The 144,179-nt window shown below is 46.9% G+C and overlaps 2 protein-coding genes across 2 annotated transcripts in view; both read left to right on the forward strand.

Moving 5' to 3' along the window:
* LOC130130455 (neural cell adhesion molecule L1.1-like) overlaps positions 1–7,198 on the forward strand; it is a 254,889-nt gene extending 247,691 nt beyond the window's left edge. Inside the window, exons 24-28 of the mRNA XM_056300168.1 lie at positions 228–359; positions 501–573; positions 3,609–3,620; positions 3,793–3,985; positions 6,350–7,198. Of these exons, the coding sequence (XP_056156143.1) occupies positions 228–359; positions 501–573; positions 3,609–3,620; positions 3,793–3,985; positions 6,350–6,406 (467 nt within the window). The 3' untranslated portion in view covers positions 6,407–7,198. The remainder of the gene's footprint in view (positions 1–227; positions 360–500; positions 574–3,608; positions 3,621–3,792; positions 3,986–6,349) is intronic.
* Positions 7,199–20,575: 13,377 nt separating this feature from the next.
* Positions 20,576–108,981, forward strand: si:dkey-96f10.1 (6-phosphofructo-2-kinase/fructose-2,6-bisphosphatase). The gene is made up of 14 exons (XM_056302078.1): positions 20,576–20,666; positions 21,183–21,308; positions 31,721–31,817; positions 70,306–70,372; positions 76,795–76,869; positions 77,011–77,067; positions 82,092–82,213; positions 97,671–97,878; positions 98,142–98,288; positions 99,379–99,483; positions 107,209–107,338; positions 107,760–107,822; positions 107,976–108,040; positions 108,922–108,981. The coding sequence occupies exons 1-14, from the start codon at positions 20,576–20,578 to the stop codon at positions 108,979–108,981; spliced, it is 1,413 nt and encodes a 470-aa protein (XP_056158053.1).
* Positions 108,982–144,179: the final 35,198 nt, after the last annotated feature.

Consider the following 144,179-nt stretch of genomic DNA (forward strand, 5'->3'; position numbering starts at 1 on the left):
AAAAGCAGCTGATGATTAATGAATGAATGAATGAATGATATCATAGATAACAAAGAAAAGATGCAAACATGTTGTGAAAACAAGAATACGTTTTGTTTTTCTTACTGTTTTTTTGTGTTTTCTTGGTGTTTCCATGTTGTGCTCCTCTAGTCCACTGGCCCATACATTCATTTCCGAGGCAGTGTGCTTTAAAGCTATTGCCAGTAGTCTTTCTTTTCCACTTCCAGTGCTGTCAGAGGTGGCAGGTGGGTTTGCCACGCAGGGTTGGTTTATAGGACTCATCAGCGCCATCGTGTTGTTGATGCTGGTACTGCTCATCCTCTGCTTCATCAAACGAAGCAAGGGAGGCAAATATGCAGGTAATTGCATTACACCTGCAGACACACACTTAAAACCATACTTGTGTACATGTTGTACCTGCGTCAGTGCTAGTTTTTACAGACATGTATGACATTTTCAGAATAATGTCAAAACATTTGTAACTAATTTCTCTCCGGCAGTGAAAGACAAGGAAGATGGACATGTGGATTCTGAAGCTCGACCGATGAAGGATGAAACATTTGGAGATTACAGGTGTGCTGCTGTTCTATATCATCTCTATAACTGCACAGCTGCTGCCTTTGTTTACCTGTTCAGCATCCAAACACTTTCTGGCTTGTAAAACGACCATCCCTGATACTGTTCGATGCAGTTTTTTGGGGAAAAAAACAATAACTGGATTATTTTATCATTTACAATGCTACCAAGTGAATGTATTTCACTATTATTATTATGATATTTTATTATGATAGTATATTATCATAATAAAATAACAAGATTATTTATTATGATATTATTATTTCATTATTATATTATTTTATACAATATTATAATATCATAATAAAATAACAACATAATTCATTATATTGTTTTTATATTTCATTGTTATTATATTATTTTATTATTAATATTATCATATAATATGAAATAACAAAATAATTAATTATATTATTTATTATGATATTGTTATTATTGTTATTTCATTAATATTATTGATAGTTTGTACGTCAGTAAGATTTCATGGATATCTTCTAAACATTTATTTAGTTTTTTTTATAATTGCTTAAGCACTCATTTCAGAATGTTGATGTCATTTTTCAAAACTCTAGACACAAAACTCATAACGAGTGATCAAAATGCACATTTTTCAGAACTCTAACACTTTTTCTAGTTGCCTGGATACAATACAAGACCATTTGTTCGTTGAACTAAAATCACCTGTTCAAAATGACACAACATCAAAGTATTACCATTTCAACATGCAGTTCACACATGACATCTGAGATGTCGACTCATTTCATCACAATGATACAACTATCAACTGATACAACTACTCCAGATGACAAGTAACTGATACAACTACTCCAGATGACAAGTAACTGATACAACTACTCCAGATAAGTAACTGATACTACTCCAGATGATAAGTAACTGATACAACTACTCCAGATGATAAGTAACTGCTGCATTACTCTTAATGCAGTTTTATGGAACTTGATGAACAGTATTTCATGTTTAGATCATGAAAGTTTCAGGATAACAAGATCCATTGACACCAGTTACTGTGGAACATGAGCTAACTGGACTACATTATCTCTGGATGTAATGTTTTATCATTCTTCATCCAACACTGTTTCTATGGTCCCATGTACCACTTTCCCAGGCCATGCTTTCAGATTTGACATGACTGTATTTATGCAGGCCCTTTTAATTGCTTTTCCAATGCTGCCAGTTCGTTACTGATGGTTGATTTCACATTGTGGTACAAGTACACAGTGAAATTAGTGGTATCCACCTATAACGTAGTGGTAACATGGAGCTGGCAGGTGATCCAGGTCACAATAGCAACCAAGCAGTGGGAGGAGGAAGACGTGGTGGTCAAAGGAATGGCAGGGGACAAGCACCCCTTCTGATAGGTGGTTGTGGGCCTTCCTTAGAGGAGGGCTTAGGCCTCACCAGAGAGGTGGCCATGGGCCTCGTTGGAGAGGTGTGGGGAAATGTGGTAGAGAACAAGGCCATGGACCAAGACAGTGGCAGCAACAACAGAGTGTCCAATGAAATCCGAGCAATAGTTGTAGACCATGCTGTAAATCATGGCATGACAATGATCGAGGCAGCTATATTGATTCAACCAAACCTCGGAAGATCAACTGTGGTCTCAATCATCAGGACTTTCCAGAATGAGAACCAGTAAGTCTTAAGCAGGCACTAAACATTAGGCTACTCTCAATTTTCAAATTACTGTATACTGCATGCCAATGTGTACCGCGGAGTAGGGGATGTGACTAAATGTGTCCTTACTGTAATCTTCCCTGCAGAACGGAGACTAGCCAAACAAGGCAAAATTCTGACTGACCAACAAGAGTGGGCTGTTTGATTCAGGTCAGAAATGATATTCATCTCATCTCATCACATCATCAGCCGCTTCTCCAGGGTCGGGTCGTGGTGGCAGCAAGCTAAGTAGGGCACTCCAGACGTCCCTCTCCCCAGCAATGCCCTGCAGCTCCTCCTGGGAGATCTCAAGGCGTTCCCAGGCCAGATTGGATGTGTAGTCCCTCCAGGGAGTTATGAGTCTACCCCGGGGTCTCCTCCCAGCTGGACGTGCCCAGTAAACCTCCAAAGGAAGGCGCCCGGGAGGCACCCTAATCAGATGCCCGAACCACCTCAACTGGCTCCTTTCGATGTGAAGGAGCAGCAGCTCTACTCCGAGCTCCCTCCGGATGTCCGAGCTCCTCACCCTATCTCTAAGACTGAGTCCAGACACCCTACGGAAGAAACTCATTTCAGCCGCTTGTATCCATGATCTCACTCCTTCGGTCACTACCCAAAGCTCATGACCATAGGTGAGGGTTGGAACGAGGATTGACTGGTAAATTGAGAGCTTTGCCTTCTGGCTCAGCTCCCTATTCACCACAACGGTCTGGTACAATGTCCGCATTACTGCTGATGCTGCACCAATCCGCCTGTTAATCTCCTGCTCCATCCTACCCTCACTCATGAACAAGACCCCGAGATACTTGAACTCCTTCACATGAGGCAACAAATCCACAAGACAGGTTGGATGAAAACCTGATTCCACTGTGTCTGTAGTATTCTCTCTACTAGTCCTTTACAGTATTGTGTTTGCATGCAGTGCCATAATGAATCATGTATTTTGTACTACAGTATTAAACAGTGATTGGTATCTCGTGTGTGGGTGATCTAAATCCATGTCCCTGTAGTGTTTCATGTTAAATGAGTTATTTGAACCAATGACTTTACAAATGCAGTGTTTCTGTAACAACATGGCTGTACACTGCAGCGTTGCGAGTGCTGGACAGCCTGGCTGTGTTCCAAGTGATGACGACCATTCTGAGTTTTGTGTCCAGAGTTTTGAAAAAAGGTTCTGAAATCAGTGCCCAAGTGATTGTAAGATTGTATCTGAATAGCTCCTTGTGGTCACTCAGCGGTAGCACAAAAGAACATTTGTTTCATGGGAAGATATATAACTCTGCCGTCTGTAGTCCCGGTGGTCTTGTTACCTGCCTGTTTGACACTTTATTCCCTCTTTCCTTCATGCCCCTCCGCAGATCCCTGGAGAGGTGAGTGCCCGAGGCGGTTCTGTCTCTACGTGCAGCACGTGTGGTGCATGTGACCAGGGGTGCATGTGACCAGGGGTGCATGTGACCAGCAGCTGAGCTGCCTTGCAGCTGCTGGTGAACACGCCGGGTAGGCGCTGCTGTGTAACCCCGCCTCCCCTCTGTTGTCTTGCAGCGACGGGGATGAGAAGCGCTCGGTGAGCCAGCCGTCGCTATGCGTGGAGAGCAAGCTGGGCAGTGATGACTCCCTGGCCGAGTACGGAGACAGCGTGGACATCCAGTTTAACGAGGACGGCTCGTTCATTGGCCAGTACAGCGGTCGGGGCCCCGTTCCCCACGGCAACGAGAGTTCTGGCCCCGCCTCCCCCGTAAACTCAGCCCCGCCTCCACCTATCGCACCATCCATGTCAACCTTCCTGAATCTGCCAAGCTAGAAATACACACACACACACACACACACACACACACACACACACACACACACACACCTGACAGCCTGCATAAAGACACAAAGGGACAGACCACTTTAAAGACATCACTCCACTGCCTGCGACAATACATACACACACACACACACACACACACACACAGGAGCATACACAAAGAGCTTACACAAAGATCAGGGGTTCAGTGCATTCCACATAATTATGTAGTGAAGCTGTTTACACACACACACACACACACACACACACACACACACGCATGCAAACAAACACACCAATACAAATATACAAAACCCAACACCCTGTTTCCCCTCTATTTGGAAGAGAGAGAGAGGGAAGTAGAATGTGAGGGGAGGAGGAGAGGGTGGAGGAGAGGAGAAGAGAGGAGAGGAGAGTGGAGGGGAGAAGAGAGGAGAGGGGATGTGAGTGGAGGGGAGGAGAAGAGAGGAGAGGAGAAGAGAGTGGAGGGGAGGGGAGAAGAGAGGAGAGGGGAAGCGAGTGGAGGGGAGAAGAGAGGAGAGGAGAAGAGAGTGGAGGGGAGAAGAGAGGAGAAGGGAAGAGAGTGGAGGGGAGAAGAGGAGAAGGGAAGAGAGTGGAGGGGAGAAGAGAGGAGAAGGGAAGAGAGTGGAGGGGAGGAGAAGAGAGGAGAAGGGAAGAGACTGGAGGGGAGAAGAGAGGAGAAGGGAGGAGTGGAGGGGAGAAGAGGGGAGGAGAACAGAGGAGAGAGGAAGAGAGTGGAGGGGAGGAGAACAGAGGAGAGGGGAGGAGAGGAGTGCAACACTGGGAATGGAATTTGTTTCATGTGAGCAAAATGTCCATTGTTATTCTCTGTGTGTGTGTGTGCATGTGTGCATGTGTGTGTGTGTGTGTGTGTGTGTGCGTGCGTGCGTGCGTGCGTGTGTGTGATAGTTGATGCTCTCCATTTCTGCCCCATGACTTGAAGTGATGTGAGAAGTGTTGCCTTAAAAGAATCAGCAGAGCCTCCTCTCCTCCCTCTGAGTCTTTTCATCCATCACTCATCCATCTCTTATCCATCTGTCATCCATCTCTCATCCATCACTCATCCATCTGTCATCCATCTCTCATCCATCACTCATCCATCTCTCATCCATCTGTCATCTATCTCTCATCCATCACTCATCCATCTCTCATCCATTACTCATCCATCACTCATCCATCTCTCCTTGCAAAACCTCCTCGCTACTGTCCTATTGGCTAAGCAGATAAATTGCAGAATGGGGGTGGGTTTAAGATAGAAAAGAACTCATGTAAACAAACATTTACACATGCACGCACGCACACACACACGCACACGCGCACACACGCACGCAGACACACATGTACGCACGCACACACACACACGCACGCACACACACGCATGCACTGACACTGCACACATACACACATCAGAGGCCTGTGGAAGCATAAGCGGGGCTGTCCTCTGTTGCAAAAGCTTATTGGTCCCTCTGAGAGGGCGGGAAAGGACGAGGGTGGAGAGACGAGGGAGGAGGGAGAGTGAAAGGAGGGGAGGACAGAAAAGAAGGAGCAGAGGAGACCAGTTGTCCAAACAAAGAGCTGGAGGAGAGTCTGACATATCGTTCTCTGAATGTAAATAGAACCTCGAGATTGTCAAGTTTTCTTTTCTTATGTGCTTCTTTTTTAATCGATGACATTGTACATTTTTAACTGTTGCTTGGAATGGATTTGTATTCTATATTGACCTGCTGTAGCCTGCATAGCTTCCTGCCCTCCCCGGTACCATGTCTGCTCAGTTAGGCTCACGTTGTTGCGCTCGTGTTGCTTAGTATGCCAGAATGTTAGAAAAGACTAGAGTCGTAGAGAAAATAGACATCCCTGCCGTTCTTCAGTGTCCTCATTGTGGAGGAGGTGCAGCAGATATTACTGCTCTATACCGAGTCCTGTCCTAAGTGTATGGCCTGCCAGGCTGCTCTGTTGGATGTGGGGGAGGTGCAGCAGATATTACTGCTCTATACTGAGTCCTGTCCTAAGTGTATGGCCTGCCAGGCTGCTCTGTTGGATGTGGGGGAGGTGCAGCTGGATGCTGTCATGTCTTCTGCATCCCAGGATGGATCTGTGTTGGACTTCCATTAAGAGGGTTCACTTTGTTGCCTTGGTGTGACTCATACAGGGACGGGGCTTGCACTGCGGGCGCTGGTCATCATAGTGCCACTGTGCTGGACAAATACTCTGACACACAAGTATTTGAAGCAGGATTTCAAATGTAGGATTTCCCATAAATTGGACCCACATGTAACCTTGTTTGTGTAGATGGGCGGGGCAGCGAGACAATGGAGATGGGCACATCTGTTCCAGACAACCCAGTGAGCTCAAGAGTCACCGCCGTTGATGTCGCTGACCACAGAAGTTCTGCATTTCATTCAGCCCAATACACGTCTGGGCACATCTGTATTGGGCTAGTGAAAGAATGCAGATCCACATGCGATGGGCAGAACCACAGCAGCGTCCGCCGTGGCGATGGGTAGAACCGCAGCAGCGTCTGCCGTGGCGATGGGCAGAACCGCAGCAGCGTCTGCCGTAGCGATGGGTAGAACCGCAGCAGCGTCTGCCGTGGCGATGGGCAGAACCACAGCAGCGTCTGCCTCGGCGTCACCTGGCCAGACAAACATCATCCTTCTACCTGTCTAACATTCTCCATGTTCGCCACAACTTGTTGCCTTGTTGTCCTGCCTGCTCTCCACACTGCCCAGCCTCCCCGCTCTTACTGCTGATGCTGTCAGCCAGCCCACGTGTCTGTCTGTCTGCCTGTACGTCTGCCTGTCTGTCACTGTCGCAGCCTTCTTTTATAACTATTAATACGCTGAGGGGAAAACAACAACATAAAGCTAGGGAAAAAGGGAATTTTTTAGGTATAAATAATGCTCATAATGCAAATTGTAACAACAGCGCTATTATCACTTGTGACTATGTGATCAGCATTGTCATTAGTAGTGATGACATGATCAGTATCATGAGGAACTGTCAATATCTGAAACAACCACCTCTCCGATAGTCCCACAGTCTAGCAGGGACATGTGAGACTACAGTCAGGGTGGGAGGGGGAGTGGGATGTGTGTGTAGGCAAAGGGTTCAGGAGTTGTTTAGGGTGAGGGGTGGGGTTGGGGCTGATACGGTGTATTGCGAGTCTGGAGTGTGCGGAATTTGTATGTGCTTGTTGCATTACGCACTGTAATGTACTGAAAAACTAACAGTCAACCCAGTCAACTAATAAACATGGACTATGCATACTCTGAACACGCCTTCGTCAGGGTTTTCTTCTTGTGTGCGTGTGTGTGTGTGTGTGTGTGTGTGTGTGTGTGGGCCCTGTGATGACCTGGCGGCCTGTCCAGGGTGTCTTGCCGCCTGCCACCCAATGACTGCTGGGATAGGCTCCAGCATCCCCACGACCTTGAGAGCAGGATGATACATTTTGGATAATGGGGGGATGGATGGAAAAACAAAACGGAAATCATGTTAAATTAAAATGAGCAATACCTGGAACCATTTTACATCATGTGTTGACTGCACAGCCACAGAAGAATGCAAACATTCATGAACTTCCCAAAGATCATGCACAATGTGCTGAGCACAAATGTCAACTCTGCAAGGTAGTTTTTGAAAGACATGTTCAAATTTGGGAAAGATGAGTGAAAGAAAGAAACAAACACAAAGGGTCAGAATTGTCCATTTTGGCCAGACCAGAGAAAAATTAAGAATAACCAGTAGCGAATTATCTTAAGTGGCAAAAAAAAAAGAAAAGAAAAAAGAAAAAAAAGCCAACCCAAGAAACCAGGTGGAAAGAAAACTGAATGGCAAGTTTGTTGAAAGCACACCCACTAGGTATGGTCAAGGAATATTTTACTTCCTGAGAATGTATCCACCAAAATGTATTCCTTAAAACAAAAATATGTCTCTGCCTCAGTTATTGTGGGTGGGGACTTTAATGAGGCACCCAATTTATATTTAGAGAGATTCCCCCCAAGAGATAGTGTGAACAACCTTAATCCAGTAATAAGTAGTTTTGTTGGAAACCTTCCCTTATTAGATGCTAATAGATACGTATACTCATCCAACCAAGATGAATTCATTTACATGGTTTAAAAAAGATTATAAATAAATCACGGATAGATTTGTGGCTTATCTCTGATTGTCTTACACCCTTGCTACTTTCCAGTGAAATCTCTTATGCTCCCTTAACAGACCACGCCTACATGGACCTTGTTATTTCTAATTCAGTTAATAGACAGCATAGACATCTGGGGTATTGGAAATTGAACTGCTCACTCTTACAGCAGCCTTCTTACTGTGAAGGTATTAGGAAAATAATATGATTTAAGAATGGGATTGATATAGCTCCTGTGTTGAAATGGGAACTATTTAAATTTGAATGCTGTAAATTTCTATAAAATATAGCAAAGAACTCTCAAAAACGAATGCTTCTAGAAATTCTAACGTTTTAAAGGAAATACGTTCCATATTATCTTTAGATCAACCCACTGAAGATGATAAAGAGAAACTATATTCACTACAGGATAATCTGAATTCTCTTGATATTGAGAAAGCAAAAGCTGCCTTCATACGGTTCAGGGCATACTTGTTGTGGGTACACCGCCCCGAGCTGCCTCCCCAGCACGTTCAAGCCACTCCCCCAGCTCGGACGTGCCGGAAACATCCGAGCGCTCGGCTCGCGCTCTGAGGAGACGAGCGCTGCGCTGCACCAGGTGTTCCCCCCACTCTATTCAATTTATTATTTAGTGGCAGTATTTGTTATCTCCCTTCCTTGTTATGTTATTCCCCCTCACCCAGTAAAACCGCCTTTTGGATTTTGAACTGTCATCCTGTGTCTGTCTGCCTTGGGTTTCGCCACACGGGTCGGGTTCTGGTGCGTGAGCATAACAAAACTGGCTAGAATTTGGAGAAAAGAATTCTGCATAGTTATTTGAATTAGAGAAAAACCACTACTTTCGGCTGCTCCCGTTAGGGGTCGCCACAGCGGATCATCCGTTTCCATTTCTTCCTGTCTTCTGCGTCTTCCTCTGTCACACCAGCCACCTGCATGTCTTCCCTCACCACATCCATAAACCTCCTCTTCCCTGGCAGCTCCATATTCAGCATCCTTCTCCCAATATACTCAGCATCTCTCCTCCACACATGTCCAAGCCATCTCAATCTTGCTTTGTCTCCAAACCGTCCAACCTGAGTGGTCCCTCTAATATAATCGTTCCTAATCCTGTCCTCCTTCGTTACTCCCAGTGAAAATCTTAGCATCTTCAACTCTGCCGCCTCCTGTCTTTTTGTCAGTGCCAATGTCTCCAAACCATATAACATAGCTGGTCTCACAACAATCTTGTAAACTTTCCCTTTAACTCTTGCTGGTACCCTTATGTCGCAAATCACTCCTGACACACTTCTCCACCCTGCCTGCACTCTTTTTCACCTCTCTACTGCACTCCCCGTTACTTTGGATGGTTGACCCCAAGTATTTAAACTCAAATGCCTTTGTCACCTCCACTCCTTGCATCCTGACCATTCCACTGTACTCTCTCTCATTCACACATAGGTATTCCGTCTTGCTCCTACTGACTTTCATTCCTCTTCTATCCAGTGCATACCTCCACCTCTCCAGGCTCTCCTCAACCTGCACCCTACACTCGCTACAGATCACAATGTCATCCGCGAACATCATCGTCCATGGAGACTCCTGCCTGATCTTGTCCGTCAACCTGTCATCACCATTGCAAACAAGAAAGGGCTCATAGCCGATCCTTGATGTAATCCGACCTCCAGCTTGAACCCATCTGTCATTCCAACCGCACACCTCACCATTGTCACACTTCCCTCGTACGTATCCTGCACCACTCCTACATACTTCTCTGCAACTCCTGACTTCCTCATACAATACCACACCTCCTCTCTCAGCACTCCGTTATAAGCTTTCTCTAAATCTACAAAGGCACAATGCAACTCTTTCTGGCCTTCTCTATACTTCTCAATCAACATTCTCAAAGCAAACATCGCATCTGTGGTGTTCTTTCGTGGCATGAAACCATACTACTGCTCGCTGATCATCACCTCTCCTCTTAACCTAGCTTCTATTACTCTTTCCCAAATCTCCATGCTGTGGCTGATCAACTTTATACCTATGTAGTTGTTACAGTTCTGCACATCGCCCTTGTTCTTGAAAATCGGTACCAGTATGCTTCTTCTCCACTCCTCAGGCATCCTCTCACTTTCCAGGATTGTGTTAAACAATCTAGTTAAAAACTCCACTGCCATCTCTCCTATACATCTCCATGCCTCCACAGGTATGTCTTCAGGACCAACTGCCTTTCCACTCTTCATCCTCTTCATAGCTGCCCGCACTTCCTCCTTGTTAATCCACTGAACTTCCTGATTCACTATCCCTACATCATCCAACCTTCTCTCTCATTTTCTTCATTCATCAGCCCCTCAAAGTATTCCTTCCACCTTCTTAGCACACTCTCCTCACTTGTCAGCACATTTCCATCTCTATCCTTGATCACCCTAACTTGCTGCACATCCTTTGCAGCTTGGTCTCTGTCTAGCCAATCGGTATAAGTCCTTTTCTCCTTCCTTAGTGTCTAACCTGTCATACAACTCACCATACGCCTTTTCCTTTGCCACCACTCTCTTTGCTTTACGCTGCATCTCCTTGTACTCCTGTCTACTTTCTTCATCTCTCTTACTATCCCACTTCTTCTTTGCCAACCTTTTCCTCTGTATAATTTGCTGTACTTCCTCATTCCACCACCAAGTCTCCTTGTCTTCCTTCCTCTGTCCTGATGACACACCAATTACCTTCCTAGCTGTCTCCTCACTATTTCTGCAGTGGTTGTCCAGCCATCTGGCAACTCTTCACTACCACCCAGTGCCTGTCTTAACTCCTGCCTAAACTCCACACAACAGTCTTCCTTCAACTTCTACCACCTTGCAGTCTCCAATCCCTTTTAGATGGCGCCTTCTACATAAGATATAGTCCACCTGTGTGCACTTTCCTTCACTCTTGTATGTCACCCTGTGTTCCTCCCTCTTCTTGAAATATGTATTCACCACAGCCATTTCCACCCTTTTCGCAAAATCGACCACCATCTGTCCTTCCACATTTCTCTTCTTGACTCCGTACCTTCCCATCACCTCTGTTCCCTTCACCAACATGTCCATTGAAGTCCGCTCCAATCACCACTCTCTCCTCCTTGGGTACCCTCTCCACCATGTCATCCAACTCACTCCAGAATTCTTCTTTTTCATCCATCTCACACCCAACTTGCAGGGCATATGCGCTGATAACATTCAGCAATAAACCTTCAATTTCCACCTTCATACTCATCACTCTGTCTGACACTCTTCACTTCCAGCAAGCTCTTGACATACTCTTCTTTCAGAATTATCCCTACCCCATTTCTCCTCCCATTCACACCATGGTAAGAGTTTGAACCCACCTCTGATACTCTTGGCCTTACTCCCCTTCCACCTGGTCTCTTGCGCGCACACACAGTATGCCTACCTTTCTTCTTTCCATCATGTCAGCCAGCTCTCTCCCTTTACCAGTTATAGTGCCAACATTCAAAGTTCCAACTCTCACCTCCACATGTCTACCCTTCCTCCTCTCTAGCTGCCTCTGGACATGCTTTCCCCCTCTCCTTCGCCCAACAGTAGCATAGTTTCCACCGACACCCTGCTGGTTAACAGTACCGGTGGCGGTCGTTGGTAACCCGGGCCTCGACCGATCCGGTATGTAAGTCTTATTTATGATCCGCATATTTGATATGGCAAAGATTTTACGCCGGATGCCCTTCCTGGTGCAACCCTCCCCATTTGTCCGGGCTTGGGACCGGCGCTAAGGATGCACTGGCTTGTGCATCCTCAGTGGCTGGGTTGAATTAGAGAAAAAGAGAAGTGAAAAAAACATCACCCCTCTATATCTATGAAGTCTAGCTAGTGAAGAATCTTCACTTTCTGCATTTGTTTCTATCAAAATATGTACACTGCATCCTTTAGCCCACCTTATTGCAAGTATTTCTTTGATAAAGTTAAATCATTTATCCCTAAAATTGGTCAAGATAGTGTTGACTTTTGTGAGTGCTCACTTAACTTAGAATAAGATGTAGTCAAAAGAACCCCCCCCCTTGATAAAAGCCCTGGCCCTGATGGTCTACCCTGAGTTTTATAAAACTTTCTGGGATGATATTAGCCTTGTTTGGAAGAAATAATTTCTGTTACACAGCCAGGCTTCATGAACAGTAGACACATCTCAAACAATATTGGCCTGGTCCTGGATATTATCGACTATCCAGATCTAATCCACGATGATGCAATTATACTATTCCTAGATTTTTACAAGGCCTTTGATACGGTTGAGCACCCCTTTATTTTTTAAGCTTTGGTTCTGGTAGAAATTTTAGAAATATAATCCAAACTCTGTATAAAAACATTAATAGTAATGTCTCACTGCTTAAAGGCACCGCTCTGCGTGTTGAAGTTCAAAGAGGAATTAGACAGGGATGCCCAAATCCGCTTATTTATTTTTGATAGTTGCAGAACTTAATTTATATGTTGTTTACTGTTCAGATATCGAGGGTGTACAAATTGGGGATAATTGTCTAAAGATAAGCTAACTGGCTGATGATGCATGTCTTTTTCTAAAAAATGAAAATCAGGTTCCAATCATCCTAGAGTCTTTAAAAGATTTTTCAAATGCTTCTGGTCTAATTATCAATCAAAACAAGAGCGAAGTAATGTGTGTACATGACACTAACAAAACATCTATATGTGGGTTCCAAGTAAAACAAAAAACTGATGGCCTGTCCAGAGTGTGTCCACGCCTGCCACCCAATGACTGCTGGGATAGGCTCTAGCATCCCCGCGACCCTGAGAGCAGGATAAGCGGTTTGGATGAATGGAAGAAAAACAATCAGTTCAATACCTTGGTATTAAGATAGACAAAGTGTCCTCTGATAGAATTTTAGCGAACATCATGCCCAAATTAGAAAAAAGCAAAACATTTCTTTAGTTGCTGGTTACAGAGAGCTCTTACTATTCAAAGTGGAGTGTTATCTAAAGCAGAAGGCATTTCCAGGCCATTGTCTCTCTATGTTGACGACAAAATGTGTGCAGCCATCAATTCACTCTTATTTAAATGTATATGGAAAAATAAAACTGAATATGTAAAAAGGAAAACAATCATGAGAAGATACTCTGAAGGTGGCTTTAATGCTTTGGACTTCAATACTATTAATATATTTAACATCAACTGGATAAAGCACTGCCTTGCTGATAATTCCCCATGGTATCATACCCCCAACCTGATGTCTGAGAAATCTGGAGGATTAAATTTTTTACTTTCCTGTCTTTACAAATGTAAACTGCCCATTAAACTAGCAAACTTCCACAAACAACCTCTTGAAGCCTGGAAATTAGCATTCAACCATAATTTCTCCCTCCATACCTCTAGTATTTGGAACAACCAGTATGTGCTGTTTAGAAACAAGACTATATGTTTTAAGAACTGGATGGACAATGATATATTTGTACTGGACTTAATAAACTCCCAGGGTGCGCTTTACACTTATGAGGATGGTATCCACAATACTGCTGCAGACCTTTGTAAGAAGGAATATGAAACAAGTGTGCAGAGTATATCTACAGGACTGATGTCTCTTGTCAAGGCTCCTTTACTTTATGGCCCTTTTTCTGGAGAAGTCCCCAGATTAAAACGGAGGCAGAAACCTGCCTGATCACAAATGTAATAATACACACATCAGGACAACACTCAGGTCACACGAGAGCTGTGGTCCTAAAGCATCTGTATCTGGAAGCTGTCTGTCCAGGAAAACATGAATATAAAATATATGGTCTGAGTCTAACAAGTTCCTCATACCCAATAAAGTCAAAGAAATTCACTTGAACATGCTACATAAATATTACCCATGTAACACATTTTTATGCACATTTAAAGCAGAAATCTCAGAGAAATGTTCATTGTGTAACACATTGTGTAACACAGAAGAAGAAACTATTTTACATTTATTCTTTAATTGTCCATATTCCTCTAAGCTATGGATGGATACTGCACTACTCATTCTTGATACTTTTAACACACTACTCGGTACAAAAGAGGGTATGGTATTGTTCCTTGATTGCAATACTGGCTCATCTCCTGTAGATAACACTCTCGACATTCTGTTTGTTTGGTACATTCACAAATCCAAGGAGATGGGCCCCAAACCCAATATTCACTTATTTTACAATGATGTGATCTTTTTCCAGTCCCTCACCAACACAACCTCTAACAACAAGGCAGTGAAAACATCTCATTCTGGAAAAATACTTAACACATGAGATACATGAACTGCTTGATTTTACATTTTTCTCTGAAAGACTCCTGACAGAGTGGCTCTTATCACCATTATCTCATCATTCTCATAGGTTAATTTTTGTGTCAAACTTTCCTTGTTCATTCATTTATTTTATTTTTTCCCTTTTTTGCATTGTATTATATTTGACTATAATTATTACTTTTATAAAGGGTGCACATAGAGTGGTAATTGTAATTTAAGAGTTGTGTGTATTTCTATAATATAGAAATTGGCTTTGTGCTCAACTGCAAATCAGTTTTACACATTTACAGATGTTTACAACCATGATGTGGATTCATTGTTCAACTCTATTTTTACACATTTGCAAATGTTAATATGCACATACGTAGTGTTGTAGTCAAGACCGCACCAACCGAGACCAAGACATTATCGAGACTAGAGAGTATCGAGACCGAGACAAGACCAAGACATTTGGAGGTCGAGACCGAGACAAGACCAAGACTGTATATATCAAAGAAAAATCAAAACAGAACAAATGACCAGTATCTTTTTTTTAATCAAGTTTGCTTTTACATAAATGCAACAGCAACGTTTCTTTTCAGCGAGGTATTTTTTGATAATGTTCTTGAACATTTTGCCTTTTGGTGCTTTGCCAGCTATTTTGACTAATTTTCAAGCAATTAAGTCTTTTTTTTTGTTTATATCTTGCAAGAAGATGTTAATCTGGATTTGTTGAATTATTGTGCCTGAGTGTAAACAGATAAATACATCATCTCAAATAAGATACACTTTATTTTAGTTTTTGCACGAGTCTTATAAAAGACATGTAGATTTCCAAAGATGCAAAAAAGTGAGCACACTCACATAGAAAAAGAAAAAACAACTTAGGTGCACGGCTATGAAGAACTTTCACAACAACAGAGAAGGCCAGACAATGTCCTTTTTATAAGTATTAATTCTCCTAGGCAGCCATAACAACTTTGCTTCATAAAATTAAAGCATAAATTAACTAGGAATAATTTAACTGAAATTGTGGCATGCCAAGCATGAACAACATGTGTAAAACCCTTAAAAGTCTGAGCTCAACACTGAGGATACACTCACAAAGGGGTGATTGTGAAAGACCTCAAAGGTCCCATTTCTGGGCCAGGGTTAGGGTGAGATGGGATGATCCTGCATGGCTCTAGGGATGAGGAGGTTAAACAAAAGCTTGGTTGCACTTCAGAAAAATTAGAGCCTGGAGCATTTTGTGACCTAAACGAGCTCGGTGGGGCCTCATGATGATGCCTCCTCTACTAAATACCCTCTCAACTGGTGCAGAGGACGCTGGAACTGACAACACCTTCAGTGCCAAGTTGTGGAATTGTGGGAATCTGTCATGGTTTTTGTCCCAGAAGACAAGTGCATCATCAGTTTCAGTATTCTGTATGGCATCAAAGTATTTACTTATCTGTGCCCTGATACTTGTATCTTGGCCTGTGCTGCGCTTTTTGTGAGCCTTGTAACAAGAAAGAAGGCGTGGGCATTTGACTGGAGGTGAATCACCAGGTGACTCTCCATTTCTGGCTCCGTAGTCCATTGCACTACCTTCACAGTCCATCGAGTTTTCAACCTCAGCGATCAAAGTGTCTGAAAAACACAAGCAAATGCAAAAAAAAAAAAAACGGTTAGATAAAAGGATATACAGTGTCTGCAGGTATCAAATAATAAACTGCTCTCACAATATTTTTCTCGACATAAAATGTATGTGTGTATACCTGTCAGTGTTTTCTTCAGCTCATCTCTAAACTTCACGAGTGGCATTGCATTTAGCCCATTAGTAACATCCAGATCCACCCAGCTTAATCCAAACTGTGGATCAAGCATTGCAGCTAAAAAATACACATTATGGCTGGAAGGTTCCTGTCCCCCACTGTCTTTAGTCATATTTGTTTTGCCAAAGATTCCCCTGAATCTTTTAATCAGAGACTGATGGAGGGCCTTTACTAATGGCCAACACTGTACTCGTGTCTCTCCTATCTTCACAAGGTGTGTATGCAGGTCCAGAAGAGTCAGAACAACCATGCTAATGGTAACGGATTTCTCTCCCTCTGTCAGGTCTGTTGCCTCTGAGAATTGTGCGAGAACTGAAGTCAGCTCTTTAAGCTGGTTCCACTCACGAGTGCTGAATACCACTTCATAGTCCTTGCTGCACATTTCAGTCAGAGCTTTATGGTCCAGAGCTGTGAGGGTCTGCACTTGTTTGAAAGTGCTGTTCCAGCGAGTGTTGTTTGCAGCAGGAATAGTCTTCGTAGAGTCAAATGCAGCCTCAAATTTGTCTTTGAACTGTGAGCTGCTGTGTAACAGAGTTGAGAAGCGTGATGTTTTGGCAATGCTGCGAGAGATGGCTTTAACTTCCTTCATGCCGTCATTCACAACTAACTGCAGGGAGTGAGGAAAACAAGAAAGACACTCACCTGATGACCAGAGTAGCTCTGTGTCCTCCACAGAATTCATGTCCTCCCACAGGTGCTCATCATCTAGATTCTCCTCCTCACTCTCACTGTCATCTGACTGCTGTTGTGGCATCTGAACTTTAAAAGCACACTTCATATTGGCAGCATTGTCTGTGACAATATAACTTATCTTCTGACGGATACCATATTCGTCGGTGATCTCCTCAAAGGCAGAAGAAATTCGCTCTCCACTATGTTTGCCTGTGAAACGTCTACAGTCCAGCAAGTAGGATTCAAGGGCATAGGATTCATTTGACTTGTTGCACACACGAGCAGTTACTCCGAGGAAGGAAAGCAGTCTACGATCAGACCAGATATCAGTAGTAAGGACACTGTTGAGCTTTTCTCCAGCTTCTCAAGAACAGTCTCCTTAACTTTCTTTACCAAAACTGGTATGTGTTTCTCACAAATTGTTCTCCTAGAGATTGGTGTGTACTTGTTATCTACAATCTCAAGAAAGTGTTTAAAATGTTCATTTTCCACAAGGGACAGTGGCAGGCAACACCCAATTATCAAATTTTTGACAATGGCATCGCTGATGGCTTGCTGCCTTGGGGAATGGAGACTGTAGATCTGCACTTTCTGGGCAAAGGATGCCATAGTTGGCTGTGTAGCATCTGCCTGTTGTCCAGCCTTGTACTCCAGGAACCTGAAATTGAGGAGGAATTACAATGATTAAGTCCCACCAATACCAAGAGAGAATTATCAGAAGATTCAAACGTTACATCTCTAACAGGCATGTGCTTAGTGCAAAAAAGCAACAAATTATAGAAGCCAGAGAGACATCATGCATCACTATATAGTCAATATATATTCACTTTTTTAAAATGAATGAAATCAAATGTCACTTTAAATTATTGCTTTTAAACAAGCTTTTACATTTTAGCATTACCCTTACTGAGTTTTTATTGTCTTAAAATGTGCTTTTTAATGTTTTTACACTATTTTTTATCAAACAAATTAGATTAACCATACTCATTCAGTGTTATTGACTTTGAACTAGCTAGCACAGCGTTAGCTTTCTGTCTCATTGTTGAGCCAAACGATCTAATTTCTGCAGCCGAAGCACCAACATGGAGGACGCTGTAGACTAGAAATATCTCCCGATGGTCGCATCTAAAGTTCAACCCATTTACTGCATTTACTGGTGTAGTGAACAACGTTTGCATTGCATAAGAACCTCCCAAGTAACGCCTGGGGGCTCGACTAATTTCTGGCACGTGGGGGCTCGACTAATACCTGGTGCCTGGGGGCTCGACTAATACCTGGCGCCTGGGGGCTCGACTAATACCTGGCGGGTTCATTGTTTGTTATTCTGTTATCTTGCTTTTGACAATGCTGTGCAAGCTAACTTGGCTGTAATATACACTCGGTGCTCTGAAAGTTAGCAAAAAAAACGATCGTGGGAAGAAAAGAGCTTATTTTGGCTCAATGTCTTAGGATGGGGTGTTGAAATTTTCAGATTTTAACTTTACCAGTGTAACCGGTTATTTTCTTGCCCGGTGCGGGATTCGGTACAGGGTGTACTGGACCACAAGGCGACATCACTAGCCGCTCGGCTAAAGGGTCAGACTCGTTAGCCAGGGACCTCCAAGGTTATAGTATCTATGCTACCTCCAGGTTAAAGTATATATGCTACCTTCAGGTTAAAGTATATATATGCTACCTCCAGGTTAAGGTATTCCAGGTTAAAGTATCTATGCCACGTCCAGGGTAATGTATCTATGCTACTTCCAGGTTAAAGGTACTCCAGGTTAAAGTATATATGCTACCTCCAGGTTAAAGTATCTATGCTACCTCCAGGTTAAAGGTATTCCAGGTTAAAGTTTATATGCTACCTCCAGGTTAAAGGTACTCCAGGTTAAAGTATATATGCTACCTCCAGGTTAAAGTATCTATGCTACTTCCAGGTTAAAGTATCTATGCTACTTCCAGGTTAAGGCATGTATGCTACTTCCAGATGAAAGTATCTATGCTACATCCAGGTTAAAGTATCTATGCTACCTCAATGTTGAAATATATATGCTACCTCCAGGTTAAATGTATTCCAGGTTAAAGTATCTGTGCTACTTCCATGTTAAAAAATCTATGCTACCTCCATGTTAAAGTATCTATGCTACGTCCAGGTTAATGTAGCAATGCTACCCCAGGTTACAGTATCTAAGCTACCTCCAGGTTAAAATATCTATGCTACCTCCAGGTTAAACTATCTATCCAGGTTAAAGTATCTATGATATATCCAGGATAAAGTATCTAAGCTACCTCCAGGTTAAGGTATCTATGCTACCTACAGGTTGTTATTCCAGGTTAATGTAGCTATGCTACCTCCAGGTTAATGTAGCTATGCTATGTCCAGGTTAATTTACCTGTGCTACCTCCACGTTAATGTATCTGTGCTACATCCAAGTTAAAGTATCTAAGCTACCTCCAGGTTAATGTATCTATGCTACAACCAGGTTACAGTATCTAAGCTATCTCCAGGTTAAAGTATCCAAGCTACCTCCCGGTAAAATATCTAAGCTACCTCTAGGTTAAAGTATCCAAGCTACCTCCAGGTTAAAGAATCTATGCTACCTCCAGGTTAAAGTTTCTATGCTACCTCCAGGTTAAAGTATCTATGCTACTTCCAGGTTAAGGTATTCCAGGTTAAATTATATATGATACCTCCAGGTTAAAGTATCTATGCTACCTCCAGGTTAAAGTATATATGCTACCTTCAGGTTAAGGTATTCCAGGTTAAAGTATCTATGCTACTTCCAAGTTAAGGTATCTGTGCTACATCTAGGTGAAAGTATCTGTGCTACTTCCAGGTTAAAGTATCTATGCTAATTCCAGGTTAAGGTATCTATGCTACTTCCAGGTGAAAGGTATTCCAGGTTAAAGTATCTATGCTACCTCCAGGTTAAAGGTATTCCAGATTAAAGTATCTATGCTACCTCCAGGTTAAAGTATCTATGCTACCCCCAGTTTAAAGTATATATGTTATCTCCAGGTTAAGGTATTCGAGGTTAAAGTATCTATGCCACCTCCAGGTTAAAGTATCTATGCTACTTCCAGGTTAAAGTATGTATGCTACTTCCAGGTTAAGGTATCTATGCTACTTTCAGATGAAAGTATCTGTGCTACCTCCAGGTTAAAGTATCTATGCTACCTCCATGTTGAAATATCTATGCTACCTCCAGGTTAAATGTATTCCAGGTTAAAGTATCTATGCTACTTCCAGGTTAAAGTATCTATGCTACCTCCAGGTTGAAGTATCTATGCTACCTCCAGGTTAAAGGTATTCCAGGTTAAAGTATATATGCTACCTCCAGTTTAAAGGTATTCCAGGTTAAAGTATCTATGCTACCTCCAGGTTAAAATGTCTATGCTACCTCCAGGTTAAACATTGAAGCCCATTTGTGGTTTTGACTTTTGAATTTCTACATTCTGGGCAGTACTTGATGAATAATGTGATAGACAGGTTGCCAGTGGGACTGGAAACACCTTAATCTGTTTCTGTGAGTTGAGCAGGTATGACATCATATGAGTGGTGCTCCTCCCCCCTTTTCATCGCCTGAGAAGGTTCAAAACCATTCTCACACTCACCTGCATGGATCTTTTCTGCTTTGTTGTCAACTGTGTCAACTTTGCCACATGCACACAGATACAGACACAGACTCACCATGTCCCAGATACAGACTAGTTTGACTCAGAATCCTTTAGAGAAAATCTGGGTTCCATGGATGAGCAGCAAGCTGAACCGCAGGAGAGGCTGTGAGTATGCATGCCCTGCACACACACACACACACACACACACACACACACACACACACACACACACACACACACACACACACACACACACACACACACACACACACACACACACACACACACACTTATGCAACTTCATTATCATGCCTTTCTCTAATTTATCCTACAATGTGATACTTGTCATAAATCTCATAAACTTACAGGAAGTTAGAGTTGTGTGTAAATGCAACACAAGAGTCAGTCAGTAATATTTTGGGTCTGTTAGTCAATGATGTACAATTTTGGGTCCAGAGACGGGCTTGGATAGAACGTCGTGCCCCCAACAGTTAGGGACCTGAGGGGCATTCACCCAAAAGGCCAAGGCAATGTGTGTGTGTGTGTGTGTGTGTGTGGGCGCATGTGCGTGTGAGTGTGCGTGCATCATGTTGATACCTGATCCCATTTACTGATGCAAGCATGACAGTAATTTTGAAAGTATTCCCTCCGTCTCTCTGTGTCTCTACGTGGGTATCGCAGCATCTGTGCCGCAGTTTACCAACTCCCCCACCATGATAGTGATGGTGGGGCTTCCAGCCAGGGGGAAAACCTTCATCTCTAAGAAGCTCACCAGATACCTCAACTGGATTGGTGTTCCCACTAAACGTATACCGTTTCAAAACCGGTCTGAAACCGGCATTGTTACCTGTATGTCCATACACACTCAACCAACCATCAACTCCAACTTTATGGGACTCTAAGTTGGATATGTTGGGGGGTTATCTGTTCTTTATGGCTAAGTAGGATATTTTGGGGGTTATCTGTTCTTTATGGGACTTTAAGTGGGATATTTTGGGGGGTTATCTGTTCTTTATGGGACTCTAAGTAGGATATTTTGGGGGTTACCTGTTCTTTATGGCACTCTAAGTTGGATAATTTGGGGGGTTATCTGTTCTTTATGGGACTTTAAGTTGGATATTTTAGGGGGTTATCTGTTCTTTATGGGACACTAAGTAGGATATTTAGGGGGGTTATCTGTTCTTTATAGGACTCTATGTAGGATATGTTGAGGGGTTATCGGTTCTTTATGGAATATAAGTATGATATTTTTGGGGTTATCAGTTCTTTATGGGACTCTAAGTTGGATATGTTGGGGGTTATCTGTTCTTTATGGCTAAGTAGGATATTTTGGGGGTTATCTGTTCTTTATGGCACTCTAAATGGGATATTTTGGGGGGTTATCTGTTCTTTATGGCACTCTAAGTTGGATAATTTGGGGGGTTATCTGTTCTTTAGGGGACTTTAAGTTGGATATTTTGGGGGGTTATCTGTTCTTTATGGGACTCTATGTTGGATAATTTTTGGGGGGTTATCTATTCTTTATGGGACTCTAATTGGGATATTTTGGGGGGTTATCTGTTCTTTATGGGACTCTATGTTGGATAATTTTGGGGGTTATCTATTCTTTATTGGACTCTAATTGGGATATTTTGGGGGGTTATCTGTTCTTTATGGGACCCTAAGTAGGATATTTTTGGGGGGTTACCTGTTCTTTATGGCACTCTATGTTGGATAATTTTGGGGGGTTATCTATTCTTTATGGGACTCTAAGTAGGATATTTTGGGGGGTTATCTGTTCTTTATGGGACTCTAAGTAGGATATTTTGGGGGGTTAACAGTTCTTTATGGGACTCTAAGTTGGATATGTTCGGGGTTATCTGTTCTTTATGGCACTCTAAGTTGGATATTTTGGGGGGTTACCTGTTCTTTATGGCTAAGTATGATATTTTGGGGGTTATCTGTTCTTTATGGCACTTTAAATATCATATTTTGGGGATTATCTGTTCTTTATGACACTCTAAGTTTGATATTTTGGGGGGTTATCTGTTCTTTATGGGACTCTAAGTTGGATATTTTGGGGGGGTTATCTGTTCTTTATGGGACTCTACGTAGGCTATTTTGAGGGTTATATGTTCTTTATGGGATTCTAAGAAGGATATTTTTATGATTATGATTCAGAAATCCAAGGACATGACTGTTATCTGTTCTTTATGAGACTCTAAGTAGGATATTTTGGGGGGTTATTTGTTCTTTATGGGACTCTATATAGGATATTTGGGGGGTTATCTGTTCTTTATGGGACTCTAAGTAGGATATTTTTATGATTAGGATTCAGAGATCCAGGGATACGAATGCAGAAAGCCTGGTAATGAGATAAGTGCTGATGTGTCACAGAGTGAGGATAGCACAGAGAATAAGGCACCAGATGGGAACAAGGAGGATATAAACACAGAGAACACAGATTTGTCACAACATGATGAACCACAGAAAATGTAGTCCTAGATGAGATCAAAGACAGTGCAGATCCAAAACCTGGTCAAAGTCAAAACTGTCTCTATCCAAGAAGAAAAAAGAGAGCCCCAAAATACTTAGAGGATTACCTACCAGACTTTAAAGATGATGACATAACCAATGCAAGTGTTGATTACTGTTATAGGGGGGTATGTGGAGTCCCCCATACCTATAGAGAAGCCCTGATGTCACCCGAGGCGCCTGGATGGGAACGCGCTATGAAGGAAGAGATTGATTCACTTAAAGAAAATTACACATTTGAACTAACATCTTTACCTGAGGATAGAAAGATAGTGGGGGGGGGGGTCTTATGCCATTAAAGAAAATGCAGAAAAAGGAAATGTCTATAAAGCCAGATACATTGCTAAGGGTTACAACCAGACAGAAGGCATAGACTACCATGAGACGTTTGCCCCAACAGCAAATCTTACTTCGATAAGGGCAATGATGCAGGTAGCAGTCCAAAATTAATTAATTGTTCATCAAATGGATGTTAAAACGGCATATTTAAATGCTCCGATAGATGAAGACATCTTCTTAGAACAACCAGAGGGTTTTGAAAAGACATCAGAAGACATGGTAATAGACATATTGACAAAACCTGTAGCAAAGATTAGAATGGCCAAGTTCAAACGTTTTCTGTTTGGAAATTAAAGTGTATGGTCATGGTACATGGCTTGAGATGATGAGAACAAGGTGGGGGTGTTAAGTTATGTGTCCTCATCTATTTTATTTATACTATGTATTTTATTATTTTAAGTTGTAATCTCATTTGTTAGAATTATGTTCTCCCATATTATATGGTGTACGACCATAGTTTATTGTGTGCAGGTATTGTAAACCATACGGTGACATGGACTCCAGATGATTCTGTATCCGGTTAGTGGGTTTATTCATTCTGGGTGAACTTCACTTCATGAAAACATGACATTGGTTACTGAAGCTGTTCCAGTGATATGAGAGAGAAAGAAAAAATTGAAAATAGCTTACGTGTAGATATCTACAGAGTGAGCTTTTATTCATATGGATGACGTAAATGTGTGAAATGTGATGATGGGAAGTGCAACGACAGAAAACGCAACACAGGGGAATAGAAAACGGCTTGTGTTCTATTATAACAGGTGTCTGAAATTCAGATTTGACCAAAATGTAAAGCGCTTTGAGCAGCTGTTGCAGCTAGAAAAGCTCTATATAAAATACAACTTCATTGATGAATCACTGATATTTTGGGGGGGATTATCTGTTCTTTATGGGACTCAAAGTAGGATATTTTGGGGGGTTATCTATGCTTTATGGGACTCTAAGTAGGATATTTTGGGAGGTTATCTATTCTTTATGGGACTCTAAGTACAAACCCTAATTCCAATGAAGTTGGGACGTTGTGTAAAACGTGAATAAAAACAGAATACAATGATTTGCAAATTCTTTTCGACCTATATTCAATGGAATACACTACAAAGACAAGATATTTAATGTTCAAACTGATAAACTTTATTGTTTTTTGCAAGTATTCTCTCATTTTGAATTTGATGCCTGCAACATGTTCCAAAGAAGCTTGGACAGGGGCAACAAAAGACTGGGAAAGTTGAGGAATGCTCAAAAAACACCTGTCTGGAACATTCCACAGGTGAACAGGTTAATTGGAAACAGGCGAGTGTCATGATTGGGTATAAAAGGAGCATCCCCGAAAGGCTCAGTCGGTCACAAGCAAGGATGGGGCGAGGTTCATCATCTTGTGAACTGCGTGAGCAAATAGTCCAACAGTTTAAGAACAATGTTTCTCAATGTACAATTGCAAGGAATTTAGGGATTTCATCATCTACAGTCCATAATATCATCACAAGATTCAGAGAATCCAGAAAAATCTCTGCACGTAAGCGGCAAGGCTGAAAACCAACATTGAATGCCTGTGACCTTCGATCCCTCAGGCTGCACTGCATTAAAAACCGACATCATTCTGTAAAGGATATTACCAGGTGGGCTCAGGAATACTTGGGAAAACCATCGTCAGTTAACACAGTTTGTCGCTACATCTACAAGTGCAAGTTAAAACTCTACCATGCAAAGTGAACGCCATATCTGGCCCGGAGCTCATCTGAGATGGACTGACGTAAAGTGGACAAGTGTGCTGTGGTCTGATGAGTCCACATTTCAAATTGTTTTTGGAAATCATGGACGTTGTGTCCTCCGGGCTAAAGAGGAAAAGGACCATCCAGATTGTTATCAGCGCAAAGTTCAAAAGTCAGCATCTGTGATGGTATGGGGGTGTGTTAGTGCCCATGGCATCATGGGTAACTTGCACATCTGTGAAGGCAACATTAATGCTAAAAGGTACATACAGGTTTTGGAGCAACATATGCTGCCATCCAAGCGACGTCTTTTTCAGGGACGTCCCTGCTTATTTCAGCAAGACAATGCCAAGCCACATTCTGCACGTGTTACACCAGTGGGGCTTCGTAGTAAAAGAGTGCGGGTACTAGACTGGCCTGCCTGCAGTCCAGACCTGTCTCCCATTGAACATGTGTGGCGCATTATGAAGCGCAAAATACGACAACGGAGACCCCGGACTGTTGAGCAACTGAAGTCATACATCAAGCAAGAATGGGAAAAAATTCCACCTACAAAGCTTCAACAATTAGTGTCCTCAGTTCCCAAATGCTTATTGAGTGTTGTTAAAAGGAAAGTTGATGTAACACAGTGGTGAACATGCCCCTGTCCCAGCTTCTTTGGAATGTGTTACAGGCATCAAATTCAAAATGAGTGAATATTTGCAAAAAAATAATAACATTTATCAGTTTGAACATTAAATATCTTGTCTTTGTAGTGTATTCAATTGAATATAGGTCAAAAAGGATTTGCAAATCATTGTATTCTGTTTTTATTAACGTTTTACACAACATCCCAACTTCATTTGAATTGGGGTTTGTAGGATATTTTGGGGGGTTATCTGTTCTTTATGGGACTGTAAGTAGGATATTTTGGGGGGTTATCTGTTCTTGGCTACTTCCATCTATGTAGAGCCCATTTACGACAGAACATTCTACAAATAACAAAAGGAATTTTGACATTTATTCAGTAAATATGACAAGTAAAACCTCTATGTCGTAGTAAAGTCACATGAACGGAATTACTGTGCAAATATAGAAAAATACACAATGATGTAAGATAAAACAAATACCTCGGACTGAACTTTGGCTTTATGTAATGTCTCAGATTTCACATCTCAGTTGCTCCATGGACAAATGAAAACTATTTTTATGACTCCACAGTATCTCTCTAGCATTAAAATGAGGGAAGGAAAAGAAACCAAAGGAAAGGATCTTGGGGAACTACTCTATTAAATGAAGTGACTGTAGACACTTGCTAAAAATCCTCTATCATCATGATCACATGCTGGAACCCAGGGATCAGCGAAATGTTGAACTTGTACAGCATTAAGTATAGTCTTAATACAATATTTACAGATCACACCAATCATACAAGTAATGATGAAAACAATGACTAAAAACAGAATACCCACAATCAGAGTACCCATATATGATGCTCTCACAGATACCAAGGGGCTGAACACCCTTTACTCCTTGTTCACTATCATGTTTCAGTTCTGATATTTTGGCATCGTTGCTAGTAATATATGCACAGCATTCAGCAGAGGTCACCTTACATACACCACCCTGTGAGGCTAACAGAAGATCCAGCACCATCCTATTTTCAGTTGCTACGCGTCCAACACCATTTAAGCGTCTCACCGTGGCCATGACGGCAGCTGTAGAGATGTTCATGTGATGTTCTAACACAGTAGACACATGACGGCAGCTGTAGAGATGTTCATGTGATGTTCTAACACAGTAGAGAGTGACCTGATCCCCTCCTGAGCTGCACATATACCATACGAGGAAACAGCTACAAGCCTGATCACCACAAATCAGATAGACCTCTTCAGGCAGTACAGGTTGCTTACTGAATGTTATCTTTACTGTCCCATTACAACGAGTAGTGTCTGCGGTAATTTCATAATAAACATAATCCCAGTGTGTGTCAGCCCTCTGATGGACTGGTGGCCTGTCCAGGGTGTCTCCCCGCCTGCCGCCCAGTGACTGCTGGGATAGGCTCCAGCATCCCCGAAACCCTGAGAGCAGGATAAGCGGTTTGGATAATGGATGGATAATGGACGGACTCCACAATATGTCTGAGTGCTTACTGTGAAATTATATTTGGGCCCTTGCCTCTCAACATTACATTTTTAAAAGCCTCGTTGCACTGTAATAACTCAAACAAATATTTTTAGGTCTTCAAAAAATAATTTTCATTTACTGTCCATAGAACAACGCCTTCAATTGTGAACGAGATCAAGGATTAAAAGGATTGGTTTCTAGGTTTAGACAGACTTAAACTAACTAGCATGACCACACCCTGCTAGAGACAGCAAGAAGAAAACAGTGTGAGATTAATGTGCCTGACTTTAGAGCTGATATAGATGCATGCTGTGGTGAATTGTCCTCTTCTGTTGTAACATCTACAAAGGCAATACAGGCAGACATGGGCACAAATACATCAAAAAGTATCTTGTTACAAATTAGAAATACTCCATAGTGTTTTCTAAATTTGCTCTCGGCAATGCCTACCACCTTGTGCGCATGAGAGAGGGGGGTGAATGGAAGATGGCATTTAACACATCTCTCGGACACTTCGAGTACCTGGTGATGCCGTTCAGCCTCACGAATGCCTCCGCTGTGTTCCAAGCCCTGGTAAATTATGTGTTAAGAGATATGACTGGATGTTTGTACATCATGACGATATTTTAATCTATTCCAAGGACCTCAACTCTGACCAGCTCCATGTTCGCCAGGTGCTCCAGTGCTTGCTGGAGAACTGTTTGTGAAGGCAGAGAAATGTGAGTTCCATGCTGCTACCGTACCCTTTTCAGGCTACATCATTTCTCAGGGACAGGTGCAGATGGACCCCACCAAAATCACGGCAGTAGCGCAGTGGCCGGCTCCTGCAGCGGTTCTTGGGGTTTGCTAATTTTTATCGCCACTTCATCATGGACTATAGCTGCCTGGTAGTCGCTCATTTTTATTGCCGCTTCATCGTGAATATAGCTGCCTGGTAGCCCCCCTCACAGCCCTCCCGTCCTCCCAGCTTTGTCCACTAATCACCTTTCCTGTCGTCGCCTGTATTCCTGCCTGTACAGTATTCAAACCACCCTTGTCACCCCCAGCTGGCCACAAGCATGTGTGCACCTCCTCAGAATTCATTCTAATGAAGTCTTTGCCGGTGTCTTCCTGTTCTGGCTCTTCTCCACCAGCGTTTCTAGACAAGACACCGGCGTTAGTGTTTTGTCGCCTGGACTTATAACTCACTTCGAAGTGATACTCAGCCAATTACGCCACCCATCGCTGCTCGATGGCCCCCAGATTTGCAGTGCCTAAATAGCGCAAGGGGTTGTGATCAGTGACCACAGTGAATTTGGAGAACATCAGGTTGTCCCTGGATTTTTCGGTGACAGCCCACTTGAGGGCAAGGAGCTCTAGTTTGAAGGCACTATAGTACTTATCATTCTTTTCGGAGCCCCTCAGCCCATGGCTCGCATAGGCTATCACCCGTTCTACCCCTCCTTGCTTTTGGCTGAGTACGGCCCCGAGACCTTGAAGGCTCCCACCTGTGGTCAATACAAAGGGGACACTGAAATCAGGATATACCAGGACCAGTGGAGACATCAAACACTTTTTTTTAGCTCATCCAGGGCAGCCTGGCACTCGTCACTGGCACTTGGTCCGTTCTTCGACCAGGGCATGCAGGGGTTTGGCCAAGTGAGCGAATCTTGGTACAAACCACCTGTAATAACTCATGAATCCGAGTATTTGTCTCAGTTCCTTTACACTCTTGGGGACTGGCCAGGTGTTCAGTGCACTGACCCTGTCTTTGTCTACCTGGATACCCCTGGATGAGATCACATGACTGAGAAACTTGACCTCTGGCCTTAAGAGAAAGCATTTGGTTGGTTTTAACTTCAATCAATGCTGCTTTAGCTATTTGAAAACCACCTCTAGTCTCTCATAGTGGCTATCAAAGTCCTGGGAGGAGACTATATAATGTTGTCCAGATAGACATGTAAGAAGTCAAAGCTCAGATCACGAAGGACCAACCCCATCAGCTGTTGGAATATAGCCAGAGCATTGTACAATCCAAACAGCATCTGAGTCCACTCAAATAGGCCAATTGGGGTTGTGACTGTGGTTTCCACCTGGTCGCTTTCATTCATCGCTACTTGGAAATAACCAGCAGTCAAGTCTAGTGTTGAAAATAGTTGCGCACTACCCAGTGCGTCCAACGACACCTCAACACGTGGAAGTGGATATGCATCCTTGCATGTCACCTGGTTAAGCTGCCTATAATCACAGCAAAACCGCACAGTCCCGTCTTTTTTAATATCTATCACTGTGGGCAAGGCCCACGGACTTGAGCTCTCCTTGAGAATCCCCTGACTAACAATCTCCTTCACATGCCTCTTGAAAGACTTGTGTTGGAACCCTGCTTTGTCTCTGTTTGATAGGAGCTACCTTGTCTGTGGTGATACTGTGGTTAATTGAGGTTGTGTGACCAAAATTATTCTCATCCTTTGAAAAAAAAAACTTTGTGCTTGGCTAACAGATGTCTAAGCTGCTGATATTGAGACTCTGTGAGATCGTGGATGTTTGCCTGGACGGGGACGGGTAACTGCTCAGCCCTGTCCTCTATCACACTAGTCTCAGTCTGACCTAGCTGCTTAATCACTAATACCCCTTCCTTCTCCTCAACCTGCACTACTTCCTTTGGGAGCACATCTTTCGGCTTGCTTTCCACTGCTACTCTGGCCCTTGGAATTAATTGTATAGCCCTCCCACTCGTATTCATTACCCTGATCTTAACTGCACATAGTGTTGGCTAGGATGTTAGCTACTAAGAACCCCTTTGGTAAACGTATCTCCTGTGTGGCCTCTACCAGTACCTGACACTCTACTTTGGGTGGAACTCTACAACGACCTTCCACCCCCCTCTCACTCATCGAGGGAATGATAACTGGCTCTCTGCCTGAAACTTTGACAAACCATATTTGGCCATCTGGGCCTGTGCATGGGGTTTCTTCCTCACTTTAGCTATCAACCTACATACGTTGATCTCTCCCTCATCAAGTTTGTCTTCGCGGTGTAGTAAGGAAAGACAGAGTCAGAGATGACCATGTCTCGAATCTTGATCTGTTATTGGGCTCTGGCTCGCCTCAGAACATCAACACAGTCCATATGATAATGTAGTCGAGCGATTATGGGCAAGGGCACTCACCGGATTTTGACTTTGGCTGGAGATTGCGATGAACACAGTCCAAGAGGGGCTCCTTCTCAAGCTTAAAAACCTCCTTTAGCAGAGTGGAGATAGCCGCTGCATTGGAGTTGGTTGAGTCCTCGGGAATACTCACTATCCTTATATTGTTGTGCTGTGACCTCGCCTCAAGATCCTCGCAATAGGTCCGCGGTGGTGTAGCGGTCTAAGCATCGGCTTTGCGTCGATGCAGTTGCCCACTGGGGACCAGGGGTTCGTGCCCCGGTCTCGTCAGATCCGACTATGGCCGGACTCGATGACGCAGCAATAATTGGTAACGCTGTCTTCGGGAGGGGGGCGGAGTCGGCTTGTGTTCGTCACATGAATGCGTCTCTGTGTGTGTCGGAAAAAGCAGTGGTTCGGCCTGGATTCGCCTTGTCACAAAAATGGCGAGGCGTCTCCTTCCAGACTGCCGGCTGGAGAGAGGCAGTTGGCGAACGCATGTACAAGGGATGGTGTTTGAATTAAAATACGGATCGATTGGCCACTAAAATTGGGAGAAAAAGGGAAAAATCATTAATAAATTTATATATATATATATAAAAAGATCCTCACATTTATTTTCCACTCTTACCAGTTCGGCTGACAGTTGTTCCACTTTAACCTGGAGTGTGGCGATGTCGTCGGTGCACGTGGAAAGCAAGGTTTCCATTTCATCTATGGTATCCTTCAGAGTGCTCATATCAGAATGGATGTTCGTAATGCTGGCAAATAATTCTGATTGTACTGCCTATAGCTCCATCTTAATGGGTGACAAGTTCTCGCTCAATTCCACCTGGAGCTCGGTCTTGAAAAGAACCGCCATCTCGTTGCAAAGGGAGGAGGCTAGCTCGGCTTGAAATCGGAGGGGGCAGTAGCATCTGGTGACAAGACAGCCCCAACGGGCAGGAACAGGCATCGCTACAAGGAAGGGATGCGGCGTGCGGAGCCGGCTGCAGTGGTTGTGCAGTCGATGTGCCCCCAATTTTGAATGTTTGAGGCATTTTGGTCAGCAAGAGGTCTAAGTTAAAGAATTGGGTAAAACTTACACGAAAAAGTCCAATACGTCTGCCATGGGTAGGATTCTGTCGAAGAGTATTGCAGGAGCTCCGAAAGTCGCATCCTACTCCATTCATCGCTACGCTGGATCTCCAAAGTGAGTTTAATTTGAATGTTTATCATGCAGGGAGCTGGTTATTGTTAATGTTTGACTTAATTTGTAAGTCATTTATGATTTATAGATAAAAGGTGCCTGTGTAGCTCCTATATGGTTGTCACCACATTTTTAAAACATGCAAACCTATGCACAACTTCTTCATTATGTTGACTTTTGATGCTATCATCTCACTTACTTAACTTTTCATGTTGCCTCCTCTTGTTGTTAACAGTATTCAATGTTGGCCAGTACAGGAGAGATGCCACACATTCCTACAACAGCTATGAGTTCTTCAGATCTGACAATGAAGCGGCCATGAAGATACGCAAGTATGGACCACACATGTTGGAATATTTTATGACAGAGAAAATAGTACTGTATAGTAAATAGTACTGTATTGTGAGGGCAATTCATATATGACTGTTGGCTTACTTTTAATCTTTGACCATATATCAGCTATACCAAGTTTAAATTACTTGGATGGATGCTTAGGGCTCATGTGTAGCAGGTCAAAGGTGGTGCTATAAAGTGTGTTTTCTGTGTGAACTAATAAAGGCCTATTGTTAACTCTTAGTTGATAGCAAAGGAATGTGTGGGAAACTCACTCGAGTTTAACAAGGTCTGAAGGAGTGGAGCCACCACCCGGAGGGATGAGCATTGGGGTAGGGTGCAAAGCAAGCCAGGCGGCAGACAAAGATGGGGACCAGGGCGTGCCAACTTCCAGCATCGCAGACTGGTCCTCAGGATGTGGAATGTCACCTCTCTGGCAGGGAAGGAGCCTAAGCTGGTGTGGGAGGTGGAGCGGTACCAACTAGATACAGTGCATCCTGAAAGTATTCACACCCCTTCACTTTCCCCACATGTTATGTTACAGCCTTATTCCAAAATGGATTAAATTCCTTTTTTTCTCATCAATCTACATACAATACCCCATAATGACAAAGCGAAAAAGGTTTTGTAGAAATGTTTGCAAATATATTAAAAATAAAAAACTGAAATATTGCATGTAATTAAGTATTCACACCCTTTACTCAGTACTTGGTTGAGGCACCCTTGGCAGTAATTAAAGCCTCAAGTCTTCTTGGGTATGAAGCTACAAGCTTGGCACACCTATATTTGGGGTATTTCTCCCATTCTTCTCTGCAGATCCTCTCGAGCTCTGTAAGGTTAGATGGGGAATGCCGCTGCACAGCTATTTTCAGGTCTTTCCAGAGATGTTCAATGGGATTCAAGTCTGGACTCTGGCTGGGCCACTCAAGGACATTCACAGACTTGTCCCAAAGCTACTCCTTTGTTGTCTTGGCTGTGTGCTTAGGGTCGTTGTGGTGTTGAAAGGTAAACCTTCACCCCAGTCTGAGGTCCTGAGCGCTCTGGAGCAGGTTTTCATCAAGGATCTCTCTGTACTTTGCTCCATTCATCTTTCCCTCGATCCTGACTAGTCTCCCAGTTCCTGCCGCTGAAGAACATCCCCACAGCATGATGCTGCCACCACCATGCTTCACTGTAGGGATGGTATTAGCAAGGTGATGAGAGGTGCCTGGTTTCCTCCAGATGTGACTTTTGGCATTCAGGCCAAAGAGTTCAATCTTGGTTTCATCAGACCAGAGAATCTTGTTTCTCGTGGTCTGAGTCCTTTAGGTGCTTTCTGGCAAACTCCAAGCGGGCTGTCATGTGCCTTTTACTGAGCAGAGGCTTCCGTCTGGCCGCTCTACCATAAAGGCCTGATTGGTGGAGTGCTGCAGAAATGGTTGTCCTTCTGGAAGGTTCTCCCATCTCCACAGAGGAAGCTGGAGCTCTGTCAGAGTGACCATCGGATTTTTGGTCACCTCCCTGACCAAGGCCCTTCTCCCCTGATTGCTCAGTTTGGCTGAGTGGCCAGCTCTAGGAAGAGTCCTGGTGGATCCAAACTTCTTCCATTTACAAATGATGGAGACCACTGTGCTCTTCGGGACCTTCAAAGCTGTAGAAAATGTTTTGTACCCTTCCCCCAATCTGTGCCTCGATACAATCATGTCTCGGAGGTCCACAGACAATTCCTTTGACTTCATGGCTTGGTTTCTGCTCTGACATGCACTTTCAACAGTGGGACTGTATGTATATAGACAGGTGTGTGCCTTTCCAAATCATGTCCAATCAATTGAATTTACTACAGGTGGACTCCAGTCAAGATCTAGAAATATCTCAAGGGTGATCATTGGAAACAGGATGAACCTGAGCTCAATTTTGAGTGTCATAGCAAAGGGTGTGAATACTTATGTACATGCAATATTTCAGTTTTTTATTTTCAATAAATTTCTACAAAACCTTTTTCACTTTGTCATTATGGGGTATTGTGTGTAGATTAATGAGAAAAAAAATAAATTTAATCCATTTTGGAATAAGACTGTAACATAACAAAATGTGGGGAAAGTGAAGGGGTGTGAATACTTTCCGGATGCACTGTATAGTTGGGATCACCTCCACACATAGCATGGGCTCTGGTATCTAATTCCAGGAGAGGGGCTAGACTCTACTTTTCCGGAGTTGACCAAGGTGACGAGTGCCGGGTGGGTGTCACTCAACCGCTGCCGTGTTGGAGTTCTCCCTGGGGAATGAGAGGACCATGTTTATACGAATGCGAGTCACTGAGTGGAAGTTCTCTGACTGTTGTGTGTGCTTATGCACCGAATAGCAGTTTGGAGTATCCAGCCTTCTTGGAGTCTCTGGGTGGTGTCCTAGTTAGGGTACCACCTGGTGACTCTATAGTTCTGCTGGGGGACTTCAATACTCATGTGGGCAATGATGGAGAAACCTGGAGGGGCGTGACTGGGAGGAATGGCCTCCCCGATAGGAACCGAAGCATTGCCTTGTTATTGGACTTCTGTGCGAGTCATGGATTGGCCATAAAAAACACCATGTTCGAACACAAGGTAGTTCATAAGTATACTTGGCACCAGAACACCTTAGGCCGAAGATCCAACGATAGACTTTGTGGTCATATCATCAGATCTGCGGCAGTATGTTTTGGACACTCGGGTGAAGAGAGGAGCAGAGCTGTCAACTGATCAACACCTGGTGATGAGTTGGATCAGATGGCAGGGAAGGCTGCCGGACAGACCTGGCAAACCCAATTGTGTAGTGAGGGTGAACTGGGAACATCCGGCAGAGGCCCCTGTCCATGCGGTCTTGAAGTCCCATCTCTGGAAGAAGTTCTCGTATATCTCGAGGGAGGCTGGGGACATGGAATCTGAGTGGGCCGTGTTCAAAGCCTCTATTGCAGATGTGGCAGGTAGGAGCTGTGGTCATAAGGTCATCAGTGCCTGTCTTGGGTTGCCACTAAGAGTGGACACTAGTGGTGAGGGAAGCCGTCAGGCTGAAGAAGGAGGCCTTTCGGGCTTGGTTGGCCCAGGGGTCTACTGAAGCAGCAGAAACGTACAACGAGGCCAGAAGGGCTGCGGCTTCAGCAGTCGCGGAAGTAAAAACTCAGGTGTGGCAGGAGTTTGGAGAGGCTATGGGGGAGGACTTTTTGTTGGCTTCAAAGAAGTTCTGGCAAACCATCTTTGTCTACCAAAGCCTTGCTAATAAATAGGGGTGGGATGATACTGGATCGAATTCCAAATCGTTTGATACGGCCTTCCTGAATCGTGAGATGTATCGAACCATGAGTGTTACGGCTTGCCCCACCCCGCGCTGTTGCCCGCCCACCCCGCGCCGGCAGCCAATCGGCTCGTCAGGGCCGGGCTTAGTCGTCAGGGCTGGGCTTAAATTTACTGGTCTCCCAGCGCCCGTTGTCAGTTCATGCTGTAACTTCCTCGCAGGAGTGGTTACTCTTCCCTCCTGGTGCATTTCTGTCTGAGTTTATCTCAGCCCTTGGTTTCCTGTTTTCTTTGTGAAGTTTCCCTGTGGAAGTATCCTGCCGTGTCCCCAGTTTGGATTTACCCGTGAGTTTTTTTTTCGTGGACTTCCTGTTTTCTTAGTCGCTCATTGCCTCCTGTTTGCCCGTTGTATGAGAAAGTAATAAAGTACGCCCGTTTTGGCTAATCCCATCTCTGCCTGGTGTCGTGCGCTTGGGGTCTTCCACAAACCCTAACAATGAGATTTGTGAATCGTCCCACCCCTACTGATAAATGATCTGATTCTTGAATATAGTTTCAGTATGATTGGGTTATGTAAAACATGGCTGAAACCAAATGTTTTCCTTCCCTTAAATGAAGCTTCCCCACCTGACTATACTGTTTATTGATGTAACACCCACCTCGATATTAACTATAGTCACCACTATTTTACTTGCTTCTACAGTTGAGGCGCTGGGTTGCCAACATGAATGGTCTTTCAACAGAATTTACAAATTTCTATTTTTATACCTGCATTTAAATATTTGGCGGTGCCTCCACTTAGCAACGTTTAATGAGCTGAAATCAAGTCTGCTAAGACTAAAATGTTTTTTAAATCTGTACCATTCATTTATGCTCCCACTTATTTATGGCCTTATCTAATCAATCAATCTAATAGCAAACACACTACTCAATTACTCAGTCAATTACTTTGAATGCAGATGTATCTTTTTAGTTGGTAGGCACTAGTGAAAGTGTATCATTTCTTACCACAAACATGAAATAAAATAAAATAAAAAACATACATAAATTCAGTATGACAGTACCTTTTCGGTTAGTTATCAAGGGTAACTAAGTTATAGAAAGGAAAAATGACAAAATTGTGGGCCCACACACACTCATACCCCCGTCACTCAGAACCCTCTGTAAAATAAATATTGCAGACCTGATTCGTTGCTAGGGTGCGTTGGGGCCTAAAAACAGAAGTGGCCGCTTCGCTTGCGTTTAATCACAGTCCGAAACTAGCATAAAATAAAAGATTGTGCACGTGCAATAGAGTTACTCACGTCCGGGTGGCAAGGTAGAGCTGATGGCAAACCAGACGAGACGGATACTGACAGCTGGTACTAAGCAGCTCAGCAGCACACAGCAGCAGCGCAGGTCGCCCAGCTGCAGTCTCACAACGAAGTGTGAAACTGTTCTGGTCTCAACAGTAGTGCCAGGATAGTCTCCTAATCCTCAGGTTTCACTCTGTCTGGAAAATTTCCCCCTGTGTACACAGAATCAGCTTACTATCATGCCTAATGATAACACAAGGACTGCCGGCGCTAGCTTAGCAGGCTAACGAATTAAACAGGTAAACAAAGGGAAGGGCTATGCTAATAGCGATTAGCCTATCATTAGCTTAAGCATCTTCTAAACTTCGGTGACAGATCTGGAACAACAAACACACCATTTAGTTTCACAAACTTCAAATAAGTCCCCACATTTTGGCCTAACAGTCCGTCACCTCCAGTAAAGACAAACTTTGAAGCTGCGTCGGCAGACAGTTTTTCTTTCAACACGTTTTCGTCAACGTTGGCTGCACTCTATCGTCTTCTGATTACCCGCCTCTGTCGCGTTCTGATTGGGTGGTCACCAGTCATGACCCAGAGCCATAGGTCATGAACCAATACATATCTAGATTTCACTGATCAAGTTACTGTGCGTTAGATTATATTAAACACATACAATAATAATAATAATAATAATACTAATAATAATAATGATAATAATTTTTATTTTTCCTAGGCCCAAGGAATGGGCCCGGTTATTATGTTGTATTATGGCATGAAGTTAAAGGAAATTTGTATAATAATAATAATACATTCTCAATGTAACCGCTACAGTATGGTCATACAACCTCATTTTTTCTTTTATTTTTTCCTTTAAAGGAAAAGAACATTTACTGTTGCGGCTCGCCCACCCTGCGCCGTGGCCGCCTACCCCGTGCCGGCAGCCAATCAGCTCGTCAGGGCCGGGCTTAGCCGTCAGGGCTGGGCTTAAGTTTGCTGGTCTCCCAGCACCCGTTGTCAGTTCGTGCCGTAACCTCCTCGCAGTAGTGGTTACTCTTCCCTACCGGTGCATTTCTCTCCGAGTTTACCTCAGCCCTTGGTTTATGGTTTTCTTTGCAAAGTTTCCCCGTGGAAGTATCTTGCCATGTTCCCAGTTTGGATTACCGGTGAGTTTTTTTCCTTGGACTTCCATTCTTGTCGCTAATTGCCCTCCTGTGTTTGACCGTTGTACGAGCAAGTAATAAAGTACACCAGTTTCGGCTAACCACATCTTTGTCTGGTGTCATGCGCTTGGGGTCTTCCACAAACCCTAACAGTACGAACTGACCATGACGACCCCAGCCGGCACAGAGCGTACCGACCAGTTCGGTTCAAGAAGCTCTCATCAGACAGATCCAACTGACCAACTCTCACACCCAGCAGCTAGAGGCGGCCTCTGCTGCGGTGAGGGATCTTCAGACTCAGGTCCAGCCCCTCCAGGCCTGTGTGGGTAACCTAACGAGCCAGCAGGCGGCGTTGGTGAGCCAACAAGCAGAGATCCTGCGGCAGTTGCAGACCATCACGGCGGCTCTCACCATCCAGCCGTCGGGCCAGCCTGCCCCTGGAGTCGTGGGTAACCTGCCCCCTGGGCCCGCTGCCCCAGTTAACCCTGTGGGGCTCAACCCAGTTCCCCGGGAGCCCTGCCTCTCCAGCCCACGACCATTTGATGGCGACTTTGAGACCTGTGCCACGTTCATCATGCAGTGTGAGCTTGGTCTTCCTGCACCAACCCAGCATGTTCACGTCTGATGCTGCCCGTGTCGTTTATGTGACCAACCTGCTGACAGGCCGATCAGCTCAGTGGGCCACTGCTTCCTGGTCCATGAAGGCCAGTTTCTGCCTCACCTACGAGGACTTTGTGGCGGAACTACGGAAGGTTTTCCACCATCCAGTCGGTGGCCAGGACCCTGGTGCTCGGCTGAGCAGTATACAGCAGGGCAGTGGCAGTGTCACAGACTACTCGGTGGAGTTCAGGCTGGCCGCAGCTGAGAGCGGCTGGAATGACCAGTCACTTCAGGTCACCTTCCGGGGAGGACTCAGCGAGGCTGTCAAGGACCAGCTAGCCACCCGGGAGGAGCCCACCTCCCTCGATGACCTGATCAAACTCGCCATCCACATCGATGGATGCCTCCGGGAGAGGAGGCGCGAGCAAGCCCTGTGTGGATCCCTGTCCACTCCCCAGTCGTCCAGCACTCCTGACAGGACCACTACTCCTGCTCGCCCCACTTTCCCTGTGGCCGTTTCCCCCTCCGCGCCCCAGACCACGACGGGGGAGGAACCTATGCAGCTGGGGCGCACGCGCCTTAGTCCGGCCGAACGGGAGGCCCGGTTCAAGGCGGGTCAATGCCTCCACTGTGGCCAGAAGGGACATCTGATCAGCGGTTGCCCCGCTCGGCCAAAAGACTAGGCTCACTGGGGCCCCGGGAGATCCTAGTGAGCCGCCTTTCCTGTTCCCGCCGTCCTGCCCCACATAACCATCTGGTTAGCGTTACCCTGGCCTGGGCTGACCAGCGGCTCATGGTAGGTGCACTCCTCGACTCGGGGACTGTTGAGTGTTTCCTGGACTCAGAGTTTGCTGCCCAGGCTAACATCCCGCTAGAGACGCTGGAGAAGCCCATGGAGGCCTTCGCGCTGGACGAGCGCTGCCTGGCCAGCGTCAACCAATGCACCCACCCTGACTCTCTCACCATAGCAGGGAACCATGTGGAGAGACTTCGGTTCTACATCATCCAGTCCCCGTTAGTCCCTGCAATCCTAGGGCGCCCCTGGTTCATGCAGCATGAGCCACACATTGCCTGGGCCTCCGGTACCATCATGGAGTGGAGCTCCTCCTGTCATGCCCAATGTCTCCAGGCTGCTCCCGCCCATCCCCCCGACGTGCCCCTAGTGCCCCGCCTCCCGACCTCTCCTCTGTTCCCCCTGAGTACCATGAGCTAGGTGCGGTTTTCAGCAAGACCCCGGCCCAATCTCTTCCTCCTCATCGGCCTTATGACTGTGTTATCGACCTCCACTCTGGGGCACCCCTTCCCAGCAGTCATCTGTACAGTCTGACCATCCCCGAGAAGGCTGCGATGGACGAGTACATCTCCGAGTCCTTGGCAGCAGGGCTCATTCGGCCCTCGTCCTCCCAGGTGGCAGCTGGATTCTTTTTCGTGAAGAAGGAGGACGGGGCCTCCGACCCTGCATTGACTATCGCCAACTCAATGAGATAACCGTCAAGAACAAGTACCCCCTTCCCCTCATGAGTTCCACCCTTGAGCCCCTCACCCAGGCTACTGTCTTCACTAAGCTGGACCTCCGGTGTGCCTATCATCTGGTCCGGATCCGGAAGGGGGACAAGTGGAAGACAGCCTTTAAGACGCCCCGGGGTCATTATGAGTACCTGGTCATGCCGTTCGGCCTCACCAATGCCCCGGCGGTATTCCAGGCTCTCATGAATGACATTCTCCGCGACATGCTCGACGAGTTTGTGGTGGTCTACCTCGATGACATCCTCATCTTCTCCAGGACCCTCGAGGAACATGTCCAGCATGTCCGCCGGGTACCCGAACGTCTCCTCCGGAATTGGCTCTTCATCAAGGCAGAGAACTGCCGTTCCATTCACCTTCCGTTGACTACCTGGGCTTTGTCGTTGAGAGGGGACAGACCCGGGCCGACCCCGCAAGATCCAGGCTGTGGTGGACTGGCCCGATCCCACATCACGGAAGGAATTACAGAGCTTCCTCGGGTTTGCGAACTTCTATCGGAGGTTCATCAGGAACTACAGCCGCGTGGCAGAACCTCTCACCAGGCTGACCTCCCCCTCCCAGCCGTTCCATTGGCCGGAGGGGGCGAAACAGCCGTTCACCATCTGGACTGATCATAAGAACTTGACGTTCATCCGAGCAACCAAGCGTCTCAATGGTCGGCAGGCACGGTGGGCCAGCTTCCTTAGTCGGTTTGACTTCACGCTGACTTATCGCCCCAGGTCCCGCAACACGAAGGCAGACTCCCTGTCCCGACAACACCCGAGGAGGGAGTCAGCTACAGAGGAGCTGACTCCCATCCTTCCTGAGGCCAGGGTGGTTGGCGTGGTTACCTGGGGCATCGAGATCGTGGTCAGGCAGGCGTTGCGCTCCCATCCCGCCCCGAGCCACGTGCCTCCACGCCGCCTGTTCGTCCCGGACTCAGTCCGGTCCCGGGTTCTTCCGTGGGGCCATACCAGTCAGTTTGCTTGCCACCCGGGTGTCCACCGCACCTTCACCTTCTTGGCTCGGCGTTTCTGGTGGCCCACCATGAAGAACGACGTCAGGGACTTCGTAAAGGCCTGCTCCATCTGTGCTCGCAGCAAGGCCAGGCTGCAGCAGAACCGCGGGTCTGCTGCAGCCCCTCCCAACTCCAAGCCGGCCCTGGTCTCATGTGGCGTTGGATTTTGTCTCCGGACTGCCTCCCTCCCAGGGTAACACTGATCCTGACAGTGGTGGACCGCTTCAGTAAGGGAGTGCACCTGGTGGCCCTCCCCAAACTCCCATCGGCTTCTGAGATGGCGGACCTCCTGACGAGCCACGTGTTCCGTCTCCGCGGCCTTTCCCTGGATGTCGTCTCGGACCGAAGGCCCCAGTTCGTCTCCCAATGTATGGCGGGCTTTTTGTAAGGGGTTGGGTGCCTCTGTTAGTCTCTCCTCTGGATATCACCCACAGACTAACAGGCAGAGGGAGAGGATGAACCAGAGCGTGGAGTCTGCCCTCCGGTGCGTGGCCGCCAAGAAGCCCAGCTCCTGGAGTCGGTTCCTCCCCCGGGTCGAGTGTGCCATAAACTTCCTAGTCAGCTCTGCCACCGGCCTCTCACCTTTTGAGGTGTCCCTGGGCTACCAGCCGCCTCTCTTTGCTGCGCAGGAGTCAGAAGTGGCAGTTCCCTCCATGCAGGCCCATCCGAACCGGTGTCGTCACGTCTGGGAGGTGACCAGAGCTGCTGTGCTCCGGACAGCTGAGCGCGCCAGTCGGGGAGCCAACCGACGCCGGTCCCCGGCGCCTACGTACCAACCAGGCCAAAGGGTGTGGCTGTCCTCGAAGGACCTCCTGCTTCAGTCCACCGCGAAAAAGCTGAACCCCCGGTTTGTAGGGCCCTTTGAGATCAGGAAGGTGCTCAGTCCCGCGGCGGTGAGTCTGAAGCTTCCGGCTTCCTTTAAGATCCATCCTGTTTTTCATGTGTCTCGGCTTAAGCCTGTCTCCCACAGTCCTCTGATGCCTCCGGCCCCAGCTCCGCCTCCCCCTGAGATCGTGGATGGGCACCCCTAGTGGAAGGTCCGCCGGCTGCTGGATGTCCGGCGCCGAGGACGGGGGTTCCAGTATTTAGTGGACTGGGAAGGCTACGGTCCGGAGGAACGTAGCTGGGTCTCCCGCCAGCTCATCCTGGACCCTGGGCTGCCCACTGAGTTTCATCATTCCCATCCCAGCAGGCCGGACAAGTTGCCTGGTGGCTCCCGTGGAGGGGGGGCGGGTACTGTTACGGCTCCCCCACCCCGCGCCGTGGCAGCCAATCAGCTCGTCAGGGCCAGGCTTAGCCGTCAGGGCTGGGCTTAAGTTTGCTGGTCTCCCAGCGCCCGTTGTCAGTTCGTGCCGTAACCTCCTCGCAGTAGGGTTACTCTTCCTTTCCGGTGCATTTCTCTCCGAGTTTACCTCAGCCCTTGGTTTATGGTTTTCTTTGCAAAGTTTCCCTGTGGAAGTATCCTGCCGTGTTCCCAGTTTGGATTACCCGTGAGTTTTTTTTCCCTTGGACTTCCCGTTTTCTTGTCGCTCATAGCCCTCCTGTGTTTGACCGTTGTACGAGCAAGTAATAAAGTACGCCAGTTTCGGCTAACCCCATCTCTGCCTGGTGTCGTGCACTTGGGGTCTTCCACAAACCCTAACATTTACAAAACATATTTACATTTACTGAATGATATTCAATCAGGGCTACACCCTCCCCCTTCTAAACGTCTAGATGTCCTCATCAGACCATGTTAAAATAAATGGGTTAAGAGAGCATTTTTCTTTTTCTTTTTAGTCATCTTTGAATTCAGTGTCAAAACTAACATGAATGGTCATGCCGTGTAGTTTAAGATTTTAGGGTCTATTTGAAGGGTTTCCTAGCCCATCGTAAGTTAGACGAATAACAAACAGGTCTAGGAGTTCTTCTAGAATGGCGACCTTGAGATATTCCAACATCCTACACTGAAACACTATGAGTAGAGACGTTTCCTTCTTCTAGATATGCGTCCGCCACAGTATCAAGAAGTGGATGCGGTTCCTCCTCTTCATCAAAATTTTCCACAACTCCATTAGATTCCAGTTCTTCGACTGAAGCTACGTTCGATGCAGCAGCATCCAGAGCAGGACTTTCCTCTGCTGAAACTAATATGTCATGTCGAGGTTCTGAAGACACAATTTGCCTCCTCATTTCATCTTCATCCCAGCCTTGTTCACGGTGAGTATCGTCATCTTTGGATGAGGTTTCCATCATGTCTGAATGTGTGTCCCCTGATGCGCTTACTCGTTCATGCCGTTGTGCACGTTAAGCTCTGGTCACAGGTTAGTCACAATTTTCTCTGCGAATGGTGCTGGTAATCTCACTAATTGTCCAATGGGCAAAAGGTGGTCACGGTGCACAGTTTCCATAATTCCTGGCCCCTGCTCAGGTTTAACTCGATATACCGGCATGTTTGGTAGTTTTCCAACCACTTTATACGGTATGGATTTTCACTTATCCTGTAGTTTACTCTTTCCAGTTAATCCAAGGTTTCGTACCAGCACTCGATCATTTGTTTGTAGTGGTTAATCCCGCACTCTTTGATCATAGTGAGCTTTGTTCCTGAGGTGATTCTTGGTAGCTGCTTCCTGTGCAAGCTGGTAAGCATGTTGTAGGTCTTGTTGCATTTTCTCTACATATTCATATTGTTGATGCAAGACTTCACTTTCACCATCCGGTGATGTTCCAAAACAAATATCTAAAGGTTGACGAGCCTCCCGCCCAAACGTTAAGAAATAAGGCGAAAAACCAGTGGCATCGTTTTTTGTACTATTGTATGCATGCACAAGCTGACTACTGTACTGGGTCCACCTTTGCTTCTTAGTATGGTCCAACGTACTGTAACGTGCATGGATAAGTAGACACGTTGGCCGGTAGCTAACGGGTCGGACCCTTTAGTCGAGCGGTTAGCGATCCCTCCCGCGGTGCGGGAGGTATGGGTTCGCGTCCCGGCTGCGGCAGCTTCTGTGGTTGCTCCCCCCCCCCCAAATTCGCTACGTTGCTGTCTGTTGTGTCCATATAGTGATGCATTTTGTTATGTTAAAGCTATTTACGTTGGATACCGCTAGGGGGTACTACTATGGTTAATATGTTCCAGGTACTGTGAGATACGCATGTGTAGGAGTAGAAGAAGTAAAACGTGTCGATGAAAAACAGTGCTAAGTAAAGTACATGCTCCCCTGTTCCTCTGCTTCGTGTGTTGATGTCTGATACTGAACCAGCTACACGACAAAGTGACGACGAGAGTAGTAGTGACGAAGAAATGGCTTTGCTCTCCTTGCAACCTCCTACCGTGTTCCTGGAGTGCCCAGGTGAACCGAAAACAGCATTTGCTGCGTGGAAAAATGTTTCGACAATTACCTGCTTGCTATCGGGGGAAGTGACTTTCCTGCCGAGAGAAAGAGAGCCTTGCTAGTTCACTGCTTAGGAACAGAGGGACAAAGAATCTGCAGCACCTTGCCGCTCACGGCTGATACCTACGATGGATCTGTGCAGGCTTTGGAGGCGTATTTCACCCCGAAACTGAACGTTGTCGCCGAGAGGTACCACTTTAGGCAACGAGCTCAAGCTGTGGGTGAGTCAACGGATCACTATGTGGCAGCGCTGTGCGAGCTCGTGAAGAGATGTAAGTTTGGCAATATGGAAAGTGAAATGCTGCGTGATCAGATCGTAGAGAAGACAAATAATCCTCGTATACGTGAGAGACTGTTAATGGAGGAGGACCTGACTCTTGATAGAGCTTTGGAAGTAGCAAGGCGTACTGAAGCTGCTATAGCTGATGCAGAAGTAATTGCTGACGGTGACACAAAGCACGTCGCCGCCGTTCAAGTGCAAAAGAAGGCGCACAAGCCAAAATACAAGACCGTTCAGAAAACGGATGCAACCCACACATGCTATCGTTGTGGTTCAACTGACCACCTAGCCAACAATAAATCCTGCCCTGCGAAGGACTACAAATGTAAAACATGTGGTAAGATGGGACATTTTTCTAGAGTGTGCAAATCCTCCCAAAAGTCTGTTAATGAAGTGACTGTGCCTGACAATACTGTCTTAACTGTTAGTTCTACTACTGAGACAGCTGCTAAGCTAATGTGTACTGCTACTATTACTGCGCCTACTACTGCACAGGCATGTACTGTTGAATTACTTGTTGATACAGGGTCTGGTGTTTCTATACTGCCTGAGAATGTTTACAGTGAATATTTTGGTTCAAGTAAGCTAAGTGAACCTAGAATGCAGCTTGTTACATATTCCAGAGAGAAGTTGAATGTGCTAGGATGTCTTAAAGCTGACATTACCTACTATGACAAGAGTGCCTCCATAGACTTTTACATAGTGAAAACAGGGACACCTATACTAGGTATGGACCTGGTGACTGCTTTCCAGCTACAGATCAAAGGAGGACAGTTAATACCTGAGACTGCCAATGTCTGTGCAACACTCCACCAAACCGAAGCTCCGCCCACTACCAGCAAACAGAAAAGTGAGACTCCAGCTGCGTTTGGATGTGCATAGGACTTTGTACACAAAGTGAAGGTACGGCCGGAAGTGAAGCCGGTACAACAAAAGCTTCGACACTTATCACTTTCAGTCCGTGATGCCGTTTCTGATGAATTGAAGAACCTGGAGGAAAATAGGATTATTGAGAAAGTTGGTGCATCTGAATGGGTCTTCCCAATTGTAGTCACTAAGAAGAAGACAGGTGGCATACGCATGTGCGTCGATTTGAGGGAACCTAACAAAGAAGTAGTTGCTGACAGACAGCCATCCCTTACCACTGATTGAGGACATACTGTCTGAGCTGCGTGGATCTGTCGTGCTCTCTACCCTGGATCTCAAATCTGCATACCATCAACTGAAGCTGCATGAAGAGAGCAGAGGGCTCACCGCTTTCATTACGCATGAAGGCCTGTACCAATACTGCACAGTTCCTTATGGACTGAGTTCTGCCCCTGCTACATTTCAGAAGATGATGACAACAATCCTCAGTGGCCTCAAAGGGATGCAGTGTTACCTCGATGATGTAATCATCTACGGATCGTCAGAAGCTGAACATGAAGCCAATCTCCGTGCTGTGCTGCACAAAATCAATGAAGCGGGACTGAAACTTAATGTTGACAAATGTCAGCTCCGTCAAACTACTCTGAGCTTTCTTGGCCAAAAGATCAGTACAGAAGGTCTGTAGCCAGATGACTCTGATGTCACTGCTATCCTGAATGCCCCACCCCCTACTGATCCTACAACCCTGCGCTCATTTCTTGGTCTGAGTGCATGGTACAGCAAGTTTGTGCCCAACTACGCGACTGTTGTTGAACCTATGAGAGCTCTGCTGCGAAAGGACAGTTCATTCCAGTGGAATGGTGCAGCTCAAGCAGCATTTGACCGAGTCAAGAAGATGATCGTGAATAGCCCTGTTCTTTTTTTTAAGCAATATATTTATTGAATTTTGTTTGCAAATTACATCAAAACAAGTAATAGCACAGTACAGCAAACATTTTCACCCTACCCCCCCATAACCCCGTCCCTATAACAAGTAATACAATGCAAAGCAGGGTTAAAGAAGATAATAAAAATAAAAATTAAATTAATAAAATAAAATAATAATAATAATAATTTCTTTCACAGACTGATTAGAGGGTGTGGTTTTTTCCAGTTGCTTTTACGCATATAAACAATCAGATAGAGTTGTTCTACTCCCACAGAGCTTGTTCTTGCTGAAGCAAGTTACCAACATTTGTATTATGTCTTAAGAAGTACAGAAACAATCCCCAGATTTGATCAAAAACACTTTGTTTACGTCTAACAATATACATTATATTTTCCATTGACATGTTTGAAGCCATTTCTTTAACCCACATACCAATTCTTGGTCCATCAACACTTTTCCAATTAAGAGCAATTACACGTTTTGCTTGTAATATTCACATATCCATAAATCTGAACTCATTGCTATGTAAATGTGGGGTGGTAGGATATAAACCAAGAATAAAAAGCTTTGGACTCAATGGTAATTTCTTTGACAAAATTTGACCAATCATATCAACAACATCTTGCCAGAAGGTTTTCACTTCCACACATTCCCATATACAGTGAAACAGCGTCCCCCTTGCCTCACTACACTTAATACAGGTATCAGGAATATTGTCATTAAACTTGTGCAATTTAACAGGAGTTATATGTGTACGCATCAGCCATTTATACTGTAGAAGCTTTAGGTTGCTGCTAACTGTCTGTCTCTGGGCCTCTTTACATGCCTCACTCCATTCTTCTAAAGATATTTCCTCCTCTATATCTCCCTCCCATAATCTCAGTTTTGTCTCTGATGATTCATCAGATCCAGATACAAATAAGTCATACATAGTTGAAATTAAACCTTTATCATAACCGTGTTTTGTGACTGCAACTTCTAATATAGAAATGGTAGGAATGTCTAATGAATGGCTTTGACAGGATGATATAAAACTCCTTAGCTGAAGATATTTGAAAAAATGATTCCTTGGAATGTCATACTTGGTAGATATTTCCTCAAAGGACATGAATACTTCATCCTCCTCCCTGTACATGTCTTGCACTTTCCTTAACCCCTTTTCAGCCCATAATTTAAATCCCCTATCATTTTGCCCTGGTTTGAAATTGGCATTACCCCAAATAGGACTGAAGCGTGACCGGGACATATTTATATTCAAATACTTACAAGCATCGAACCAAACATCAATCATATTTAATATCATAGGGTTGTCTGTATTTCTCTTCAGATATTTTCGGTCTGCTGAATACAAATACAGGTGCAATGGTAAGCCCGGTTTAACAGAGCAGACTTCCAGATCAATCCAAGCTGGAGGACTTCCAGATGAGAAGTAAAACATAATCGACCTTAATTGTGCTGCCCAGTAATACCATTGGATATTTGGACATTTCAGGCCTCCTCGATCATATGGTAGATAAAGTAAAGATAGACGTAATATAGGACGTTTATTTTGCCAAATAAAGTTGGTAAACAGTTTCTTGATTTTCGTGAACAAAGATGAAGGATGGGGTAGGGGGATATTCTGGAACAAATAAAGAAATTTGGGAAGTATATTCATCTTTAGGATATTAATCCTGCCGATCATTGAAATAGGTAAGGATGTCCAACGCTCTATCGAAGCAATACTAGCATCCAGGATGGGCTCATAATTTGACTGAGCAATCTTATTCACCTCAGGGACAATTTGTATCCCCAAATATGTAAATGTGTCTGTTGGGTTGAAGGTAGAAGCATAAACAAGACCAATCTTCCTCTCTGTTTCATTCAGTAACATCATAGATGATTTGGAGTAATTAACTTTATAACCGGATATTTTCCCAAATGTTTCATGAAGGCTTAGGAGCACTGGGATAGATTTATGCAGATTTTTAAGCATTAATATCACATCATCGGTGAAGAGTGCTACCCTGTGCTCCAGATGTCCCTCTCGAATTCCATAAATTCCATAAATATGGCTGTGTGTCCTCACCGCTATAGCAAATGGTTCTATCGCTAGGATAAAAAGTAAAGGCCATAAAGGGCTCCCTTGAGGGCAACTTCTACAAATGTTAAAAGGTTTAGAAACCGTACTATTTGTCAAAACTTCTGCGGTAAGCCCTGTACAAAGCAATCTTACCCATTTGATAAATGTATCCCCAAGGCCAAATCGTGTTAACGCCTCAAACAGATAAGGCCATTCAACACGGTCGAAGGCCTTCTCTGCATCAAGTGAAAGTAAGGCCGTGTCAGGCGCCTCCCTCTGACTGTATAAAATATTGAGCACTCGTCTAACGTTATGAAAACCCTGTCTCCCTTGAATGAATCCGTTCTGGTCTTCTGCCACTACTCTAGGTAGAAGATCCTCCAATCTTCTTGCAAGAATTTTACAGAGTATTTTGGTTTCAGAATTTAGGAGACTAATTGGACGCATATTTTCACATTTTGTATTTGGTTTCCCCGGTTTTGGGAGTAAAGTGATTAGGGCGCCCCTCATAGATGTAGGGAGAAGACCATGCTCAAAGGATTCCTGAAACATCTCCAAGAGGGGTGGTATTAATTTGGTTAAAAATTTTTTATAAATTTCTATAGGGATGCCATCTGGACCCGCTGATTTTCCAGCCTGCATACACCCAATTGCTTCTGCAATTTCCAACGCAGTTACAGCTTGATCTAATACTCAACATTCCTCTTCCGAAATTTTAGGAATATTAAGATTGTCTAGGAATTGTGTTTGCGTGTCCAGATTAGGAGAGCACTCAGAGCTGTATAATTTCCCATAGAAGTCTCCAAAGGCTTCATTAATCTCTGCCGGGTCCACTATAGTTCTACCACTTGGGACTTCAATACAATTAATAGACCTTTCTGTTTGTTGTTGTTGAATGCGCCATGCTAGAAGTTTTCCGGGCTTTTCCCCCTGATCATAGTAGGACTGTTTGAGTCTCATTAAATCAGCAGCCGCTTTATTAGCTGCCAATTCATTGTACTGTGATCTAAGCAGTAGCAGTCTTGCATGAACATCTGCAGGTATATGTCTATTATTATATATTTCTGTTTCCAGTTTTTTAATTTCCTCATCTAATGTCTTCATTTCAAGTCGTGTAGCCTTTTTCTTGGAGCTAGTGAAGGAAATGATTTGGCCCCTAATAAAGGCTTTGAAAGCCTCCCACCTTGTGCTAGCAGAAGTCTGGGACTTGTTACATTCAAAATACAGGTCAATCTGCTTATCTAAGAAATCTATGAATGTAGGATCCGCAAGCCACCCGGGTTGAAAACGCCATCTCGGGGGGTCGCACACTAAGTTATTATCTTCATAGGTCAAGGATACTGCAGCGTGGTCAGACAGAACTATACTACTATAATGACATTCATCTATTTTGGAGACAAGTAGTGCTGAAACCAAAAAGTAGTCTATGCGTTAGTGAGTTCTATGAGTACGGGAATAGCAGGAATACTCTACTGCGTTCGGTTTACCATGCCTCCAAACATCAAACAGATTAAATTCCTTCATAAAGTGGTGTATCGTCTTTCTGGACTTACTGTGGGTATCATCTAAACCAGTTGACCTGTCTTTTGAAGGATCTAACGTACAGTTAAAGTCGCCAGCTATTATGTATTTCCCAGGATGATTTGAAGCAGTCAAAAAGAGACTATTATAGAATTTAGAGTCATCTTCATTGGGGCCGTAAACATTAATCAAAGTTAAGGTTTCAGATAATAACCTACCCTGGGCTATAATATACCTCCCTGCAGGGTCCTTAACTACATGCTGTACCCGTAATGGAACCGATTTATGAATTAGTATCATAACCCCTCTAGCATGAGTGGTGTAAGGAGCAGACAACACTTGATCCTGCCATCGTCTTGCTATTTTGGGAACATCCTCATCCACTATGTGTGTTTCTTGTAAAAAAACGATTTTTGAATTCAAGGATTTTATCCTGCTCATTACCTGCTTCACCTTTGTGAGTTTGATCAAACCCCTACAATTCCACCAAGTAAGTTTTACCTTGCAACTCTCTGACATTGATTCCGGTATGTTATATTAGGAACCATAGTGAAAAAGTACTTTGACAAACCACACCCACTGATGAAAGAATAAATAATAAAATGAAACCACAAAAACCCACCCTCAACCCCATACGAACCTAAAGTCCAGGAACTCTGGACATCCCCTCCCATCCCACGTTTAACTAGCGCTAAAACGAGTTTATCTACCTTTTATTTTCTTCTCGCTCCAGCTCGCTATCTTACTTTTTCTAAATACTAATCACACATAACATCAGTAATGAACTGTGCAACGCTTACAACATGTAGGCATATATAATATTAACCACCCGAACACATACACCAACCTGGAACCCGTGCATGCAGACTGGAAGACAAGGAGAGGGAAAAGTCTGTAGCCTGGTCACAAGAGTCCGCGATGCATTGGGCCTTCCTCCGACAGGCGCATAAACCAATGATGACTCTCTCTGTCCCTTAGGCCTAGGCCTACTTGGATGTGCCCATGTCATTTCGGCATGTGCTTGGACATTGTCTCTCATTCAGGGTTAAGGGCCTTCCACAAAAGCTGAATAGTCTAGCTATAAACGAGACTCAGTCCTGTCCAGGTAGAAAAAGAAAGCCTAAACAAAAACAAAATGGCGACAGTCCGAACACGTAGCCACATCTTTCGTGTAAATGGAAATAAAGTGGGCTTAATAGCCTACTGCGTCAGTCCTTATCCGAGGGCTTGAATAAACCTCTCCACTTCTGCTGGGGTTTGAAAGGTGTGGGGTCTCTCGTCGTGTGTTACCAGGAGCCGGGCTGGAAAGAGGATTCTGTGCTTGTGGATCCTGCTGTCTCTCAACTTCTTTCGGACCTGATCGTAGTCGCGTTGCATCTTCTGCACCCCGGCAGAGAGGTCGATGTGAAAACGGACCGGCGTGTTCTTTGTAAAGGACCTGTCCCTTGGTTTTGGCTGCCTTTAGTACTCGCTCCCTGTCCTTAAAGTTCATGAACCGCATTATCAATGTCCTTGGACGACCCGTGCGAGAGTCTACCGGAGCGCCGATTCTATGAGCTCGCTCCACTACCAAGCCCTCCCGCAGATCCATGTTCAGAGCCTCCGGCAACCACTTCTCCAAAAATGCAGGTGCATCCTGGCCCTCTTCTTTCTCCGGTAGGCCCACCAACCTTACGTTATTTCGCCGACTCCTGCATTCCAAGTCCTCCACTTTGTCAGTAAGGCTTTTGACGGCGCTTTCCAGCGTGCTAACTCGGGGTGTTAGCTTCTTAACGTCGTCCTCCACGTCAGAAATCCGTTGTTCGGCCTGTTCCATGCGACCCATGCATTCTTGTATTTGTTTCTTTACATCCGCAATTGTCGCTTGCACTCCATCAATTTTCTTGTAAAGTCCACTTTTCAAAGACTGTATGGCTTTCATGATATCTTGGTCGCTATTCTTATCTGTGTCTAACATTTCCTCCTCTTCTTCCTCGTGGTCGTCTTCTTCGTTAGCCATATTTTCAACCTGCATGGTGTCGCTAGCCTTCTCAGCCCCTTCCTCGTGTCGCGATTTCCTTTTCTCTTTGCCTTTTCTCTCTCTTTGCCTTTTCTTTCGGGTTTTTCCCTGACATTTTAGTTCTGGGTACTCTTATACACGTATTGCGTGACTTTGGACAAGATTCTGATTAGTATTGTAGGATTAATTTACACGGTAGCTGCAGAGCTTGAGATTTGCGACCTCCTAGTCCCTCGCCATAACCGGAAGTCGAATAGCCCTGCTCTAGTGCTGTTCAACCCCAACAAGGCTACCAGTCTCTACAGACTCTTCAGACTATGGGCTAGGTGCCGTCTTGACTCAGCTGGACAGTACTGGTGAGGAATAGACTGTTGCTTTTGCATCTTGCAGTCTGTCGGACGCTGAGAGAAAATATTCCATCGTCGAGAAGGAAGCGCTGGCCTGCGTCTGGTCTGCTGCGAAATGGCGTACATGGCTCTGGGGAAGAAAATTCCTGTTACGCACCGATCATCAAGCACTTACAACACTCCTGACTACCAAAGGTAATAACTGCGCTGGTCTCCGGATAGCCAGATGGTCTGCTCGCCTGATGGAGTTTGACTATGATGTTGAATACAGAACTGGATCTTTGAACTATGTCGCTGACTGTCTATCTGGACTCCCACTTCCCGAGACAGACACTGCGTGTGCAGAGAATGTGGAATCCGTTGCAACCATTCTCACTGAACTGAGTGCTGTGTCTGTGGATGACTTCCAGTGCGAGGGCTGTGCCTGCCCAGTGCTCACAAAGCTCCGTGCACAGATACGGAAGGGCTGGCTCTTACGAAAGAAAGCAACTGAGCCTGACTTACAGCCATTCTTCCTGATCCGCCATGAGCTTGCAGTCATGGATGACTGTATTGTCAGAGGTACTGATCAGTTGCTGGTGCCTGGGTCATTGCAGAAAAGACTCATTCATATCGCTCATGAAACCCACCAAGGCATTGTGCGCACTAAACAATGCCTCAGAAAACTGTATTGGTGGCCCAAAATGGACTCCCAGATAGAGACATTGATTAAGAACTGTACAACCTGCAGATAGAATGATAAGTCGACTGTAACTCATGATGCTCCACTCCAAACCATTCCCCTACCAGCTGCTGCCTGGGAAAAGGCTTCCGTGGACATCGTAGGTCCATTTGAGATAGCACCTGCTGATTGCAGATATGCCATAACACTGGTAGACTACTATAGTAAATGGCCTGAAGTAGCTTTTGCTCCCCGTGCTGACACAGCTACCGTCATCCAGTTCCTGACCACTGTTTTCTCTCGAGAAGGGAATCCAAAAGAACTGGTCAGTGATAACGGACCTCAATTCCTCTCCTTTGAGTTCTCTGACTTTCTCAAAAAGAGGGAAATCAGACACCTGAGATCTTCAGTTTATTATCCAAGAGCCAATGAAGGAGTTGAGAGATTCAACAGAAGCCTTAAAGACTGTCTACAGACCGTATCAATCCAAAGAGGACCCTGGAAATCATTCCTGAGAATGTACCTGATGGATTACAGAGCAACGGCTCATTCTACGACTGGAGTATCCCCTTCAGAACTGCTCCATGGTCGACGAATGAGAACAAAGCTACAGGTGATGGAGATGCCTGTACCTCCAAAAGATGGACACGCTGTGTGTGAAAGAGTGAAACAAAAACAAGTGAAGATGAAATAATACACAGATGCTCACAGACACGCTAAATCAACTGACTTCCAGTCCGGTGACAAAGTAAGGATGAGGAAGCCATGGAAAGTAAAGAAAGGAGAACTGAAGTTCACAAAAGGACTGTTGTGACAAAAAAAAGGACCAAACACTTACTTGCTGGATGATGGAAGGATCTGGAAGGCCTCACGCTTATCTGCACTGCTAGAGTTGATCCCGGATACTGACTCTGACAGAACAATGGACTGTACTAAACCAGATATTGATAAACCACATGACTCTACCTCTGATAAGCACCTCAGGTTTATCAGGATTAGAAATCCACCTAGCTGGACCAAATACTTTGTCATGGGAAAGTGAAAAAAAATACTGCTTACTAATGTGGTGAGGGAAAAGCAAATGTAAAAAGTGAATGATGTTATTGGGTTACATACATTATTCAGAATGTAATACGGTCAGTTCTAATCTAAGGTACTAGAAGTATTCTTTGTTCAAAAGGGGAAGATGTTGTGTCCATATACATACACAGTGATGCATTGTGTTATGTTAAAGCTATTTACGTTGGAGACCGCTAGGTAGCACTACTATAGTTAATATGTTCCAGGTACTGTGAGTTACGCATGTGTAGAAGGAGTAGAAGAAGTAAAACGTGTCGATGAAAAACAGTGCTAAGTAAAGTACACGCTCCCCTGTTCCTCTGCTTCGTGTGTTAATGTCTGATACTGAACCAACTACGCAACAGTGTCAGAAGTGGGATGCGCGCGGACGCGCTTTTCCGAAGGAGGGGGGTAGTGTAACGTGCATGGATAAGTAGACACGTTGGCCGGTGGCTAACGGGTCGGACCCTTTAGTCGAGCGGTTCGCGATGTCTCGGGAGGTACGGGAGGTTCGCGTTCCGGCTGCGGCAGTTACTGTGGTTGCCCCCCCCCCCGCCCACACCGATTTCGCTACAGTACCAAGCATCGCCAGGAGAGTGCGATTAAACCGTTCAGGTTTGTGGATCTCCCTGGGGATGGTATGGGGACGTCCATGATTTTCGAATTCCAAGAGTTGATGTCATCTCCTTAATCAACTTGCTTTCAAAGTCACGACCTTGGTCGGAGTGTATTGTTGCAGGTAGACCATAATGAGTAAAATATTTTTATGACAAAACTTTAGCCACTGTCTGAGCTCTTTGGTCTTTAGTGGGAATCGCTTGTGCATAGCGTGTAAAATGATCTGTTATAACTAGCACATTTGATAGTCCTTTTGGGTCTGGCTCAATGGCCAAGAAGTCTATACAAACTAAGTCCATTGGACCACTGCTTGTGATTTGATTTAAAGGAGCTGCTTTTTGGGGCAATGTTTTTCGTGAGATACACCGCCCACACGTTTTGACGTACTGTTCAATCTCAGATGCCATACGAGGCCAATAAAAGCGGTCCTTTGCGAGTTCAGTGGTGCGTTCCACACCTAAATGTCCAGACTCATCGTGCAGGCTTTTTAACACTTGAGTTCGATATTTCTAGGACTAAGTCTGCTGCGGGGGCGACCGGGTTCCCGGCGGTATAACTGGGTGGGTCGATTGGACTCATTAGCCTTGGTTGGCAGCCAATCTAGGAGAAAGACAACTCTGATTTCAAACCCGGGTAGATGAAGCTCGTTAGCCTGTCGGGCAGTTCATCTAGGAGAAGGCAAACTCTGATTTAAAACCTCCGCTGCCTTGCGGCTATACTCGTCTACAGGAAAGGCTTCGGGAAGAAACCCTAAGGAAAAATTTGCATCCGTCTCCATTTCCAGTTGTCTCGCTAGTCTTGCCACTGGTAGTAAGTGGTCTCGGACGAGAGAGTGGGGTTGATGATGCGCAATTCTTCCTCACTTTAATCATTGCGCAAGTCATCAGTCATCCATCACAGGATGGTCCTCGTCGCTGTGACAGACGAATAACAACAGGTAGGACTAGCTGTTTGATTTCCTTTCCGTATGCTTTCTTGGTTATACGGTGAAGTATTCCATCTTTCACTTGGAGTTTTGCCTTTTCACGCAGTAGTAGTGTTACATCTGGATGATAAGCTTTAGTGACTGTAGTCAAATCTCCAGTCTCGATTCCTTGTTTCACTGGGCTAATGGCAGGCTCTGCGTTCTGAGCTGCTTGTAAGTCCTTCCTACTTAATTGTTCCAACTGACCTGCTACCAAGTGTATAGGACAAGCGTAAACATCTGGAATAGCTGAGGCCGGAGCTCCTAGCTGATCTAATAATCTGGGTGGCATATCTGATGGTTTGATAACACTTGCCTGACGGCATATGGCTTTAATACCAGACTTGGGTATGTCAGTCCAACCCTGACTATCCTGTACATGGAGACGTGACAACAGATCGGCGTCAATGTTCTGACGCCCAGGCCAATAATGTATGTTGGAATCATAGGCTGCCAGGGCAGCAAGCCAGCGATGCCCCACAGCCCGAAGTTTTGCAGTAGTTAGTACATATGTTAAAGGATTATTATCCGTCCTAAATGTAAAACGAGCACCATACAAGTAGTCGTGAAACGTATCTACGACTGCCCATTTGAGTGCTAAAAACTCGAGTTGGTGGACAGGGTAGTCTTGTTCGGATGAACTAAGCTTCTTGCTAGAAAACGCACCAGTCACTAGTGGTTAACGTTGTCGCCCGTGGTGCGGGAGACACGGGTTCGCGTCCCGGCTGTGGCGTTTCCCGGACTGCCCGCCGAATTCGCTACATTGGTGTCAGAATTGGGATGGTGTGACCGTGAGGCCATCGGAAGCACGTGCGCCCAGGGGCGTGAGGGAGCTGATATGCTGAAGCGCGGGGACGCGCTTCCCGAAGGAGGGAGGTAGTGTAACATGCATGGATAAATAGACTCACTAGCCCTTGGCTAACGGGTCGGACCCTTTAATCAACTGGTTTATTTTGTCGCCCGTGGTGCGGGAGATCCGGGTTCACGTCCTGGCTGCGGCGGTTCCCTGGCTGCCACCCGAATTCGCTACATTGAAATACAAGTATGCTTTATGTGCTGCAAAAACAGCGTATCTCTCTCACTTAATCAATATTAATAAACATAACCCCAGATTTGTCATTGACACTGTATCTAAACTTACTAAAAAGCAGCCATCTATTAGTTGCTCACCTTTCATGGCCCATGAGTTTCTACACTTTCTCTGCAATAAGGTTGATGAGATCATAAAAAAATTAGTTATTCAACTCGGCTACTCCTGTAGATCCTGTCTTACCAAATTCATATCTATACAATGAGTCACTGATAGCCCGTTATTTGTGATTCTCTCTTGATACTGTAATATATTCTCTATATTATCTGGATGTATCTTATACTGCTAATATATCCATAACAGTGATTTGAGCCGGAGACCAATTCCCAACGTCTGGTCCTCTTTATTGTAACTCTCCGACTGTCGCAGCAGTCAACATCCGGGGTATATGAGAGCCTAGCTTAACCACCACTAGGTAGCGCTGTTGGTCTACTACACTCCTCCCCCTTAAACTATGAAGTTCCCCTAATAAAATATTCTCACTCTAAAACATGCTGATATGGCAAATTACTTTCAACATCTTTTCCTTGGTCATTACTGGTTACACAACCCACTTCGACCCACATTTGCCCATTTACATATCAGTCTCAGGAACTCTTTTTCACATTTTTTTCCGAACAGGAGTTGAACAATTTAGTCTCTCAGGAACTCCTTTATTCAGGAACTCGCTGATCTTACAGAGACAGTCGTTTTGGAGGTGCCCTCTCTCTCTGAGGGTACCGGCGCTCAACCACCTCAGGGGAAGTGGATGCTCGATGAGGAGGCGACACGGCCTTGCCCACCGAACCTCGTAAGGGTGTTGCAAGCTTCTCCGGAGCCTGCATCCTTGGAACGGGTGTATCTTCAGGTGAGTACGGGCTAGCACCTACGGCTCCAGGTGTGCCTTTCCCCCCCGAATCCGTAACTGCAGGGTAGGTGTTGCTGATGCCCATCTGGTCATCCTGAAACTGAAATGCCTCAGGAGGACTGGAGGGTCGGTCGAACAGCAGATGGTCAATGTGGACTGAACGTCGGTTCACTCCATTCCACACCAGGTAGGTGACTGGTCCGAGTCTCTTTTCCACTGTCCCTTTCGTCCACCTCTCCTTTCCTCCACGGAAGTTTCGGATCAGTACTGAGTCCCCCTCTGACAGGTGTCTCAGCTTCGAGGCGGGTTGGTCATGATAGTCCTTCTGCTTTTGTTGTTTGGCCCCCACCACTCGAGCAAGGTCTGGCTTCAGCAGGCTGAACCTGGTCCTAGGCTGACGTTTGAGGAACAGTTCTGCTGGTGGGCAACCTGTAACGCTGTGTGGTGTGGTCCTGTATGACAACAGGAAGTTGGCGAGCCTGTGTTTCACTGTAATAGTGACGTTTTGTTTCTTCTCATCGAGCAGCTGTTTCAGAAGTGAAGCTTTCACCGTCTGGACTGCTCTCTCTGCGGCACCATTAGAAGCAGGATGGTAAGCTAGCACCAAGGTCTGCTTAATGCCGTTGCTTTTCAGGAATGTTTTGTACTCCAGCGAGGTGAATTGTGGACCGTTGTCCGAGACGATCTCCTCAGGAAGACCGTAGGACGAAAAGATGCTCCGCAGCACTTCGATCGTTTTGGCGGCGGTAGTTGTTGCCATGGGGATCACCTCAAGCCATTTTGAATGACTGTCTACTAACACTAGGAAGTGTTGCTGATCCTTCTCTGCAAAGTCAATATGTAGCCTCTGCCACACTCTCGTAGGCCACTGCCAGCAGTGTAGTGTTGCTACTGCTGGTAGTTTCCTCACACTCTGACAAGCATCACATTGCTGCACTGCACGTTCGATATCACTGTCCAACTGAGGCCACCATAAATAGCCCCACGCCAAACTTTTCATCCTGCACCCTCCGGGGTGCCCTTGGTGTAGGTCGTACAGTAGTCGTTCTCTGTGTGCTGGTAGGATGATAATTCGAATTCCCCACAGAATGCATCCTTGTTCCACAGACAGTTCATTCCTTCGGTTGAAGTACGGTTTCAGTGTGTCATCGTTGATGTAACTCGGCCATCCAGACCGGGTCAGTTCCAGTACCTTGCATAGAACTGGGTCCTTGAGAGTGCTCTGTGCAATCTCTGTAGCCTGCACGGGTAGCTCATCTACTAATGAGAAATAAAAAATGCTGTTCTCCTCCGCTGTGTTGTCCTTTTCTTTCCCCGGCAGTCTAGATAACGCATCCGCATTTGCATTGTCCGCTGACGTTCTGTACTCTATACTGTAGTCATAAGCCATAAGCCTCAGTGCCTATCTGCATACGCAAAGCGGCTAGTGTAGGGATTTCTGACTTGGGTCCTAAGATGGCAAGGAGGGGTTTATGGTCAGTTATTAAACTGAATTTGCGGCCATAGAGATATTTATGAAATTTGGTCACGCCAAATATTATGGCCAACGCCTCCTTCTCTATCTGACTATATTTACTCTCTGCCTCTGTCAACGTACGTGACGCAAAGGCGATTGGTTTCTCGTCCCCATTTTCCATTATGTGCGACATTACCGCACCTATCCCATAAGGGGATGCGTCACAAGCTAATCTCAGTGGTTTCTGCGTGTCGTAGTGTACTACCACTGAGCTTTTCACTAACTGTTCTTTGGCAGCCTTGAATGCTGCTGCACTCTCTGGTGTCCATTTCCATTCGACTTCCTTCTTCAGGAGTTGGTGTAGTGGCTGCAATACGGTCGACAGATCTTTCATGAAACGGCCATAATAGTTTAACAGTCCTAGGAATGACTGTAGCTCTGTGACGTTTGTGGGCTGGGGTGCATTTACGATGGCGGCAACCTTTGTCTCAGTGGGGTGAGGTCCCTCTTTATCTATCAGATGCCCCAGGTACTCTACTTTCTCCTGCATGAAGTCACATTTTGCTCTTTTCACTCTTACCCCGTAGCTCTCCAGTCGGCTCAAAACCTCATCTAGGTTCCTCAGGTGCTCCTCTCTTGTTCTGCCTGTGACTAGTATGTCAACGAGGAAGCAGGTCACATGCTCTAAGCCTTGTAGTATCTGGTCCATCACATTCTGGAACATAGAAGGTGCACTCGACACTCCATATGAAAGTCTGTGATAAACATACAGTCCTTTGTGGGTATTTATTGTTAAATACTTCTCTGAGTCCTTCTCTAACTCAAGCTGTTGGTAGGCATGTGAGAGATCTAATTTACTAAAGAGAGTGCCCCCGGCCAGTGTGGCGAAGAGATGCTCGGCGTTCGGTAGTGGATAGGTCTCCTCTTCCACACTCTGATTAACCGTGACTTTATAGTCTCCACAGATACGAATTGACTTGTCTGATTTGGATACAACTAGTATCGGGGCAGCCCACTGACTATGGTCTATCATTGAGATAATACCAGCTTTTTCCAGCCTATCTAGCTCTTTTCAACTGCGTCTTTTAGTGCGTATGGCACTGGTCTTGCCTTTCTGAAGACAGGTTTTGTATCTGGCTTCACTTTGATATTTGCCTTAAATTAACGAACAGTGCCAGGCTCCTCAGCAAATACTGCTTTGTGGCTCTGTAACACTGCCTCTACATCTGTGTTATCACTGCCCCCTGCTGGTGTAACTGAGAACATGCTTGCCCAGTCTAGTTTAAAATTGGCCAGCCAGTTACGGCCAAGGAGGGCTGGTCTGTCACCTTTCACAATCACAAGAGGTAAATCTCCACTCTGGTTGTCATATTTCGCATTGACAGTCACTTGGCCCATCAAGGGAATGATCTCACCGGAAAAGGTTGACAGACGCACTTTACTTTCGTTCAGTGGCAGGTGTGAGAGATGTTCCTTGTACACTATCTCAGATACCAGGGTTACGGCAGCTCCTGTGTCAAGCTGCATGTCTACAGGGTTTCCTTCTAACTTAATATTGACCTTAATGTCCTTTTTTCCATTACCAATTGTATTCGTGGAGTACACTATATTCATCGGATACGCACCAAACAGTTCATCCTCATTTCCATCTCCTCTCTCACTTGGACTGTGGTCTTCAGCCACATACTGTGTATGTCCCTGTCTATTTTTAGTTTTACACATTCTTGCTATGTGCCCTACCTTGGAACACTTATGGCATGTCTCGGTTTTATACCTACATACTTGAGCTGCATGGTTGTTACCTCCACATCGGTAACAGGGTTGGTGCGTTTCTGTTCTCGGTGGTCTAGAGTTATCACTGGTAGGTTGCTTGCTTTTCCACTCGCTGGTGGACGACTTGCTTCTCCACGCACCCTTGCTTGTTCTCTTCTTGTCTATCTTATTCACAGTTGCAGCTCCGCTTGGTTTGCTGGCAAACTCCAGCGTATTCTTTGACGCCATTTCCATAGATAAGGCCAGCTCACATGCTTTTGCAAAAGTCAGATTGTGTTCTGCGAGCAACTTTCTCTGAATAGCCTCCACCCTTAAACCACTAACAAATCGGTCTCTCAGTGCTTCATTTAAATGCTGACCGAATTCACATTGTGTGGACAGGTGCTTTAAAGCAACAACATAATCGGACACTGACTCATTTTCTAGTTGGTTTCTTTTCTGAAATCTAAAACGTTCAGCTACTCGGTTTTTCTGTTATGCAGAGGTTCTTTAGTAGGCCATAGGCTTCTGTGCCTATCACAGACAGAAAAACATTGGCCTTTTTACGGTCCTCCACTTCATTAACGATCATCCATTGCTCCAATCTTTCAAGGTATGACTCGAAGTTGTTAGGGCTCGGTCTGTTGACCAACCTGGCAACCAGCAATGAGAGCGGGGGAAGGGCGCGTCTGAAACACCTGCAGCCTACCTACTCGATAACCACTCTAGTATAAGTTTGTTTGCTTTCCAGAACTCGTCGCGAGTTTGTCCTGAACAGTCCCGTGAGTAAATTCTTCGTCTCGAGTTTTTGTGACATTTCTGTGTCTCCCGGTGGAGTACAGACTGTAGTATTCTCCGTGTTTTTTGCTTGTTTGATTATTCCCTTGTGTCAGTTCTCCTTGAGAGCTTGTTCGGAGAAGAACTCTCTTTGTGTTTTCCCCATTGGATTTTCCCATCGTGCTTTTCTAGTTGAGATCAAGTTTTTGATATTCTAATTTCTCCTCTCTCACTGTGGATCTTATTACTCGGTTGGACTTCTACCTTAAAGGAGCAGTTTGTGTTTTTTTTCCCCTTTCGGACTTTAAAGGAGCAGTTTGTGTTTTTTTTCCCTTTCGGACTTTAAAGGAGCAGTTTACGTTTTTTCCCTTTCGGACTTTAAAGGAGCAGTTTACGTTTTTCCATTTTTAAGAAGCTATTCTCAAGTTCCGCCTAAAGCGCCTCCCCCTTCTGTCCAGGCCCGGCCGGCTCTCCTCTACGAGTCCTGCCAGGTTGGTGCTTTACTTTGTCTTGTGTTGTCGCTATTGGGTTCGTTCTACAAACCTTAACAGAAGTCCTCTTTACCTTCCTTGTATTCAGCAATATTGCCGATGAAATGCGCCATGCTTGTGCTTGGCTTGGCTAGCTAGTCTTTTCTTGCTAGCTGGCTGTAAGCTAGCTTGTAGCGTCACGTTGCTTCGTCCGCTTTTATTAACTACTGGGATTACCTTCTCACATTAAAGGTATCCCATCCGTCGTCGCCACTGTAATATATTCTCTGTATTATCTGGATGTATCTTATACTGCTAATATATCCATAACAGTGATTTGAGCCGGAGACCAATTTCCAACATCTGGTCCTCTTTATTGTAACTCTCCGACTGTCGCAGCAGTCAACATCCGGGGTATATGAGAGCCTAGCTTAACCACCACTAGGTAGCGCTGTTGGTCTACTACAGATACTTTCACTAAGCTCGAGTCAGCGTCTAAACCAACTGCTTGCCTACTTGACCCCTTATCAGCAAAACGTTTTAAAGAACTCTGGCCTTTCCTGGGACCTACAATGCTAGACATTGTTAATTTATCACTTACTACTGACATTGTTCCCAGCAGTTTTAAGACAGCTGTGTTTAAACCTCTACTTAAAAAACCGCACCTCGATCCAGGGTCTCTTAATAACTATCGGCCAGTCTCTAATCTTCCATTCTTCTCTAAAGTACTAGAGAGAGTTGTATATCAACAACTTTCGACCCATATAAAAGAAAACCATCTATATTAACCTTTTCAATCGACTTCCAGGGCCTGTCACTCCACTGAAACTGACCGACCGAGTGGTGAACGATCTTTTACTAGCTATGGGCTGTGATTCCACTTCTGTGCTTCTACTAACGAACCTCAGTGAAGCCTTTGACACTGTTGATCGCTGTATACTATTAGATAGATTAAATTGTAATTTTGGTGTCTCTGGCTTAGCTCTCTCTTGGCTTAAGTCCTACTTATCTGGAAAAACACATTGTGTCTGCTATCGTAACATTACATCAAAATTCTCCGATGTTAAATATGGCGTACATCAGAGCTCAGTTCTTGGCCCCTCTATATTTCTCACTTTATATTTCACCTCTTGACCAAATTATACGCAGTTATGGAATACATTTCCATTGCTATGCTGATGATGCTCGGCTGTATGTGCCTATAAGGGCTGATGATCATACTCATATGATTAATTTAGAGGCCTGCTTGGCTACTGTGAAAAATTGGATGTCACTTTACTATCTGCTTTTAAATTCAGATAAAACCGAGATGCTGGTCATTGGCCCTGCTACAAACAGACACCAATTTGATCAAGTAACGATAACAATCGACAACTCTGGTTTCACAAAGTGTGGCAGCCGAACCTCTTGGCGTTACGTTTGATCCCAGCCTTTGGTAAGCACATTAAAGAACTCACCAAGACTGCCTTTTTTCATTTACACAACATAGCTAAAATTCGGTCTTTCTTGTCCATGACTGACGCAGAGACTCTTATACATGCATTTGTTTCATCCAGACTTGATTACTGTAATGTTCTGGTTTCAGGTCTGCCACATGCTAGTACTAGAAGTCTTCAGATGGTTCAGAATGCTGCTGCTAGAATCCTAACTCAATATAGTTAATTTGACCATATTGTAATGTTTCTTATTATAAATGAAGAAACTAGGGTTCAACAGTTACAACTATTTATTAAAGTACTGTGACAACTCCGCTCACATCTGCATCAAGTATTGTGTGATGTCTTCCTCTGCCGGAATCATACAGACTATTAAATTTGTGGCTACTGCCCTCGGATGTTAAGTATTGGTATAAATATTAGTATTAACTCTTATCACCACATCCCCTTTCCTTTAGATGTAGCTATAGACAAACAAACTATTCATCTAACCTTAGTAGCAACTTCAAACTGTAATAAAAACATTCTTGTCACCCACAAGCATGAAGAACTTTTTGTTTTCAACAGCATAAACAAACATTTGTATCTATTTTTTTAAACAGCATAACCAGGTTCCTTTTACTAAGTGTTCATGTTTGATTTCCGTCTTTCTTTCAAGACAACTCACAAGGATACAGCTCAGTTTTTTTAATTTTACATTACAGATTCAACTGGTCAGGTGCTTTGACCTTGCGTGTGGATCTTCTCAGTACAGGTAAGTGTGCAGGTGATGTGCGTCTCTGCTCAGCTGGTGGTTCAGCGGATGCAGTGTAGGTTGGATCTTCTTCATTTATTTGTTCTTGCAGTGTCTCTTGTGTCTTCAGCAAGCTCCTTGGATTCCTCCTCAGGATTTGACCATCCTCTGAACTTACTGTGTAGGATCTTGGACTTACTTCCTCCAGAACAGTGGCTTTCTTATTCCAGCTGTTGGAATCTTCGAGTCTCACTGTATCATGTCTTGCCAGTGGCGTTTGCTTTTTGTCTCTTTTGCAGATGCATTTGTTTCTGTTTCACCTCTTTGTGCTTCTTTTGCTCTTCAGTGCAGGGAAGCATGGTGCGTAGCCTACATCCCATCAGAATCTCAGCAGGAGACTTGCCATGTTCAAGTGGCGAAGCTTGGTAACTCAACAGAGCTAGATATGGATCTGAGCGGCTTTCTTGTGCTTTCTTGAGCAGCTGTTTGACTATGTGAACTCTTTTTTCTGCTTTATCATTTGACTGGGCATACAGGGGCTTGAGGTCACATGTCGAAAGTCATACACTTTGGCGAAGTCCTGGAACTCTTTGCTGCTGTATCATGGTGCATTGTCACTGTAGAACATCTGTGGGATTCCATGTCTTGCAAAATTTGACTTCATGTGTCTAACCACACAAGTAGCAGATATGCTGGGAAGCAGCACCATCTCTGGATAATTTGACAGGTAGTCGATCACCAGCAGATAATTATTTCCATCCAGGTGAAACAGGTCAGTCCCAACTTTCTGCCATGGCTCGTCTGGTAGGTGTGTGATTGCCATTGGCTCTTTTGGCTGTTTCGCGTGATACTTCAGACAGGTCTCACAGCTTGAGACCAGCCTATCGATGTCTGCATTGATTCCTGGCCAATAAACGGCTGTTCTGGCCCTTCTCTTGTATTTTTCCATACCGAGGTGCCCCTCGTGCAGCCTTTTCAGCATCTCTGGTCTCTGTGACTGAGGAATGACAATTCTGTTTTTTCTGAGTAGAAGCCCGTTGACGACACTCAGCTCAGCTCTGATGTTGTAATACTGTTGACATTCACCTCTAGGCCAACCCTCATTCAGATTCTTGATGACTTTCTGTAGTCCTGTGTCCTTTTCTGTTTCAGCTGCAATCTGCTTAGATTTCACGTCAGCCACGGGTAGTGATTCAGTAATCAGGTTCATGTGGAGAGTCACATCCATCTCTGTGGAGCTCCCGCTGCGTGCTTCACTCGGTGTCGCCGCCCTGGACAGAGCATCAGCAAGCACAATGTGCTTACCCCGTGTGTAGATCAGTTCAAAATCATAGCATTGTAGCTTCATCATCAGTCTTTGAATTCGCGATGACATCTTGCTGAGGTTTTTCTTGATGATGGCTATTAACGGCTTGTGGTCTGTCTCTGCCACGAACGTGGCAAACCCAAACATGTAGTGAGGGTGAACTGGGAACATCCGGCAGAGGCCCCTGTCTGTGAGGTCTTCAACTCCCACCTCTGGAAGAAGTTCTCGTGTATCCCAAGGGAGGCTGGGGACATGGAGTCTGAGTGGGCCATGTTCAAAGCCTCTATTGCAGATGTGGCAGGTAGGAGGTGTGGTCATAGGGTCACCGGTGCCTGTCGAGGTGGCAATCTAAGAACCCGCTGGAGGACACCGGCAGTGAGGGAAGCCATCAGGCTGAAGAAGGAGGTCTTTTGGGCTTGGTTGGCCCAGGGGTCTCCTGAATCAGCAGACAGGTACCAGGAAGCCAGAAGGGCTGCGTCTTTGCTGGTCGCAGAAGCAAAAACTCAGGTGTGGGAGGAGTTCGGTGAGGCTATGGAGGAGGACTTTCGGTTGGCCTCAAGGAAGTTCTGGTAAACCATCCGGCGACTCAAGAAGGGGACGCAGGGCTTGACTCACGCTGTGTTCAGCCGGGGAGGGGAACTGCTTACCCGGACTGGGGATGTTGTGGGGCAGTGGAAAGAACACTTTGAGAAGTTCTTGAATCCGGCTAACACGTCCTCAGTGGAGGAGGTAGAGTCTGAAGATTCGGGGGAAGCCCCACCCATATCCCCGGCAGAGGTCCCTGAGGTAGTTGGGAATCTCCGTGGTGGCAAGGCGCCGGGTGTGGATGAGATTCGCCCTGAGATGCTGAAGGCATCTGGACATTGTTTGGCTGTCTTGGCTGACACGCCTCTGAAGTGTCGCGTGGAGGTCGGGGACAGTACCTGTGGAGAGGCAGACTGGGGTGGTGGTTTCCACATTTTAAAAAAGGGACCTGAGGGTGTGCTCCAATTATCAGGGCATCACATTGCTCAGTCTTCCTGGGAAAGTCTACTCTAGGGCTCTGGAAAGGAGGCTCCGACCGATTGTCGAACCTCCATTCCAGGAGGAACAACACGGATTCCATCCTGGCTGTGGAACAACGGACCAACTCTTTACCCTTGCGGAAATGCTGAGGGAGGCATGGGAGTTTGACCAGCCAGTCTACATATATTTTGTGGACTTATGACCGTGTGTGACCGTGTACCCCGGGGCACTCTGTGGGGGTATGGGGTATGGGGGCAGTTGCTACAAGCCATCCGGTCCTTGTATAACCAAAGTGAGAGCTGTGTCCGCATTCTCGGCACAAAGTCAAACACGTTTTTGGTGGGTGTCGGACTCCGCCAAGGTTGTCCCTTGTCTGCGATTCTGTTTGTAATATTCATGGACAGGATCTCAAGGCGCAGCCAAGGTGAGGAGTGTGTCCATTTTGGGAACCTCAAAATTACATCTCTGCTCTTCGCAGATGATATAGTTTTGTTGGCTTCATCAGAATGCGACCTCCAGCGCACACTGGGGCAGTTTGTAGCCGATTGTGATATGGCCGGGATGAGAGTCAGCACCTCCAAGTCTGAGGCCATGGTTCTCTACCAGAAAATGGTGGATTTCTCCCTCCGGTTTAGGGTTGAGTTGTTGACTCAAGTGAAGGAGTTCAAGTATCTCTGGGACTTACTCACGAGTATGGGTAGGATGGAGCGGGAGAATGACAGGCGAATTGTTGCAGCATCAGCAGTAATACAGACGTTGTACCGGAGCGTTGTGATGAAGAGGGAGCTGAGCCAGAAGGCAAAGCTCTCAATTTACCAGTCAATCTTTGTTCCAATCCTCACTTATGGTCATGAGCTTTGGGTAGTGACCGAAAGTGTGAGATCGCGGATACAAACGGCTGAAATGAATTTCCTCCGTAGGGTGTCTGGGCTCAGCCTTGGAGATAGGGTGAGGAGCTCGGACATCCGGAGGGAGTTCGGAGTAGAGCCGCTGCTCCTTCGCGTCGAAAGGATCCAGTTGAGGTGGTTCCGCCATCTGATTAGGATGCCTCCTGGGCGCCTTCCTTTGGAGGTTTTCCCAACTGGGAGAAGACCCCGGGGTAGACCCAGAACTGCTGGAGGGACTACATGTCCAATCTGGCCTGGGAACACCTTGGGATGACCCGGGAGGAGCTGGAGGGCGTTGCTGGGGAGAGGGACGTCTGGAGTGCCCTACTTAGCTTGCTGCCACCGCGACCCGACCCCGGAGAAGCGGCTGATGATGAGATGATGAGATGAGAGATAGTTGAGTGCTTCACAACCTGTACTGCGTGTCGGGTCGTTTTCTGTCTCAATGAATTTACCAAGCACTGTTCTGCCGACGAGATTATAGTGTATAGATTACTGACTAGTGCAAACTGTTCTCTTCTCTCACGTCTTTCCTCTCCCTCTGAATGATGTGTTTTCCTTTCTCTTTTTGTGCGCGTGAATGGTGTGATTTGAGTCTCCCTTATGTGCACATGAAGTCTGTCCTCCTCCCAGGTCTCCATGGTGACGGTGGTCTCCAACTGGACACTGCTTGGCATCCCCTCATTACATTTTATTTTTTATATATCTTATGAAACCATATAATTTTGTGATCTGTTATTCTTCATAAATTTTATAATTCCATCATAATTGTCTTTCAATGTTGCATTTTGTAAATTGTGTAAACACAACATCCATTGCACATTGTCCATCTAGGGAGAGAGATCCCTCCTCTGTTGCTCTCCCTGGGGTTTCTTCCTATTTTTTCTCCCTGGGTTTTTTTAGGGAGTTGTTCCTTATCCGATGCGAGGGTCTAAGGACAGGATGTTGTGTTGCTGTAAAGCCCCTTGAGGCAAATTTATAATTTGTGATATTGGGCTACACAAATAAAATTGACTTGACTTGAGTCAGGAAGGGGAAGCAGGGCTGTGTTCAGCCGGGGAGGGAAACCGCTGACCCGGACTGGGGATGTTGTCGGGCGGTAGAAAGAACACTTTGAGGAGTTCCTGAACCCGGCTAACACGTCCTCGGTAGAGGAGGTAGAGTTTGAAAACTCGGGAGAAGCCCCACCCATATCCTTGGCAGAGGTCTCTGAGGTAGTTAAGAAGCTCCTTGGTGGCAAGGCGCCAGCTGTGGATGAGACTCGCCCTGAGATGCTGAAGACTCTGGACATTGTTGGATTGTCTTGGCTGACACGCCTCTTCAGTGTTGCGTGGTGGTCGGGGACAGTACCTGTTGAGTGACAGGATGGGGTGGTGGTTCCCATATTTAAAAAAGGGGACCGGAGGGTGTGCTCCAATTATCGGGGCATCACACTGCTCAGCCTTCCTGGAAAAGTCTACTCTCAGGTGCTGGAAAGGAGGCGCCGACCAATTGTCGACCCTCGGATCCAGGAGGAATGATGCGGATTCCGTCCTGGCCGTGGAACAACGGACCAACTCTTTACCCTTGGGGGAGTGCTGAGGGGGGCATGGAGGTTTGACCAGCCAGTCTACATGTGTTTTGTGGACTTGGGGAAGACTTATGACCGTGTACCCCGGGGCACTCTGTGTGGGGTACTGCGGGAGTATGAGGTACAGGGGCAGTTGCTACAAGCCATCCGGTCCTTGTATAACCAAAGTGAGAGATGTGTCCGCATTCTCGGCACAAAGTAAGTCATGTTTTCGAATGTGAAATGGCCGGGATGAGAGTCAGCACCTCCAAGCTGAGGCCATGGTTCTCTACCGGAAAATGGTGGATTTCTCCCTCTGAGTTGGGGATGAGTTGTTGCCTCAAGTGAACGAGTTCAAGTATCTCGGGGTCTTGTTCAAGAGTGAGGGTAGGATGGAGCGGGAGATGGACAGGTGGCTTTGTGCAGCATAAGCAGTAATGCGGACGTTGTACCAGACCGTTGTGTTGAAGAGGGGGCTGAGCTGGAAGGCAAAGCTCTCAATTTGCCAGTCAATTTCGTTCCAACCCTCACCTATGGTCATGAGCTTTGAATAGTGACTGAAAGGGCGAGATTGCGGACACAAGCAGCTGAAATTAGTTTCCTCCATAGGGTGTCTGGGCTCAGCCTTAAAGATAGGGCGAAGAGCTGATATCCGGAGGGAGCTCGGCGTAGAGCCGCTGCTCCTTCGCATCGAAAGGAGCCAGTTGAGGTGGTTCGGCCATCTGACTAGGATGCCTCCTGGGCGCCTTCCTTTGGAGGTTTTCTGGGCACGTCCAACTGGGAGGAGACCCCGGGGTAGACCTAGAAGTCGTTGGAGGGACTACATGTCCAATCTGGCCTGGGAACGCCTTGGAATCACCCAGGAGGAGCTGGAGGGCGTTGCTGGGGAGAGGGACGTCTGGAGTGCCCTGCTTAGCTTGCTGCCATCGCGACCTGACCCCAGAGAAGCAGCTGATGATGAGATGAGATGAGATGAGATGAGATGAGATGAGATGAGATGAGATGAGATGACATGACATGACATGACATGACATGACATGACATGACATGACATGAGATGAGATGAGATGAGATGAGATGAGATGAGATGAGATGAGATGAGATGAGATGAGATGAGATGAGATGAGAGGAAGGAACAGTCCTGGAGAATTATGACAGGATGAGGGGAGACCTGACCTATGAACTCTATCAACAATATGCAAGTTCTGTTATCCATTGGGATGACCGTCCAGCAATAAAGATAAACTACTTCCTCCAAACAGGATTAGGGAGAAACTCTGGGTACATACCATTGTGATCGAGACAATTAGCATGTTCGTGCTGCTTCATATAAAGTGGGTATGCTCTGAGATCAGGGCACGTACTTGGGCATCTAGGCTCGTGCGTCTATTCATGAACATATCAAAGTGTAACAATACTATAAGAGATTTTTGTCTCGCTCCCCATTTAATGACAGATTGGAATTAAATAATTGCCACGACATATATAGAAAATAGTACTTAAGAACTGTAACAAATAACATGTAAGTATTAGGGTTAGAACCAATCAAAAGTGGGTTGTTTGAACTTGAACTGATCAGACAGTGTCTTTTTGCAGTATAGACCAAATAACACTGTTTTTTTAAAAGAATGAACCAGTGCATTATTTATTTGTGTTACTTTGCTCTACATGTGCACAGGGCCTGTGCTGTTGCAGCGCTGAAAGATGTGTATGCTTACTTTACCCAAGAGCAAGGCCAGGTTGCAGTGAGTAAAAAAACACATTATACTTTCTTATTATTTCTCAATCTTTAATTTTATGTTTACCATTCTTCCACTACATAATCATAACTGCTGTACAATGTGTTGTATGACAGAGATGGTTCAAGTTTTTCCGTCTGAAAAGTTTCTTGTGAGTCATCTTACCATGTGTCCATCGTTAAAACAGATGCTCAGTTCATCATATTGGAACTCCCAAGAAAGTCATTAATCAATGATCTTTCAGTAGCGCGCTGGACGCAGCGGCTACTGCGGATCCCTGTTCAGTTTTCTTTGTTATTTATATTGTAGCGAATTCGGGGGGCTGTCCGGGAAACGCCACAGCCGGGACGCGAACCCGTGTCTCCCACTCCGCAAGCGACAACGTTAACCAGTCGACTAAAGGGTCTGTTAGTCAAGGACCAAGTGTCTACTTATACATGCACGTTACATTACCCCCTCCTTCGGGAAGCGCGTCCCCGCGCTTAAGCATATCAGCTCCTTCACGCCTCTGGGCGCACGCGCTTCCGATAACCTCACGGTCTCAACATCCTACTTCTGACACCAATGTAGCAAATTAAGGGAGCAGTCCGGGAACCGCCACAGCCGGGACGCGAACCCGTGTCTCCCACTCCGCAAGCAACAACGTTAACCAGTCGACTAAAGGGTCTGACCCGTTAGTCAAGGACCAACGTGTCTACTTATCCAATATGTTACTTTTAAGTTTATTTACAAGTGTAGGTTATGCGATCTTCTACAGTCTTCTACTTCCTTCCACCATCACGGACAACTTCCCCATCGATATTATCCGCTCACCTCGCAGTGGAAACGCTGAGAAGAGGGGGAAGCAAGGCGGGCTACATGCTAAGCTAAGTAGCGTTCCCTTCAAAGTTTCCCTCCCCAGCATCTTTATGGCTAATGTCCGATCGTTAGCTAACAAAATAGACGAGATAAGACTCAGGCTGTCCTCTCAGAAAAGGCTGCAGAACTGCTGTCTGCTGATGTTGACGGAGACTTGGCTCAACAGCAACATAGCCGACTCGGCAGTCAAGCTAGCGGGCTGCACAGCCTTCCGTGCTGACAGGACAGTGAACTCCGGCAAGATCCGCGGGGGAGGTTCGAGTATTTATGGCCAAAACGTTTGGTTCAACATTATAAAGTGACCATTACCATCGCCGCTGTGTACCCCCCCCCCCACATGCTAATGCTAAGACACTAGCACTTAAGCAACTACATGTGCCATCAGCAGACAACAGACCAAACACCTGGACAATGCCTTTATCATAGGTGGTGATTTTAATCTGGCTAACCTCAGGGCTGTATTGCCCAAATTACATCAACATGTCTCCTACCCCACTAGGGGACAAAACACCCTGGACCATCTCTATACTAACATTAGGGACTCATACAAGGCTACTCTCTGCCCCCACCTGGGACATTCTGACCACCTCTGCCTGTTCCTGGTCCCAGCCTACAAACCCCTCATAAAACTGATCAAGCCAGTAGTAAAGACAATCACTCTCTGGCCAGAAGGAGCAGTCTCTGAACTTCAGGACTGTTTTGACGATACGGACTGGAGTATTTTTGCACATTCAGCCACCCATGGCTCCCATATAGACATTGCCGTGCTATCCTACATTAATTTTTGCACCGGGAGTGTCACAACAACAAAAAATCAATCTGCACCTTTCCAAAACAGAAACCCCGGATGACCAGTGAGGTCCGGCAGCTGCTGAAAGTCCAGGATGCAGCATTCAAGTCAGGTAACTGCCAGGCCTACAGCACAGCCGGATCCAACCTCAAAAGGGGCATCAGAATAGCCAAACATAACTATTCCCTACGAACAGAGGACCACTTTCACAATAACTCCGATCCCTGGCGAATGTGGCAAGGCATTCAGTCTATCACAGACCACAAAAGCTCCAATAGCAGTCCCACTGTCCATGATGCCTCCCTCCCAGATGAGCTAAATCATTTCTATGCCCACTTCGACAAGGACAATACTGACCCAGCCACAAAAATCCCCACCCATCCAGAAAACCAGGTGCTCACTCTATCGATCGCAGAGGTCAGAGAATCACTGCACTGTGAACACATGGAAGGCTGCCAGCATCCCGGGTCGCGTCCTCCAGGAATGCTCCGACCAGCTGGCTAAGGTCTTCACAACTATATTTAACCTCTCACTGTCCCAATCCATATTCCCGACATGCTTTAAGACCACCTCCATCATTCCTGTCCCCAAGAAATCAACTACCACATGTCTGAATGACTACCGACCCATAGCACTGACCTCCATTGCCATGAAGTGTTTTGAGAAACTGGTTCTGGCTCACATCAAAAACACTATCCCCCCAAATTCGACCCACATCAGCTCGCCTACCGTCCCAAAAGGTGTATGGAGGGTGCCATTGCCACTGCCCTGCACTTTTCTCTGACCCACCTTGAAATTAACAACACATACATCCGAATGTTGTTTATAGATTATAGCTCTGCCTTCAACACTATCATCCCCGCCAAACTAACCACCACACTCCTCTCCCTTGGCCTCAACCCCTCCCTCTGTAACTGGACCCAGGACTTCCTGACTAACAGACCTCAGTCTGTTAGGTGAGATGACCACGCCTCCTCCACCCTGACCCTCAGCACAGGTGCCCCTCAAGGCTGTGTTCTGAGCCCCCTCCTTTTCTCCCTCTTTACCCACGACTGCCTGCCAACTCACCCTTCAAATGTAATAGTTAAGTTTGCGAATGACACCACAGTCATTGGCCGTATCACCAACAATGACGAGACAGCCTACAGGGACGAGATTCAGCACCTCACATCATGGTGCACTAACAACAATCTTGTCCTCAATGTGCAGAAGACGAAGGAGCTGATTGTGGACTTCAGGAGAAAGGGTCCATTTGTACACTCTCAGAGTTAAATTAACACCCATAAAGTTAAATTAACACTCAGGATTTTACTGTGTAGAAGCTGCAGCCACTCCCTCATGCACATCAATGGGGTGGAAGCGGACCGTGTCTTCAGCTTTAAATTCCTTGGAGTCCACATCAGCGAGGAACTTTCCTGGACATCAAACACCTAGGCCCTTGTGAAAAACGCCCAACAATGCCTGCATTTCCTGAGGAGGCTGAGGAGCGCCTGTCTTACACCCCTAAATTCTCACCAACTTCTACCACTGCACCATAGAGAGCACCCTGACCAGCTGCATCTCAGTGTGGTACAGCAGCTGCAAATCAGTAGACCAGAAAGCTCTGCAGCGGGTCATCAAGGCGGCCCAGCATATCACCGATACCCAGCTCCCAGCCATAAAAGACATTTATCACAAACGCTGCCTTCGAAGGGGTCTGAGCATCAGCAGAGATCCCTCCCACCCCAACCATGGGACTGTTCTCCCCCCTGCGCTCTGGGAGGCGCTACAGGAGCCTCAGAGCCCGCACTACCAGGCTCAAAAACAACTTCTTTCCTGGCTACCCGCTGAATGTCCATAAATATGTTTATACTCGTGCTTTTGTTTTTACTTATCTTTAGCTTTTAAGTTTTCATGTGCGTATATCTTATAATGTGTTTGCTGTGTTTGTCTGTGTCTGTCTTGCACTGTTTGGTGAAGCCGCAGCCCTCATTTCATGTTTAACATGTGCCTGCACATTGTTTTTAATGACAATAAATTTAATTTAATTGAACTGAAATGAATTGAACTGAATTGAATTGTATATTGCTAGTTTAAAAATTCATTTTTCTAGAATGTACAATACAAACTCTTATTGAAAACAGATGACTCTGTGACTTTACAAACCACAGAGTGGGAAAGAGACTTTGGTGTCACCATGGATGCCACCTTCTGGAAGTATATTTGTAATAACAAAATACAACCTTTTTGGGGGCCTTTCCCCCCCAATTGTATCCGGCAAATTACGCTATTTTCCAAGCCGTCCCGGTCGTTGCTCCACCCCCTCTTCCTATCCGGGAGGGGGGCTTCAGACTACCACATGCCTCATCCGATACATGTGGAGTCACCAGCCGCTTCTTTTCACCTGACAGTGAGGAGTTTCTCCAGGGGGACATAGCGCATGGCAGGATCACGCTAGTGCAGCGACCAGGACACATACCCACATCCGTCTTCTCTCCCGCAGACACGGCCAATGGTGTCTGTAGAGACGTCCGACCAAGCCAGAGGTAACACGGGGATTTGAACCAGAGATCCCCGGGTTGGTAGGCAACGGAATGGACCTCTACGCTACCCGGACGCCCTCAAAAATGTAACGCATCTGCATTTGGGTCATTGTGTGGAGTGCGGGGGAGGTGTGTCGAAGGGGTCTGGCTGGGAGAGCTGGCGTTGGATCGGCTGAGGGAGCCTGGTCTGCTGCGTCCGGTGGGCCCAAGAACGACGGCCTTGCCTGGAGCAGCGCCTGAAGAGGAAGCACCAAGGGCGTTCTGATAGGACGTGGAAGCGGGGCAGGCTAAGCTAACTGCTAGCTCATACAGACCGGCAGTTCTGACAGTCATTTTGGCTGGCGTTCATTATTGTTCTTAAGTGTTTGTGTTTTTTGCTTTGTTTTCTGTTTTTGGTGGTGTTTTTGGAAATGTGGATGTGTTTTTATCTTTTGTGTTGCATTGCTGTGAGCTGGGTGAAACAAAATTTCATTTCTTTTGTGTACTCGAGTACATGATAGAAATGGCAATAAACTGTTCTTTATTCTTGATTCTTGAAAAATGCAACTTATCCAATACAAAGTCTTACATAGAGCTCATATCAACCAACACCGATGCTCAAAATGGTATTTGTAGACAAAGACACTTGGCCACATTGTACTCACAATACATACCTCGACACCATTTTGCCCATTCAAAGGCTTCACATAAAAGGCCTCTTTGAACAGGGAGTCAAAGAGGATATCTATGTGAAGAGGGAACGACCATCACTGTACATCTGTCGCCATCTTACAATGCTGTCATTGCAACCATTCCCCAATCCTCTGTGAATAGTACACATTGTACATTTACATGTACATGTCCAATCGGGCATGGGAACGCCTTGGGATTCCCCAGGAGGAGCTGGAGGGTGTTGCTGGGGAGAGGGATGTCTGGAGTGCCCTAATTAGCTTGCTGCCACCGTGACCCGACCCCGGAGAAGCGGCTGAAGATGAATGAATGGATGAGGACCTGCAGGAGTAGCTGGAATTGAAGAACTAATTTTGTTTATGCTCTCATCAACCTTATTGCAGAAAAAGTCTAGAAACTCATGGGCTGTGAATGGTGAGCAGCTAGTAGAGGGCTGCTTTTTAGTAAATTTAGCTACAGTGCCAAAGAGAAATCTGGGATTATGTTTCTTAATATTGATTAAGTGAGAGAGATACGCTGCTTTTGTGGCAGCTAAGCACACTTGTATTTCAATAAACACTCATGCCAAGATAGGTCAAAAACTTCCAATTTTGATTTACGCCATTTACGTTCCAGTCTCCTGCAGGTCTGCTTAAGAGCACGTGTCTCATCATTAAACCAGGGTGCAGGCCCCTTTAGTCGCCTAGCTCCGATAGTGAGAGGTGCAACTGAATCGTGGAGACTAGAGAGGGCCACATTTAACTCACTAGTGAAATTTTCAACAGAGCCAGTTACCACAGTGAAAGGAGCCAAGACTTCAGGCAGCTGCTGGCCAAATGCAGCAACAGTGGCGGGACCAATGTGGCGAGTGGCAATTACATCTGTAGTGATATTAACTGAACAGGCCAATAAAGCTTCAAATTTGATGAGAAAATTATCTGACACAGCAGATGTGGTTGGTAAGACATTCAGATCAGAAACAGCTATTCCCTTTAGATAAAACCAAATCAAGGATGTTACCACTGCAATGAGTCGACTCTTGAACAAACCGAGTCAACCCAAAAGTATCAGCTAGTGCCAGAAAGGCTTTACTTAGAGGATCAGCCGCCTTGTTCTGATGAATATTGAAATCACCAAGAATTAGAATCTCAACAGTATGACTAACTAGACCTGAGATAAATTCTCCAAATTCTTCAAGAGATAGTGAGTAACAGCCAGGAGGTCAATAGAGTATCACAATCTGGACTGAGCTGAGTCTATTCATGGCTGAGGGAGATGGACCAAGAACAAGAGCCCCAAAAGACTGGAATTTAGATTCAAGCTCTAGAAGTTAAATTGAAAATAGACTTAAACATTAAGGTGACACCCCCACCTTGTTTATTTACCCGAGCTACATGATCACAAGTACAGTCAGGTGGGGAAGCTTCATTTAAGGGAAGGAAAACGTTTAATTTCAGCCATGTTTCACATAACCCAATCATATTGAAAGAAAGTGACTGACTCATTCTTGGTTCTGAAACATAGTTGGTGAAGCACTGTTTCATAGTATCATGATAAGGATCCAGAAGACACATCTTTCTTCTGACATTCTATTCTCTTTGCCTTGTAAGGTGTTTGATGCCACAAATACCACCCCAGAGCGCAGAGAGGTCATTCTCAGCTTTGCTAAGGAAAACGGATACAAGGTCAGGATCGTATTTTCTTTGTTGCTCTACAAGTGGAAAGCTGAGGGGGGAAAATCCTGATATTCATTATTTTATTTAAAGTAATCAAAACATTAATCATGATAAATAAATCGTTCTATCACTCCCTTCCTATTCATGCAGGTGTTCTTTGTGGAGTCCGTTTGTGACGATCCTGAAATCATTGAAGAAAATATTAAAGTAAGTGAACAAAGGAGAGTGGTGTGCTTGCGCATGTGACCAGGAAGTTGTGGTTCCAAGACTCGGTCCAAGCGCTGTTTTCAGCCAAGGCACAGAATGCTTCTTTTTATTAGTGGAACAGATTGAACCAATCAGAAGCATACAGCACAACTTTGTACTTGAGGAAAAGGCTGATTTTGCAGTCACAAATACACCAGGAAAAGCATTTTTGAGACAGTCCACAGCCAAAAACACTTTATGGGCATACAGTATTCTCTTTCTGTATTCTGACGTTTTTTTTCTCTTCCCCTCGCCCTTTTAACCCTTCCATTGTCTTCCCGCTTAGTTTCTCACATGCCTGTATGTGCGGGGGGGGGGGGGTTGTGTGGGTGTATTTGTTTTCGTTTGTATACACAAATGATTGATGGATGAAAGGAAAAACCTGAATGCTTGACCCCTACACTTTAGGGGTCCGGGGTGCTGTTCTCCTGTGAGGGCCTCTTTCCTGGCATGGTTTGGGCCCACGGCAAGTCAATACAAAGTTATTCTGAGAGATCACCTTTGTCCTGCGAGGAAAAATGTCTATCCTGATGGGAAGGGTCTCTTCATGGAGGACAATGTCCTCATCTTGCATCCTCAAGCCTGCACAGTAGAGAACAGGGTTGTTGCACAACCTATACAAAGATCTAGGTCATCAAGATGGCGCCCCAGACGGTAGCCTCGGTTCTGCGCTGTCTTGTACTTGTTCTGTTTTTGTTTGTTTAGTTTCCATCGCCCACTCACTGATCACATGCAGCAGGGAAGAACGTTTAAGCCTCCAGCTGTCCACTGGACAAACTGGACAGACTTTTTTTTTTACAGACTTTAACCGAACGTTTTTTGATCGGTACAGCCCTGTGTGGACTACAATGAAGACACCGAAGGGGGAAGTGCTCGTTAAACTGCGACAGCGGGGATTTAGAACCGCGCTCCCGTCAGTCCAACTGGTGAATTTCCGCTCTCTGGCCAACAACATGGACAAACTGCTACTCATAAACGGAAATAAAACCAAAGCTGGACTTTTCCAGATCTACCGCCCGGTGTCTCGCTGAAACCTGGCTTAGTGAGCATATAACGGACAGTACACTTCATCTGCCGCAGTTCCAACTCCTCTGGGTGGACTGCTAAACGGAGCTATTGGCGGGACAAATGGGGTGGCGGCACATGCTTCTGCATAAATGAAGGTTGGTATACGGATGTCACACTGTTGAAATCATGCAGCCCTCACTTAGAGACATTTTTCACTGACTGTAAACCATTCTATTCACCGCGGGAATCTTCATCATTTTTTCTGGTCGGTGTCTATACTCACCCCAGGACTGTGTTAAAGAGGTGTTAAAATGCATCCGGGTGGTGTGGTGGTCTACTCCGTTGCCTACCAACATGGGGCTCGGTGGTTCGAATCCCCGTGTTACCTCTGGTTTGGTTGGGCGTCCCTACAGACAAAATTGGCCGTGTCTGCGGGTGGGAAGCCGGATGTGGGTATTTGTCCTGGTCACTGTACTAGCGCCTCCTCTGGTCGGTCGGGGCGCCTGTTCAAGAGGAAGGAGGAACTGTGGGGAATAGCGTGATCCTCCCACGTGCTATGCCCCCCTGGTGAAACTTCTCACTGTCAGGTGAAAAGAAGCGGCTGTCGACTCCACGTGTATGGGAGGAGACATGTGGTAGTCTGCAGCCCACCCCAGATCAGCAGAGGGCATAGAACAGTGACCCGAGACGGCTCAGAGGAGTGGGGTAATTGCCTGGATATAACTGGGGAGAAAAAGGGGGAAAAGAAGAAAAACGGAGGCGTTAAAACACCTGGCTGATCAAATTACAAACATGGAGCACAAATATCCAGACTCCCTACTCATTATCCTTAGATATTTTAACAGAGCAAACCTCAGCCACGACCTGCCAAAATACAGACAGCATGTTAAATGTCCCACCAGGGACAAAAACACCCTGGATCATTGCTGCACAATATTAAAGTACGCCTATCTCTCTGTCCCCCGTGCAGCCCTGGGGTTATCTGATCGCTGTCTGATTCATCTCATCCCAACCTACAGGCAGAAACTAAAATTTGCAAAGCCTGTGGCTAAAACTCTGAGGAAAATAACCAATGAGCCAAAACTGGAGGTCCAGGCCTACCTCGACTGCACTGACTGGAACGTTTTTGAGGGTGTATCTACAGACCTGGACAGACTTACTGACACTGTGACATCTTACATCAGCTTTTGTGATGACATGTATGTGTCCACCAAACTTTCTGTACCTTCAACGACAATTAGCCCTGGTTCACAACAACACTCAGGCAGATTTGTCAGGCCAAAGATGAAGCCTACAGGAGCGAAGATATGATCCAGTACAAAAAGCCAGAAATACACTCATAAAGGAGATCAGAGTGGCAAAAATGTGCTACTCTGAAAAGTTGAAAGACATTACGAACTACAGGAAACCATCCCCCCACACTGCAGGGGACCATCAACTGGCTGACAATCTAAAAGGGTTTTACTGCAGGTTTGAAAAGTGAACTTTCACACCCCTCACCCTCTCCAGCCTCAGCACACAACCAACTGCAATCCCTGCCAACCACTCTGCCCTCCCCACTCTGAACCCCCACCCACACTCAGGATCTGTGTTGAGGACATGTGCTGGCTCGCCCAGAGACAGAATACCTGGAAGGCACTGGGCCTGGATGGCATGTCACCCTCCTGTCCGTCTGAAAGTCTGTGCTGACCAGTTGGCCCCCATTTTCACACTGATCTTCAACAGATCACTGGAGCTGTGTGTAAGTCCCCTCCTGCTTCAAGAGCTCCAGTATCATCCTGGTCCCCAAGAAACCCCATATCACAGGATTAAATTTCTACAGGCCCACTGCCCTAACATCTGTGGTCATGAAATCCTTCGAGAGATTGATGTTTGCCCACCTGAAGGGAATCACAGGCCCCCTGCTTGACCCCCTGCAGTTTGCCTACCGAGCAAACACGTCAGTGGAGGATGCAGTTAACAGGATTGCATTACAACACTTCAACTCCCCAGGGACATTCGTAAGGGTCCTGTTTGTGGACTTCAGCTCAGTGTTCACACCATTGTCCACGATATCCTCCATTCCAGAAGGATTGCCTCATGCTGTTGCTCTCACTTCTCTCACTTAATGAACGTCCATTTATTTTTGTCCATTTGTCCATAATTACATAGTTGGTTTTGGACTTATTTTGTTTCAAGAGAGCATTTATGTTCTTGTGTGGCCCTCAACAGAGACTTCAAGAATCCCAGGCCTAAATTACTGCCACCACCACCACCACCACTACTACTACTACTACTAATAATAATAATAATAACGCTAATAATCACAACAACAACAACAATAATAATAATAATAATAATAATAATAACGCTAATAATAAAAAAACGTCTGTGGTCATGAATTCCTTCGAGAGATGGTCTTGGCCCACCTGAAGGAAATCACAGGCCCGACTCCCTGCAGTTTGCCTACCGAGCAAACAGGTCAGTGGATGATGCAGTCAACATGGGATTGCATTACATCTTCCAACACATCGACTCCCCCGGGACATACGCAAGGGTCCTGTTTGTGGACTTCATCTCAGCATTCAACACCATCATCCCAGATATCCTCCATTCCAAACTCACCTGGCTCACTGTACCAGCCCCCATCATTAAAAACTTCCTGACAGACAGGAGGCAGCAGGTGAGACTGGGGAAAATCACATCCAGCACTTGGACAATCAGCACTGGCACCCCCCCCCCCCCAGGGAAGTGTGTTCTTCCCTCTAGTCATCTCCCTCTACACAAATGACTGCGCCTCAGGCAACCCATCTGTTAAACTCCTGAAATTTGCAGATGACACAACCATCATTGGCCTTATCCGGGATGGTTACGAGTCTGCATATAGATGGGAGGTTGATCAGCTGGCCCTCTGGTGCAGCCATAACAAGCTGGAGCTGAACACACTCAAAACAGTGGCGATGACAGTGGACTTCAGGAGGAGTCCCCCATAACTGCCCCCCTCACCATACTCAACAGCATGGTGCCTATGGTGAAAACCTACTGGATTCTGGGTTCTGTAATATCAAAGGACTTAAAGTGGGCATCCAACATAGACACAATCATCAAAAAGGCCTAGCAGAGGATGTACTTTCTCCACCAACTCAAGAAGTTCAACCTGCCTCCAGAACTGTTGATCCAGTTCTACACTGCAATAATCCAGTCTGTTCTCTGCACATCCATCACTGTCTGGTTTGGTTCAGCCACCAAACAGGACAGGGACAGACTACAATGGACAGTTAGGTCTACAGAGAAAATCATTGGTGCCAACCTGCCCTCCATTCAGGACTTATACACCTCAAGACTCAGGAAACGGTCAGGCAACACACTGCAGACCCATCACACCCTGGTCACAACTTGTTCCAACTCCTCCCCTCTGGTAGGAGCTACAGAGCACTGTACCCCAAAACAACCACATATAAAAACAGTTTCATTCAAATTAATGCTTAACATTGTCAAACAATTCCAACCATGTTGTATATACTGTACTGTACATGTAGTGTATACTGTACTGTACATGTTGTATATACTGTACATATACTGGTACACTCTGTCATGTCTATCTACTTCAGGCATGTATGTCAGTAAGCTGCTACCATCTATTTCAGCATCTCTCATATATTCTCTGCACCATTGCACATTATCACCTTTTATTTCACCTGTATAAGTCAGTCCTTGTGTATATATGTGAAGATTGCTGTGTTGTAGTGTTGTTATTCTATGTTAAGTACACTGAGAGAACCACGAAACCAGTCACATTCCATGTATGTGCAAACCTACATGGCCAACAGACATGATTCTGATTCTGATCTGCCCTTGCCAAATAAATATGAATAATCTTATCTATCTATCTATCTATATATCTATCTATCTATCTATCTATCTATCTATCTATCTATCTATCTATCTATCTATCTATCTATCTATCTATCTATCTATCTATCTATCTATCACCATAGCAAGTAAAGCTGAGCAGTCCTGACTATGTGGACTGTGACAAGGAGGAGGCGACAGCTGACTTCCTGAAGAGGATTGAGTGTTACCAGGTCACCTACGTCCCACTGGAGAACGACAAAGACCGGTGAGAAAATATCCCGCACACAGCGTGTTCATTTCTTATAATCACACAAAATTAACATGAAAATATTATGAACAAAATTGTGTCAAAATGTGATATATAGCTTTGACCTTTGACCTCCCCCCGACTTGTCCAGACATGCCCAACCCCCCCCCCCTAGATTTTACATTACTTGCCAGCGCCAACGATCTTAAGAGGGTCCTACAGAGGGAGAATGTTTTATTTTGAAAACAAGGAGAGCTGCATAAGTAAGACTAACTCCATGCTTCCAGCAAATGTCCCGCTCCTCGTCCAATCAGAAACAAGACATGTGTAATCGCCACCCCCTGCCATGCCCCATGTCCAGTAAGAAGCTCCATAAGTAAGACTAACTCCATACAGCCAGGAAACGTCCCGCTCCTCGTCCAATCAGACACAAGACACGTGTGATCAGCACCCCCCTGCCATGCCCCATGTCCAGGAAGAAGCACAAGTCATTTTAGATGAGAATCAAAGAAGGAAAACAAGTATTTAATGACTGAATAAAGGTTCTGTGATGCTGCCTGGAAAACCCCCTCTCTGTTTACAGAGCCGGCCAGACGGGAGGTTGCAAGAACAAAACCATGAAATCATAAATCAAGTGTCAAAGGTTAATCAGCATCTGATGTCACATTGTTAGAAAATAATCAACTGGAAAAGTAAAGCAGATTTGGACAAAAATTAGATTTTTAAAAATTGCAATTTGGCAATTATTTTGAGAGAGAATGTATATTTTAACAATATTTTTAATAATTTTGTTTTTTTCCAGAAAAGGTAAAATGAGTTGTATGCCATATCTGAACAGAAATTAATAGATGGATCTGATATCAAATCCATAAATCAGATTTCCATACCGGATCAGTCGAGGCCTGGGTTAGCAACGACGGCCACCAGTACTGTTGGCCAGCAGGGTGCCGGTGGAAACTATGCTACTGTTGGGTGAAGGAGAAGGAGAGGGGGAAGGCATGTGCAGAGGCAGCGGGAGAGAAGGAAGGGTAGGAGTGTGGCGGTGAGAGTCAGAACTTTAAATGTTGGCACTATGACTGATAAAGGGAGAGATCTGGCTGATATGATAGAGAGAACGAAGGTAGATATACTGTGTGTGCAAGAGACCAGGTGGAAGGGGAGTAAGGCCAGGAGTATCGGAGGTGGGTTCAAACTCTTCAACCATGGTGTGAATAGGAGGAGAAATGGGGTAGGGGTAATTCTGAAGGAAGAGTATGTCAAGACTGTGCTGGAGGCGAAGAGAGTGTCGGACAGAGTGATGAGTATGAAGCTGGAAATCGAAGGTGTGATGATGAACGCTATCAGCACATATGCCCCGCAAGTTGGGTGTGAGATGGAAGAAAAAGAAGAATTGTGGAGTGAGTTGGATAACGTGGTGGAGATGGTACCCAAGGAGGAGTGAGTGATGATTGGAGCAGACTTCAAAGGTAAAAATGAGAATAAGACCGTCCATCCATCCATCCATTATCCGAACAGCTCATCCTGCTCTCAGGGTTGCAGGGAGGCTGTAGCCTATCTCAGCAGTCGTGATGCAAAATGAGAGGGTCTCTTGAATTTTTCCACCAACAAAAATATTGATCAAGTACAACATGGTCGTCTTTTGTTCCACAATGATACACTAAATAAAATTAGACGAAGAAAAAAAAGACTGAAAACATGCAGATTTACTTAATTATCTGCCATCTTGAGCTGGTCTGATGGCGGTGAGCTCAATGAGTTGTGTTCAGGTGAAATGAATTGAATGGCCGCCGCGACCAGCTTTTAGTAACATCCACGGAACTGTTTATATTCTACCAGTCACGCCTGAATTATCTACCATCTTGGCCGAGTAGAACAGGGAAGGAAAACTATTTCAAATGCCAGGCAGAAAAGTCTGATGAAGATTCAAAACGGCTGAAGACAGGAAAACAAACCAAATCCCCCCAGAACAGGACTTCCTGGATGTGTTTTTAAACAGCAGAAATCAAACACAGAAAGAGGTTAAAAAGAGGAAGCAGCGGAGAGCTCGCCTCGGTACGGTAAGGATCCTGATGTGCTACAGTCTGATGAGAATAAGACCAATTAAGAGTAAAAATAAAAACAGTATACATAGATAAAAACAAATATCAAACATTTGTAAAAGCTTTCATAAAAAGAAAAGATGTAAAATAAGCTGGAGACTTGGTGTGCCTCAGTTCAGTAGGAAGATGTAAAAGAAGCTAGAGACTTGGTATGTCTTAGTTCAGTAGGAAGATGTAAAAGAAGCTAGAGACTTGGTTTGTCTTAGTTCGGTAGCAAGATGTAAAAGAAGCTAGAGACTTGGTATGTCTCAGTTCAGTAGGAAGATGTAAAAGAAGCTAGAGACTTGGTGTGTCTCAGTTCAGTAGGAACCTGTAAAAGAAGCTAGAGAATTGGTGTGTCTCAGTTCAGTAGGAAGATGTAAAAGACGCTAGATACTTGGTGTGTCTTAGTTCGGTAGGGAGACAGGTCCATAGTGTGGGGCTCTAACAGCAAAAGCCCATCACCCTTTGTGACAAACCGAGACCTGGGAATAACCAGCAGGGCTCCATCTGCAGACCGTAATAGTTGAGGGGGTGTATACCAGGTTAATCGTCTTCTTCAGCTTCCATCGAAAATGATGATGGTTGTGATGCAGTTTAACTTCAGCAGCACGCCTGTGAGCCATGAGGCCACGTTAGAGTGACAATATCATCCACATTTGTCACAGACGAATGTTGTTGAGTTGGTCTGTTACAAGCTCCCCTAGCAAGTGCTTTTCCCATCGCGCTCTCCTCACAACACACCTTGCACAGTAGTTAAGACAGTCGGTGTCATGCCCCTGCCAAACAGTCTCTCTGGACCTCAGAACCCATTCCTAAGTGGTAGACAAATATTAATATTTATTTTATTTTATCATCATTTGTTTTTTCTTTTCATGATGAAAGGTGAGGCTCTGCCTCACCTACCTCCCCTGACCGCATGTCCTTGGTGGTACACCGTAGTGCAACGGGCTCAGTAGAGAAAGAAGTTGCCCCGCAGTGACAGCTTACTTGTCAAGTGATGCCATCCATTGACTAACAGAGTGGTTCCTCTGCACGCCATCTGATGTTTGTGCCATTGGTCTGATAGGGCTCATGATCCTATTGGGCTCTTCCGCAAACACCATCGAGCGCCCTGCTGCCAGCATCTTCTTGGATTTGAATTCGGAGTTACCTTCCCCTAGCCTTTGCCTAAAGAGGCGAATCTACAAGGCAGTAGAAACAGGTGCAGATAGTACCATCTACTGTCATAATGGTAGCAGCAAAGGTTGACCTGATTTGGCACCATTTAACCCATAGCTGGGGGGCTGGTTCATGGGCATCAGGGAATATTCACACATCGGTGGGCCTGCATACGGCATGTCTAGGGGCCAGACCTCCTCCGAGTCCCAGGTTAATAAATTACAAATGTATGTAGGAGCAAGACCGTTTAAGGCCTTAACTGGCAGCTTAACTGCCACACAATGACTGCTGGGATAGGCTCCATCATCCTGCGTCCGCGATTGGGATAAGCGGCTCAGATAATGGATGAATGGATGTAATAAGGAGCGAGTGTAGGGAGACAAGCACAGGAGTGATATGATCATGCCTCTTTGTCCCGGTAATGAGCCGAGCAGCAGTGTTTTGTTCCAACTGCAGATGGTGGAGGGAGCCCTAATACTAGAATAAAGTGCGTTACAATAGTCAAGCCGAGAATAGATAAAAGCATGTAAAACGTTTTGCAGATTGGCAATTGATAAAAATTACCTAATTGTGGGGATTAGCTTGAGCTGGAGAAATCATAACGGAACAATATATTTGATTTGATTATCAAAACTGAGGTACCCCAAGATTGCCAGCAGCCTGCTTAAGACTTCCTGACAAACCAACAAGATTAGTAACAAAAGGCCTGATGGAATTTGGGGGACTGAACAGAATGACCTCAGACTTAACATTGTTAAATTTAAGAAACATTTCGGACATCCAGGATTTAAAGGATCCAAACCCACCTTCACATAGGCTAGTGAGATGCCTTCACTTAGTCAGTGGGCTAACCTCTGTTTGGACAGTCGCTTCCCCCATGCCCTATCACTATAGCAGACAAACTGCTGCTATGAACGTCTCAATGAGCCTGTGCAGTAAACACATCCTGCTGGAGGATGCAAAGCAAAGAGAAGATGCAACTCTTCCTCCCTCTCATCCTTGTGAGGTTGGAGGGAGGGAGCATCTAGTCAAATCGTCCTTGAATTAAACAAGACTCTCACACTTTTAGGAACAAAGGACAGGTTCGGTCTAAGAGTGGTGCTACTGTGGTCTCCCCGGATGAGTAAAGAGTTTGGGTGGACCGACAGAGCACACAACTTACTCACCCTCTTAGCCAACGACAGAGCAAAAAGTACCACTGTCTTGATTTGAAAGCAGTTGTAAGGAAGACTACTCCACAGGCATGAAAGACTCTGCTGAAAGAGACTCAAGCACCACTGGGAGCTCCCACCAAGGGGTCGATGGGCCTGTACAGAAATTGCTTCAAAATTAGGTGGCTAAAAACCAGCCTCTTGCCAAAATCCATCTTAATGGTAGAGTGTGACAGGCCTCTGTCAAACAGAAGTTGCAGATAGAAGAGGACAGTGAGTCGATGTTCCTCTGCTGACACCGCTTCTGAAAACCCATCCCCTTAGAATTGTAGGCTGATCTGGTGGGATGAGCACGTGCATTCTGGATCGTCCTTACCACTGCTAGGGACAGATCAAAACTCACCAGTCTGTCCCGTTCAGGAGCCAAGCTGTCAAAAGCTGTCCCAGAATGGGCCATTTTTCTATTTAGCTATTCGCCTGCGACGGCGTGCCCCAGAATTTAAGAATTGGCCACAGTTGCGCTGCCAGCAGCTGGGTCATTTCTGGGTACCACATCGCCGTGGTATGATCTGGGGCTATCAGAATGACTCTAAGCGTCTCTATCCTAATTCTCTCCTAAAGGGGAGCAATCAGGCTCAGAGGGGGAAATGCGTAAAGCAACCTGGAGTGTGTGCAAACACATCCACTCCCACAGGTGGATGGTCCTGGGAAAATGGAGAGAACCACAAGGGGCAGTGAGCATTTGTCCACATGCTAATAGGTCTACTGCTGTCTTACCAAAACAGCCAAATCTGGCTTACAACATCCGGATGGAGGCACCACTTATCCATAGCCGCGGGAACGTATTTTGAGCGGTGGGGGGGGGCTGACAAAATAAGAGGGGGGGGTCGAGTTTTGTCAGGATTGACGTTAAGAATGTGCATAGCCTAGTCGCTTAAGTAAAACATTGATAAATGACTAGAATACGAAATTAGTTGCTGCCAAGGGACAAATACACACTCTCTCTCTCTCCCTCTCCCTCTCTCTCTCTCTCTCTCTCTCTCTCTCTCTCTCTCTCTCTCTCTCTCTCTCTCTCTCTCTCTCTCTCTCTCTCTCTCTCTCACACACACACATACACACACACACACACACACACACGGTGGTGCCAGGCCTAACATTATGGACGCTGCTTTTCTATGCGGAGTGCTTTTACACTGACCATGATACTGAATATCAACACTCATTTATGCATGACACATAAAAGCACATCACCACACAAATGCAGACTGCTCGGCGACAGCATATAAAAATCAACCCATACACATACATAGACCTATCAGCCACAATCTCCATCAAGAAATATACAACTGTCTTGCGGTCCAAGCATCGGCTTTGTGTCGATGCAGTTGCCCGCTGGGGACCGGGCTCGCGCTTTGGTCTCGTCAGATCCGGCTATGGCCGGATTCGATGAAGCAGCAATAATTGACAACGCTGTCTTCGGGAGGGGGGCGGAGTCGGCTTGGTTCCTCACATGAATGCATCTCTGTGTGTCGGAAAAATCCGTGGTTCGGCCTGGATTCGCCTTGTCATGGAAGTGGCGAGGCGAATCCTTCGAGACTGCCGGCCGGAGAGACACAGTTGGCGAACGCATGCAGTAAGAGGGTGGGTGTTTGAATTAGAATAGGGATCTGTAGTGATATAATGCTATGTATATCCACTGGAACTACACTAGGTGTTATGTACTACCCGGACTGTTATTATGGTTACACCACTACCATGTATGGTTATTACGTCTGCCTACTGAGCCACGATTAAACCTGAGTTCTATAACCCGGTGCGGTCATTGATCCTCGACCAATACTACCCCAAGTATTACTTCATGGTGGCAGCGGTAAAGTACTCTCTATGAAGAATGAAGACAGACGGATAAAATTCTCCGTGGATAATTTCTGTCATCATTCAAGCAACAGTGCGCAGGAGCTGAGCTAGCCGCAAAGCTAACTAGCTAGCTAGCAACAGGAGACGTCATGGCATCGCATCTACCGACAATGAATTGGTCAGACCCAGACCTGGGTGAGGCAATTTCACTGTATAAACAGAAAATGACTCTGTATTTAGAAGATGAAGAAATAAATGGCGTAGCTAAACAAGCGAGGAAAATATGTCGTGGAATCGGAGATGCAGGATTAAAAAGACTCAACGCCAGTGGTCTCACCGATGATGAAAAGAAAAAGCCTGCCAAACTATGGGACTTCTTTGAAAAACAGCTGAAGTTGAACCTAAATTTCAGAATCCATAGACTGCAACTGATGCAACACAGACAGAAACCAGATGAGAATATTGATGATTTTGTGACCAGAGCCAGAACACTAGCACAGAAATGTCAGTTTTCAGACGAAGAGCTTAACGAGCGTATGATTGAGCTTATTATTGCGAGCACTCCCCATGATGCCCTGAGGAATGATCTATACAGCAAACCAAAAGGATATTCCTTAGCAGAGGTTCTGGCCGAGGGACAGAAATATGAAGCCCTGACAGCAGGCAATGAACAGTTAGACAAACTTAGCCTGTCACACAATGAGAGAATCCACGCTGTGGACAGGGACCGCATATGTTGTAACTGTGGGAGAAGACACAAACCACGTCGATGTCCTGCATATGATGATAAATGCAATGCGTGTGGTGCAAAAGGTCACTGGGAGCGGTGCTGCAGGAAGGCCAAACGAGAGCGCAAGGAACACCCCAGCCAGAGCAGGAGTGGGGGAAGTAAGTCCCACACACCACAAGACAAACAGCACAAGCGCAAAACCTATAAAGACAAAAAGCAACAGAGCAGGACTCGCACACATGCTGTAGAGAGTAGCAGTGAAACGGACAGTGAGAATGAAAGTAACTACCAGAAACAGTTCCACTCCATAACTATCAGTGAAAAATGCACGCATAGCATAGACAGCAAGCCGGCCAGAGAGGAGGCGTACACAGTCCTGAAGGTGACACCACCTGACCTACCTGGTCGTGGATACACACTACGTCTGAAGATAGACACAGGTGCGTCAGGCAACACACTCCCATTGCGTACCTTCAAGCAGATGTACGGTGAAAATGCATGCACCCAGAAATGACTGAAAAAAACCAACAGGAGGCTATCTGCATACAGTGGCCACGCCATCCCCTGCCTAGGCACCATTGACATTCCATGCCAGTACAAAGAATCCAAATGGATCAATGCAAAGTTCTATGTTGTAGACGTACCAGGGCCAGCCATAGTTGGGCTGCCAACATGTGGAATGTTAAACCTAGTGACTGTCAATGTAGATGCAGTGACCGAGAAAGGACATGCAAACCAGAAAAAAGTCAACACAAGACAGACAAAACCCAAAATGACCATATCTAACAGTGCAGACCTAAAGAGAGCATACCCAGACCAGTTTGACAAAATTGGCAACTTCAGTGGAAAGGCCAAGCTCTTCCTGAAAAAGGATGCTGAACCATTCATAGACCCACCACGTAAGTGCAGCATTCACATCAAAGACAAACTGAAAGATGAACTGAATAACCTAGTCGAACAAGATGTGTTAAGAAAAGTAGAACAGCACACAGACTGGTGCTCGAGTCTGGCATACAGCACAAAGAAAGACGGTTCCCTTCGCATATGCTTAGACCCCCAAAAGCTTAATGCCAGCCTTAGGAGATGCCCACACAAGATTCCTACTGTGGAGGAACTGAACCCGAAGTTTGCAAATGCAAAAATATTCAGCAGACTTGATGCAAAAGCTGGATATTGGTCAATACACCTAGAGGAAGAGTCACAACTGCTAACCACATTCCGAACTCCATTTGGTAGATACTGCTGGAAGCGTTTGCCATTTGGTCTCAGTGTCTCTCAAGATCTCTTCCAGGCAAAGATGGACCAAATCCTGCAGGGGCTCGACGGTGTCATCAGCATAGCCGATGATATCGCAGTCTATGGAGCAAGCGAAGAGGAGCATGACAGGAACCTGACCAACCTGATGGAGAGAGCAGCCAAGACAGGTATTGTGTTCAACAGTGACAAGTGCACAATCAAATAGACAAGCATCTCATTCTTTGGCAACCTGTACACAGACAAAGGTATCAAACCTGACCCAGCCAAAATCAGGGACATCCAGAAAATGCCGACACCCCAAAACAAAGATGAACTGAGCAGATTCTTGGGGATGCTGACCTACCTGCCACCCTACATCCCAAAGTTCGCAGACAAAGCACACACACTGAGGGTGCTGCTGAAAAGTGACGTGCCTTGGACATGGGACACTGACCACCAAAAGAGCTTTGAGGACATGAAATCAGTTATCAACGAACATGACTGCCTGAAGTACTATGATCCAAGCACACCTTTGACACTTGAGGTCGATGCATCACAGAAAGGACTGGGTGTGGCATTAGTGCAGAACAAAATACCCATAGCTTTTGGCTCAAAGACACTGGACGACTGCCAATCCAGGTACAGCAACATAGAGCGAGAAATGCTGGCCATAGTCTATGGAATGCAGCGATACCATACCTACCTGTATGGGTAGTCATTCATTGTAGTTACAGACCACAAACCCCTCGTTACCATATGCACAAAGCCACTGCATGCCGCCCCGCCATGGCTTCAGCGAATGCTGATAAAAACACAAGGATACAACTACGAGGTCACGTATCGACCAGGAAACCAGATGGTCCTGGCAGACACACTTAGCCGACTACCCAACCCTGAGAACAAAAGCAGCATCGAGCTGGACGAGCGCATTGACGGAATAGAGGCAGAAGTCGAGGATCCAGAGATGCTCACTGTTGCAATGATAAACTTCTCTCCCGAGAAACAGGACGCACTCCGCACGGAAACCACCAGCGACCCCAGACTCAATGCACTGAAAGAGCTGATCCACCAGGGATGGCCCGACAACATCAAAGCTCTACCAAGACAACTAAGTGAGAACAGCAAACATGAAGGAACATCATGACTGCAGCAGTGGCAGAGAACTACCTCCACTCGGTCCCGGACAGCACATATCTGTCCTAAACAAGGAAAAAGGGACTTGGTATCCAGCCACCGTCGTACAAAAGTGCGATGAGCCAAGGATCTACATTGTGCAAACATCAAATGGGAACAAACTCAGACGTGGCAGGAGCCACCTGCGGGAAATTCACCACCCCCATGCACTGAGGAGCACAAGAACCCGCTTCACAGAACCTCAACGGGACACTCATGCAGCTGGAACTTCTTCCAGCCAAACCTGTGAAACACACAAGACAGTACGCACAAGATATGGAAGAGCTGTTTCCAAACCAGCTCACTACAAGGACTATGAGTAGAGACAATCACACACAAAAGGAGGGCTCTGAATATATTTATTGTTTTTTGAGATGGACAATTCTGAGTGTGTTGTCTAAAAAAAAAAAAAAAGAGAGAGAAGGCCACCTCTGTGTAACGACTGTACAATGCTGATCAATGATTGTACCACATTGGAATTGTGTGATATGTTGGTTTATATAACCGAATGTTCTAGAATATTTTGATACTGTAAAAATTGAAAACTAAACAGGGGGAATGTAGTGATATAATGCTATGTATACCCACTGGAACTACACTAGGTGTTATGTACTACCCAGACTGTTATATGGTTACACCACTACCATGTATGGTTATTACATCTGCCTACTGAGCCACGATTAAACCTGAGTTCTATAACCCGGTGTGGTCATTGATCCTCGACCAATACTACCCCAAGTATTACTTCAGGGTCGGCCACTAAATTGGGGGAAAAAGGGAACAATCAGAAATAAATAAATAAATAAATAAATAAAAGAAATATATAACTGTCTAGACTTACTGCCGGCCTGCATGCAGAACTCCAGACGTGGCCTTTCTCTCCTGGTTGGTGCTGATAAAGTCCCTCACGAGGGCATCAGTGTCCAAACTGTCCAATATATCTCCATGAACATGCATCAGAGCAAGGTGGGTCGGTCTTTTTTTGCACCATAGTTGTGCGTAACCATGTCTTCAGACAGCAGAGAGCGGAAAATGTCCTCTCCGATGAAGCAGCTGAGATGGGGAGACTTAGGCAGAGTTTGATGAGGTTTCAACTTCGTTGAAAAGAGCTCTCGTTTGTGGATGGAGTTTAGACATGGTTGTTGCGATGTCTTTTACTGTCTTGGGAGAATCACTGCAGAGGTCTCCCATCATTTTCAGCTGGATCTCCAGTCGGGCTTTGTCAAAGTGCAAGGGAAGGTGCAGGGAATCTATACCCACTATTTGTTCCTTGTTGGCTGCCTTATTAAGCACCTTTTCTCTGAGAGCTGCTGTTTTCATACCATCTTGATCAAATCTCTCTTTACTTCTGCTGTGACCAAGTCCACAGCTTCATAGAACTGTTGTCTCCATGAGTGTTGCGCAACTTGTGCGTCTGCCTCTGGCTGTGGATACAGTTTGTTGTAGCATGTTATCCACCACTGTATCATGCCGAAGGGCCTCCATGTGCCTTCCAAGTAGTTCGGCACACTCAAGGGCACCCAGTGCGCTGGCTTTGGTATGCTGCAAACTCCTGGCCACCGACTCGCACGGCTCTAATATTGCTTCACAACAGAGGAGACCATAGTAGGTTTTAGTCCTCATTGCTTGCTTGAGCGGGCCTCCGATCTTAGCTCTGGTCTCTCCCCTCACACGTTTGTCATCCTTAAGCTGCTCCAGTGTATTGATGATTTCTCTGTAGGCACTACATACACATTTGATAGCTATTGTTCGTATGCACCATCTTGTTGGGCATATGGCCAGTATGGTAACTATCTCATTGCAGCCAGACATGGACTCATAGAGCTCCTTGCGTTTTGCTGATTGACGGATTACCACAGCTGTGCCCTGAACAAAGTTCATTGAATCAGCCATGAGACCCACCTCACGCGCAGCCTCCTGAAGAACTAGGTCAAGTGAATGGTTGGCACAGTGGACGAAGAGGGACTCAGGGCATGTTTCTTTTAGCCGTGCCTGAACACCCGAAAACAGTCCTGACATGTCAGAAGCTCCATCAAAACAATATCCATGGAGACGCTCAACTGGGATGTTCAGCCTGAGAAATACATCTTTGGTGCACTTGAACAGGGTCTCTCCGCTGCTGCCGGGGTCATTGTAAAATCCAATGAATTCAGGGTGAATCTCCAGTTTCTCATCCACATACTGCAGCGTCAATGAGAACTGCTCTACTGTACTGGAGTCGGTGGTACCATCAGCTGGGAGTCCATAGTACGGACTCTTTCTGGCACGGGATACCATCTCACACTGACTAGCAAAGGCATACTGTTGAATGACTTCATTCTGGATTGTGTTCGAGAGCCAGTTATCTCTCCTCTCAATCCACTGTCTCTCTCCTGTGAGGTTGTAGGTACGTTCAAGCATCAGTTCAGGGTGCTGTCATCCTGAAAAGCCACCCACTTCTTTCCCAGGAGGAGCACTGACCTGAACATCAGCTGTGAAACATGCCTTGCTGTGTCTTGAGTTCGGCAGGCAGATCAGATAAAGGGGCAGTAATTGGGGTACTTTGTAGAGCAGCGGTTTTTTTGAATAGCATCACTATGAAGTTCAGACTTTTCATGCTCGTTGAATGTTTCTATGGCTTTCCGACAGTTTGTGAAGCCTCCCTTGACAAAACTGCTGTCAGACCTTACACTCTCTTCACTGATGAAACGTTTCTCCACTGCTTTCACACAGCTACAACAGACAGTGCCATCACAATCCTCAGTATAATGCAGCCACCACCATTTGTTGAACCAGTTTGCATTGAATGAACAAGAAAACGTCTCTTTTCCGAACTGCCTTCCAGGAAACCTGAAGTTAGTTGGTTGGTGTGGAGTGATTGCCTCGACTGAAACCACGTTAACGTTACCATTTTGTCCTGCTACTGCCGCGACGCTAGCTAGAATTAATGCGGCCCCTGGGCTCGGGACAGGTGTGGCAGTCACTTCGGAGGTGCTGCAGCTGCTGCTGGTAGGCCTACTCGGCTTAGGCTCCAAGTCTGCTTCCTCCTCCTCCGCTTGATCCGCCAACTCGAGGCTCGATCTCTTTTTGTTTTTTTTGGGCTTCCAAAAAAACTCAGACGTGTTTTTGCGCCATTTGGACTGGTATTCGGACACGTGACCTGACTGAGTCACTGACGGGTGCCGTCATGAGACAGTTGTTGCTTGTTGTCATTGTGGCTTAAGTCACTTACTTTTTACAGTCAAGTCATTAATGTTTCCACTTAATTTTAATGAATAGACGAATGAATTTTATGGGGGTTTTTTGTTAATTTTTTATTTATTTATTTATTTTTAAACACCCCCCACCCCCAAAAAAGTTTTCTTCGGCTCCACGCCAGGGGGTGCTGCAGCACCCTCAGCACCCCTACTTCCCGCGGCACTGCACTTATCTGCTAGAGGGCCCCCTCTGGACATAATGTCAGTGCCCACGTTTTGCATGCCTGGGACGTGGAGAACCTTCAGGGAGTGAAGATGCTTTGAGGCCCAGATGCCAACGCAGTATCACGCCAAAGCGTGTACTACACCCGCCGGTCCACCGTGTCAGTGTCACGGTTTGCCTCGCTCAGGCCTGAAAACTGCATGCGTGTATAAAGGTGCAGTGCCAGCAGGGGGCGATGATTAGGGTTAGGGTTATGGTTAGGATTAGGGTTAGGGTTCGACTCTCTACCACCAAATGAAATGTAATTAACATGACAACATTCACAGGCAACATAAAACAGTTTAAATTTTAAAAAAAAATAGCAGCCATGTATCTTCATCTTACCTGATGGGGAGGGATTTTGGAAAATGCTGTATGCTTCTTCTCCTCCGTGGGGAGTTGCTGGAATTTAGTTAATCATCGCCCCCTGCTGGCATTGCACCTTCATACACGCGTGTACTTTTCACGCCTGAGCGAGGCAAACCGTGACACTAACACGGTGGGCCGGCAGGTGTATTACACGCTTTGGCGTGATACCGGGCTGGACAGGTTCTCTGCTGCTTTCAGCAGTAGTGCAGAGGGGACTCCCCCTGTCTGTTGATATAAGCCACTAGTGTCCTATTGTCTGTCTGGACTCTGTTGTGTGACAGTGGCTGGAAGTGTGTAGGACATGACACATCGCTTCCAGTTCTAAGAGGTTGATGTGGCAGTGCTCCCCGTCTGCCCATCTGCCTCCCACCAACCTCGTTAGATAAGTCCCACCCCAACTGGTCTGGGACACATCCGCTAATACTGATGTGTAAGACATCTTTCCCAGCAGTTAACATTGGAGCAGTGTCTGAGAGCCGGACCAATGATCCAGCACCCTGCAGGTAGTGTGAGGCAGAATGATTCAGCGGGGCTTATGGCGCTTTGAGTCCAAGCCCAGCCAAACAAACCACCTTTGCAAGCGTCACATGTGCAGCAGACCCCAGAGGGACCACTAGGTTAGCTGTGGCCATCAAGCCTAAGAGAAACATTACAATCAGTGCTGTGGCTGATTGAGCCTATTGAACCTCCCAAATCATGCCCAGCACAGCTGCTTTCCTGGGTTCAGATAGACAATTTCTCAGTGTGGCAGAGTTCAGCTCCCCAGATACACCACCTGCTGTCTGGGGCAGGCAGAGTGTTTCTCCAAGTTGACTGCAAACCCCAGTTGGGATACTGCAGTGATAACTGGGCAGTGTGGCGCCTGGCCCATTCTTGGGAGCAAGGCGGAACACTGAAGTTGTCCAAGTAAAAGAAGATTCTCATAGCCTGGTGCTGAAGACGTTTGAGTGCCATATCTACACATTTGCAGAATGTGTGAGGGGCCACAAAGCAGCCAAACAGGAGTCTGTTGTAATTGTAAGCCACTCCCTGAAAAGCAAAACCAAGAAATTTTCTGTGTCTGGGAGCACTCATGACATGAAAGTAAGCATCCTTCAGGTGATGGTCGTGAACCAATCGCCAGGCTGAACCAGTTGCGGTAGCCTCTTCAGAGTGAGCTTATGAAACAGCATGCAAGAAATACACAAAGATCCAAGATGGGCCACGTCTTTTTTTCTTTCTTTTTTCTTCTTTTTCTCCTTTTTCAGGGAGGGCTGCAGACTACCACATGCCTCCTCCCATGTGGAGTCGCCAGCCGCTTCTTTTCACCTGACAGTGAGGCGTTTCACCAGGGGGACGTAGCACATGGGAGGATCACGCTATTCCCTCCAGTTCCCCCTCCCCCCTGAACAGGTGCCCCGACCGACCAGAGGAGGCGCTAGTGCAGCGACCAGGACACACACCCACATTCGGCTTCTCACCTGCAGACACGGCCAAATGTGTCTGTAGGGTCGCACGACCAAGCCAGAGGTAATACAGGGATTCCAACCGGGGATCCCCATGTTGGTAGACAACGGAATAGACCGCTACGCTACCCCGATGCCCCCTTGGGCCACATGTCTGAAATGAGAGTCTCTGTGAGAAGACCTCAAAAGCTGCTCTTGCCCTTACAAAAGGGTTGAAGACACAAAACTATTAATACATTGTACTTTGTAAAGATGAATAGATCAGGAATCACAAACACTTTATCATTTCACTTCATGCACTTGTATACATGAAATGAAATGAAATGTCGTTTCCCCCAGCCCACAACAGTACGACACAAAGATAAAAACACATCCAAACACTACAAGAACACACACCCAAACGACCAAACTAACACACATACCCAAACAAAACAAAAAATCACTGTCCAAGGGAATGAACGCCAGCCAGGATGACAGTCGGAACCGCCGGTCTGCATGGGCTAGCGGTTAGCTTAGCCTGCCCCGCTCTCCCAGCCATCAAACAAAGACAAAACGTAGACACAGACGTGGACAAAGACACTGAATGGACAGTGCTGGGTGAGACCGCCGCAAACGCGAATTCGCAACCGCCATCTTCCCACACCGGAGGCGGAACTTGCTTAACAATAAATTCAATAAAAAGCACTCACCGAATCCTTTGTATTTCAGAGATCTTGGGAATGATTTCTACAAAAAGTGGATATTTAAATGTATTGTTTTGAAAGAAAACTTGCTGAATATTCCTCAGGGAGTAAAGTGTTTTCCATCTGCTTCACCTCGCACTCTCTTTTTCTGCAGGAACTTGTCTTACATCAAAATCTTCAACGTGGGCAGCAGATACCTGGTGAACCGGGTCCAGGACCACATTCAGAGCCGGATCATCTACTATCTGATGAATATTCACGTCACACCGTGCTCCATCTTCCTGAGCCGGCATGGAGAGAGTGAACTCAACCTGGTCGGACGCATTGGAGGAGACTCTGGGTTGTCATCTCATGGCAGCAAGGTTCGTGTTATTTGACTGTGTATGTTGTGTTTTTGCACCCTTGACTTTCTGTATGTAGCTGTGTCAGCTGGTTAAAGAGTCATGTATGAACTTCAACAGTCCATGTATGTACCTGTATGTACTTCAACAGTCCATGAGCTCTTGTTTGTACTTTCTGGAGTTCTTGTTTGTACTTTCTGGGTGAGGTCATCTCTCCTTGCTGAAGAAGCTCTGTTTGTAATCGTTTACACGTGACAGAGCAGAAATACAAATATCTGTGTCAGTTTGCCAGTGTCCTGGGTGCGTACATGCATGACCAGTGTATCCATGACCTGAAAGTGTGGACCAGCCATATGAAGAGGACCATCCAGACCGCAGAGGCTCTGGGAGTCCAATATGAACAGTGGAAGGCCCTCAATGAGATAGACGCTGTGAGTGCTGCTCATATGTAGGTGCTGCTGTGTGTGTGTGTGTGTGTGTGTGTGTGTGTGTGTGTGTGTGTGTGTGTGTGTGTGTGTGTGTGTGTGTGTGTGTGTGTGTGTGTGTAGTGTGTGTGAGAGAGAGACAGAGAGACAGAGAGACAGAGAAAGACAGAGTTCATATAGGGTTAGAATGTGTGTTCATTTTCAAGTCTTCTACTACTACTACTACTACTACTACTACTACTACTACTACTCTTTCAGCTGCTCCCGTTAGGAGTCACCACAGCGGATCATTCGTTTCCATCTCTTTCTGTCCTCTGCATCTTGCTCTGTCACACCAGCCACCTGCATGTCCTCCCTCACCACACCCACAAACTTCCTCTTTGGCCTTCCTCGTTTCCTCTTTCCTGGCAGCTCCATATTCAGCATCCTTCTCCCAATATACCCAGCATCTCTCCTGCACACATGTCCAAACCCTCTCAATCTTGTCTCTCTTGCTTTGTCTCCAAACCGTCCAACCTGAGCTGTCCCTCTAATATACTCGTTCCTAATCCTGTCCTTCTTCGTCACTCCCAAAGAAAATCTTATCATCTTCAACTCTGCCACCTCCAGCTCCACCTCCTGTCTTTTCGTCAGTGCCACTGTCTCCAAATCATATAACATAGCTGGTCTCACAACCATCTTGTAAACCTTCCCTTTAACTCTTGCTGGTACCCTTCTGTCACAAATCACTCCTGACACTCTTCTCCACCCACTCCACCCTGCCTGCACTCTCTTCTTCACCTCTCTCCTGCACCTCTCTTCTTCACCTCTCTTCTGCACCTCTCTTCTGCACTCCCTGTTACTTTGGACAGTTGACCCCAAGTATTCAAACTCATATGCCTTCATCACCTCTACTCCTTGCATCCTCACCATTCCACTGTCCTCCTTCTCATTCACACGTATTCCGTCTTGCTCCTACCGACTTTCATTCCTCTTCTCTCCAGCGCATACTGCCACGTCTCCAGGCTCTCCTCAACCTGCACCCTACTCTCACTACAGATCACAATGTCATCCGCGAACATCAACAGTGGATTTTTTTTTGCGTCTGCCCTCTCAGGGGGTCTGTGAAGAAATGACATATGAGGAGATCCAAGAGAATTATCCAGAGGAGTTTGCATTGAGGGATCAAGACAAGTACCACTACCGTTACCCCAAAGGGGAGGTAAGCAAGGACAAGTCTTTTTGAAAATGTGTCTTTCAAAAAGACTTTTCCAAAATCTTTATTTTATTCATTATCCTAAATTGCATGCTCACTAATTTTTAAGCCAGTGCTGCTGGCAGCTTTGTTAAGACAGTGTAGGACTGATTAGTAAAACGAGCTGATGTTGTGTGAGGTTGGAATGAAAACATCTATAGACACAGTTCCTCATTGGGATGTGACTCATGCCAAGTCACTTGCCAGGTTATCCCCATCTTTTGGTGTGGCAGAGGGAGAGGCGGGATCGCGGTACCACAGTTTATTGTGAAACACATCATGTGACAATACAGAGACACTTGGTGCCTTTTCAGCATGCATGCAACAGTCGGCAAACTTGTGGCTTCCAGATTCTTGAACATGTCATCATTGTGCTATATGTACTGTTGAATTTCTGTAAGGCGGATATCATTGTCTCTGATTCTGTTTGTGATATTTATTATGGACAGGATCTCAAGGCGCAGCCAAGGTGAGGAGTGTGTCCGTTTTGGGAACCTCAGAATTGTGTCTCTGCTCTTCGCAGATGATGTGGTTTTGTTGGCTTCATCAGAACGCACACCCCAGTACACACTTGAGCGTGGGTAGACGAAGAGGAATAAGGTCCCGAAGAAGTGATGCCATCGGTGGAAACACTTCTTTGTAGTGAAGACGCTATTCCAGAGGACCTGGAGGATCCAGAACCCTGGCCAGGGCAGTCCACTCTACAGAGTATGACAAGCTCTGATTGTCAACGACTTCAGAGAGAAGATGCTACAATCAAACGGGTCATTGAGTTAATGGAAGCTGGTGCAAGATTAAGCAATATAGATCGTCAACAGGAATCTCATGAAGTGTGCCTCCTCTGGAGAGAAAGACCAAAACTGATTCTGATTGATCAAGTGCTTTATCGTCGAGTGGCAAATCAAAATGGTCAACATTACAATCAATTTGTGATCCCTGCCAGTCATAGAGAAAGATCCCTAGAGGGAGTTCATGATGAGACTGGGCATATGGGGTATGAGAGAACACTAGAACTGGCACATGAAAGATTATATTGGCCAAAGATGTCCGATTCAGTGGAGCAAAAGTGCAGGACTTGTGAAAGATGTCTCAAAAGGAAAGCCTGTGCTCAGAAAGCAGCCAAGATGGTTAACATCAAGGTCTATTCTCCATTAGAGCTAGTCTGCACTGACTTTCTTTCATTGGAGCCAGATTCAAGAGATGCTAGAAATATTTTAGTGGTAACGGATCATTTTACTAAATATGCACAGGCATTCCCAACAAAAGATCAGACCGCCAAAACAGTGGCAACTATCCTTTGGGAAAATCTGATCTGCAATTTTGGTTTCCCGAAGAGCATACACAGTGACCAAGGGGCCAATTTTGAATCGGATATGGTAGTAGAGTTGTGTACGCTGGCAGGAGTGAAGTCCAGGACTACGCCATACCATCCCAGGGGAAACCCAGTGGAATGGTTTAATTGGACACTGCTAGACCTCCTGGGCACACTGAGTGACAAGAAAAAGGAACATTGGAGGAAGTATGTGCGCCCCCTTGTCAACAACTGCACAAGGAATGATGCGACAGGAGAGTCACCGTTCTTCTTAATGTTCGATCGACAACCCCGCCTGCCCTTAGATCTCTGCTTTGGGATATGTCCGGCTGGACATCATCCCAAGACTCACTCCCAATATGTCCGTGAGCTGAAGGCAAGGCTGAGATATGCCTACAAGCAGTGGCGCCCCCAAGGGGTGGCTAGGGGTGGCCACGGCCACCCTGATACTATCCCTGCCCCCCCCGCTGCCCCCCCCCAGCCACGAGTCGCATATGCAGAATATGCTTCTGATTATGCATAATATGCTTCTATCTGATATTTTGCATTAGGTGCTGTTCATTTAAATCAATAATGTATATTTTTCTTAACTCTCATATTGACAGTTTTCCACTAGGCTATACAGTATACTACAAAAGCATCATAGAATTCCCGAAATTCAGTCATGGCTTTTGGTTTTGGTGTGCCACCCCAAGATTTTCAGTGGCCCCATTTGGCCACCCCTATGAAAATGTCTGGGGGCGCCACTGCCTACAAGCTAGCCACAGAGAGTGCTGAGAAGAGACAGCTCCTTAACAAGAAAAGATGGGACAAGAGAGTGACAGCTGCTGCTATTGAAATTGGCGACCGGGTTCTTGTTCGGAATGTTAATTTCCGAAAGAAGCATAAAATAGCAGATCGCTGGGAGCCTACCGTCTATGTGGTGGTGAAGCAGCCATATGCAGAAATTCCAGTTTACGCGGTGAAGCCAGAAGATGATGAGGGGCGAGAACGTGTGCTGCATAGGGACCTCCTGCTCCCATGTGGATTTCTCCCCATCAACCAGGACACCCCAGAAGAAGACTCGGCTGGTGAAGAACGGTGTGGCCCTAGGTTACGCAATAAAAAGAGAGAGCCCCTTGAAGAGAATCAACTTGAAAATTAAGAATCGGAAGAATCTGTCGTAGGCTTGGAAGGTAGTATCCTTAGCGCTGAGGCTCCAGAGTTCAGCATGAGGGAAAGAGAGGATACTTGTCCTCATGTCACAGAAGAAAACTCCAACTGTTTGGAGCAGTCACCTACCTGCTCTGATGAGGCTAGTACCTCTTCAATGATCACCCGGGCCAACCCATCCCTCACACCGGTACTCACTCACCATGATGAATCTAATCTAAGGAATGAGGAGAATCCTGTGGCCCAGATGGAAGATGGGCCGAGAAGATCCAATCGTCGTGATCGGCAACCCCCAGCCAGCTTAAAGGACTATGTGGGATGGACTGCATATTGCAAGCAGCATGCTGCTGTTAGTGAGTCGCCGGTAAACTGTAACAGTGAAGTTCTGACAATGATACAGCAATTAATTATGATGCAGCACACCCAGAATGAATTGGTAAGAAAATTGCTGAACTTGGTTTGTGTCTGAGTACACTGATGAGGACGTCAGAGTTTGGCAGGGGAGGATGTAACCCACCCATAAAATAGTGGTTTAGTTTCAAATGTGTCACCACTATACAAAGATACACCCAAACATTGCAGACAATTACTAGACAGCACTCATGCATTTTCTATATAAGGAAATCTCCTTGACGTTGGCGCCCCCTAGGTCTCATTGACAGTGCATGTGCGCACTTGTCGTTCAGAAAACCTTTGATGGGAGACGGTTTGCAGAGTGCGATTGTTGGAGAGAAATATACTGTCTGCTGCACTTCGGTGTTGTGATTTCACAAGCCAACACCTGTCTGAAATATTATTTTGTGAAATAGGTAAGCTCATTTGAGTTGGTTATTGCGAATAACTTCAGTTGAATTGTTGATAAGTAGTTTATTGAGACATGTGTACCAACGTTATGCTAGCTAGCAACGTGGCTGGCTCTTCTAGCTACAGTAACGTTACTGTTGCCATTCCCAATTTCTTGTATTTTATTATTGTAATGTTACGTTCCCACAACTCTGCATATGTTCACAATATGTATTTTGGATGCTATTATCATATACTGGTTTTACCATGTATATAGCTATCTATGTATTTGTTCTATTAATGTATAACGTTTCTACAAGCTAGGTATTCAGTTTAGCCTAGGTCTCATTGACAGTGCATGTGCGCACTTGTCGTTCAGAAAACCTTTGATGGGAGACGGTTTGCAGAGTGCGATTGTTGGAGAGAAATATACTGTCTGCTGCACTTCGGTGTTGTGATTTCACAAGCCAACACCTGTCTGAAATATTATTTTGTGAAATAGCATGTGTTGATGTGACCTGCGCTGGAGAACGGGACGTGAAATGTGCATGGGACTGCTGTAACGTGAGGACGTCCATATTCGTCTTGCACCTTCTCGGATGGGACGTTCCAGACCACATTTCTCACTAAGATCTTTCCAAGCACTGCCGCCTGGGACTTCCTTGGGACACACAGCGTTATTATTTTGAGTGTTGTGCACAACCAACAATTTTTTTTGGACTTTTGCTACAGCTAGGTATTTATGAGTGGCCATCTCATTTAGAACTAGGCCTACACTGAATGTAACTGTTCACCCTATGATTTATGCAAATTGATTGACAAACAAAAAAAATCTCATCTCTATTAATAATAACTGTGTTATAAAACCTTGTGTCTGTGTCTGACTTGAACTAAATACCCCACAGCCTACAAGTAAGGAAATAAGCTTTATGTATATTTCATGACTATTATGATCCCAGACCCTGTAGAATAATTTCAGCAGTGATACTTGGTTACACTGCCATTACTGCTAATTTCATTCCACAAGTACAGAAAAATAAACCTCATTTTTTACTTAATCATTCTTTTTAAGGGTATGAACAGAATGAATCTCTCATTTTCTACATCCTTTACCAAATTAAATCGATATATAACCATACACATTGCACTTAATTGCACAGAACATGGCTAACCTCAAGCTAACTGAAATACACATGAAATAAACTACACAGCAAGGACATTAGCCTAATACCAGAATGCTAACTAGCAATGAATTATAACAGTAACGCTAAACACTACTGAATTCTAATCACAAAAAAAGGATTAATTAGCCCACCCGTGGCATCCCTGTAGACGGCCAGCAAGATGAAGCTCTCCCCGCTCCAATTTTGGTTTAACTGCGACTAGTTGGCTCTCAGATAGCACGCATCTGCAGCTCACGCCACACTTTCCGTCTCTCCCTTCGTAAGTTCCCCTTATCGTTCTTCTTCGTGAAGGATTTTTTTTTCCTTCTTCGTGGCCTATGCATGACAACCGCCAAACCCAACTTCCTTCCGTGTCAAAATAAAAGCCGCCGTTCATTTAGGATCCGGCAGCACACCTCCCACTTGAGCTCCTGCTTACTGAACCCAAGGAGCTCTCATCACTATTTCCCTGAGACTACCGAGTCTACTCTTTGTTGCTCCTCGACTGGAAGCAGGACAACCAGATGCCTGACGTCTCTGTGAGGAATTGTGGCAGGAATCTTGTTGGTGGGCTTCTTCCCACTTCTGGCACTCCTACTCAAGTTTCCATCATGAGTCGGTTTCTTAATCATAACTGGGTAGCTGGGAAATGTCTGGACATTGACGTCTCTCACAATGCCTTTCTTGTCAGTATTTACACTGATCACTCTGACCATCTTGAACTTACCTCCCAAGGAATTCTGATCTGCTAGCCACACAACATCCCCTACAGCAAGATTCATCTCACGTGTGTGCTACTTGCTTCTGACAAACAAGTTCAGACCTGTCAACTGACAACACTTCCTCCAGAACTTGTTTACCTCTGATTGGATGGCTCTCAACCTCTTGTAGGGGTAACCTTTGAATTGGAAGTCTCCTGGGTCCCCTCTCAAGCAAGCCCGCCCCATCAGGAGAGAATTTGAGGTGATGTACTCCACACACTCTTCCTGGCTTTGCGCCCTTGCATCTGTAGGCCTCTCGTTGGCCAGATTGGCTGCCATATATAATAAGGTCTGAAATTCTCCCAATGTAAAGACACCATTACTACCCAAGTTCTGCAGGGCTCTCTTCACTGCCCGAACAGCAGCCTCTGCTGCTCCGTTTCTGTGGGGTGAGTCTGCAGGATGGATTTTCCACGACCACCTAGTGCCATGCTTGGTAGCCTCCTCCTTCACTCCTGACCTTTCTAGTTGTTCCAGGAACCTGTAGAGGTCTTCAAGAGCAGACTTCGCCCCTACAATGTGAGTGCCTGGGTCAGTCCATACCTTTCTTGGATGTCCTCTCAATGATGTAAACCTTTGGTAGGTAAGCAGAAATCCCTCTGCCGACAGGTTGCCAACAATATCAGCGTACATGGCCCTGGATGCCATGCAGCTGAATACAATTCCCTAGACTTCCAGCCTTACTCACTTCCTCACCTCATCTTTTGCTTCATAGGGCCCAAACAGGTCCATGGTGGTGAACTCAAATGGAGCTGCTGGTCCTGCCCGCTCTGGTGGGAGGTCACCCATTATCTGTTGACAACACTTTGCTCTTGCTGTCCTACACGTCACACATCCATCTACTAACTTTTTGGCTACTCTTCGACCTTTAACTACCCAGGCTTTTCTTCTCATTCTCAAGAGTGTTCCTGTCACTCCCTCATGATTCGCACTGTGCGCCTCTCTAGCTAGAAGTGTAGATATCCACGCTTCATGTGGGAGAATGGGCATTGCAGTTTTTTCTTCGCTAAAGGACTGGATCCTGCCTCCACAGACAAGAAGTCCAGAATCTTTGTCTTTAAACACTGCTAACCTGTTGAGTGTCATGTCAGAGAATGTCACACCTTCCTGAGCTGCTAAACAGAGGTCTCTAAAGGCATCTTCTTGTCCTGTTGCTGCACTGATGAGTATCAACAACTACCTTTTGACCATCAACTGAAATTCCGATGGTTTCTCAAGTGTAACGCCGATGATTTTCAACTGTCAAGTTATTTAGGGGAATTTGCTTCAGCTCCCACCCAAACTTGAAAAAGGCCTTAGCCAACCACAGGGAATTTATGGTACAACTCGAACAGCAATCTTCTTTATTCTTGTTTTAATTTAATTATTTCAACTTTCAAGCTTTTTGAAGATTGTGTTGTTAGGTTGAAAACCTTTACAATACAAAAAGGGAGAAAAAAATAATACTGCCATTACTGCTAATTCATTCCACAAGTACAGAAAAATAAACCTCATTTTTTACTTAATCGTTCTTTTTAAGGGTATGAACAGAATGAATCTCTCATATTCTACATCCTTTACCAAATTAAATCGATATATAACCATACACATTGCACTTAATTGCACAGAACATGGCTAACCTCAAGCTAACTGAATTACACGTGAGATAAACTACACAGCAAGGACATTAGCCTAATATCAGAATGCTAACTAGCAATGAATTATAACAGTAACGCTAAACACTAATGAATTCTAATCACAAAAAAAGGATTAATTAGCCCACCAGTGGCATCCCTGTAGACGGCCAGCAAGATGAAGCTCTCCCCGCTCCAATTTTGGTTTAACTGCGACTACTTGGCTCTCAGATAGCGCGCATCTGCAGCTCACGCCACACTTTCCGTCTCTCCCTCTGTGAGTTCCCCTTATCGTTCTTCTTCATGAAGGATTTTTTTTCCTTCTTCGTGCCCTATGCATGACAACCGCCAAACTCAACTTCCTTCCGTGTCAAAATAAAAGCCGCCGTTCATTTAGGATCCGGCGGCACACTCATTGAACACAAATATTGCCATAGTCCTGAGTCATACACGGCCTCTGGATGGTTCAAACTGTTGTTTCCTTGTCTTGTGATGTGTGAGTGACATGGCAGTACTTGGTCTATTGAACTGTGGGGGCATACCTGCTCAGCTGGACTTGTTATTCAGCCTTTGACCACTAGGTGTGTGATTATGGTTTATGTAGATTTCACATGCCGGCTTGACTGGAAGCTCAAAATAATTAAAGGTGGAGTTTAATGGCTGCGGTGGGTGGCGTGCAGTGGGCCTGGTTTCTGTGTGGGAGGTGTGTGTGGGGGGTACGGGTTTCATTGCCCAGGGGGCCCCAGGGGGTACTAATCCAGCCTTGCATCTCCTTAATGTATAATGACTGTCGTTGATTTAAACTGAGCTGAATTATTTGCATTTGTGCAAGTGTATCTGTGACAAGTTTTTATACAGTATGACACCTCTTAGTTAATCTGTATTTGTACCCCATGTTTCCGTGCCAGTCCTATGAAGACCTTGTCCAGCGTCTAGAGCCAGTCATCATGGAGCTGGAGAGACAGGAGAACGTTTTGGTCATTTGCCACCAGGCTGTCATGAGATGTCTGCTGGCCTACTTCCTGGACAAGAGTTCCAGTGAGAGAAACACACACTTAACACTTCTACAAGAGGGATAGGAAGCTTTTCATGTTATGCATAAACATTTCTTTTTCATAATTTCACTGACTCCACCACTTTTGATGCTGTCCGCCTACACTGGCATGGTTTTGTTAGTCCTGGCTAGCACTGGATTGAATTGTTCAGGCGAACCAGCCCTCGTAGATCTAACGAGAATGCCCTCTAGCCTGTCCAAGATACAGTGATATAGAAGTCATTGCTAGTGGCGAGAGGACTTGTTGGTGAAGGTGGAGGCTACAAGAAGATTATAAAATAATGAAATAACTTTTAAGGCCTCATAAATAGTCTTTTCTTAGGATTCAGTTTCTCAAAACAGATGTATACAGTATACCATTTTGGAGTAAAATGGAGGGAATATCTTTCTCTCTTCATGCCAAAGTGGAGCTGCCCTATCTGAAGTGTCCTCTTCACACAGTTCTCAAACTCACCCCAGTTGCCTATGGTCAGTGTCATTCCTCACTTTTTATCTCCTCAGATTATAATCATGTCTGTTTTTGTCCTCCGTTGGATCTGTTGCATTCTTCTTCTAACCAGCTTGCTTTTCTTTAAAGAATGGTACAGTCTCTCTCTACTGTTTCCTACTCTTTCTTACCAGGATGTAAAGTGGAGTCTGTCTTCCTAAACATTGAAGCTGTGAACACACACAGGGACAAACCAAATGTGAGTAACAACACAGACACACCGGAGCACAGGGGTTCTGACACTCCATACACTGAATTTCTCACATGTACACCGAATATCATTAGCTTATGATGAGACCAATAGCACACGTTGTCCTTTGTACTGCACATGCAAGAACCAGGAGGTATCACCGTCATTTCAAATGGTACATTTTGTATATCTCTGGGTATGCCATAACTAATTTGAAGTTGTAATGTGATGCACAATGATAAATTTCCTTAATGAACCCCACATCGGGGCGTCCGGGTGGTGTGCCGGTCTATTCCGTTGCCTACCAACATGGGGATCGCTGGTTTAAATCCCCGTGTTACCTCCGGCTTGGTCGGGCGTCCCCACAGGCCATGTCTGCAGGTGGGAAGCCGGATGTGGGTATGTGTCCTGGTTGCTGCACTAGTGCCTCCTCTGGTCGGTCGGGGCGCCTGTTCAGGGGGGAGGGGGAACTGGGGGGGGGGGATAGCGTGATCCTCCCACGCGCTACGTCCCCCTGGTGAAACTCCTCACCGTCAGGTGAAAAGAAGTGGCTGGCGACTCCACTTGTATCGGAAGAGGCATGTGGTAGTCTGCAGCCCTCTCCGGGTCAGCAGAGGGGGTGGAGCAGCGACCGGGACGGCTCGGAAGAGTGGGGTAATTGGCTAAGTACAAAATGAACCCCACATCGATTCATTAAGGTCAGCCTTGTGCTCCCATCTACTCAAAATAACTGAAAATCGCTAAAGAAAATGGCTATATGCACCTTAAACCAGCCAGAGTCTCAAGTTGTATGTGATGGCTGCATTATTCTAAACGTCCTCACAACACATACACACAGTGTGTCACTATGGGTCAGACTGACGTCCCTGCTGGCTGCTGCTGTCTCTCAGAACGTGGACGTGGACAGAGACCCAGATGAGGCACTTGAAACCGTCCCCGAGCACATTTAGAGACGGAGAGCCCACACAACATGGATGTCCTCTCCGGTCTGCTGTCTTGGAAAGTGGCCAAGTTTTTTGTTTTGAAACTTTAAAATCGTGGTGGTTGTTGTTAATGTGGTGGTGGTTGTCAGTTGTAATGTTGTGTTCACACCAAACGCGAAGCAAATTTTTCCGCGCAATGAGATTACATATAAAGTCAATGCAAAGGTGCGAATAGGCTCGCGATCAAACTCGTGCACGTAAAGCGAGGGGAAGATTGGCGTTGCGTTTGGTGTGAACGCCACTTGAGAGCTCGTCTGTGGTAAAGCGTTTCTGACAGGGCAGCCTGCTGCTGTTGTCATGCGCTTGTGACGCAGGGTGTACGTAGGCTGAATGTGTGTGGTGTGACGTGGGGGGCTCCTTTGGTGAAGAACATACCAGTGTCACTAAACACTGGCAGATCACTGCTCTTAAAACTCGGACAGTGTTGAAAGGCACTGCTCCTTAATCCTGTCCTGGGTTCTCGTCTTCCTCCCACCTGTGGCTGCTTTAAACTTACTAACACTGTGAAAGAAGTCAGCTTCACTACATGTACCACAGCAGTCTGTCAGTCCATGTCTAATAAATTATGTCTGCAGTCAGACAGCAACCTGACGGATGGGCACTCAATGCTGAATGTGCAAATGCAACAGTAAACATCTATATAAGTTTAATTTATTATAATAATAATAATAATAATAATAATAATAATACTAATGATAATAATAATACTAATAATAATAATAATAATAATAATAATAATTATTATTATTATTGTTATTATTATTATTATTAAACGCAAAAGTAAAATCTTACAGTTTGGTCAAAAGGATTTCTGTGTGAATGTTTGTCCCAGCTGCATCCAATGGAGAATATTGGGTTGACAACCTGGAGTTGTCATGGTTTTGACTGCCACGTGATAGAAAAGGCTGCGGCAGCAATGATCTTCCCTGACCGTCTCTCAAAAGAGCTCTAGCTGGGCTTTGCATACAGACGAACTGCAACTCACGATGACGGACATGTCCGCAAACTAACTGCCAAATACCACCGTGTGTTATCACGATAAATATGTACACCGCACACACCCAGTATACTGGTATACACACAAATAATGCTCATAAGATGTAGCCAGATGTGTGTGTGTGTGTGTGTGTGTGTGTGTGTGTGTGTGCTGTAGCATCTTCTGTGTCCTCACCTCATCTCATTTATTCAGGACTTTAAAAAGAAGCCTGTTCTATGACTTGCAGTCATGTCTTGTAAATTACTGCGCTTCTTGAAACATGAGCGGGTCACACGTCTTCATATTTCAAAGTTTGCGGGCTAACTGTGGAATTTTGCTGGCATGTTTGCTACCGTCACTGGTATATTTGTTACTGTAATTGGTGTGTATGTTATTGTCACTGGTGTGTATGTTACTGTCACCGGTATGTTTGTTACTGTCACTGATATGTATGTTACTGTCACTGGTATGTATGTTACTGTCACCGGTTACTGTCACCGGTATGTTTGTTACTGTCACTGGTATGTATGTTACTGTCACTGGTATGTTTGTTATTGTCGCCGGTATGTATGTTACTATCACCGGTATGTATGTTACTGTCACTGGTATGTATGTTACTGTCACTGGTATGTATGTTACTGTCACTGGTATATTTGCTACTGTAACTGGTGTGTATGTTACTGTCACTGGTATGTATGTTACTGTCACCGGTATGTTTGTTACTGTCACTGGTATGTTTGTTACTGTCACTGGTATGTATGTTGCTTTCACCAGTATGTTTGTTACTGTCACCGGTATGTATGTTACTGTCACTGGTATGTATGTTACTGTCACCGGTTACTGTCACCGGTATGTTTGTTACTGTCACTGGTATGTATGTTACTGTCACTGGTATGTATGTTACTGTCACCGGTATGTTTGTTACTGTCACTGGTATGTATGTTACTGTCACTGGTATGTATGTTACTGTCACCGGTTACTGTCACCGGTATGTTTGTTACTGTCACTGGTATGTATGTTACTGTCACTGGCATGTTTGTTATTGTCACCGGTATGTATGTTACTATCACCGGTATGTATGTTACTGTCACTGGTATGTTTGTTACTGTTGTGGGAGTGCAGGAATGAGGAGACAGAGAGATCGAGTCGAGTCAATTCCGTTTGCTCGCCACACAAAACAACACTGATACAGCACAAACTCTTGTGGCAACCAGCTAACCGCTAGGCTGATGCAAACATGGCTCCACCAAAACTCAAAAACTCTAAGCAGTGCCTACGTCAGCAGTCTGAACATCTGCCTTAAAAGAGCAGCAGCCCCTGGTGAATCTACCCTCAATTGTGTATCACCACACAGCCCCCCCCCCCAGAATTCACCATCAGGAAAAAATGCAAATCAGTAATGTAACACAAAAGAACTCAGTGAAACACAAACAGCCAACAGACGAACAGTCCTCAGTGAAACAGTCAACGTCTCGGGGGGCAGACCAGGCCACCAAAACGGCTGCGCAGATGGGGTATGGGGGCAGGGGCAGGGGACAGAGCTGCAGCCCAGGCAGTGGCTGAGGCTGGGCCGCGGGCCTGAGAAGGGGGGCGTCCATGCCGCTAGGGCAGAGCCAGTTCAACCAGCCCACCCAGGTCAAACTGGGCAGGCTTGACCGAGACCCGCTCTGGCTTGCCCCCCATGTCCACCACAAAGCTCTTAGGCCCCGCTTCCAGGACGTGGAAGTTACCGTCGTAGGGGGGCTACAGGGGGGTATGGTGGCTGTCGTGGCGGATGAAGACGTACCTGGCTGACAGCAGATTCTTGAGGACGTAGGACTGAGGGAGGCAGTGGTGAGATATATAGGGATCGGAGTGAAAGCATTGGCACTGTCCCGGGCCACTGCCCGATGAGAAGTTGCTGACCAGGGGGCAACAGCGTCCGGGAGAAACTCACCTGGGACACGCAGCGGCTGGCCGTAAACCAGCTCGGCAGACGAGGACTGGAGGTCTTCCCTGGGGGCAGAGCGAAGGCTGAGCATGACCCCCGGGAGGCGATCGACCCAGTTGCTCTCCGTGAGGCTGGCACAAAGAGCGGCCTCCATAGACCGATGAAACCGCTCACAAAGTCCGTTGCCCTGCGGATTGTACACTGTGGTGTGGTGGAGCTTTACCCCCAGCCCCTCCGCGACTGCAGTCCAGAGCTCCGACGTGAACTGCGGGCCCCTGTCAGGTGAGGTCAGCCGGCGTGCCAAGACAGGCCACCCAGGACCCGATGAACGCCCAGGCCACCTCAGTAGACGTGGTCGATGACAGGGGAACAGCTTCCGGCCACCTGGTGGTCCTGTCCGCCATGGTGAGAAGGTGAGTGGACCCGTGGGAGGGGGCAGGGGGCCCACCAGGTCCACATTCACATGGTCAAAACGCCTCTCGGGCACCAGGAATGGCGCCAATGGGGCTTTGGTATGACGGTGTATTTTGGAACGCTGGCACGCCACGCCAGAGTCAGCCCAGACCTTGACGTCCTTCCTGAGGCCGGGCCAGACAAACTTGGGCCCCACGAGCTTAGTGGACGCCTTCACACCCGGGTGGGAAAGGCTATGGATAACGTCAAAAACACGGCGTCGAAAGCCGGTGGGCACCATGAGGCGGGGCTGGCACGTGGAAACGTCGCTGAGTAGCGTGGCGTTGGCGCTGTCAAACACCACATCCTCCAACCGCAGTCCCGTCGGCCGTCCGATAGGCCTAGATGTCCGCGTCAGCGGCTTGGTCTGCAGCCATTGCAGCATAATCGAGTCAACAAGTGAACGGACCCTGCCACCGCCCGGGAGAGGCAGTCAGCGACCAAGTTGTCCTTGCCAGCCACGTACCGGATGTCCGTGGTAAACTCCGAGATGGCAGAGAGCTGACACTGTTGGCACCCGGACCACGGCTCGGAGGTCTTGGCCATGGCAAATGTCAGCGGCTTGTGGTCGACGAAGGCAGTGAAACGGCGGCCTTCCAACAGGAACCTGAAGTGTCGGGTGGCGAGGAATAGACCCAGGAGCTCCCGGTCGAAGGTGCTGTACTTCCGCTCGTTGTCCTTAAGCTGTTTGCTAAAGAAGGCAAGGGGCTGCCAGGCGCCGCCAACCCTCTGCTCGCACACCGCCCCAACCGCATAGTCAGAGGCGTCGGTCGTGAGGGCAGTCGGGGACGGGTGCGCCAGCAAAGCGGCATTGGCCAGCGCAGCCTTGGCGTCGCCAAAAGCTTCGTCCATCCCCGGAGACCAGTCTACCTCGCCCTTGGCTTCCTTGCCCCGCAGGGCCTTGTACAAGAGCCACATTCGGCGAGCTACGTGGGGAATGAACCTGTTATAAAAGTTCACCATGCCCAGGAACTCCTGCAGGGGCTTCACAGTGCGGGGGCGTGGAAAACTGGCGACGGCGATCATTCTGGCAGGAAGCGGAACGGCTCCATGCGGGTAGATGCGGTGGTCGAGGAAGTCGATGGACGACAGGCCAAACTGGCACTTGACTGGGTTGACTATGAGTCCATGCGCACTGAGCTGCGTCAGGTGCTCCTCCGCGGTGTGCTGACCACGAGAATGTCATCCAAGTAAACAAACAAGAACGACATATCTCGTAGCACAGAGTCCATCATCCGCTGGAATGTCTGCGCTCCCCCCTTGAGACCGAAGGGCATCCGCAGGAACTCGAAGAGTCCAAATGGCGTGATGACCGCTGTCTTGGGCACATCCCGAGGGTGGACCGGTACCTGGTGGTAGCCCCACACCAAATCTACTTTGGAAAAGATGGTGGCCCCAGCCAGGTGGGCGGAGAGGTCCTGTATGTGCGGGACGGGGTACCGGTCAGGGGTTGTGGCGTTGTTCAGGCGACGAAAATCGCCGCAGGGGCGCCAACCACCGTCAGCCTTAGAAACCATGTGCAGGGGGGAGGGCCACGGGCTGTCCGAGCAGCGCACAATGCCGAGCGTTCCATGGTGGCAAACTCCACCCTGGCGATTGCGAGCTTAAGAGTCGAGGCGCCGAGCACGTGCGTAGACTGGGGGGCCGTAGGTGGCAATATGGTGCTCCACGCCGTGCTTAGCCACCGCTGACAAGAACGTAGGTGTGGTGAGGTCAGGGAACTCTGCGAGCAATCGTTGATACGTATCTCCGGCGGCGAGCATGTTTGACAGGCCGAGCGTCCCTGCACCTCCCAGTGTGCACGGAAGTGTAGCGAAAGAGACAGCATCGATCAAGCGACAGTTCGTAACATCCACCAGCAGCCTGAAGGCGCACAGGAAGTCCGCGCCCAGGAGGGGAACCGACACCGCGGCCATAACGAAGTCCCAGCCGAAACGCCGCCCGGCGAAACACACCTCCACATACCTGGTGCCGTAGGTATGTATGAGCTTGCCGTTCGCGACATCCATCGGGGGGCCTTGTCCGCCGGCCATGGTGTTCGCGGCCGATGCAGGCAGGATGCTACGCTGAAAGCCAGAATCGACCAGCAGCCGCCGGCCAGATGAGGCGTCCTTGATAAACAACAGCCTGCTGTTCTCGCCGGTGCTCATAGCTGCTATTGAGCGCCGGCCCTGGCGTTTCCTAGACGCTGAAGCTGCATGGCGGGCGACACTGCTTGGCCCTGGGCACCAAACCTGTTGTGGTAATAACACAACCCGCTGTCACGCTGGCGGCGGGCAGCCACTGCAGCCACGGTGCCCGCTGCGTCCTCCAGAGGCGGGGGCGAGGTCTGGGTAGGGAGCATCGCATGAGTTAACTGCTGCCAGTTGGCGAGGAAAATCCTGTCCGCTTCCGCATCCAGAGCGCGGTAGTCTTTGGTGGCGGAGGGGGGGAGCTGGCTAGCGCTGTGCGCACAGGCGCTGGTAGCTGCCGTAGAAAAATATGGGTGAAAATGAAGGAGGGGTCCGCCGAGCCCAAAACGGCCAACATCTTCTCCAGCATCTCAGAAGGTTTGCTATCGCCGAGTCCGTTGAGTGACAACAGGCGATCCGCCTTCTCCATCTCCGACAGCTCGAAGAGCTGCAAAAGGAAGGCCTTGAGTGCGCCGTACTTTCTCACAGTCGGGGGGGCTTCCAGTAGCCCCATAGCTCGAGCCGTCGTCCGGGCATCTAACGCAGCCACCACATGGAAATACCTCGTAACGTCACGCGTTATTCCTCTCAGCTCGAACTGGGCTTCAATGTGCTGAAACCATGGCCGGGGACTGTGCTGCCAAAACTCGGGCAACTTCATCGGTGCTGCTCAGATGCTAGTGCTAACATGAGCCATACCGTTAGCATCACTCGGAGCCGGAGCGGTGTCGCCATCGCTTTGAGTCGACATATTTGTTGTCAACGTGCGGGGTGACCAATGTGGGATTGCGGGAATGAGGAGACGGAGAGATCAAGTCGAGTCAATTCCGTTTACTCGCCACACAAAACGACACCGATACAGCACGATCTCTCCTGGTAACCAGCTAACCGCTAGGCTGCTGCAAACATGGCGCCACCAAACTCTAAGCAGTGCTTACGTCAGCACTCTGAACGTCTGCCTTAAAGAAGCAGCAGCCCCTGGTGAATCGACCCTCAATTGTGTATCACCACACTGTCACTGGTATGTTTGTTACTGTCACTGGTATGTATGTTACTGTTACCGGTTACTGTCACTGGTATGTTACTGTCACTAACCAGTACGTTTGTTACTGTCACCGGTATGTATGTTACTGTCACTGGTATGTTTGTTACTGTCACCGGTATGTATGTTACTGTCACCGGTATGTATGCTACTGTCATCAGTATGTTTGTTACTGTGACCGGCATGTAAGTTACTGTCAATGGTATATGTGTTACTGTCACTGGTATGTCTGTTGCTGTCAGTGGTATGTATGCTACTGTCACCAGTATGTTTGTTACTGTCACTGGTATGTATGTTACTGTGAGTGGTATATTTGTTACTGTCACTGGTATGTCTGTTGCTGTCAGTGGTATGTTTGTTACTGTCACCGGTATGTTTATTACTGTCACCGGTATATTTGTTACTGTCACTGGTATGTTTTTTACTGTCACTTGTATGTATATTACCGTCACCTGTGTGTTTGTTACTGTCACGGGTATGTTTGTTACTGTCACCGGTATGTTTGTTACTGTCACCGGTATGTATGTTGGTTATCAAATCTAACAAAACAAGACTAGATAGCGTCCGTCTCTAAAACCAATATGTACCTCTGAGTTGGATCTTTAGCAGGCAGCTTTCCTGCGGATGTTGATAAATTATTTCCCAGCAGTCCTAGCGACCCATTATATTGTAGCTGAACAGCAAGAGCAGAAAGCTTTTCCCTGTCAAGTGCCTGATAAACAAATATCAAACCTGAATTCAATATACCAAACTATCCCTCTAACATCACATGTTCACTTCTTACTATCGACGTTAGTCTGCATTGTGAAGTTCAGTACTAACCAGTGTATACACACACACACACACACACACACACACACACACACACACACACACACACACACACACACACACACACACACACACACACACACACACACACACACACAATTATGTTCCATGCGAGTGCAATTGTGTTTAAAACTGTGTATAGTTTCTCGCATGTTATTGATCTAATTCAGAAATAAACTACCACCACTACTACTACTACTTTCGGCTCCTTCCGTTAGGGGTAGCCACAGCTGATCATCCGTTTCCATCTCTTCCTGTCCTCTGCATCTACCTCTGTCACACCAGCCACCTGCATGTCCTCCCTCACCACATCCATAAACCTCGTCTTTGGTCTTCCTCTTCTCCTCTTCCCTGGCAGCTCCATATTCAGCATCCTTCTCCAATATACCCAGCATCTCTCCTCCACACATGTCCAAACCATCTCAATCCTGTCTCTCCTGCTTTGTCTCCAAACCTTCCAACCTGAGCTGTCCCTCTAATATACTCGTTCCTAATCCTGTCCTTCTTCATCACTCCCAGTGAAAATCTTATCATCTTCAAAGGAGCTATAGGCGGCCGCCGATTTTTGGCAAAATTTTAAATTTCTTATTATATCTCGACAGTAATCAAGAGTACTAAAAAAATGACGTTTGACACCGAAATGAAAAAAATCTGTCATTCCTGTAGGGGGCAGGAGCTAAAACAACGACATCCAATCAGACGAACGACCAAGTCAAATGATTGGAATGAGCGAGCTGTCTATCAAACCCTCAGTGAGACGCGCGTTTGTTATGCGCATAACAGTTGTGCGTACACAAAGGCCGGTTGCTAAAACATAGCTGCCTGCTAGCTACCTAGCCAGCCGCCAGTTGTGAGTGCTAACAATAGGCATGTTCGTTGTTTATATTCGTTGTTTATGTTCATTATAATAATAAAGTTAGTTTTCTCTTACGTGTGTGACATCATTCGGTACAGCTAATTCGGCTCCGCTCAGAATGGCGCTTGTCTCAGGTGAATGCTTTCGCTTTAATCAGCTGGTGTGTGCATGTGTTTTCGGGGCGTGGCTTTGGAGGCATCCTGATGCTTTCTGATTGGGAAGGGTGGTGTCGAATTGGGTTCAAAGATTTGAAAATATTTCTAAGTTCTGCCCAAAATCAATGGCAGCCGATTGCTCCTCTTCAACTCTGCCACCTCCAGCTCTGCCTCCTGTCTTTTCATCAGTGCCACTGTCTCCAAACCATACAACATAGCTGGTCTCACAACCATCCTGTAAACCTTCCCTTTAACTCTTGCTGATACCCTTCTGTCACAAATCACCCCTGACACTCTTCTCCACCCACTCCACCCTGCCTGCACTCTCTTCTTCACCTCTCTTCCGCACTCCCCATTACTTTGAACAGTTGACCCCAAGTATTTAAACTCATACGCCTCCGTCACCTCTACTCCTTGCATCCTCGCCATTCCACTGTCCTCCCTCTTATTCACCCATAGGTATTCCGTCTTGCTCCTATTGACTTTCATTCCTCTTCTCCCCAGTGCATACCTCCACCTCTCCAGGCTCTCCTCAGATTCAGATTCAGACAACTTTATTTATCTCAGAAGGGCAATTCAGTTTTACAATCTACCCAGACCATACCCAAACTCACAGACAAGTGGCAATCATCAGTATGTCAGAGACAACAGACAAATCAGTACATGGGCAAGAGATGCACTCGTGTGGCCTTACATGCAGACTCACACGACGACCAGACGGAGGGTAAAAATTAATATAAGTTAAAAGAAAAGAATAAATACCTAAATACATAAATAAATAAATAAATAAATAAAGCGTTCTAAGATGCATTGCACGTTACATTCCCTACTACAGTCAGTGAACGTACAGGCCCACAAGCCACGTGAGAAACAGACAAAATATAAACCAAATATTGTGGTTTAAAACAATATAAAGCATTTATCTAAAATGGCTTCTCTCAGCCTGACAGCAGACGGAATGAAGGGCCTCAACCTGCACCCTACTCTTGCTACAGATCATAATGTCATCCGCGAACATCATCGTCCATGGAGACTCCTGCCTGATCTCATCCGTCAACCTGTCCATCACCATTGCAAACAAGAAGGGGCTCAGAGCCGATCCTTGATGTAATCCCACCCCCACCTTGAACCCATCTGTCACCTCACCACTATCACACTTCCCTCATACATATCCTGCACCACTCCTACATACTTCTCTGCAACTCACGACTTCCTCATACAATACCACACCTCCTCTCTCGCACCCTGTCGTATGCTTTCTCTAAATCTACAAAGACACAAAGTAACTCCTTCTGGCCTTCTCTATACTTCTCCATCAACACTCTCAAAGCAAACATCGCATCTGTGGTGCTCTTTCCTGGCATGAAACCATACCCAAATAGTAAACGTTGTTGATTCAACATTGAATTATGGTCAAAATTGTAATTTTTGGTTGAGGATGAGAAATCAATATTGATTCAACATTTAATAACAGACACAGTTTAAACGTTCAAAAAATGTTGAATCGACATTGCAATAAGGGTTAAATTTTCGGGATTGAAATGGCAACACTGAATCAATGTTGTTTCAATGTGCGCAATGCCCGCCTGGCTGTGATTGGCTAGACTGCTTTCTCTGTTGGCGCTCAACTGATTTTAATTGTTTGTCAGTTGATTGACGCACGTCAGGCAGCAGAACGTGAGCTTGCAAGATCATTCTCAGAGGCTGCTCGTCAACATGGCCGAAAGATGTCGGAGCTGAACTTCAGCGATGTCGTCAAGAAGTGGCTGCGTTATGCAGCAGAGAGAGCGAGAGGGGGCGGGATGAAGAGGACTGACGGAAGAAAAGGAATGTAACCCTGTGGTTAAATTATAGGCCTTAGATATATTACATTGCACTATTAGATAAGAGTTTGGCCTATGTTTGTTATTTTGTATACCTTTTGAATATGAATATATTATATTGTTGATATTGTTCTGCAAAACAGTTGTTTACCAATGTGAAATGCATTTACTTTCGTGTTGAAACTTACCATTGTTGTGATTGGTTGGCTGTGGAGAGAATACCTTACCTTGAATGTGATTGGTTGAGAGGGCAGCGAAAAACGTCAGCACGAGCAGACTGGACGGGAAGAAGGAGGTCTCTCGTCCCTTGTGTGAGGAAAACGGAGCAGTGTGATGTCGAGTTGTTATATGCTATTTTGCGGTGAGAGAAATGTAATTGAAGTTTAGTGAACAGTGACGTGTGCGGGTGTCTGACCGAGACCCATCCCAGGAACTGTTTGTGTGAACTGGGAGACAAACTGACTACTCGTCAGTCCCATATGTGGACCCAGCGACGTTACGGAGCGAGCTAGCCAGTCGGTGTTCGTTGCTAGCACAGCAAGACGGGCGAATGGACTGGATGCGGTGAGGGGCTCTCCCCACAGTGAGTCGGGCCGTCTTCTAGTTTAGCGAAGTAACGTTATCAGTACAGTGTAGTGGTGGGTTCATGCGACCATCGAGGAACGCAGAAGGAGTCGTCTGTTGCCGTGTTGGGCTGCCGAGGCGAGCGCACGGTTCGACCGTGAGATGGTGCTAACGGCTAACTAGCCAGTTAGCTAGGATGGCTGCCTGCCTGACGTTCGCTGCTGTGCTGCGGTGAGAAGCGCGAGACGAAGAGGAGCATTCTTTGTGAGTACAAGTTGGATGTGCGGGCTTCCAAGGGGAGCGAAGAGAGCTGTTTAGGGTCCCAACGTACCCGATAAAGAAACAGGCCTGCAACTGGGGGTTGACTTTATTTTATTTTATTGCCGGCTTAGTTATAGGGTTATTGAGCTGTATGCTAATGTGTTAGTCTGATTAATTTGTGTATATCTGAATGCAGATGCTTGTTAGCCATTGAGGCTTATCACTTTCATTCATTCTAATAATTATTACTCATAATACATTTGTATATATAATTCTATGTACCTGTGTGAGTGTGGATTATTCATGTGTGTTTATTCCTGTGGTGTCTAGGCTATGGTAAGTGACATGTTGAGACAACCTTAAAGGGCTAGTCCACCATTTTAATATAAACACGGGATGGGTCTTCAAGGAAGCCGGAAGCTTAAGACTCACCGCCGCGGGGCTGGGAACCTTCCTGATCTCAAAGGGGCCGACAAACCGGGGTTCAGCTTCTTCGCGGTGGACTGAAGTGGGAGATCCTTCGAGGACAGCCACACCCTTTGGCCTGGTTGGTACGTAGGTGCTGGGGACCGGCATCGGTTGGCTCCCCGACTGGCGCGCTCAGCTGCCCGGAGCAGAGCGGCTCTGGTCACCTCCCAGACGCGACGACACCGGTTCAGATGGGCCTGCACGGAGGGAACCGCCACTTCCGACTCCTGCGCAGCAAAGAGAGGCGGCTGGTAGCCCAGGGACACCTCAAAAGGTGAGAGGCCAGTGGCAGAGCTGACCAGGGAGTTGATGGCATACTCGACCCAGGGGAGGAACCGGCTCCAGGAGCTGGGCTTCTTGGCGGCCACGCACCGGAGGGCAGACTCCACGCTCTGGTTCATCCTCTCTGTCTGTCCGTTAGTCTGTAGGTGATAGCCAGAGGAGAGACTAACAGAGGCACCCAACCCCTTACAAAAGGCCCGCCATACCTGGGAGACGAACTGGGGCCCTCGGTCCGAGACGACGTCCAGGGGAAGGCCGTGGAGACGGAACACGTGGCTCGTCAGGAGGTCCGCCATCTCAGAAGCCGATGGGAGTCTGGGGAGGGCCACCAGGTGCACTCCCTTACTGAAGCGGTCCACCACTGTCAGGATCACAGTGTTACCCTGGGAGGGAGGCAGTCCGGAGACAAAATCCAACGCCACATGGGACCAGGGCCGGCTTGGAGTTGGGAGGGGCTGCAGCAGACCCGCGGGTGCCTGGTGAGAGGCCTTGCTGCGAGCACAGACGGAGCAGGACTTTACGAAGTCCCTGACGTCGTTCCTCATGGTGAGCCACCAGAAACGCCGAGCCAGAAAGGTGAAGGTGCGGTGGACACCCGGATGGCAAGCAAACTGACTGGCATGGCCCCACTGGAGAACCCGGGGCCAGACTGCGTCCGGGACGAATAGGCGGCGTGAAGGGACGTGGCTCGGGGCGGGATGAGAGCGCAACGCCTGCCTGACCACGGTCTCGATGCCCCAGGTAACCACGCCAACCACCCTGGCCTCAGGAAGGATGGGAGTCGGCTCCTCTGTAGCTGGCTCCCTCCTCGGTTGTTGTCGGGACAAGGAGTCTGCCTTCGTGTTGCGGGACCCGGGGCGATAAGTTAGCGTGAAGTCAAACCGACTGAGGAAGCTGGCCCACCGTGCCTGCCGACCATTGAGGCGCTTGGTTGCCCGGATGAACGTCAAGTTCTTATGATCCGTCCCGATGGTGAACGGCTGTTCCGCCCCCTCCAGCCAATGGCGCCACTCCTCCAGAGCAGCCACCACTGCCAGCAGCTCCCGGTTCCCGACATCGTAGTTCTCCTCGGCGGGGAGGAACCGGCGAGAGAAGAAGGCGCATGGGTGGACCTTCTGGTCAGACGCTGACCGCTGGGAGAGGACAGCCCCCAACCCGGTGTCCGAAGCGTCCACCTCTACGATGAACTGCTTCTTGGGGTCGGGGTGGAGCAGGACCGGGGCGCTGGTGAACCTCTCCTTGAGGGACTGGAACGCAGAGCGGGCAGCCGGGGACCAGATGAACGGCTGGGAGGGGGAGGTCAGCCTGGTGAGAGGTTCTGCCACGCAGCTGTAGTTCCGGATGAACCTCCGATAGAAGTTCGCAAACCCGAGGAAGCTCTGTAATTCCTTCCGTGATGTGGGATCGGGCCAGTCCACCACAGCCTGGATCTTGCGGGGGTCGGCCCGGGTCTGTCCCCTCTCAACGACGAAGCCCAGGTAGTCAACGGAAGGGGAATGGAACCGGCACTTCTCTGCCTTGACGAAGAGCCGGTTCCGGAGGAGACGTTCGAGTACCCGGCGGACATGCTGGACATGTTCCTCGAGGGTCCTGGGGAAGATGAGGATGTCATCGAGGTACACCACCACAAACTCGTCGAGCATGTCGCGGAGAATGTCATTCATGAGAGCCTGGAATACCGCCGGGGTGTTGGTGAGGCCGAACGGCATGACCAGGTACTCATAATGACCCCGGGGCGTCTTAAAGGGTGTCTTCCACTCGTCCCCTTCCGGATCTGGACCAGATGATAGGCACACCGGAGGTCCAGCTTAGTGAAGACTGTAGCCTGGGTGAGGGGCTCAAGGGTGGAACTCATGAGAGGAAGGGGGTACTTGTTCTTGACGGTTATCTCATTGAGTTGGCGATAGTCAATGCAGGGTCGGAGGCCCACGTCCTTCTTCTTCACGAAAAAGAATCCAGCTGCCACCTGGGAGGATGAGGGCCAAATGAGCCCCGCTGCCAAGGACTTGGAGATGTACTCGTCCATCGCAGCTTTCTCGGGGATGGTCAGACTGTACAGACAACTGCTGGGAAGGGGTGCCCCAGAGTGGAGGTCGATAGCACAGTCATAAGGCCGATGAGGAGGAAGAGATTGGGCCCGGGTCTTGCTGAAAACCTCACCTAACTCATGGTACTCAGGGGGAACAGAGGAGAGGTCGGGAGGCGGGGTACTAGGGGCACGTCGGGGGGATGGGGCGGGAGCAGCCTGGAGACATTGGGCATGACAGGAGGAGCTCCACTCCATGATGGTACCGGAGGCCCAGGCGATGTGTGGCTCATGCTGCACGAACCAGGGGCGCCCTAGGATCACAGGGACTAACGGGGACTGGATGATGTAGAACCGAAGTCTCTCCACATGGTTACCTGCTATGGTGAAAGAGAAAGTGTGGGTGCGTTGGGTGACGCTGGCCAGGCAGCGCTCGTCCAGCGTGAAGGCCTCCATGGGCTTCTCCAGCGTCTCTAGCGGGATGTTAGCCTGGGCCGCAAACTCCGAGTCCAGGAAACACTCATCAGCCCCCGAGTCGAGGAGTGCACTCACCGTGAGCCGCTGGTCAGCCCAGGCCAGGGTATCGCTAACTAGATGGTTCTGTGGGGCAGGACGGCGGGAACAGGAAAGTCAGCTCACTAGGATCTCCCGGGGCCCCGATGAGCCTAGTCTTTTGGCTGAGTGGGGCAGCCGCTGATCAGATGTCCCTTCTGGCCACAGTAGAGGCATTGACCCGCCTTGAACCGGGCCTCCCGTTCGGCCGGACTAAGGCGCGTGCGCCCCAGCTGCATAGGTTCCTCCCCCGTCGTGGTCTGGGGCGCGGGGGGAGAAATGGCCACAGGGAAAGTGGGGCGAACAGGAGTAGGGATCCTGTTAGGAGTGCTGGACGACTGGGGAATGGAGGGGGATCCACGCAGGGCTCCCTCGCGCCTCCTCTCCCGGAGGCGTCCGTCGGTGCGGATGGTGAGCTTGATCAGGTCATCGAGGGAGGTGGGCTCCTCCCGGGTGGCTAGCTGGTTCTTGACAGCCTCGCTGAGACCTCTCCGGAAGGTGACCCGAAGTGACCGGTCGTTCCAGCCGCTCTCAGCTGCGGCCAGCATGAACTCCACCGCGTAGTCTGTGACACTGCCACTGCCCTGCTGGATACTGCTCAGCCGAGCACCAGGGTCCTAGCCACCGACTGGATGGTGGAAAACCTTCCGTAGTTCCACCTCAAAGGCCTCGTAGGTGAGGCAGAAACTGGCCTTCATGGACCAGGAAGCAGTGGCCCACTGAGCTGCTCGGCCTGTGAGCAGGTTGGTCACATAAGCCAGTGACCCGGGCAGCATCAGACGTGAACATGCTGGGTTGGTGCAGGAAGACCAGCTCACACTGCATGATGAACGTGGCACAGGTTTCAAAGTCGCCATCAAACGGTCGTGGGCTGGAGAGGCAGGGCTCCCGGGGAACTGGGTTGAGCCCCACAGGGTTAACCGGGGCCGCGGGCCCAGGGGGCGGGTTACCCACCACTCCTGGGGCAGGCTGGCCTGGCGGCTGGATGGTGAGAGCCGCCGTGATGGTTTGCAACTGCCGCAGGATCTCTGCTTGTTGGCTCGCCAACGCCGCCTGCTGCCTCGTTAGGTTACCCACACAGGCCCTGAGGGGCGGGACCCAAGTCTGAAGATCTCTCACCGCGGCGGAGGCCGCATCTAGCTGCTGGGTGTGGGAGTTAGTCAGGCGGACCTGTTCGATGAGGGCCGCTCGAAGCGAGCTGGCCGGTACGCTCTCTGTGTCGGCTGGGGTCGTCATGGTCAGTTCGTACTGTTAGGGTTTGTGGAAGACCCCAAGCGCACGACACCAGACAGAGATGGGGTTAGCCGAAAACTGGCGTACTTTATTCAAACATAGGAAGGCAATGAGCGACAAGGAAAAAACGGAAAGTCCAAGGGGGGAAAAAACTCGCGGGTAATCCAAACGGGAACAAGGCAGGATACTTCCACGGGGAAACCTTGCAAGGGAAAAACATGAACCAAGGGCTGGGGTGAGTTCGGAGAGAAAAGGACCGTGAGAGGAGGGTCGCCGCTACCGCGGGGAGGTTACAACACGAACTGACAACGGGCACGTGGGAGGCCACCAAACTAAGCCCAGCCCTGATGACTAAGCCCGGCCCTGACGAGCCGATTGGCTGCCGGCGTGGGGTGGGCGGGCCACGGCGCGGGGTGGGCGAGCCATAACAGTTCTTCATTATTGTTTTCATTGTTGTTCTTCTTCATTATTGTTTTTATTGTTGTCCTTCCTCGTTATTGTTTTTATTGCTCTTCCTCATTATTGTTTTTATTGTTGTTCTTCCTCATTATTTTTATTATTGTTCTTTTTCATTATTGTTTTTATTGTTGTTCTTCATCATTATTGTTTTATTGTTGTTCTTCCTCATTATTGTTTTTATTGTTGTTCTTCCTCATTATTGTTTTATTGTTATTCTTCCTCATTATTGTTTTTATTGTTGTTCGTCATGATTGTTTTTATTGTTGATCTTCATTATTATTTTTATTGTTGTTCTTCTTCATTATTGTTTTTATTGTTCTTCATTATTGTTTTTATTGTTGTTCCTCCTCATTATTGTTTTTGTTGTTGTTCCTCATTATTGTTTTTATTGTTGTTCTTCTTCATTATTGTTGTTATTGTTGTTCATCCTCATTGTTTTTATTGTTGTTCTTCCTGATTGATTTTCATTATTGTTCTTCCTCATTGTTTTTATTTTTGTTCTTCTTCATTATTGTTTTTATTGTTGTTGTTCTTCATTATTGTTTTTATTGTTGTCCTTCCTTGTTATTGTTTTTATTGTTCTTCTTCTTCATTATTGTTTTTATTGTTGTTCTTCCTCATTATTGTTTGCATTGTTGTTCTTCTTCAATATTGTTTTTATTGTTGTTCTACCTCATTATTGTTTTTATTGTGGCGGACACTAGGGGCTATGCCTCTCACCCAGCAGGACTGTGAGCTGGGGGCGTGGTTTAGGTTGCAGGGTTGTTCCTGCTGCAGTTGGTTTTTGGAGCTGAGGAATAAACATCAAACTCGCCTTCGTCTCCTGTGTTTTTCTTCATCCTGCCACATTGGTGACCCCGACGTGATCATGTTTGGAGCAGAAGAGGAGTGTGAATCCACTTCGGCCACGCCGCCCCAACTCTCACAGCCGGCCGTTCTCGCCGCGGCTGTGAAGCTCCCAGAGTTCTGGCAGAGCGACCCGGCTTCGTGGTTCCAGCATATCGAGGCGCTGTTCCACCTGCGTGGAATCTCCGCGGACGACTCCAGATACTATTTGGTCGTCGCTGCGCTGGACCAGCAGTCCACACGCCGGGCCATGCAGCTGTTGCGCGCCCCTCCGCAACACGATAAATACTGTTGCGGGACAGCTCCCTGACAGACAGACAGTCTGACTAAAGTAACGCGAGACCCTGTTAGCCAATGAGAAGAGACTTAGGAATGCGTGCGTGCTGCCTATTGTTATCCATTGCACAGCACAGCGTGGGTTAGTTGTTATAGTGGTTTACAGACTGTCACACAGTGTTAGCTTAGCATAACGTGTTAGCGATCAGACGTAACATTCCTGACTCCTACACCTCGACTGAGCTGACGCTAGACAGTGACTAACCAGCGACGACCATAATAGAACCAGTAAGAGTGATTACCAGCCCCCAGAGAGAGATCAGAGTGTGCAGCCAGTGACAGTGCGAGTGTCTGCAGAGTGAGACCATCCCAGCCAGGCTAGCCAGCGTCCGTCATCGTCTGCAGACTGCAGGAGCAGTGCAAGGTGGGTTGCTAAACCCGTAGCCTAGCCCGGCTAATTAACGCCAGAGACTGTGTTGTCGCACCATAATTCCCAGCCTCCAACTACTTAATATAAGAACATCTAAACCCAGTCCCGCGACAAGTGGTGTCAGAAGTGGGATAATTGGATTGCATTCTGTCTCCATACAGAATAGCGGTGCTATTGCTATTTACGTTAGCGTCCTTGCTAACTAGCAACCTGCTAATTACGTGCAGTAGCACTTAATCAAGGCCATCGTTGCATGTGATCTAGATGATGTTGGAACCTACTGAGGAGATCGAGCACGTGGAGCACGGTGCTGTAGGGGGGGGAGAGGATAGCGCTGTGGAAAGCGAAATGGAAAAGCAGATGTGTCGTCTAGCCCAAATGTTTGAGCGGTCCCTCCTTAACCAAGAAAAGCAGGAACAATCAATGGAGGAGGTGAAGTGCATGCTTAAAGGGGTACTTGTCGGGCGAGTTGTGCCACATCCCCAACCTCCCGCTGTGCAGCAATTGAGCACGGGACTCCACCCGCTCCCTAGTTCCCCGCAGCCATTCAATGGCTATCAGGAGGGCTTTGATAGTGGCCATGGAGCCAGTCATAGCATTACAACATTGGAGGTGCAGGACATGGAGTTAACTACTCTACTGGTCCCCCGTCCAGACGGACCGGATGTGAGACCCCGTGAATATGCTTTGCCCCCGGGAATGGAGAATGTCGGCCCAGTAGCGGATGGCCGCAACAGAAGTCACCATCCCAAACCCCTTGTCACCAGTACTCCAGCGGAGCGTAAAGGGGGAGCGCCAAACCCGACATCGACGGCCACCGGCGCGACGCAGTCCGACCTAAATGCTGACATCAAGGAGTTGAAAGCCGAGGTAGCGGCGCTGCTGCAGGAAATGCGGCGTTCCTGGAAACCGTCTCCCCCGCAGCTGACATCCGACACAGCCGAACAGAAGAAGGAGGAACGGGGCAGAACTCTAGAGCGGCCGGCGAGCAGCACTAATGGGCAGCGGCGTTACCAATCACCGAGTCCGGGCGCCACCCCTAGAGGCTCCTGTTACCAGTGTGGAGGCCAGGGCCACTTCCAACGAGACTGCACCTCCCGCTCACCGAGCCCTCACGTCAAGGAAAAGGCCGATAGCCAGCCAGCACCCCGCATAAACCGAGCAGCAGGAGATGGTCCTAGTCTGGTAGTGCCCATCACGGTCAACAAACTGGAACTCAAGTGCGTTGTGGACACCGGCGCGGAGGCGACCGTCATGTCTGAAGACACCTTCCGTCAGCTGGAGCTAGCTGGTCAGCCAAGTGTGGGGACTGCCGTCCTGAGGAACGCGGAGGAGGGGAAAGAAATGACCGAGACTCCGAAGTATAGAGTCACCATCCGCTTGGGCCGTAAGACCAAGGACTGGGACGTCTACGTCGCACCCATCCGCGACCCCTTTCTCCTGGGTCTGGACTTTATGCTAGCCGCCAGAGTCACAGTTTCGGTCGGAGGACAAGTACACGTTGATGGAGAACCGATCGGCACTGTCGTCATAGGCAGGTCGCTAGGAGAGTACACGGTTTCCAGAGTACTGCTGGAGTGCCCCTCGACTTTACCAGCGGAGAGCGAACGCGACGTCTGGGGTCTAGTGGAAGGCCCAAAGCCAGGAATTTCTGCCGTCCTGGAGCCCACTGGCCTTGCAGAAGGAGTCTCTTCAGGCAGTGTAGTAGTCGACGTTGCCAAGAGAGTCCCTGTGCGACTATGCAACTTGTCGCCCCGCGAAGTGACCCTAAGGAGAGGTGTTTGCTTGGGCGTGTTGGTTGAGGCAGAGGAAACCCCGTCCCTAGAGCCGAACCCCACGAACCCGGCGGAGAAGGAACAAGTGTCAGTGCGACGGCTGGAGTCCGCAACAGCCTTGGATCTACCAGACCATCTGTCATCCCTGTATGCAGCCGCCAGTAAGGAGCTCGAAGAGGGGCAGCAGAGAGCCCTACTGCAGCTTCTGGTCAAGCACAAGGAGGTCTTTGCAGCAGCAAACGACGACCTGGGCTGTTTTGATGCTGTCCAGCACCGCATCGACACCGGAGAGGGACGCCCAGTACGCCAGGCAACCCGCCGCACACCGCTGGGGTTCCAGCAAGAGGAGGAACAGCACCTCCAGGAAATGCTGAAGGCTGGAGTGATAACGCCATCGACGTCTGAGTGGGCTTCACCTGTGGTCCGGGTGAGGAAGAAAGATGGAGGCGTTCGATGGTGTATCGACTACCGAAGACTCAATGAACTGACGCTGAAGGACGCGTACCCACTTCCAAGGATTGAAGAGTGTCTGGACACCCTGGAAGGCGCAACCGTGTTCTCCACGTTAGACATGCAGAGTGGATACTGGCAAATTGGAGTCCATCCTGCTGACCGATGCAAGACGGCCTTCATTACTCGCTATGGCCTGTACGAGTACGCCCGAATGCCTTTCGGACTCTGCAACGCGCCAGGCACCTTCCAGAGGGCCATGGAGGTTGTCCTGCGCGGGTTGCAGTGGAAGAGCCTCCTCGTGTACCTAGATGACGTCATCGTCATTGGCCGCAGTGTTGAAGATGGGTTGAAGAACCTGGCCATCGTCCTCGAGCGGGTCCAAGCCAGCGGGCTCAAGCTCAAGCCCCATGAAAGCCCCACGAAAGCCCCATGAAAGCCCCACGAGCACCCAGGTGTCTCCCTCCTTGTCTCCGCCCTTGGCTGCCAGCAGTTCTCCAGGGGAGCCGACCACTACTCGAGGCCGAGAGGCCGCAGCCCGTGTTCCAGGCGGGCAGTCTTCCGCCCCTGACCCAGAGGGAGCCGAAGCAGACGTTGCTGAGCCCCTGCCCCTCCCCACCACTAGACGGGGCAGACCAGTCCGGCCGCCTGCCTGGCTCCGGGACTCTGTTCGAGACTGATCTTGACGGACGTGACTAGTTGACTTAGGGGGTTACTAGGCTAGTCACAGGAGTCCTACTTTAATAGTGACCACCCAACCAGTTTATTTTGACGCCCTTAGTTCCGGGCCTAGTTGTGTGCCGGGTGTTTTGTCCCGGGTGTAATTCCGACTCTAGTTCCCAGAGTTATTTTATCTTTATGTTGAAGGGACTCAACAATCTAAAGGGGGGGTAGTCTTCTATCAAACATCTTCTGCTCCGGAGGTACAGCCTATCTGCCGCAGAAAGGGCAGATAGGATCCTTTCCCTATCCGGTTTGGGCGACGGGACGGCTGTGGATCTCATGGACAATATGCTGTCGCTGCTAGGCTCGGACGAAGGTGGATTCCTTTTCCCGCACGTTTTCCTGCACCAGCTCCCGTGTCCTGTGGGCGCGGCTTTTAGTCCATGGGCCAGACGATATTTCGGTACACTCAAGGTGGCAAAACTTACTTATAATTTTTGAAAGGATCCATGTCTGTAGATGATATTTTGGTGTGATAACCATTCCTGAGTGGCAGCTGTATCACAGTTATCAGCTCATGAAGTTAACCACCCGCTAAACTAAATTGCATTTTAGACGCTGGTGCATATCCTGGTTTAGCCTCATGGTCAGGACATTTTTCAATGTTCTATAATATTGTCTTTGGTATCATTTTAAAGGGGACCTTCTTAGCTTTCATTCAAGCCCTGTTGTGGATATTTCTCACAAATATAGAGGTCACTTGAGCTCTTCAACCCGTCAATAACACACATCTTTCTGCAATGTTCGCCTAAACTATATACTTTCTTTTAGCCCTGTGGCATCTAGGAATATCAGGGACACAAAACTCACAGGACTGTAAAGATTCAGAAAATGTATAATATACCCATACTATTTCATTGTGTGAGGTGTTTGTGAGCCTTAAATGAGAACTAGACCAAAGCCAGTTAGGTCACAAACTGGTCTCTATACATTTGTTTAAATACACAATCAAAATACATGATAAAAAGGAATACCATAGTGAGGTAATGAACTATTTTAATATTTTAAACAACATTGACATTTACATATACTTAGTCAATAATACATGTAATCCCATATCATTAGTGGGTATATGTAATGGTAATGGGTAGGGTAATGGGTATATGTGAATATGGTTACGTTATTGTTATCAAGCTCTGGGTAACCAAGTCCAGAATCAACATCCTGTGCATCAATAGACTACTACCACAGTAATACCATCAGAATCATCACACTGTCATTCATCAAACTGCTCGTTTCTCTCATCATCTGACTCCCCAAGTTCAAAGTCCAGTTCTGGACCATCCGGCTGTTTTTGGTTACTGCAGGTCTGTAACCTGCACATGTCTGTGCATGGAAGTCCATTTGACAGGCACATGCAGCTTGGCATTTTGCATGAATGCACACACTTGCATGTTAGCATTTCCAAGACCACATCTGGTGCAGGTGGGGAGCGCATCCAGTAAATGGCCAGCTTGCCTTCATCGTCTGTCCATCCATACTCAGTAGGGCTTGGCACCACAGGGTTAGCCTGCAGACAGCACTTCCATATTGCTGCCTGATAGTTGGCTCGTTGAACATGCATAAAGAGACAGTCTCTACATGGTGGCAGCTGGCTGGACTCAACCTCTCCCCTTTTGGTGCAGAAGAGCTGGTAACGCAGTTTGTTCACCTCAGCAGTGCTGCTATTAGCAACATACATCCGACAGGTGAACTGCTCAATTTTCTGGAACAGCTCATCACTCACATTCCATGTCTGTCCCAGTTGACTAAAAGTCTCTTGGCAGGAAGTGTGCTTTCTCACTATCTTCAGGGCATTCAGCTTCCCTCGACCAGCGAATGCACTGACAGTGTCGCAGCCTGTGAAGGCATGTAAGCCAATTAGGCTGTCACAGATGCTGTCTCCAAGTGAACTTGCCAGTTTGGTGATGTCGACAAACCGTGTGCGGTTCTGAGTCCCACACTTCTGGTAGATGGGACAGGTGATGTCCTTCTGGAAGCCAAGACAAAGCACCATGACATCAGTGTCCTCAGCTGTGATGATAACTGACTTTGAGCCCGCATTTGCTGCATGCAATGCATGCAGGAGCAGACAGGTGTCAGCTTCTTCATGTGTGGAGTGCAGTTCTGCTGCTTCCTCCCACCCATCTTCTGTCAACTTGTAGCAGGTTTCCTCACAGGTCATGTACAACACCTTGCCATGCAGCATAGCTCTGTATCGTGGGAGTTTCCACTCTTCCACCAGAAACTTGATGAGACTGGTCTTGTTGGAGGAACTGCACAGAAATTTTCTCCACTGCTGGACGTGGTGTCCCCCTGCAAGATTCTTGTACTGGAGAGTGATGTCTCCACCCCGGTTCAGTCGTTCAGCATCTTTGATCGAAGTCTGGTGATAGACATCAAAAACAACATCAATCCTCCCACTCTGTGCTCCCTCATGGAGGACCTGGGTCAAGGCTGACTCTGCCACCTGTGCAAAGGTTTTGTTGTTGCCATTCATTTTTTGGACCAGGCTCATCCCATCAATGATGGAAGTAGATGGGATCGGGATGTCTTCTGCAGGAGATACATTCTTTTCAAGCTCTCTGGCAAGTGCAGCCTTGTTTGTTTTTCGTAAGGACTCGTCAGCATTTGCCAGTGCCCATGGTAGTGGGCCCAATGGGTAGGCAAGGACATCCTTCAGATTCACCTTCCTGCTTTCAGCCACCAGGATCATGTGACTGAAAAGGTTTCTATCTGCCTTCAGAACCACATCCTGTGCTTTCTTTCCATGAGCTTGTTTTGTGCTGACATTGGAGAATGTTTTCAGACTTTGCTTGGTCATCTTGTCGTGGAATTTCACAGGTGGTGGGTCTGCATCTAACCTTGTTTGCTGGAATGCTTGGTAGGCCTCTTCTCCTTTCTCAAGAGCTCTCAAGAGATCTATGGTCACATCAGGTGGAGCCATGTTGCCAGTGGAGAGGCTAACCAAATCAATCTCATCAGGGGACATAGGATTGAGCCATTTATTCTCCATAAGGTCCATGAGAGACTGGACATCTGCTTCATCTCTCTTGATCCTTGGACTCTGTAGATCTGGATGAGACCATTTGCACCTGCCTTGACCTGTCAGGTCTCCCAGCTGTCTGAGGTACATGCTTCTATACTCAGCTGTGAGATAATATTTGGTCACAGCTCCTGGCTTCAAGCTGAATCCCTTAGTCCCTCCAGCTGTTTGGGTGTCTTTGTTCACCGTTTCTTCTATAGCTTGGTCAAAAGGGGTTCGGCCAAAGGGATTGGTGGAGCCCAGTTGGACTGAGAAGCCTCCTTCCATGAATTCTGTGTACACATCTGGGTGTGTGATGGGCAGCTCAGACATCTGGGCGTAGTAGTAGGGGAGGTAGCGTGCATAATTCATCCTGTCATAAGCAAAGCACCATGGGATCATTGCTCGAATGCTAGCCAAGTGTAGCATCCAGTCTCCCTCTCTGGATGCTCAGATGAGCCCCAACAAGATTTCAACCATGTCCAAATAGGACATCCAGAAGTTCGAGAGGCTGCCGTTTCCACCTCTAAGGAACTCACGGTAGACTTCAAATAGATCCATGATGCGTGTACAAGAGCTGTTCTCGAGGACCTCCTTCAAAGCATGTTGTGAGACTTCTTTCCCAAGGCTGTCAATGGTCTTCAGTGTCTCATTCAGGTGAACCATGTCATTCCTGTGAGTTTCTTCCAACCAGGACAGGAAACCATTCAAGGTCAGTCGCATGAGAGCCTCATACAGGAGCTTGTGTAGTCGCACTGCCCTGTTGTACTTGCGGCCATCCATAACACCAGCAATTGAGCCTTCTGCAATCATGCCAGACTCAATGCAGAGGTCTTTGAGTCCAGCATCTTGGAAACGCTTTCCTATTATTGCCAGCAGTGTGCAGATGGTGTGGAATACCCCAAGCCTAACGATGATATCATGGAACTTGTCATGGTGTTTCCATGTGATCTCGACAGCCTTCGCATACAGGGCTTGGTCAAAGACACAGACAATCTTCCTCAGGCCTAAGCACTGCATGATGCTCAGTGACTGGTTAAGCACCTCGTTGACAGTAGACATTTGTGTCGCTGGAGCATTGATGGTAGGCAGATAGCGTATATTGTCGGGGATGACCGTCATCTCTCCTCGAGTCAGGATGTTGAAGCCTGTCCAGCTGCTGACTGACTGTTCTTCTTGTTGTGACATGCGTGCTAGGACCCAAAGAAGGTTTTTCTCTCTGGCAAGCTTAGTATTGGCTGCAGTATCGGCATCTGACTTTTTGTTTTGTGGTGGCCCTACCCGTTGTCCAGCATTGCAAGTTGGTAACATTGGTGGGGGTCCATCAATGCTTCTCTTCTTTGTTTTGGGAACAGTGGGCATGGGTTGGACAGGAAGTGGGTTGACTGGCTTTGCTTGCACAGCAATCCCATTGACTCTGTGAGATGTTCCCTCACCATTGACAGTTTCTTCAAGACGGTCGATATTGTCCCAGGCTAAAGTTGTGAATATGCCAGGATGGATGTTAGCTGGAAGGGCAATGCCACTCCCTGATGATGAGAGTTTCTGGAGACACAGGGCAGTGTTGATATCTTCCATCTGTGAATAGGACACACTGTGACCAAGTCGGTTGAGGATGTTTATCAACTCTACATTTCCTGTCAACGATTTGACACTGAATGGCAGAACAATGTGCTTGGAAGGCTTGGTATTTCCACGTGTCACTGCATATACTATGTCATGGCCAAATGACTGCAGAAGGCACTGCACTCTCTGGGATGCATGATCAGGATCATTTGAGCCTGTGAGTAGAGAGTACAGGAAGATAATGAGCGACTCTGGAATGGTAGGACATTCTGCTTCTGGTTTGACTTCAGGCGGCCAGGTTTGAGGAACATCTTGACTTTTAATGTCTGCTCTCAATTTGATGGCTGCTTTGGCTATAACATCTTGTGCACTGACACTTTTCAGGGTCTGCAGCTCCCTTTTGAGAGACTGATTTTCTTTGGCAAGTTCCCTCATGGACAAGTTATCGGGATAGAGGAGGAATTTTCCTTTCTCATCAGGGAATATCTGCAAGGCTCCAGCAAACTCACTCTCCAGGTTTCGCCTTATGTGCTTCTTGGTTGATTCCTTGACTTGGGCAATGCCTTGGGAGTTCATTGAAGCTACCAGTCTAGAAGAGAGATCAGTCATTGTCATCACTTGAGGATTGCCAAAAAGCTCCATCCTGATGAAGAGGAACAGCTCATTGTATGCCTTATTCACAGCAGCTTCATACTGGGCTGCAGCATCATCATCTTCATTGCTGGCAACCTCTCCTTTGGAAACCTCTTCTTTGGTGTAAAGTCTATAGCATGACCTGTGGTAGTGCCCTTCAGCTGCTACAAGGTCTCTACTCACAATGGCAAGGATTCTGCTGTCCCTTTTCTTTGTGGCTGCACTCCTGATCTTTGCATCAGCTCGCAGTTCTCGACACTGCACCAGTACTTCTCTCGTATTCTGTCTCTTGGAATATTTGCTGTTTTTCTGACAAAATATGCACTCTGCATCATAAGTCCTAGATGTACTTGGAGCATGTCGAGCTACTCTCTTAGATTGTTTCTCTTCAGCAGAGACACAACTTTTCTTTTCTTTTGCAAGGAGGCCATCAAGAATTTGCTTCATAGTGAAGATACTGCGACACTTTCTGTGGTAGTAGATTGCTGGAATCTGTCCCTCAGGAATGTCTTTTGCCAGTTTCAAAACTGGTGCATGATTTCGTATCTGAGCTGCCCTGAGCAGAGTTCTCCATGAGTCTACACTTTGTAGTGAAACCAGCTTATCCGTATCATCAGAACAGTGGATAATGCACTCCACCCGTGGGTGCTTTGCTATTGGGTAAAAACTTGCTTGTTCACCAGTGGCCATATTCAGTCAGTTTTCACCTGCCACATACAAACAAATACATGTAACTTAGGTGTATGAACACTACTAAAACAAAGTTTACTTTGCTTCACCAGCGTCATATTACCATTATTTATCTTACATAGCCACAAATAGATACATTACCTAGTTGCTATGCAACAGCTGTATTTTGTCCACATGAGGCCGCTAAAATCAACACAAGATGAAAGTTCCTCGTAGCCACTTTAACTAATCATATTAACATATACATTAAAAGAACATGCTAACATTATGGGAAATTAGCTTACAATCTTCTCCAGAGTGAGACAAGAAGATAGATACCAGTTTCCTCTATATGTGTTTAGTAGAAAGCTATCTGGCTGCACGTTAGCGTAGCTTAGCACAATGAATGGAAGTACACAGTACTGGTTATCCTTGGTTGTTGGCCAACTAAGAACTGTCCCAGAGTTTAAGCTAGGCTAATCAGTACCAGGGGTGTTGAAATGCTATATTTGTAAAAATCTGGGCAAATACACAATCGTGAGAGGCACAGAAACAGGTTTCCTGAAAGAAAAATGAAATAGCTGCTCATTTGGAAAGGTTATCATGTATTATTTTACTTCTGTTAGTGTACCAAATAAAATGGCACCAGTGAAGTTGTGTCACCTTGGGTGATATCGATATCTGGTCTGACCCATGGACTAACTGGCTTTGGTCTAGTTAGTTTCTTAGTAATAATGCCCTTCTAATTTAAGGTTCACAATCACCTCACACAATGAAATAGTATGGGTATATTATACATTTTCTGAATCTTTACAGTCCTGTGAGTGTTCCAGTTTTTGTGTTTTGTGTCCCTGATATTCCTAGATGCCACAGGGCTAAAAGAAAGTATATAGTTTAGGCGAACATTGCAGAAAGATGTGTGTTATTGACGGGTTGAAGAGCTCAAGTGACCTCTATATTTGTGAGAAATATCCACAACAGGGCTTGAATGAAAGCTAAGAAGGTCCCCTTTAAAATGATACCAAAGACAATATTATAGAACATTGAAAAATGTCCTGACCATGAGGCTAAACCAGGATATGCACCAGCGTCTAAAATGCAATTTAGTTTAGCGGGTGGTTAACTTCATGAGCTGATAACTGTGATACAGCTGCCACTCAGGAATGGTTATCATACCAAAATATCATCTACAGACATGGATCCTTTCAAAAATTATAAGTAAGTTTTGCCACCTTGAGTGTACCGAAATAGGAAATTTTGGGCTCTGGCCCATGGACTATTTGGCTAACTCCCCGTGTCTGGCCGCTGGTGACTACCAAGGTTTGGCTGAGGAGGCCGATCGGGTCCTGCTGGCTACCAGACGGTTCTCTGTGCAGCCGGCGTCGAAGGACGCGGACCCGGCAGTGGTGGCTGGAGTGACTGCCCGGAGACGGCGCGGGAGAGGCCTCTGTTTCTTCCACCAGCGGATCGGCGGCAAGGCGAGGCGTTGCGTCCCTCCGTGCACGTTTGAGGCGGCGGGAAACTCCAGGGCAGCGCTCAGTAGCAGCTGTGGGCGCTGGCGGACGTAGTGAGCTGCTCTTTATTAAGGACACGATGTCAGGAAGACGGTTTCTGGTGGACTCAGGTTCGCAAAAGAGCCTACTCCCTCCTGCTAAGACAGACAGGTCGGCCGAAGGCGGCGGCCCACATTTAAGTGCAGCTAACGGTTCGTCCATTGCGACGTTTGGAACAAGGTTGGTGACTGTTTGCTTCCACGGGCGCCATTTTGAGTGTGACTTTGTAGTGGCCGCCCTTACTGTTCCTATTATCGTCGCGGATTTTCTGTGTGCTAATGGTCTGCTTGTTGATGTTGCAAACCGCTGTTTAATTGATGCTGTGCCTTTCGCCACTTTTCCGTGCGAGACGGGGGGAGCCGGGCCGTTAACACACGCTAACTTTTTAGCATTAGGGGATGTTTTTCAGCGTTTGCTGAAGTAATACTTGGGGTAGTATTGGTCGAGGATCAATGACCACACCGGGTTATAGAACTCAGGTTTAATCGTGGCTCAGTAGGCAGACGTAATAACCATACATGGTAGTGGTGTAACCATAATAACAGTCCGGGTAGTACATGACACCTAGTGTATTTCCAGTGTATATACATGGCGTTATATCACTACATCCCCCCTGTTTAGTTTTCAATTTTTACAGTATCAAAATACAGACATATTCAGAGCCCTCCTTTTGTGTGTGATTGTCTCTACTCATAGTCCTTGTAGTGAGCTGGTTTGGAAACAGCTCTTCCATATGTTGTGCGTACTGACTTGTGTGTTTCACAGGTTTGGCTGGAAGAAGTTCCAGCTGCATGAGTGTCCCGTTGAGGTTCTCTGAAGCGGGTTCTTGCGCTCCTCAGTGCATGGGGGTGGTGAATTTCCCGCAGGTGGCTCCTGCCACGTCTGAGTTTGTTCCCATTTGATGTTTGCACAATGTAGCTCCTTGGATCATTGCACTTTTGTACGACGGTGGCTGGATACCAAGTCCCTTTTTCCTTGTTTAGGACAGATACGTGCTGTCCGGGACCGAGTCGAGGTAGTTCTCTGCCGCTGCTGCGGTCATGATGTTCCTTCATGTTTGCTGTTCTCTGCTCCAGGTGGAGTCGGTTTTCCTCCTTGCCTGGGTCCCCTCGACTCGGCAGCAGGGTGGTGACTGGCCTTCCGAAGATCAGTTCTGCTGGTGATGGTAGTTTACTGTCGATGGGTGTTGCTCTGACCTGTAGTAAGGCAACTTGTATGTTACCTCCTTGTCTCATGGTTTTCTTCACAATGGATTTGATGTGTCGCACATGCCTCTCAATGAATCCATTGCTTTTTGGATAGTGGGGTGAGCATGTCACGTGCCTGATTCACCAGTCAGCCGTGAATTTCTGGAACGCGTGCCCTGTGTACTGGGGTCCATTATCTGTAAGTATCTCGTCAGGCCTTCCAAAAAGAGACATGTACATTTCCATTTTTTGTGCAACTGCCCGGCTGGACACAGGCATGGGCATTTCATCCACTAGAGGGAACTTAGAATATCTGTCCACAATCAGTAAATACTGATGTCCATCGATCTCGAATAGATCAGAAGCTAGGGATTGCCATGGTTTTGACGGTGTGTTGTGTGGGTTGAGAGGTTGCTTTGGATTTGCATCCTGATGTTCCACGCATACGCTACATGACCTGCAGACTCTTTCGATGTCATCGTTCATTCTGATCCAGTAGACACTTTCTCTCGCCAGTAGCCATGTCTTTTCGATGCCCTGGTGTCCTACATGCAGCTGTTCGAGTATAGAATCAGTCATGGAGTCTGGGATGAGCACCTGTCTGCCTTTGAATATGACTCCTGCTTCAACTGCGAGCTCATCTCTGAATGACCAGTACTCACTTAGTTGTCTTGGTAGAGCTTTGATGTTGTCTGGCCATCCCTGGTGGATCAGCTCTTTCAGTGCATTGAGTCTGGGGTCGCTGGTGGTTTCCGTGCGGAGTGCGTCCTGTTTCTCGGGAGAGAAGTTTATCATTGCAACAGTGAGCATCTCTGGATCCTCGACTTCTGCCTCTATTCCGTCAATGCGCTCGTCCAGCTCGATGTTGCTGTTGTTCTCAGGGTTGGGTAGTCGGCTGAGTGTGTCTGGCAGGACCATCTGGTTTCCTGGTCGATACGTGACCTCGTAGTTGTATCCTTGTGTTTTTATCAGCATTCGCTGAAGCCGTGGCGGGGCGGCATGCAGTGGCTTTGTGCATATGGTAACGAGGGGTTTGTGGTCTGTAACTACAATGAATGACTTCCCATACAGGTAGGTATGGTATCGCTGCATTCCATAGACTATGGCCAGCATTTCTCGCTCTATGTTGCTGTACCTGGATTGGCAGTCGTCCAGTGTCTTTGAGCCAAAAGCTATGGGTCTTTTGTTCTGCACTAATGCCACGCCCAGTCCTTTCTGTGATGCATCGACCTCAAATGTCAGAGGTGTGCTTGGATCATAGTACTTCAGGCAGTCATGTTCGTTGATAACTGATTTCAGGTCCTCAAAGCTCTTTTGGTGGTCAGTGTCCCATGTCCAAGGCACGTCACTTTTCAGCAGCACCCTCAGTGTGTGTGCTTTGTCTGCAAACTTTGAGATGTAGGGTGACAGGTAGGTCAGCATCCCCAAGAATCTGCTCAGTTCATCTTTGTTCTGGGGTGTCGGCATTTTCTGGATGTCCCTGATTTTGGCTGGGTCAGGTTTGATACCTTTGTCTGTGTACAGGTTGCAAAAGAATGAGATGCTTGTCTATTTGATTGTGCACTTGTCACTGTTGAACACAATACCTGTCTTGGGTGCTCTCTCCATCAGGTTTGTCAGGTTCCTGTCATGTTCCTCTTCGCTTGCTCCGTAGACTGCGATATCATCGGCTATGCTGACGACACCGTCGAGCCCCTCCAGGATTTGGTCCATCTTTGCCTGGAAGAGATCTTGAGAGACACTGAGACCAAATGGCAAACGTTTCCAGCAGTATCTACCAAATGGAGTTCGGAATGTGGTTAGCAGTTGTGACTCTTCCTCTAGGTGTATTGACCAATATCCAGCTTTTGCGTCAAGTTTGCTGAATATTTTTGCATTTGCAAACTTCGGGTTCAGTTCTTCCACTGTAGGAATCTTGTGTGGGCATCTCCTAAGGCTGGCATTAAGCTTTTGGGGGTCTAAGCATATGCGAAGGGAACCGTCTTTCTTTGTGCTGTATGCCAGACTCGAGCACCAGTCTGTGTGCTGTTCTACTTTTCTTAACACATCTTGTTCGACTAGGTTGTTCGGTTCATCTTTCAGTTTGTCATTGATGTGAATGCTGCACTTACGTGGTGGGTCTATGAATGTTTCAGCATCCTTTTTCAGGAAGAGCTTGGCCTTTCCACTGAAGTTGCCAATTTTGTCAAACTGGTCTGGGTATGCTCTCTTTAGGTCTGCACTGTTAGATATGGTCATTTTGGGTTTTGTCTGTCTTGTGTTGACTTTTTTCTGGTTTGCATGTCCTTTCTCGGTCACTGCATCTACATTGACAGTCACTAGGTTTAACATTCCACATGTTGGCAGCCCAACTATGGCTGGCCCTGGTACGTCTACAACATAGAACTTTGCATTGATCCATTTGGATTCTTTGTACTGGCATGGAATGTCAATGGTGCCTAGGCAGGGGATGGCGTGACCACTGTATGCAGATAGCCTCCTGTTGGTTTTTTTCAGTTGTTTCTGGGTGCATGCATTTTCACCGTACATCTGCTTGAAGGTACGCAATGGGAGTGTGTTGCCTGACGCACCTGTGTCTATCTTCAGACGTAGTGTGTATCCACGACCAGGTAGGTCAGGTGGTGTCACCTTCAGGACTGTGTACGCCTCCTCTCTGGCCGGCTTGCTGTCTATGCTATGCATGCACTTTTCACTGATAGTTATGGAGTGGAACTGTTTCTGGTAAATACTTTCGTTCTCACTGTCTGTTTCACTGCTACTCTCTACAGCATGTATGCGAGTCCTGCCCTGTTGCTTTTTGTCTATATAGGTTTTGCGCTTGTGCTGTTTGTCTTGTGGTGTGTGGGACTTACTTCCCCCGCTCCTGCTCTGGCTGGAGTGTTCCTGGCGCTCTTGTTTGGCCTTCCTGCAGCACCACTCCCAGTGACCTTTTGCACCACACGCATTGCATTCATCATCATATGCAGGACATCGACGTGGTTTGTGGCTTCTCCCACAGTTACGACATATGCGGTCCCTGTCCACAGCGTGGATTCTCTTATTGTGTGACAGGCTAAGTTTGTCTAACTGTTCATTGCCTGCTGTCAGGGCTTCATATTTTCGTCCCTCGGCCAGAACCTCTGCTAAGGAATATCCTTTTGGTTTGCTGTATAGATCATTCCTCAGGGCATCATGGGGAGTGCTCGCAATAATAAGCTCAATGATACGCTCGTTAAGCTCTTCGTCTGAAAACTGACATTTCTGTGCTAGTGTTCTGGCTCTGGTCACAAAATCATCAATATTCTCATCTGGTTTCTGTCTGTGTTGCATCAGTTGCAGTCTATGGATTCTGAAATTCACGTTCAACTTCAGCTGTTTTTCAAAGAAGTCCCATAGTTTGGCAGGCGTTTTCTTTTCATCATCGGTGAGACCACTGGCGTTCAGTCTTTTTAATCCTTCATCTCCGATTCCACGACATATTTTCCTAGCTTGTTTAGCTGCGCCATTTATTTCTTCATCTTCTAAATACAGAGTAATTTTCTGTTTATACAGTGAAATTGCCTCACCCAGGTCCGGGTCTGACCAATTCATCGTCGGTAGATGCGATGCCATGACGTCTCCTGTTGCTAGCTAGTTAGCTTTGCAGCTAGCTCAGCTCCGGCGCACTCTTGCTTGAATGATGACAGAAATTATCTACGGACAATTTTATCAGTCTATCTTCATTCTTCATAGAGAGTACTTTACCGCTGCCACCATGAAGTAATACTTTGGGTAGTATTGGTCGAGGATCAATGACCACACCGGGTTATAGAACTCAGGTTTAATCGTGGCTCAGTAGGCAGACGTAATAACCATACATGGTAGTGGTGTAACCATAATAACAGTCCGGGTAGTACATAACACCTAGTGTAGTTCCAGTGTATATACATGGCGTTATATCACTACATTTGCTGGCGGATTTTCCATCGGTGACTACGCCTGCCTTTTCCACTGCGGTTACTAAACACGGGGTAGAATATTTCATTCCCACTCTGGGACCGCCAGTTTTTGCGCGCGCGGCGCCTCGACGCGGTAAAATTGGCTATAGCTAAGTAGGATTTCGCCATCATGGAGCGTCTGGGTATATTGAGGCGTTCCAACAGCCCGTGGGCCTCACCGCTTCACATGGTGCCCAAGGCGGATGGGGCGTGGCGGCCTTGCGGCGACTTTCGCCGCCTGAGCAACGTCACCGCCAATGACCGCTATCCCATCCCACACATACAGGACTTTTCCATACGCCTGGCAGGTGCAACTATTTTCTCTAAGGTGGACCTGGTGTGCGGCTATCATCAGTTTCCCGTGCGCGCAGAGGACGTGCCCAAGACCGCAGTGATCACCCCATTTGAGCTTTTTGAGTTCATGCGCATGCCTTTTGGCTTGAAGGGGGCAGCGCAAACCTTTCAGAGGCTGATGGACTCGGTGTTGCGTGACTTTGCTTTCGTGTTCGTTTATCTCGACGACATATTAGTGGCCAGTCCGTCAGCTGAAGAGCACCTGGCGCACCTGAAACTGGTCTGGACGATCACGGCCTGATAGTCAACCCGGCCAAGTGTCAGTTTGGACTGCCGGTGATTGACTTCTTGGGTCACCGCATTTCGCCGCAAGGCGCGGTCCCGTTGCCTTCTAAGGTGCAAGCGGTGGCGGAATTTCCCCGCCCAGTCTCTGTTAAGGCATTGCAGGAATTCTTGGGCATGGTGAATTTCTATAACCGTTTCCTCCCTCGCGCTGCCCACCTCTTTCAGCCACTTTACGAAGCCCTGCGGCTTAAGAAGGCTAACGACCCTGTCGACTGGACTCCCGAACGGTTCCAGGCCTTTGACGGAGCTAAGTGCGCCCTGGCTAACGCTGCCCTCCTAGCCCATCCCACACCCACGGCGTCCATAGCTTTAACAACCGCTGCGGCTGACATAGCCGTGGGGGCTGTGGTTGAACAGCGTGTGGCGAATGCGTGGCAGCCACTCGCATTTTTTAGCCGCAAACTGCGAGATAGTGAGCACAAGTACAGCGTTTTTGACCGAGAGTTGCTGGCACTGCACCTTGCAACCCGGCATTTCTGCTTCCTGCTGGAGGGTCGCCCATTCACGGCTTATGTGGATCATAAACCGCTGACTTTCGCCATGTCCAAGGTGACTGAGCCGTGGCCTGCTCGTCAGCAGCGCCACATAGCGGCAATCTCCGAGTTCACAACAGACATTCAGCATGTGGCCGGGAAGTCCAACCTTGTTGCTGATTGTCTGTCGCGTGTGCTTGTGTGTACTGTGCACCTCGGTGTGGATTTCTCCGCTATGGCTGCCGACCAACCCAGCGACCCGGACGTCCTTGCCCTTAGGTCAACGTGTACCGGCCTCAAGCTAGAGGACGCTGTGATGCAGGAAGGCAGCCCTGCCCTCCTCTGCGATGTCTCCACCGGCCGTCCCCGCCCCGTTGTTCCAGTGGCCTGGCGCCATCGAGTTTTTGATTCGATTCACTCCCTCTCGCACCCTGGAGTTCGGGCGTCGGTGAAGTTGGTCGGTTCCAAGTTCGTTTGGCCTGGCCTCCGCAAGGACGTCAAGGGGTGGGCAGCTGCATGTGTAGCGTGCCAGCGCGCTAAGGTCCACCAGCACACTAAATCGCCCCTCGAACCGTTTCCGATCCCGGCTAGACGTTTCGACCACGTGCATGTGGACCTGGTGGGCCCTCTACCTTCTTCACAGGGTTTTACGCACCTGCTCACAATGGTAGATCGGATCACCAGGTGGCCAGAGGCTGTCCCTCTGGCCTCCACAACATCCTCGGATGTTGCACGCGCTTTTCTATCCTCCTGGGTCGCCCGTTTCGGCACTCCGTCAGATATCACCTCAGACAGGGGCCCCCAGTTCGTGTCAGAGTTCTGGTCGGCACTTGCGCGATCCTTGGGTGTGCAGGTACACCGCACTACAACGTATCACCCTCAAGCCAACGGGTTGTGTGAACG

The sequence above is a fragment of the Lampris incognitus genome, chromosome 2 (genome assembly GCF_029633865.1).
Source record: "Lampris incognitus isolate fLamInc1 chromosome 2, fLamInc1.hap2, whole genome shotgun sequence".
In the NCBI taxonomy this organism is placed as follows: domain Eukaryota; kingdom Metazoa; phylum Chordata; class Actinopteri; order Lampriformes; family Lampridae; genus Lampris; species Lampris incognitus.

Bases quoted from the DNA above. Each gene is read 5' to 3' on its own strand.
- si:dkey-96f10.1 (XM_056302078.1), top strand. From the start codon at position 20,576: ATGTCCCAGATACAGACTAGTTTGACTCAGAATCCTTTAGAGAAAATC. The intron at 76,870-77,010 runs GTCAGGATCGTA...CTATTCATGCAG, and splicing joins CTAAGGAAAACGGATACAAG to GTGTTCTTTGTGGAGTCCGT. The intron at 98,289-99,378 runs GTGAGTGCTGCT...CTGCCCTCTCAG, and splicing joins CCCTCAATGAGATAGACGCT to GGGGTCTGTGAAGAAATGAC.